Source organism: Acomys minous (assembly GCF_964271855.1).
Source record: "Acomys minous genome assembly, chromosome: 8".
Lineage (NCBI taxonomy): Eukaryota > Metazoa > Chordata > Mammalia > Rodentia > Muridae > Acomys > Acomys minous.
Window position 1 is genome coordinate 110876210 of NC_140489.1, and position 112869 is coordinate 110989078.

A 112869-nucleotide genomic window follows, 5' to 3' on the forward strand; every position below is an offset into this window, starting at 1 on the left:
CAGTGTTTACCCATTTCTGCATTTTCACGAACAAGCAGTGTATTAAAGAAGTGCACTCGGGGGATTAAAAGACAGCTTTCTTAGCTTTTTCTGAATGAGTCACTGTCCATAAACCCTGCTCACCTTCTGGAAAAATACAAGGAATGGAAATAGTTTGCCTTTGGTTTGCGTTCTTTTCCAGGGAGGTTTCTAAAATAAATTACCTGGGAACACCCAGGTTATGGGTGTTTCTGAACCAAGGAGTCTTTGTTAGTGCTGCCTTCACTCAGCCACAAGTGTCTCACCCAGGCCCAGACCCTATGAACTGTCCTGGGCTTCAGGCGGTCAAGACAAGGACAAAGGCCCTGAGAGACTGCCTCCCACAGATGCCTGGCCATCTCTCAACAGCTTCCACACATATCATCCCCATTAATTCCCACTCTGACACTCCTGGAACTAAAAGAAAACAGAGACTTAGAAAGGTCATATAACTTATCCCAGGGTCACACATTTTTATAAATATTAGATTCCAAACCAAATATATCTCAGGAACTATTTAAGTAGTGTGAAAAAAAACTGACAAACTTAGCAACCTTTAATTGAACAAAAGACAGTCTGAGGATCACATAGCCCTCAGAACCAGAACTGGATCACAGAAACTTCTGCAGCGTGGCTGAACACAAGGCAGAAAAGAGAAATACAGACACCAAGGACTCACATAGGGGAATTTGTTCAGACCAAGTGTGCTAACAGTACATACATTAAAAATCATTTACCAATATCTTAAGAAAATGCCTAATTCACCCTTTCTTTAATGAATAAGCTAAAAAGTTATGGAACAAAATAATATAACGTTCTGAGTGTTAATTTATAAATTCTGATTAGCAAGGAGAGATGGGGATAAAGGGACATTACTTAGCTTTGAAGGGTAGAAACTATGGGACATATTTCAGAGTCCGTTACAGTCACAGTACTGTCAAATCATTAATTCAAAACAACTCTCGTAGGAACCAGAAGCCCTGGTGTTCTTTCCCCCACTGAAGAATGGTCCATTTTCTTTGGTTTTGGAAGCAGACTGCCCACAGCATCTAGGGAAGAGCTTGGCATTTCTCATTAGTCACAGATTCTTCCCGGGTGGTGGGAGGCACTGCCGTCCCACCTCAGTCATCTACTCCAGCAGACACAGAAGTTGCCAGAACAGACTTGATTCACAAGAGCACAAACATGTCTTGTCCACTTTAGTGCTTTCAGAAGCAAGAGCATCCCATGTGATTCTCCTCAGGCTTGATGTAGATTGTAAGATATACCACTGTTCCCTATAGGTAGAAACTGTTCTTGTTGCTGGACATTTCATGTTGAACACACAGAAGTGCTAGTATATGGAGGAACACTTGAGCAATCTTTGGACTGAGCTAGACTGTTACCATTTTAGAACACCTGTCCTAGCAAATGTATGTATGTACGCCCTTTATAGGGCATATACTAAAGCAGGCTCCCGAAATCCCATGTGTAACTACGTCAGCTTTAGTAGATTATGCCAAATTGTTTTCTCTATGTTCGAGCCTATTTAATGAGTTTAATGGGAAACTATTAAATTGTAGTGTGTGTGTGTGTGTGTGTGTGTGTGTGTGTGTGTGTTAGAATAGAACCCAGGACCCCATGAGTATTACACATACTGACACTGGCTGTATCCCATCCTCAGGAAATGTTAAGTTAATCTGACTTATGGTTGTGATATTAAAACACCAGGGCTGGAGTAGACAGTTCTGAGGCTAAGAACAATATTTTTGCTCTTGCAGAGGATCCATATTCAGTTCTCAGCACCCATGTGTCTGCTCTCAAACATCCTTAACTCCCATTCCAGGAATCTGATGCTTTCTTCTGACCTCAGACACCAGGCATGCACGAGGTACACATGCACACATGCAGGTAAAACACTCACGTATATAAAACGAATCTGAGGAAAGCTCTCAAGCTCTTACTAAAAGGTTAACAACCAAGCCAAGGATTTTTAGGGAAACACATTGTGTTCAAGTGGGCTTTATCCCAAGGGGAGCTCTGGAATGTCCATATGTATAACCTGGTCAGCTGCTTTTGTTCTAAGGTTTATTTTTACTTTTAATTATGTGTGTTTGTGTGTAGGTACAAGCATTGCGAGTGCAGGTATCTCAGACAGCAGCAGATTCCCTGGGGCTGGGGTTCCAGGCAGTTGTGAGCAGCCACATGTGGGTGCCGGGAACTAAACTTGGACCTTCTGCAAGAGCAATCTGAGTTCTTAACATCTGGGCCACTGTTTCAGCCCCAGCCCACAACTTTTGAAGGGAAGTAAGCCATAATCGTTTCAAAAGATGCTAAGAAGACATCTATCTGATACAACTCGATAGCTATTCCTAATAAAATTGGAAATAAACTACTTGAGTAATATAAAGACTACTGACCAACTGCCAAATGAATACTCTAAATAACGAGTGATGAAGGCATTTCAGTGAGTCAGTAGCAGATGGGGGGGTAGGGAGTCATTATCATCTTTACTCAGCACTAAATAGGAGTTTCAAGGCAACTAAGATTTCAGAAAAGAAAATCTGTCAACCATCAAAAAAATATCAGAGTATTCTTATGAAGTATTTCTAAACCTCCAAAATAACTGAGAGGGAAACTATTAGAATTAATGAAATTTAATATGCATGTTTATTGTACACAATACATATGTATGCAAATACAATGATCAAGCGTGGGAAGGACGGCAGGAGAGAGAACTGGGATCAGCGTGTGAGGGGTGTATCTCTGGGACAGTGGAAACTTCCAGGAATCTATGAGGGTGACCCGAGCTAAGACTCTTAGTGACAGGAGATAAGGAAAATGAAAGAGTTACACATTCTGTAGCCAAGCAACTTCCAATGGAGGGATGGAGATACCAACCCACCCGCAAAACCTTCAACCCACAATTTTCCCAGCCTATAAGAGGTGTGGGGAGTAGCAGGCTACCAAGAAGAGACTTGATACCCTATGAGGGTACCCTTGATACCCTATGAGGGGGAGGAGGAAGTCCCCCTCAGGCACAGTCATAGGGGAGGGGAGTGAGGGGAAAATGGGAGGGAGGGAAAAATGGGAGGATACAAGGGATGGGATAACCATTGAGATGTAACAAGAATAAATTTTAAAAAAAGAAAGAAAGAAAAACCCAAAAAACAAAAACCAAACAAATAAAATAAAGAAAACAAAGCCAACCAACCAACAACAACAACAACAACAACAAAGAGGTGCGGGGGATAAAGAAAGTGAGGGAATGGCCAAGCAATGACTGGCCCAACCTGAGTTCCATGCCACGAGAGAGCCCACCCCTGACACTATTAATAATATTCTGCTATACTTGCAGACAAGAGGCTAACGTAACTGTCACCTGAGTGGCTTCACCCAGCAGCTGATGAAAACAGATGCAAAGACCCACGACCAAACATTAGGTGGAGCTCAGGGAATCCTATGGAAGAGGAAAGACAGAAAGGTCAAGGACACCACAAGAAAGCCTACACAATCAACTCAACTGGGCCCACGGGGGCTAACATAGACTGAACCACCAACCAGAGAGCATCCATGCGACAGATGTCCTACACATATGTAAAGATGTACAGCTAGGCCCCTACGCATATGTAAAGATGTGGGACCTCCAACAGCAGGATCAGGGGCTGTCTCTGACTCTGTTGCCTGCCTTTGGATCCCTTTCCCGTAACTGGGCTGCCTTGTCCAGCCTCAATGAAAGAAGATGAGCCCAGTCCTACTACAACTTGATATGCCTCGGTGGGCGGATATCCACGGGAGGTCTCCCTTCTCTGAGGAGAAAGGGAGGGAGCATTGGGTGAGGGGAGGTGAGAGGGAATGACCGAGAGAAGGGAGGGGAAGCTCCAATCAAGATGCAAAGTAAATAAGTTAATTAATAGGGGAGACAAACAAACAAACAAAAAACCAAAAAAGACCTTAAAATAGAATGAGAAAATTCATTCATCGTAATGACTAATAAAAACATGAGTCAAACTTGAATCTTATTAAAATTATTAAGATATAAACAAGATATTTTTCTTAGCTAAAAAAGTAATATCCTATGTTAAACTTCCAAAAATACTTTCAACCACTAATAAGATAAAACTGGAGTAAATAAAACATTCCAAATGCCTGAGAATATGTAAAAAGGTAATGAAAAGAACAAGGGTGTAAGATGTGCAGGGAAACTGTGCTGTACTGTACTATAAACCACTGTAAATAAACACAAATCCACTGTAATTAGGTCCATCTGCTGACATCTATAAAGAGAAATAAAAGAAAAATAACAGCATACTGAGAAATGACATTATATATAAAAACTTGGCCACATTGGCATTTTATTTCATTAAAAAAACTTTAATAAGGAGGTACTGAATTCACACAACTTGGAAAATAAACTGCTTTCATTCTTTATAAAATTTAAATGGCATGTAGAATTCAATATAGGGAGCTGGAGAGATGGCTCAGTATGATCTATTTTGTTGGGGACCATAGTTTGGTTCCCGCCACCCACAGTGGAAAGCTCACAACTGCCTATAATTCCAGCTGTAGGTAGATCAGACACTTCTGTCCTTAAGCATGGGCACCGACAGGCCCATCACCTCCCCCACAACACACGTGCACTTTAAAATAAAAAAATTTAAATATTTAAGTTTTATTAAATGTAGAAAAACCAAAGGTGAAAAAGCCCCAACACTACTCCCGAATATGGAGGCCATTCTTTGGATAGGACAGGAGATGGTGACATTAATGTATACAAAATTCTTGAAAGTATGTGGCTGGAGAGATGGCTCATGAGTAAAGGTGCTTGGTGCCAAGTCTGATGACCTGAGTTCAATGGCCAGAACCCACAGGGTGGGAGAGAATGGACATCTACGGGCTGTCCTCTGACCTCCACAGGAATACTGGGACACACACACTTGAATAAATGATTGAGTGAATAAATAAGTTTTAAATATTTTATGTTTTTTCCCAAAATGTCTATATTTCATCAAATCATATACACATATCCTGTATGGGAGGGGTGCACACCTTTAATCCTAGCACTTGGAACACAGACACAGGCAGATCTCTGAGTTTAAGGACAGCCTGATCTACAGAGAGAATTCCAGGACAGCTAGAGATACACAGAGAAACCTTATCTTGAAAGCAAACACACAATATATATACCTATACCCTAATATAAAGTTTTAAATGACAAAAGGTACAAATATCAATAGGTATATCAATGACTGAGGGAAAAACATGCAAATAAAATATTTACATAATGGAAAAAACTTAAAAACTTAGAGGTTAGAAAGAAGGCCAAAATTTTTGCGTATAAATTTTATCTCTGAATAAACCTCCTTATGGAGATAGCTTCAAATGTGGTAAACAAGCCACTGGGAAAATTTTCGTTTCTACCACAGACAGAACTCTGTCTAGGAAAAGGCAAGCTTGGATGCGGGCAGAGTCAATGGCCAAAGTCTCCAAGTCCTCAATAGTTCCTGCTTCACAAATATGTCTGCCAGATATTGTGGAAGGATTGTAGGCATTATCCCAGGTGAAGGCGGATTGGGTGGGCCTTGCCTCCAGCTATGCTGCTCGGAAACACTACCGATACCCCACTGAGATGGACATTATTGAAGGCTGGGAGGAACCATCCTGGGTCCAGAATTCAGGAAACGGACCTCTTTTTTTTTTTTTCTTTTGGGTTTTTTGTTTGTTTTGTTTTGTTTTTTCTTTGTTGTTTTTTGAGACAGGGTTTCTCTATTTTATCTTGGCAGTCCTTTGTAGACCGGCTGGACTTGAACTCAAAGCGATCCACCTGCCTCTGCCTCCCAAGTGCTGGGACTAAAGGCATGCTCCATCACAACCAGCCTCTCCTTGTGTTTCTAATCGAACATCGATAGGAAGAGGGATCCGGGAGAGAGACCGGCTTTATCATGCAGGCAGAGAGGAGAGGAAGAGGCTGCAAGTTCCAACGAGCAGGAGCCCACATGGATAGGTAAAGGACCAGCGCGCAGGCCAGACACCCCTAGGGACCCATCCCATGGAGCAGACACTGGAAGGTTTATTCTTATTTCCCTTTAACCTTTTTTCCCTCTTTTGTAGGATACCTGGGTTGTATAATAAAGTCTAATTGTTAAGAAACAGAGCCAACAAGATATATTGGGCCAGAAGACTGAAGAAGATGCTCCAACATTATAGTTTTGGGTGACTGCTCAGGCAGGAAACTCTCTCTGTCATCTTATTTGGGAAGCTGCTAACCTGCACTCCTGGTATACTCAGGTAATCAATTTTATTCCTTCTCAAGTCTCTGCTGGGGTTGAAGACCAGATAGTTTAGTTTTACAATTAAGCTTAGTTGTTTAGTAGTTAAGATGTTTTTACATCTAGATAAATGTTTTAAGTTGATAATGACAAGATATGATGGAGATTGATCTACATTCAGAATTTTAGACACATCAAGATAGGAAAGATGTTTTCTTCAAGGCTGCCAAATACAAAGAGCCAGAATACTAAGAATGTAACATCTACATGATTCTTGATTGTGTCATGGTTCTTCTTGCTGTAGGTAGTTTATTGTATATGTGTGTAATAATATAAATGTATATATAAATTTTTTTAAAAAAATTAGACCCCTGGAAAAAATAAGAGATTTGAGATGTGAATTTCAGGGTGCTCAGAGTAAAATCCAAATGTCTAAGTTTTTAAAATTTTTATGTATATGAGTGCTCTATTTGCATTTATACCTGCATGCCAGAAGAGGGCCTCAGATCACATTACAGATGGTTATGAGCCACTATATGGTTGCCAGGATTTGAACTCAGGACCTTTGGAAAGAGCAGAAAGTGCTCTTAACTGCTGAGCCATCTCTCCAGCCCCAAATGTCACTGAGCCCAGCATAAAAACCCCTCTAAATTTTTTATTGTAATTTATTCAGATTACATAACAATTGGTTTGTTATCCCCTCACTCATATCTTCCCATTCCCACCCTCCCTCCCTCTTCAGCCCTGTTCTCCTCTAGACCTCTGACAGAAGGGGACCTTCTCCCCCACCATATGACCATCTCATCCGGATAGCCTGCTTCCCCTTCATCTGTGTGCCACTGGCCCTCCCCACTATGGGGAAGTGATAAAATCAGGGGGCACCAGAGTTCATGTCAGAGGCAGTCTGTCCCGCCCCCCAACCATGAAGAATGAACTGTCTATTGGCTAGATCTGAACATGGGTCTAAGCTCTCTGCATGCACTGTCCCTGGTTGGTGCAACAGTTTGTGCAGGCTCCTCTGGGTCGAAATCCCCTGGCCTTGAAGGGCTCCTGAACCCTCTGGGTCCTTCCATTCCCCCATTCTTTTATACCACTCTCACCTGGAGTCCAGAAGAGTCCCAGCATCTATCCTAATCCCCTGCTGGATGGAGTCTCTCAGAGGACATCCATGTTGGACTAATATCCACTTATGAGTGAGTATTTACCATGCGTGTCTTTCTGGGTCTGGGCTGCCTCACTCAGGATGATCTTTTCTAGTTCCATCCATTGCCTGTAAATTTCAAGATTTCCTTGTTTTTTAATAGCTGAGTATATTGTGTAAATTAACCCTATTTCGTTATCTATTCTTCGGCTGAGGGGCATCTATGTTGTTTCCAGATTCACCAACCCTATATCTGACAAAGGGCTAATACTGAAAATATATAAAGAACTCAGGAAATTAAACATCACCAAACCAAATAACCCAATTAAAAAATGGGGTACAGAATTAAACAGAGAATTTTCAATAGAGGAACATCAAATGGCCGTGAAACACCTAAAGAAGTGCTCAACTTCCTTAGTTATCAGGGAAAAGCAAATCAAAACAACTCTAAAGATTCCATCTTACACCTATCAGAATGACTAAGATCAAAAAATCAAGTGACAGCACATGCTTGCGAGGATGTGGAGAAACGGGGAGCACTCCTCCATTGCTGGTAGGAGTGCAAACTTGTACAACCACTTTGGAAATCCATGTGGTGCATTCTCAGAAAATTGGAAATAGTGCTACTGCAAAACCCAGCTATACCTCTTCAGGGCATATACCCAAAAGATGCTCCACCTTAAAACAAGAACATTTGCTCAACTATGTTCATAAGAACCCTTTTAAAACAATTGTCCAAGTTTAAAAAGGGCTCCTTATGCAGAACACAGTGGTGTATGCTGTAATCCCAGCACTCTGAGAGCCATAGGCAGGTGTATCTCTGTGAGTTTGAGGGCAGCCTGGTCTACAAAGTGAGTTCAGGACAGTCAAAGCTACACAGAGAGACCCTGTCTCTAAAAACCAAAAACCAAACAAACAAAAGACACAGAGGACAGGGGCTCTTATATGTGACCAAAAGACTACGGAATTAGAAAAATGTACTTCTAAAAATGAGAAACAGAAGTATTTATAAATTAGCTTTTACAAATCAGTTAAGTAAATAGGCAAACACAACAGAGACTTGGTTAGGAGCAAAAATGAAAAAGAACTGCAAAAGTGCAGCTATGGCCAGTTGCTGCAGTGGGAATCTGAGAGACACAAAACTTTGCCCTGCTGCGACTCCCATGAGGCAGGGACATTAGGGACAGAGGGTTAAGTTAAGACTCGTCAGCTGACCTTCACAGAGATTTCTGGGTGCACCCAACAAGTCTCAATGCCCTTTAAAGTAGAACATAACAAAAAGAGCAAGCCAGATGGTGGGGAACACTTATGTACCCTTGCCAGAGCGGAAGCAGAGAGAGCCATGTCCAAGGACAGACAGCAAGCATGGAAGCTGATGACCAGTGGAGGACTATGCATTCCATCCTACAATCCTAGAGAGACTCAATGAATTTTTCTGAAGATGCCTTTTTGGCCCTCTTGGACGCTGAACTAAGGGTCCACTAGAGTCAGTGTGGGATTCTAACCTACAGAACTATGAATAAATAAAAAGACGTTTAAGCTGTTAAACGTGTGGTAATTTGTTATGCATACTGTTATCCATAGGAGGCATTCAAACCATCCACAAACTCAAAAAATGATACTAAGGTATAGAAATCAGCTATCTAGAATTAACACAGAAAACTCACTACCTCTACTAGGCCTTCTGTTTCTCTGTCCCTCCTTCCCTGCCTGTCTCTTTGCCCAGCACCCCTTGTTAGTGGGTATAAAGAAAATGTCTCTGCACACTTACTGATAGAAATATAAGTTAGCCCAGACTCTCTGGGGCACAATCTGCCAAAATGCATGAAAAAAATTAAGTATACATATCCTTCTGTACATCAATGCACTCCAGGGAACCTATTCCACAGAGGCAAAGCCATTAAAATCACAAATATACAGACAGGACTGTTTATTATAGTAGTAAATATAACAAAGTGAATATCCACCAATATAGGATGTGTATCAACAAATGATAGTACGACAACACCATAGAGTAAGACAGCCACTAAGAGAATGAGGAAATGTGGGGAGTAAGAGGATTCCCACATGTTGTTGGATGAAAACGTGAGATGCAGAGAATACATGACTTTATTCATTTAAAGCAAGCTAGCTTACCAAAATCTTCTCATTTTCCTTATAAAAGGCTGCTTGTGCATGTTAAGATATTTAGAATTAGGCATAGTTGTCAACAGCTTTAATCCAAGCAGAGGCAGAAGTACCTCTGTGAATTCAAAGCCAACCTGATCTACACAGCGACAGCAAATTCCAGGACAGCCAGGGCTACACACTGAAAATCTGTCTTAAAAAAAAAAAAAAAAAAAAAAAAAAAAAAGGAACAAAACCTAAATTTAGAAGTGATCCAGGTGTGTATAGTCTTTAGGATGCTCATCATCTATAAGAAATTAGAAATGGGAGAGTGCCAAGGAAACACAGACTAAGCCAAAGCATGTCTGACGCATGCACATTAGGATGAACCCTAGATTCCTATCCGGAAGGCAGGCGTGAAGGCACGGTGGAAGATGACTAACCTCACGTATTAGTTTGTGCTAATTATATGGACTGCTAGTCTTTCATTTGTGGCTCATGTCAGAGATAAATTAACCCCTTTCTTGTGACTTTCCTTGAGCACTCACCTCTAATATTCCATGCGTTTTAATTATTATCTGTGTCTGGCTGGAGTACAGTGTGTTGGGTAGACTTCTGCCTGCTCGTTGGCACACAGCAGGCACTGCACTACAGGAGGAGCATGTAAAGAGAGAAGTCCTTAACAGTGCTTGACAGGGTTAGAAACACCTCTTCTCCCACGTGCACAGTCCAGCATGGGCAGGATGACAAGTGTGAGGTGTAAAGAGAAAGCTGCCTTGAGTAGTCTGTTTCTTCTTGGGCAGACAGACCCAAATTTCTCCCCAATCAGAGCTCTGACCTCAATCTCAGGGCCAAACTCACATCCCCAAATATACGTGAACATCATCAAACGACTGGTGTATTCATACCCATACAAGGGGAGGCCAACCTCAGGTGCTGTCCCTCTGGAGCTATCCACTTTATGCTTTGAACACAGTTTCTCACAGGGCTAGAGCTTGCCAATTTTTGTAGAACAGCTGCCAGCAATCCCCCCAAAATCAACCTGTCTCGCCTCCCCAGAACCGCATCCTATCATTTTATATGTGGGGGGTGGGGGTGGAATTCAGGTCTCTAGACTTGCAAGGCAAGCACTTCACAGGGCTAGCCGTTTTCCCAGATACCCTCACCTCCCACCCTGTTTTGAAATTATGCGTGTAGGCCTTTATGTGGTCAGAGGCATCAGACAGGTGGTATTCAGTGGGTAGATGTGGGTGCTGGGAATACACTAGGGCTCTCGCCAAGAGTGGGAAGCACTCTTCTGAGCTTTTTCTCTAGCCCCTAAAGGGTGTTGATGAATAATACAGACCTGAAATTTTGTAATAGATACTCTACTTATCCAGACAACAAATAACCGAATCATTTCTAGATAGTACATAACCAAGCAAAGTGCTAAGGGGAAACTTAGGAAAAAACAAATATGGTCCATGTTCTAAGGAGCTTACAAAGACAAAACAAATCCTTGTTTTATTTTATTAGGTGACAAGTGAGCAGCTCTTACTATACAAAGTGTGAGCTGAGGACAGAGGAGAATCAAGACAATGTGTAAAATACCTTAATCACTACTACTTACTCACAGCACTGCGGAATGTTCCAAAATACTTTCCAAAGACTATGTGTAAAACTCATCAAAAATTCCTTGTTAGACCTTGTACTCTCAAAATCACTTTGAAAATACACAAGATAAAAATTTAATGTGCCTATCAGCAGAGGCCAAGTGTGTATAAACTATATACACCGAGGGCACAAAATTACTTGGACCTACAATCAAGTTCAAATGTAAAACAAAACACCTGCAATTGAGTGTGCATTCCCAAGCAGTCTACAGAAATAAAAGAGCTCGTGGCTGTTTAAATGCCCCCCCCCCCACTGGAGTGTGGGTGTCTCTTCAACACACTGATTGCATTTCCTTTGACTTTTGACCCAGTACTAGGATTGCTGAAACGGGTTTGTTGTTGTTTTTGTTAGTGCATAAGGGTTGTACACTAACCCCACCAATAATACTGAATTTCATTTATTACTTGATCTTTCTCCACATCCTTGCCAGTACAATGTGATTCCATTCAATCATTAAAAGACACGGAACCTAGCCATTTGCAACAGTGTGTACAGGCGGAAGGACATGTCAGAAGAAATATGTCAGGTATATAGTACAGCTCCCGCACGGTCTCACCTATGCAGAAAACCTAAACACGTTCTCATGGAAGGACCTCAGTTGAAGACCTCATAGCTGAGAGGAGGAGTGATAAGTTCTGGTGTTCTACAAACAGCAAGGTGAACTAACAGTCATGTACTAATCTCAGAGAGGACTTCAGAAGTATTCACCATAAAGAAGTAAGTTTAAGGTGGTGGGTATGTAACTACCTGAGCTGATCACTACCACATATACACACAAATCAAAACATCACATTGTGCTTCATAAATATGCACACGTGCTATGTTAACTGAAAATGATAGAGCTGGGGAGACGGCTCAGTGGTTACGAGCACCAGAGGACCCAGGTTCCATTCCCAGCACCCACCCACATGGCAGCTCACAACTGTAACTCTAGTCGCAGGGATCTAATGCCCTCTTGGGGCATCCACAGACACTGGGCTTGCAACATGAACATGCACCCGCAGGCAAGACATTCATACATAAAAAATAAACACATCTAAAAAGGGCAAGAGGAAAAGGAATAGGAGGAAACCTGTATGTCTGAGTTAGAAGCAACCGGGATTCTTTCTGAGATGCATCAGGAAACTGAGCAGGTTGTTTCACTGAAGAACGGCTTCCACAGAAATGAACTGAGACTAAATGCTGCTTCAGGCGACTCTGTGTTCTTTGAAAGGCTGTGAATAGCAGTGGGCAGAACCTAACTCTAATGCTGCTAGGCCTGTGAGGGGAGCCTACTAATAAAGTACTCAAGTATTACACAGGGTAAAAGCTTTGTGTTCATTTTAACATGTATCCAGTGCTATTTTACTAGCCAGAACATTCTAGAACACGAAGTGTTATTTTAAAAATTAATTAAATAGAACCAATGTAAGACAAATCAGAGCCCCTGATTTTTTTTTTTAGATTAAAAGAGATCATCTTTTAGTCTTTTGAGGAGGGCTGGAAGAGAGATTGCCCATGCCACAGGCCCGGCTTCTTTTCTTTCTTGGTATGGCGGTTCTTTCTTCTTGTTTTCATTCAAGTTACTCAGCAAACAAGCTGCTGCTGAAATTGCTTTAGCTCTAATTCAACTTTGTTTATATGTGAAAACTTACTTCTTGGTCACACTTAGGAAGGAGGTAGACATCAGTACATGCTAGCGTTCCAGCTCACTGCATGGAACAGCACAAGCTGCATTTCTCTAATTCAAGAGTGACACAGTTTTCTTTCTGTGAACTTTTTTTTTCCCCTTAATAAAAGCAAAGTTTCTCACTTGAGAATGCTGGGACTTTCTAACACCACTCTTAGTTTGATGATGCTGATATGTAATATCTGATTGGCTATTTTCTTAAATATTTGATGTGAGGTGAGATTGGGAACCTAGAACATAAAAGCTATAGCACAGGGATAGCACTTAGCACCGTTTAGCAGGCATGTAGGCTCTGCATCGCTGGGCCAACTACCTTTCTGGAGTAAACAGGATAAGAGAACATGGAGTCAGCATCTGGACCATTCTCTATGCTAAAACCATCTAAGGGAAAGAGAATGTCTGTGAAGCAAGCCTTTCCTATGAAGACGCTGCAGACTGTTCTCACTAGAACCAACATATTCAAGCTTAACTACAACCATCATGACCTTTAATTAATCTAGAATCAACACAAGACACAGGCTGCCTTAGGACTTTCTGGGCTTCTCAGTTTTTCTCTTTTGGTGAAGTTAAGGCTTAAGATACAGTTTGGTGACAATGCTGGACTAGCACACATCAAACTCTGGCTCGGCTTTGATGCCTAGCACTGAAAAATATGTACCCCCTCCAAAAAAAAAACCTGTCCCCCAAAGATAAGGATTCAAAATTTTTAGAGTTTCATGGAGTGTTGCTTTACCAAACTGGGTGTCCTAGCACACTGAAACTGAGAAATTCACAAAGAGATGTTTCATGATTATGGCATTGGCATTAAAGGGAACCCTAGATTTCCAAGTGCTTCTAGAATACCTTACATCAAGGACAGAGCTGGGATCTCTCAACGCCTCAGTAGTCTTGTGAAACCCAAAACAGGTAAACCTCTATCATTATTCAGTATCATTACTCTGACCCTAGTGGTTCAGCATGTCACTAATAACTTTCAGTTCTCTTGCTCTTCCAAGATAGGTTATTCCAAATGACTCCAGCAAACCATGTTTCTGTTTAAAAAGACAAATGGGAATTTCTAACAACACTGAATACACATAACACACACACACACACACACACACACACACACACACACACACACACACACACACACACACACACCAGAGGTATATCCCTCCTCACCACGCCAACATATAACAAAGCTGATCTGATGGTGTTGGAAGAGGGTGTTTTAGAGTCCACACTGCATTGTGAATTCAGATTATATGGAAGACAGCTTGCACCCTGAGCAAGCAAAGCCCTTGAGAAGCAATGTTGACTTGAGGTCAGAGGATATAGACCATTTTTGGTTGGTAAATAGCCCAACAAAGGGAGGGGACATTAAATATACATGTGTCTACAATTTAAAAGTTATTTGAACACTTGAAAATATGAAATACTAGGTACGTATACATGCCACATGCCCACTGATCTCAGGAGGCATTTTAATTTGCCGGCTTTCCTCAGGTCCAGTGTTCACAGTGGCAAGCTTCCCCACCCTTCTCACAATCCGACCCAAGAACGTTTCGTTACTTTGCACTTCTGGCTGCTTTGTGTATGCTCTCCAATTTCTCTGCATTCTTCACACTCTAACAAAAGCCTTCGATATTAAAGTATTTGCGCAGGTTCACTGCAAAGTTATGGCTAGATTCCAAAATTCACACAGTCCAATTCACGACACACCTATAAGCACATTAACTATATTTGTACACTTTATTTAAAAACAAATAATACACTTAGAGCCACCAAAACTGGATATCATTAGCTTATCCATACCCTGAATTTACAAAAGGAACTTCTTGCACCACAAAAATTAGCATTTGGATTTACATTAATTGATATTATAACTAAAATTTAAGACACCCAAATATCAAACAATCTGGCCCAGGGCTCACCAGCTGGGGGTTTGGGTTGGAGAGAAAGGGTCATTTAGGAATCTGAACTGATGATACCCTGAGATCCGCTCCAGTAAACTGATAGTGAGAAGACATAAAATAAGTGGGAGATTTCAGTATTACAAAAAAGTGGTTCCTCCTAAAAACAGGCGCTGGATCATATAGCTGGGGTGGGAATGGGGGACACTCCTTAATCTGGAATGAAAAAAAAAGTGTGTGAAGGGGGCTATATTTGTTTTTTTCGCAAGAAGCCAACATCAGCCAAACAATGAAGAGAAAGCAGGCAGAGTGGGACATAGCAGACCAAAAACTTCCTAATGCTGTATTGCCAATCTCAGCAGCTCGCCACAATCAATTCAAATCCCAGTCTCTGAGACCCTTTCAGAAAGAGCTAGCGTACAACAGGCAAAATCATTCCACATTAACAAGGCACTCACTGGTTCACAGCCCAGTAAAAACCCGGGCACACATTAAGTTAATCTAAATTAACATGAACTTTCTCATTTGCAGCAGAGGGATGATGAGCATGTGGTCCTAGTTAAATGAAATCTAAAAGCTTGACTAGCCAAGATGCAGGAAAAATCCTCAGCACCAGTTCAGAAACATGTTAGAATAAATAGTGGGGTCGAGGGGTCTCTTTTGGTCTAACATAAACTTTTCAAAATTAAACACATAACAATAAAACTGATGTAAAGGTTTGTCAACTACTTCGTCAGTGTGGAGTCCCTTCCACTGACACAGAGACCCAACTGCATGCTTGACATGGACAACTGCAAAGCTCTTATTGACAAATGCAAAACTGATTCAATTAGCTTACCTGCTAACAATATATTCATTTTCTAACCTTCCACTAAAACGGACTTTAAGAAATGATACAACACACACACAGACACACACACAGACACACGCACACACACACTCTTCATCAGAGACTACTTTTGTACAACCAGAATCCCAGTGTCAAACACTCTACTGCAATATAAACAAACAAGTAACATAGTCAAGTAGGCAATTTCTAAGCCAATAAGTGAGTAACTGTATACCTAAGAGTGTTGAAATAACTTTCAAAGAATAAAGTAAGTGAAATAAAACTAAACTCTTCTTTCCAGGTAAACTTTTTGCTGTTGTTTTTTGAGATAAGGGCTTATGTAGCCCAGGCTGGCCTTGAACTCCTTACACAACTGAGGATAATCTTGAACTTGAAATCCTCTTGCCTCCACCCTTTTTTTTCCCCCTTGAGACTGGGTTTCTTTGTGTAGCCTTGGCTGTCCTGGACTCACTTTGTAGACAGTGATCCGCCAGCCTCGGCCTGCTGAGTGCTGGGATTAAAGGTGTACGCCATCACACCCGGCTCTTTGCCTCCACCTCTTAAGTACTAAGATTTTAAGAGTGTGCCATTATGTCTGAAGTCTCACGTAAATTCAGTAACAATTTGATTTTTGGTTCAAAATATCATACAGAAGTAACAACCAGGAGCTCTCCTCCACTCACTAAAAACAACGATGGTATTTTTAAGCCATCCTTGGGGAAAACAAAACAAACAAGCAAAAAAACTAAAACTAATTCAAATGTTTCAGTCTGCTTTGTGACAATACAACTGAGATGACAAAATCTAAGGGAAGCACCAACAGATTTTTAAATTGTATCAACCATCATTTCTAATGTCATAGAGATTCTACTTAAAATGGCAGCAATGACAATGAGGTAGATATGAGAGGCCATTTAAAATTCTTCAAGACTATTCTTAGGTGGAATTTTAATTAGTTCAAGTGTTTCATCTAAAAGCAATTTTTACTAGTTCAATCCTCATTATATAAGAATTTTATGCCACACTCTTGTGAATAGGGGAAATATATGAGGTACTAAAAAAGCAAGCTTTAAAAAACTGCAACAATGAGAATCCCATACTTCTGGGAACCAATAATTTGTTACCTAAAGTTGACTTTAATTCAAAAACAGCTATTTGTTCTTTACTGAATTTTCTAGAAATTCACATTCAAAACTCTTGGAAAGCATATAAGGTGCTCCAAAGAGCACACTGAGTATGCTTGCAATGTCCCCTGAAGTCCTGGAAGTTGAGCAGGTACATTAAAAGACACTGACGGTCACAAATCACGATCTTCACAGATTGGCAAACACACACACACACACACACACACACACACACACACACAATCTCTCATGCTCTCTCTTGCCCCTCCCACCCCTGACACATATTCAACCTTCACCCTCACTATAAGGCTGCATTTGTAGGTTTTTTTTTTTTGAAAGGCACCTCTCACTTTCTAGCTATTGCCTTCTCGATGACACATTTTGTCAAAAAGCTTGAAGTTCAATGGAAAAAGTTCAGTACTGAGAATGGAATTTTTTCAATTCACATTTGAATAGCCAGGTTTTCTTACATTCAGATTTTAATAAACTAGAATGACAGTCTTTAAAACAAGCATGCTAGCCTATAATGAATATAGTATATACAGTAATTTAAACACTTAGAACTATATATTATACTGTAAAAGCAAACAGCACAGCACTCTTCATACTCATCAACTTCTGAGTATACTACCTCCAAAAATGAAAACACAAACAGTAAAATGCACCCATGGTTTAGATATATATATATAGTTTATATATTATATATATCCCTATAATATATATAATATATATTTATAAAATATACATACATTTTAAACATCTTTCAAATAAAGAATCATTATCTTCAAAAGAAATTTATAGCAAGAATACTGAAGGAATGGAAGTCAAGATAAACAAATAATTTCTCACAAAGTTCATTATCAGTGATAACAGTTCAATTTCCCCCTTTTAGTTACAACTGAATGATTACAAAAGCTAAATACTTTGCATAACTAATTATCTGTTTAATGGCAAAAATTGATAAATTTGTTCAATAGAAAAATACTGAAGGTCATTATATCACTTATTTGTCTGTGGTTTGAGTAGCAAATGAGCTCCATGTGACAGCTGCATTTTGAGGAGTACTGTAAGCTCCCAGAGACACACCCACAACACATGAAAATAAGGCAGGGACCTAACCACCTGTTGATTTTCATACTACTCCAAACCTGTAAATATTTATGAAAGCATTTCAATGATTTTGAATCTTGAAATTATTCATCTTGTGAATTTTCACTAGGATGGGGAAAGTCAAGCACATGTACATGCTACCATCTGGTGAGAAGACAGCTCTGGCTCATTCCTAGCCTGAGAGCAAACAGGGTTAGTTTAGAACAATCTCTTTCTATGTGCAGTCTTCAATGGCACAAGACACGCTTCCTAAAAAACTGACAACAGTTTTATCATTTGTACTATACTTTGCCTATCTTAGGATTATTTCCCACCCATTAACAGGAAAACTTCAATCATGAGGCACAGAACAAACAGGGCAGACTCTCATAGGTTCCATGTTGGTGACAAGATTAAGACATACACTGAAGAATATGAAAGTAATAAATCAGTAACTGTGGTCGGCCATCATTAAATATACCACTTCTGACTGGAATCTTCTAATAGTATACAAATGTGAGGTTAACAAATCCTTTTGTTCAATTTACAAAGGATGGAAGAATTTACCCATCACAATGTAAAACTCTAGCCACATGAAAATACAAGCATTTACCTGGTATTTATGTCTAACTCAATTCACTTGCACATACCAATCTATCTGTCAAGTCTGCATGTTAACCAGAGCATGAAGATAAAATGCAGTTGTGTTAAAACACTACAGTGTGTCTGTATAATAACCAGGGAAATTCAACCTTATAACATAATGTTAGTGAAAATTTGCCTGCACACTGGACAATTCTAAACAGATGAGCAGAAATTTTTAAAAAGTCAATTATCAACCATATCATGATGAGAGTACTACTTCAAAGAATAATCACCAGAAAATGTCATGGTTATGACAATGGAATTATTTTAATAGGTTATAATAATTATGGGTATAATATTCTTAAGACTGAGATCCTATGGCATATATACTTTGGTGAAAAGGTGGACATTAATTTATATTTAATGTTTATATTACTAGTCTCTGTCATTTGGGACAAAAGCAGAGAAATAGTGCGAGGGGTATGAAGAGCATCCAACAGTTACAAGTAAGAGGTCTGCATGGCCAGGCACTAGGTTAGTCAGCAGGATTCTGAGATTTCCAAAAGCTGACCACATATGGATCACAGAGAAATGTAAAACCTGGCATTTTAAGACATGGTTTTCTCTGTATACAATATTGATTTGTTCTTCATCAAAACGTGTGTTCCGATTAAACAATGGAGAGGGGGAGAACAAACCTTGTAAATGTCACAGGCACCAAGGTCTCCCATCTAGATCTCTACAGTGTTCTCAGAGACACTGGAAGAGGACTTCCAGGAGTGCACTGCTTTATCAAGCACGGCTCAGAAGCACCTGCCTGGGGTACCCACATGCTTTGGACTACATGACATAAAAATTATAAACTGTTTCTAGCAGGTGCAGACAACATGAAAGTCAAAGACAGGGAAGAAACAGTGGGAATACGTGAACCAGTTATATGGGTGTTGAGACATGGGCGCTAATAAATAGTTTTCTCCTTTTTCAGTCACTAGGAAGTAAATTTCATCATTATGAAATAATCACTCTAGTACTATAAATGGCACATTAATGAAGCAAATTTTTAAACAAATTATTATAGAAAGATTCCCTGTTTGCCCTTAACAATAAGTTAAAACCTTTAGTAAAGCAGACTCTATTAACTGTTTTTCATCATGAGTGCTTGGTCGTAGTAAATGGTACCACATCTACTTTCAAACTTGAATACAATATAGAATCTGCTTGCAAACTAAGTATTTTTTTGCATTTCTGAATAATAAAATAATTAACATATTACTGCATCTTTCCCTCCTAATAGGTGAAATGGTTTGCCATGTGCTTTATGAAGGGCTGGATGGAGAGCTATGTTAGAAACTCATCTGAACACTGTCTGGCCGCCATACACAGGGGGGCTGGTAGAGCTCACTACCTAGGACGCTTAGCACATGTCTCAGGGTGGAAGTACAGCTAAGTTTCCACTCTACTCATGCCTGGCCACCCAACTTTAATTATCCTTTACAGCATGCCCTGTTTACTAAAAAGGGAGAAGCTAATCCGGTTTCGCTCAGGCCTGCCTAGCGAATGAGAACAACTTCAGAAATAAAAGTGCCTCTTTGGGGGGAAATGTCAAAGTTTGAGGCTCACAGATTCGGCTGAGCTCGCAGCAACCTGAACACACTTTAATTTTAGAAAACAGTATACGAATTGCAAAACTATACTTTAACGAAGTTCTCTGTGCTCCCTCAGCAGAACAAAAGGGCAGGGCGAGCGGTTTCTTGCCCTGGTCTTCCGTATCTTTGTTGTGCAGTTGACTTTTATAAAGAGCTACAAGGTGAAGCTGATGCATCACATCATACAAAGACCTTAGCCAGGGCGTCGGCTCCAGCACTGGCTATATAGCATTTGGAAGGGTGGAACGCTACATCATGGATCGATTCCTCAAATTTTTTCCGATGAGCTGTGAACTCTTGTATACATGTCTTACTTTCTAAATTCCATAAGCGTATTGAACAGTCATGACCTATTTCAAAAGAGAAGGGGTTGAAAGGAACAATTATGCCAACATGAAAATGGTAAGGACAAATAAATAATCCATAGTGAATGTACTTACTGCCAGACATCAAGTACAGGCCATTGGGATCGACCGCCAAACTTGTAACAGCTTCTAAGTGGGCTACCATCGAGTGGATCAGTTTGCCTTTGGAAAGAAAAATTGTTACTCTTTATTGATGATTTGCTTCAGCTTAATCACATGCCAACTTGTATACCACCCTGGTCTCCTCAGTCGTTCCTTCTGTGTACATCTTGGATCAACTTTTTCCATCAATTCAAACAACACAGCTCCCCTCTTGTGTTTGGTCATATTAATAAAAAGAAGTAAAACAGCTTAAATTTCAGATGAGACCATCTTTTAAGCCACAATAAACTCAGTGAGATTTACATGTTCACTAATTACTAGTTAGATATCACTAAACTTGTGTACCCTTTAGTTATAGACAAACTACATGGGCTTCTGAAGACAGAAAGTTCAAATTCAAAGAGAGAAAGAAGAGAAAGAAAGCATGGTCAGGGTTTGGTGGGAATAACACACAGAATATAATTTAGAAGATAAAATTGCTAGCAACTAAATACAACCACAAATGAATATATTAAGACAGCAGATAGCCAAGAAATATGGCTGCTCATACAAAGTTCTTCCTTCCCAATTTAGCTCTGCACATTTCCACAGACTGGTGAAATGCAGTCCACTGAAAAAACAAGGTATACAAACTTAGACTAGGGATTTCTCTCTTTTTCTTTTCTCTATCTTTCTTGATTTCTTAGGTAAGGAGAAAGGGGTTGAAAAGAAAGAGGGGGAATATAGAAGTATCTTACAGGAATAATAAGATTAAAAAGTAGATTAATGAATTTATATTTCAATTTAGAGCTTTATTATTTTGTTTACATTGTTATAGATTATTATATATTGATACAGATTTAAGGTTATCATTGGTATAAATTTTGGTATATTGATACATATTAAGGTTATTTTGTTTTACACACACACACACACACACACACACACACACACACACACACACACATTTCTATTCTGGTATGAGGTACTGTACTCATACAACTCACTTATAAATACAAGGTTTACTTCCAGTCCTTTAAAAAGCTGTGATTACAAACTGTTTAGGATAATTAAGTAATGCAAGTTAATAATAAATTGATCAAACTCATGGTCATGTCAGATAACTAGTCTAGTTTAATCCCAGCACTCAGGAGGCAGATGGATCTCTTTGAGTTTAAGGCCAGCGTGGTCTACAAAGCGAGTCCAGGATAGCCAAGACTACATAGAGAAACCCTGTCTTGGAAAAAATAAAAGAAAGAAAGAACAAAAGAAAGAAAGATGTTTCCTAGGCTAAACAGATAGTAAATATCTAAAAACAAGCTATGTTTTTGCCTATTCAGATGTAATATACATAGCTAATGATATGCACAATTAAACAGGTGGTCTTCAAAAGCCTCAGAGACCTATAGAATATGGCATTTAAAGATGTTCTTATGATTTCAAGGACTCTGACAAGGAAACATATCAGCTCTGCACAATACCCTCAGCCTACTTCAAAGATAATGGGCACTGAAGAACCTCTATTAGGAGATGGCTTTAAATACAGCAAGCTAGCCAATGGGCAAAAGTAATGTCCCTACCTTCTCTGTAGACTATGTGCTGTCCAAAAATGGATAAAACTTGGACGTAGGCTGAGCTGACTACCTAGCTTGGCGGAGACAGGGTAAGCAAGTCCTTAATAGTTCCTGCCTCACAGATATGTCTGTCGGATATACTGGGCCAGATGGCTGAAGAAGATGCTCTAACATTATAGAGATTTTGGGTGACTGTCCAGGCAGTGAACTGTCTCTGTCATATTTATTTTTATTTTGGAAGCTGCTGGCCTATACTTCCTGCTTACTCAGGTAATAAATTTATTCCTTGTCAAGTCTCTAATGGGGTTGAAGACTAGACAGTTATAGTTTTAAAATCAAGCTTAACTGTTTAGGAGTTAAGAAGATGTTTTAAGGTCTAGATAGATGTTTTTAGCTTGATAGATACAATATATGACAGAAACTGATTTAAGTTCAGAGCTTTACATTCACCAAGACAGGATCGATAGTATTTTCTCCTAATTGCTAATATATAAAAGCTATGCATGCAACTTTTATGTATGGTTTTCATGATGGTTTCATGGTTGCTCTATATAATATCACACACAGTCTTTTATTGAATTAAAATGGGGGAATGTTGGAGAAGGGTCTTGTGCACTGTGTTTTTAGATGCTGATTTCAGTGCCCTGAGGTCTGGTTACTGCCCTGCCATGGCACTGTTATAAATGTGGATCGTCATCTCCTGTACCCATGTTCCCCAATTATCCCCGACTGACTAAACGAAGCTGCCTACACATCTGGACAGGGCAGAAGTTAGGTAGGCTGGCCAAAGTTCACGCCCTTAGAGAAAGTCAAGGATCATGGGAAGAGGAGGAGAGAGGAAGGAAGCGAGACCACCATGGGCTAACATGGAGAGAACCACATGGCTGGGTTGACAGTGTTGCAGAGAAACAGCCCAGATGAAAAGCATAAGCAAGTATTTATGGAATTATGGATGAGAAGCAGCCCAGATAGGAATGATTAAGGAAATGGCATGGGATGTGGGGCTAGGTGGTAAGGAGGTAGTTTAGGGGGTTAATATCTGCCCAGCCCCAGGTAAAATAATGCTTATCTAAAATATATCAGGTGCCTGTGTTTTTTATTGTTTGATAGCAGGTTAAATAAAACCACTATAATAATTACAGGCTCTTAAAAATAAAATTAATACTTTATTTTCTGCAATATCTTAAGTACTAAACAAACTAAAACCATTCCATATTGTCTAATACAGTCTTAGCAAATGAACAGAAACAGAATGGGGAAAGTGTTTCAGTGCCTACTCCACTCCTACTCCTATAAAGCTACTATTAGACACCACAATTAGCGTACTTTTTGTAGAGGTTTGCTGCTGTTTTAGTTTCTTGTTGCTGGTGCTGGTTTTGCTTCTGCAGAACTCAGTCCTCAGTAATTCCTTACCTGTATTGTTATCGTAGAATTTGATGTGCCTGTCTTCATGAGCGGTGATGCTGATGGGAAGAGTGGGGTGACTGATGACTCTGTTTATTTGGCACGAAGAATTGGCTGCTAAAAAAGAAAAATTAAAAATCAATACAAATTAGTCACAGTAACTTTTTTTTTTTCATATCAGAGGGGTATAAATACCTAAACAGGCAGGAAAAAAAATAAACAATGCAACTTTAGTCTGGCTGTGGGTCAATTATTCTCCAATTACTTCTCCAGCTTCAGCGTTGTAAAATGGGTGTTGCCTGAGCTAAACCCTGTCGTGCATCTCCAGGTAATCAAAAGTCAGAAGCTCCTTCTCCACCATGCTGGGCATGGATACCACTAGACACTGGTGCCAGCAAGTCTCCACGTTCTGTGATTGTTTGCTACCCTAATAAAGTTCTATCAGCCACGTGTGATGGCGCACACCTTTAACTCCAGCACTTGGGAGGCAGGAGCATGTGGGTCTCTGTGAGTTCAGCCTGCCTCGTCTACGTAGAGAGTTCCAGGCCAGCCAAAACAAAAACAAACACCACCACCGAAAAACGTTCTGTCATTTGGATACAAGCAATCTTCAAAGTTAAACCTCAGTTCCTTCTGCACATGAAGCTGTGTTTCTACAGTTGTGATCAAACATAAGCACGAAGGGAGGGCTCGGGCCTTCGTATCATGCCTTGGTTCCTTCTTCACATCGTAATAGAAAAAAGTCATCTTGCATCCCACCAGATTTCATGCTAATAACTGTGTACTATTTAAGAGTTTTCAAAGAGATTAATTACTACACCCAGTTTGTTCTCTCTATATACAACAGAAAATGCCACCTGGACATGTGGAGTAAGTTCTTTTTGTGCAGTCTTTCTATTGTTTGTTTTGTTTTGGTTGCTAGACTATGTTGAAGTTTAAAAAACCTTTTTAAAGCAAATGTGTTTTCAGGTTTGGGTAGCGACACATTATAATTCAAGCATTCTTCATAGTGACTCTGGCAGTTATACTTTTGATTAAGAATACAGAGACTTTTAAAACTTGGTATACATACCTGAATCTAGATTGGATTCTAATGTGAGAATTCGCTGTTGTGTTTCCATGTTAAAGATGCTTGTATATCCCTTGCTGAACGATGCTACCATATGGCTTGGGTCACTGCTCACTAGATCCACAGAAGCAGGAATTCCTAGTTCTAAGCGTCAGAAATATTCATAGAGAATGACAATTAAAAGGTCTGCTTGGCAAAGTGCTCAAAACGCAGCAAGCAAATCAAAGTTTTAGTTAAGTGAATAAGGCTTATCATTTGAACAAAAGTTATCCCTATAACCTTTCAGTTAAGAGTGCTTCTTTCGTAACTTGCAGCCTTAGTCTATTTTATTATCCTTACCTGTTAAATGTTTTCTACCCATTATTCTGCTAATACACTCATGGAAGGCAAAGTTATTTATAAAGAGAATGAAAGCATATGGACTGGTAAGTTTTATAGCTTCTACTTCAATTTCAGGCATAGAGTAACACAGTGGGAACTCAGTATTTTAAAAATCTATCTTGAAGAAAAGAAAACAATGACAGCAAATCCATCCTGGGATAAGGTGCAGCTCAGAAGTACCATGCTTTCCTAGCATGGAGTTAAATCTTCAAAGTCTAAATCCAAGTTATGACAACTGCAGATATTTGTATATCCTTTGCTGAAGAACCAAGGTCTTCTGTGGCTAGAAGTATAATGCAGTGCTAGGATGTTTGCCTAGTATGTAAATCACTACACAAATACAAAACAGAATTATCAAGGGACTAAACCCGGAACTCATTTATAGCAAAAACAGAATGATAAAGCCAGTGTGTTAAGTAACATATGCCTAAAATCCAAGCCCTTTGGAAGTTGAGGCCCAATGATTATTAATTTGCGGTCAGCCTGGACTATACAACAAATTCATGGCAAGCCTGGGCTATATAGTAAGGTACTGCCATAAGAAAAACACGTAGGTTAAATATAAAAATATAATAATCTGTTTCATTTGGTTCAACATCTAACTAAAGCAAGGCAATAACTGAAAACTGAATATATGGCCAAAGACCTAGGATTAGACAGTAAGTGAACAGCAACAGACACTATAAGTACTCAACCAAATGAGCCACCAAAGGATCCAGCAGGAAAACTGGTGAAATACTGCCACATGCCCAAGAAAGGCAAAAAGGAGCCAGAATGACATCAAAAGTGAATGAAAATGCAGGGCAAATGGACCTTGCACATGCTGCAGCCCAGGCTGCCAAGTGCCATGAGCACTTCAGGAAAAACGCTAGTTATTTCTCATGACAAGTCAATAGCAAACACCTTCCCTAAAACTCTACAATTCTACTGTGAGATCTCTACTACCCACAATGAAAATTTATGAATGTTCATAATAAATTACTCCTAACAGCCTCACATTGGAACAACCTAAGTAGTATCTACTAAGGGAAGAAATGGTCTAACTCCAAAGCTGTGTCAGCTACAGGACTACAGCTCACCAGGTGTGTCAGAACACATCCTTAACATCTGAAGTTTTCACTGAAATACATATCTCAATTTTTAAAATTTTAACACCATTTTCTCATCAAATGCTATGTTTAAAAAAAAATATATATATACACACATACACATACATATACACACATACACATGTTGAAATTTCAAACAAAAATACTGTTATTCCTTAAAAAAAAAAAAACCCAGAAATTTATATAGTCAGGAGCTTATATAGTCGTTTAATTGTATGCTTTTTCAGAATAGGATGTTCTATACCAGATCTGGAAATTTTACTTTTAAGGAGTGTACCTTGGTTATCATTAAACACACTCAGTGCTGGAGCAACCTCGGTTGTGTTCCATAAACGAAGAGTGCCATCTGCTGAGCAGGACAGCAGCCGCTGGTGTGCCGCACTGTAGGCCAGGCCCCACACTGCATCCGTGTGGCCCAGCAGAGGGCCTCTTAGAACAGAAGGATCTGTGTAAGGCAACAAAGTGCAAAACCAAGAAGGGAAATTGTAAAGGCGTGTAGGTTCTACTGCAAACAGAATAGAGCATCTGGAAACTGCATAATACAATTGTCCTCGGTTCCATTATTCTTCTGAAATGCTTTCATAATTACAATTTTCAAAATATACAAAGATAAGAGTTTGAAAATTCTAAATTAGAATTAAGAAGCACAACTTTGTTTTTAAAGAAAACTATGTTAATGCTTATTAAATAAGTAGAAGAAGAGCATTTTGCTTGCTGACTTTATGCTTACTGGTAGTGAAATTGAAATGGTTTTAATGACAAACATGACATGTTAAATAATCTGTGTTAAAACTAAAGCAGCCAATTTCAAAAGATTTTTGCAAGAGAAGTTTTGGCACCATCTAGAGACGCAGTATGATATGGACTCATGACATATGATATTACACTGCTCTTAAGACCAAAGGGCCCGTGTGCATCCATGCATGCACGAATGCGCACATGTATGTGTAGTGAGGGTGGAGGAAGGACAGAGAGACTGGGTCTGATTCTGGAACTCAGACAGGCTAGTCTAAATTCACAGCCATTCTCCTGCTTCACACTGCCAAGCTCAGGATTTCAGGCAAACATCACTAAACCTAGCCAAAGGGCATTCGTTAACCTTCAAGACCCTTTATAATAAATATTTTAGAGGCATGGGCTTTAAAACTAATTAGCTTCTATTTTCCTCCAGTAACTGACCAAGGAAATAATGTCAGCATTCATTTATCTTCAAAGTTGTTTGTCAAAAACAGTAATGAAACATGACTAAAGATGAGTTACAGTGTTTTAAGTACTAGACAGATGTCTAACATGAAGAAAGCAAGCATCAAGCAAACCAGTATTCTTGTCCAAAAGGACTCTTTTCTCAAAAGCATGCTTTTACTTTTAGCATTATGTAGCTGGTTCCTGCATTTATATATGAGTCCTTCTGAATAAGGCATGCTTTTCTTTACTAATTTTTAAAATACATAATATTATCCTTAAAGTATGAAAAACATTTTTAAAGATCATCTCAAAACTTTGGTGAACCACATACCATAAGAATCGTAAGGATCGACGTTGGGATTGGTGGTGCTCCAGCTCTGGATCAGCCCATCAGTGCCACCACTGTAACACTGCTCACCATTGCTGCTCATCACCACGCACAGCACTGGACCTCTGGGACACCAAACAAATTCATCGGCATTAAGTAAATTGCTGTTCTCAAACATTAACTCTACTATATGACTTACAAACATTTAGAATATCTAATTACTCAAATGCCTTTCTACTTTCCAGCTTTTAAGCGTGACTAAAACTACAATGGATGTACTATTCATTTCCTTTCTTTGCTAAACCAAAGGTTAGTAAATTATGGCCTGGAGGCTATTCACCTAGTAGTCCTAAAGCTAAGAATGCTTCCTATATTTTTAAAGCTTAAAATAACAGCACACACAATAACAAGAATATGTTACAAGAATCAGGGCACTGAGTTCAATCCCTAGCCAAACCAAAAGCCAAATGAGGGCAGAAAAAGTCCAGCAGAGAATATAAACCTGAAAAATATTTACTTTCTCACCCTTTACATAAGAAGTATATCAATCTCTATGACAAATCATGTAAAGACATGCTGCTTGTACATAAGGGAAAACAAGAAAATACGTGATTACCATGGTCTCATGCCCGTCATGCCTTTAAGCTATATCCCCAGACTTTGAGTAATTTTTATATAGGCTATGTTAAGGGAAGAAAAAATGTGAGAATTCCTTTTACAGGAATTAAAAAATTATTTTACAGCCTGGCACGGCGGTGCATGCTTGTAATCCCAGAACTCAGGAGACAGAGGCAGATGAATCTCTGTGAGTTTGAGGCCAGCCTGATCTACAAAGCAAGTCCAAGGCAGCCAAGGCTATACAGAGAAATCCTATCTCAAAAACCAAAACCAAACAAAATAAACCAAAATTATTTTACTTTTAACTGTATGTGTGGGTATATATTATCTCTGCACAGGTGCCCACAGAGGCCTAATGAGCTGGAGTGGCAGGCTGTTGTGAACTCCCTCACATGGGTCCTGGGAAATAACTCCAGTGTTCTGTAGAAGCAGCAAGCACACTTACTTAACTGCTGAAGCATCTCTTCAGCCCCAAATGCGAGCATTTCTAAGAAACTTAAATGCTTTGACAGCAGTTAATAATACCAGGATCCCTATTTGGTATTTATGTTATCTGCCAGGTTCTTTCACATTTACATAAAAAAACCCACCACTACTGAACAGAAAAACTGTATTAAAATATGTAAGTGAAAGAATGTACGATGTGCCAATCAAACTGTGTTATAAAGATGCTGGCTTAAGATAAAAAAAGAATCACATACTTACTTGTGAGCCCTGAATGTATAGATAGGCTCCACATCTAGAGAAGTACTCCTAAATCACAGAAAGAAGATGGCTGTAAGTGTTGCACAGGTCAGTAGTGAACAGCAGTACTAACTATGTTACAGTACCATGGTCAGAAGCAGACTCCTGGTGTAACATCCTAAGCCTCAGATGGATACAGAGGCTCACCTAATGGCAGTCACACCTTAGTGGCATCAACAAACCACTACTGTAGTAGGGCACATTGTTACACAGCTGTCTCACACTGTGTAATCCATCCATTAGTGGGAGAGCATCACTCATAAGAGACCACGGGTTGTGAGGCGTTATTTCTGAATGTGATTTCCAGTTATACCATTAATTGACTAACTCAGGGAAGTTTTTATTATTTCAGAATTTCGGATTATCCTATATTTAAAGTAAAACAGAAAATCCACATAGTATCAAATATTCAACACTAAATACATGAGAATCTGAATTAAAAACAAAACAAAACAAAACAAAAAACCAAAGCCAGAACTAGCACATTTTAGCCAATGGTACTTTAGCTTCCCTGTGTTTTCATGAAGGTTAAAACATCTATATTTCATTTTGCAGAAACTGCCCAAGTAAGAAATGGAAGCTGAGTATATGTCATTGCCTCACAGACACTGGGTAAAGGCAAGAACTCACCATTTCCTGCATCACGCTGCAGGGGTCTGTAGGTGTACCTTATCTCTCTCTCCTCAAGTCATTTAACTCAGAGGTAACCAGGCTACTGTTGTCTGCATGTGTAGATATTTTTACTAATTTGTTTTGTTCTTTTCCTAAATCATACATTTACATTTAGCTTCATGTGTCTGAGCTGGAACCGGAACAAGCATAGTAAGCGCTGAGAATCAGGCAAGGGTACAGCACATCTGCATTCCCCATCCATATTCCGCACAGCCTGATCCAGCATTATCCTGCATGACTATAGCACTGATGCTACCGGTGTCTTTTAAACTGCACAGCAGATTTTCTTCTACAAGTAGTACAGCTTCTGGGACACCCTGTGCCACAGTCAGTTGTACTCTTGGACCTAACACAACAAAAGGGTCCTGGCTGGCGGACCCTGGTCCTGGAGGAGGCATGGACCAATGGAGGCGAGCTTCAGAAGGACCTCACCAAGTAAGACCTGGTCTAGCTCAGGGGCTAAGGACACACTTTATAGGAAATCGTGCCTGCTAACACTCACAGTACCAAGCCAAGAATGAACAGTGTCCTTCGGGTCAGACACCTGGTCAGTATGGAAAACTGGCCAGCATAGGAAGGCCCTAACTACTTCTCTTTAAACCCAAACTTCGTAAATAATGGGCCAGAGTGAGGTCAAAGGTTTGATGATGCCAACTGTTCCTATTTATACCTCTTTACATGAACAGGGACATTCACTGCAGACAAGGGCTCCATAAATGAGATAGCCACTGTAACATTTAAGTGTAAGGACTGCAGTCACAGGTACAAACCCTTGGGAACCATCAGGTAAAGATTCCTCCTAAATATCAGACCTAGCACTAAGCTGTCTGAGGATTTACCTATGAATGGTAAAGAATAAACAACTAGAAGAGTTATTTGGGAACTGTAATAGAAAATTACTTTAAAATATGTCTTTTTCTGTTGATAAATAATTTAACAAAAATTATAAAAAAAAAAAAAGGTTAAGAGTCGAGAATGTTCTCACTTTTTGGCTGGGGCTGTTTTTTGCAGATTCCACATTTTCAGTGTATGGTCCTCTGATGCTGTTATTAAAACAGGCTCAATGGGGTGGAAAGCAAGGGCTCGGATGCCATCAAAGTGACTTCTTAACGTAAACTTAGGGTTCCATGTTTTCCTCAAGGCGTCTTTGTTATTTGCTATCTATTAAAGAGACAAAGCATCAGGTTGGGATAGCTGATTTGCTATTAAACTATTACACTGTGCAATTCTCAAAATAATACACTTCTAAAGTAAACAACCAAACTAATTAGCAAGATTAACAATATGTGGCAGTTTTCACTGAAGAAATATAAAATGATAAAACAACAGTTAACATGACCCAATCTAAACTGAAGGTAACTAGTAATCCCAAAGAGATCTCTCTCGTTGCTAGATTGAATCCTGAATGTCCTCCAAAGGCCACGTACTGAAGGGTTGGTCAGCATGTGGCATTCCCAGGAGGTGGAGTCTTTAGCAGTTAGAGCCTACACAAGACAGTGACATCACTGAAAGCTCTGCCCTTAGGAGACAGCGGAACCTGGAACCAGGTCTCTCCTCTCTTTGCTTCCCCAAACCATAAATTAAGCACGTAGCTTTTTCTGAGGCTTGCATCTCACCACAGTTCCAAACCACCATGGACTGAAACATAACTAAGCCTTCGTTCCTAACATGTTACTTACTTCATATTAGTATGTCACAGTGACAGAAAGCTTGAGTAATTATTAGAACTAACACAATTCAAGCTGTAAGACAGAAAGAAAAAGCAATCTGGGGTAGAAAAACTAAGGTTTTTGTTTTGTTTTTCCTTTACGCTTGTGTCCTGGCTGTTTTTGTGTTAACTCTGTCAACAAGCTAGAGTCATTTTGGAAGAGGGAACCTCAAGAGTGAAAACGCTCCCACCAGATTGGCCTGTGGGCAATACCCCCCTAGGCTGTGGGCCTGCATGCTTTAGGAAAGCAGGGTGAGCGCCAGTAAGCAGCACCCTCCACACACTCTGCTCTAGTTCCTGCACTGACTTCCTTCGACGATAGACTGTGATGTGCAACTGCAAGTGGAATAACTCCTTTCTACCCAAGTTGCTTTTGCTCATCGTGCTTCATCTTAGCAATAGAAACCCTAACTAAGACAGCTTGTTAATGTAAGCTATGATCACTTTTTAAAAAACTTTTTTTGATACTTTTAATACTTCCTTCACCAAGATGACAATAAGCTTTATAAACGGGAAATAGAAAATGTTAAAATGGCTGATGATGGTGTCACACACCTGCAACCCCAACACTCGAGGCTGAGAAGGAAGACTTAGAATCCAGGGAATTCACTGAGCTACACCCCTGCTGCATTTTTTCTTTACACATGCACTCAGAGTGGACACTAGCAGCCATGGCAAAGACACCATGGAGGGGACCTTAGGCCTCCAGCCAATGCCCAGCATTGAACCACACCCTGCCAGCAACTCTGACAGAGCTTGGTCTCCTACAAGTCAAGTCTTCAAGTGAGAACACAGCCAATCCCAACATCTTGACTGCAACCACAGACTCTGGTGCAGAGAGATTAGAAGATGGTACTTTTAAAAATATTTTTCTTTTATTAAAAATATTTTTCATACAATACGTTGATTAGTTCCCTTCTCCAATCCCTCCCAGATTCTCTCCTCCTTCCCCTCCTATCTGAATCCCCACCCTTTCTCTCTCTCATTAGAAAACAGACTTCTAGTAATAAGATGAAACAAAAACAAGTAAAATGTGACAAAACAGAGGGAAAAGAACCAAAAGGAAAAAAAAAAGTACAAGAAGCACATAAATAAATAGAGATATACATGTTTCCCACACGGAAATCCCCCAAAACTGGAAACCATAATACATACAAACAGAACATTCAAGGTTAAAAAAAAATTCTCTGACAAAGAAATATGAGACAAAGAACCTCCAAGAATTTCACTGAGGTCATTTTGTACTTTTAAAACATATAGCAACAGATTACTGGTATGGTTAATAAAACATAGAACTACCTTTGGAAACAGGCTAAACACATAACATTAATTTTTCTTGATGGAAAAAGTGAGTCTGCATTAGAAAGCAGTCTAAGTTCCTTCAGCTTCTAGATAAGGCTTCCTGGCTTAGGTAGAGCACAAAGGTGTGCAATGGGAAATGCTGCTTCTAGCCATTAAGTCAGGGTAAACGGAATGACCTCTGCTGTAAGGAGATGTAGGAAAAAAGAAGTAACCACACAGCCACGAAGAGGAGCCAGGCTTCCCAGGGAGCCCGCTCTGGACAGTGTACGGCTGCCCAGGGAGCCCGCTCTGGACAGTGTACGGCTGCCCAGGGAGCCCGCTCTGGACAGTGTACGGCTGCCCAGGGAGCCCACTCTGGACAGTGTACGGCTGCCCAGGGAGCCCGCTCTGGACAGTGTACGGCTGCCCAGGGAGCCCACTCTGGACAGTGTACGGCTGCCCAGGGAGCCCACTCTGGACAGTGTACGGCTGCCCAGGGAGCCCACTCTGGACAGTGTACGGCTGCCCAGGGAGCCCACTCTGGACAGTGTACGGCTGCCCAGGGAGCCCACTCTGGACAGTGTACGGCTGCCCAGGGAGCCCGCTCTGGACAGTGTACGGCTGCCCAGGGAGCCCGCTCTGGACAGTGTACGGCTGCCCAGGGAGCCCGCTCTGGACAGTGTACGGCTGCCCAGGGAGCCCGCTCTGGACAGTGTACGGCTGCCCAGGGAGCCCACTCTGGACAGTGTACGGCTGCCCAGGGAGCCCGCTCTGGACAGTGTACGGCTGCCCAGGGAGCCCGTTCTGGACAGTGTACGGCTGCCCAGGGAGCCCACTCTGGACAGTGTACGGAAGAGGGAGGACAACTGCAGTCAAGTAAGACATCAGCTTATCGCAGTGTCTAAAGAAAAATACGGCTCACAGTTCACAAGGGAAAGAGAATTCCTCTTCCTACCTAAACCAGTACATGTCATACTGACCCACAAAAATAGGCAAAGCCTCTAACTCTAATCTCCAGGCTATTTAGGAAATGTTAGTTTATTTTTAAATCCATCTTTGCAAAGTTTGAAATTAAAGCTAAGCCAAGAGTCATACTTGTGAAAAGGTTTTACCTCTGCCATCTTTTTCTATAAACTCAAACAGTAATGGCATAAAAAACAAAACTGCTACTTACATCATAAGCTAGTGAGTCTGCTTCATTGGCCACTGTCAGGCCTGCTAATTCTCCAAGGCCCAGTTCACTTTCCAGGGCTTCATCTGCTCCCATGATAAATGACTTCCCAGAAGAAGGAGGAAATGTCAGTGCTTCCACTAAGAGGGAGACAAATCCCAGTTACACATCTAAATAGTTCACAACTAGTTTCACATGCTTGCATTACATTTCTGCTATAGGAACATGCACATTTTTATTTGTTCTATTTTGGCTTTTGAGCTTAGGCTAGTCCCGAACGAAATCAATTCTATTGCCTCAGGCTCCTAAGTGCTGGAATTATAGGCCTGAAAGGCTATGCCTCTCTTACATTACAGTTAAGCGATTTTATAAATAGTGAAATTCCATGACCAAAAAACTCTTTTTTACATATTATTCTGCTAATAGCATCATCTAACTATAATTTGCCATCGAACAATAGATTACCAGATTTGTTTCTGGTAATCTACCATCTTTTCCTTTATCATTATATAGAAAATAGTATGACAAAAAGTAAGTTTCTTTCTGGGGCAGTGGTGGCATACACCTTCAATTCCAGCATTCTGGAGGCAGAGGCAGGCAGATCTCTGTGAGTTTGAGGCCAGCCTGGTCTACAGAGTGATTCCAGGACAGCCAGGGGTACACAGAGAAACCCTGTCTTGAAAAACTTAAAAAAAAAAAAAAATTTAGTTTCTCTCTATTTAAAATTTCATGATAATTACTCAAATAGCATCTAAGAGTTACTCAGTGGTTCTTGCTATATGTTGAACACTGCTGATCTCATTCAAAGTAAAATCAATCAATTATACAACATGGAATACTAAAGACACTTCAAAATAAAAACTGTACAATGTGCCTATTTGAGAAAAATTAGTGTTATAGAAGTCAGAACTATCCCTTAGAGTGAGACAAGTGACCGGTTAAAGGGCCACATGGTATGCTAGACTTTAGTACTCTATATTTCTTGATCTGAGGCTGATGGCAATTATCGTCAGTGGCTAATTCCGATTTGTGATGACCCAATGAGTGTTTCCATTTGTGCGCATGTTTTATTTCATTAAAAGATATTTTAAAGTCCGTTTCAAAGCTTTAATAGCTGCTAACTGTGCTTTAAAGAGTTTCACTGTGAAATCTACTTGAATGTTCTTACTTTGTAACTGAACACAGCAGTTCAGTATTTTCAACAAGTACCAATGTAGAACCAGTGAAAAGTAAAATGCTAAACTAAAAATTTATCCACAAAAACTACTGCAACAAGGCACTAAAGCTTGTCTTGCCAGAGGAAATTGCTTCATTGATTAGAAATAATTAAGATGAACTAATATTTCAAAGAATTTGCTAAAGGGATGTTATCTTTTTTAAAAAAGCATGTTAACTGTATTGAGTGTACAGTGGCCTTAAAAGTTGTTTTCAGTGTTGCATTTACTCATGTTTAATAACAGGTATTTGTTAAACTATTAATTACTGGTTATTTATTTTTAAAACAATAGTTGTATCTGGGTGTGGTGGCACACACCTTTAGCCTCAGTGATGGAAACTCAAAATCTTTGTCAGAAAAAAGAAAATCACTGTCTGAATAAAATGGAACACAAATTAAGCCGCTATCACACACGTGCACGAGCATTGTACTAACAAAAACTAGCTTTACCTAGAATGTGGCACATTATCTGAAGGGTTCAAATAATGCTAGATGCTTGCAGAGTAGAAAATCTCCAAACAGGAATTTTCAGGCCAAAATTTCAAATAATAACACATGTGTAACCAGGAGACTAGGCATTCAGCAGGTGTCTTTTGTTTTGTTTTTCATTTCTAACATTTTCATACATGAAATAAAAATGACCTTGTCCTGTAAACAATAAGACTCCTGGGACTGACCACAGCGTGGGTTAGTACTAACTAGTGCTCTGGGCAGGTCTAGTCAGCAGCCAGAAAAAACCACAGGCACATCATGTCTCTCTGTGGTGGGTATCTTGTTCTCTGGGTCCTCACAAGTTAAGACATTGGTTACAGCGCTTTTGGTAACTAAACGTTGCTGCCCTTCATTAGTTTTTGAGAACTAACAAGGACTCAAATTCTACACCGAGAGTAAAGAAGCTTTTCCTGAAAGCGGGGTGAAGAATTTTTAGTAACAGGCAATTAAATATGCAAGCCAACAGTCTTCCCTTTGCCCACCCCACCTTTCTTGGCATGTCTGTCCGTGTTTCCTTTCCTCCACTCACTCCTCTACCCCAGCGCTGGGGTTGAACTGAGCTGTGTGTTAGGTAAATGTTCTATCACCAAGTGATATTTCCAACCCTTTTTGTATTTGTATGACACAGAATTGCACTGTGAAAAACTAGAAACCAAAAAATTTAAAGGGCTTGTACTTCAAATATAACATAAAGCTAAGCTTGAAAGTCATCAATATATGATTTTATATTAAACTAGAAAGAAATTAAGTAAAAACCAGAAGCAGAAAATATGAAAACAGGTGGCTTTCCCCCCATTTTGTTGTTGTTGCTTTGAGACAGGGTCTCATTATGCAGCCCTTGGCTAGCCTCAAACTCTCAGAGAACTTGTTTCCTCTGCCTCTGAGTGCTAGGATTAAAGCATGTGTCACCATGTCTGATGTCCCTTCATTTTTTTTTTTAATCAATGACAAATTAAGAATTTATGCTAACTTTCCAAATGAACCGCAGTACCAACTTGTAGACTCAATTTCCTCAGTGTCGGAATGCAGTAGGCCTGTTACCACTGTGCTGTCAATGGAGCCAGGGAATGAATCAGAAACTAAGAGTTGGTTCTTAAATTTATGCTCTTGCCCCCTGACGTTGAGAGTCAGCCTCCCCTGCGGCTTAGCAAGGGGTGTGTGCAGACTGGGTGCTCTAGGCCCAGCTGCTCACCTTCATCGGCCCTACTGAGCTCCTGCTCAGGAAGCCTGGAGCTGCTGGGTCTGGAAGGGGAACCGACCGATGGCTGCAAGGAGGGAAGCTCGTCCACATCTCTCAAGTTAGCAAGCATATCTTGTAGTTTTGACCTATTGGGCCCTAGCCAAAAAAAAAGGTGGGGGGGAGAAAAAAAGAGAAAACAGAATCACTCATTTCATCAAAACTGTACAACAAACTTTTTCACCTGTCAACATTTACCTATAAAATATCCAACTAGATTGATCAATAAGGAGTAGTTATTTTTGAAGTTTTCGAATGCTAAGAGTTCATTATTTCTGGGAAAGAATTATATTTGAATACATACTTTGTAAATTAAGCTAATGGAATCACTACATAGAAAAAAATTTCCTGTTCAATATGTATAGTCATACTTGTCTACAATGAAACCAGTGACTAGTGCTCTAAATGAAGACAGACAACCAAATGTGAACGCAACTGAACAAATAGCCTTGCTTGCTGACGTCACACTCCCTGCCTTCCATCCTGAAGCCACAGAACCCAGAGTGAAGTCTCATGCCCTGCTGGTTGCTTACCTGGGCTTTGACTCTTCATTCTCCCACATCCCTGTTTTGACTGTTTTATATAGGATAGAGGCTGAAACAGATCTTCGGTAGTTTTTCCTGTTACAAGTTTAATTAAGAATGGGAAAATCTTACCCATAGTCCATTATGGTATTTCCTATACCAGCAAAGAATACAACTGTTTCTAAGCAATTTTAACTAATACCTAAAAAAAATTTAAGATAGTATGACTGGATTACACAATTTGACTGGATATGCTTACACTAAACCAATTAAAAACATCAAAAACGTTTACAATGGTAACAGCTCAATTAAAAAGTGTATTTTGTTAGCTTATAAATTAGTTTCGTACACCAATTCAAAGCTTTAATTCATTTTTCTCCTTATAATACATCTTCACTTGTCCTCATACTACTGTTTTAACAAAGTGACAAGTGAAAATGATAAACAAAATGTGTTGATCTTAATCTACACTCCTCATCTTCAGCGGAAGACATTCAAATTTCTCCCCAAGAGAGTAACGCTTCTTCGCTTAAAAAGCCTGTGTGCTGTATATTTACATGTGATCTTAATGCCCAGGCACAGGGAATCCCAGTTGCTGCTATTAATAGGAATACTGTTCCAGTCAAATGGTGCAGATTTAGATCTTAAGGGATAAATTCTAACTACAATGGGAGAATAGATGAGTCACAGAAGTCTTGGCTACCTTCATTTTAAAGAGCTTTACATTCCAAGATTCTCATGTTAGAACATAATGACCCAAAGAAATATCTTGAAATATTTCTAATGTATGATATACAAATTTCCCTCAACATTTTAGTTTAACTGGCTCAGACTTGGTTCTAAAAGCCATGGCAATTCATGTCTCAATGTATTTTTTAAGTTAAAAGGTTTTTAGCATATTTGAGTAAAAGAATGAAAATCTTGTTTTAATGTTGACCTTTCTCATTCTGACTTAATCTATTCTGAGATAACACTAAATGATTTCAGTGATTGCTAAAATTGTGCTAATATAAATAGTGGATATAGACTTTTCATTGAATTAAGAACTTATACATTCTAAGATTTTAAATACATATTTAAGTGTTTTAAAGATAACTACCAGATTATAAAACAATGTCTTCAGGAAGGGTGGGTCTTAGTATGTTTTACCTTAATTAAAAAGCAAGGAAGGAATACAGTGTATCCTTCTAGTCTTTTGCAACTTATAAATACATTTGACACTAAGTTTAGATTTTAATCTTATTTTGTACTATTTTCACATCTCAAAGGATGAAATTCCTATTGCCATGAAAAGGAAAAGTCATACTTATCATGTCAGTGAGTAGAAGCACAAGAAGGTAGTTTACTCTTGTTCTCCCAAAAAGATGCTTTGTGTTTTTGTTTGTTTGTTTGAAAGCAGGTCTCACGTATCCTGGGATGGTATCCAACTCCTTATCCAGCTAAATATGACCTTGAACTTCTGGTCCTCCTCCCTCCACCTCCAGAGTACTGAGATTACTGATAGGTGCCACTACACCCAGTTTACACACTTCCAGGGATGAGCCCAAGGCTTTGTGCATGCATACTAGGAAAACACTCTACAAACTGAGCTATATCCATAGCGCCTAAAAAGCAGTTTAGTACTGTTTTATCAAAGTTTTGAAGGGATTTATATTCCTTACACACTTAACTAGATCTATTGATAAACTTTTCATTTGCAAAATGAGTTATATGATCCACAGGGCTAAAAAATCATTTTGGCTTGTTTCTGATATGCAACATATTTTATTGAAATGAGGAAAAAGGTAATTGGTGATATTGCTATAAAGTGAACTGGCCAAAACATTTACATTAGAAAACAGACTCTTTAAATTATGTTTGACTGTGTGCCCTGTATAGCATATAGAGATGAGAGCAAAGGAATTGTGTGTTGTGAACACAGACTATTCAGGGGTAGAAATTAGCTTCTTTTTGTCTCAAGATCAGAAAGTATAAACAATAACTTTAGTGGACTGCTAGCAAACTGAGTTAAACAAGATTTATAAGTATCACTGGAAACAAGCATCCTTGTGACCTTCACGTGTACTCATCACTATGCTCAGTGCACAAATGACATTCTCACAGGCTTTATATGTGTGTTAGGAATACATATTCATGTGTGATTTCTTGTTTGTTTGTTTGTTTAAGTTCATAGTCAAACAGCAACCACTTAATTTCAACCCCTGAGAGACAGTGAAAAGAAAAGTGGTCAGGAGCAGAAATGAAAAGAGTAAGTAGTTTTAGGAAAACATTGAAAAAACAAACTTGGGAGATGTAAAAGATGCAGAATTCATAGTTTACAGATACAATGTTTTCCACTTACTCTTCACCCCCTTCTTTCCCTTTCTCTCCTTTTTGTACTGCTCCTTCAGTTTGGTAATTACTCCCTGGTCCACATTCCAGGCTTCAGGCATGAGACACTGATCTTCCTTTTCTAAACAGAGTGAGACAAACAATCTTTCTTCAATAAACAGAACATTCTAAATCAGTATCTCAAAGACATAATTTTTTTCTTCATATCACTCACCAAAAACAAAAGAACAAAAACGTTTTTATACTCAGATATATGACATACAAAATGCTACACCTAACAAAGATCAATTCTCAATACATGTCCTTTGAAAAAGACAGAAAAAATAAATATTTTTTTATTGCATTAAATCCAAGCATGTTACAATTATTTTTAATATATTTTATATTGTATATATACAGTGATAGAAGATTATTATTAAAAGACTACACAAAATCATCTTAAATGGTCTTTTCCAGACTTTTAAGACAGGTCACTCTGGCTAGGCAGATTGGTGCGCTGCTCAGCCACCAGCAGAGAAGCTTCTTCTGTAGCAGATGGGAACAAACACAGAGACCCAGAGCCGGACAATGTGCAGAGTGAGAGACCTTGGACCATTCAGCCCTAAATAAGATGTCTCCATCAAACCTTCCCCTTAGTGTTCAGGAAACCCACAGGGGAGGAGGCAGAAAGAGTTTTAAAGCCGGAGGAGATGGAGGACACCAAGAAAACAAAGTCCTCTAAATCAGCATGATCAAAGCTCATACGAACTCACAGAGACTGAGGCAGCGAGCACAGGGCCTGCACAGGTCTACGTCAGGTCCTCTGTGTGTATATTATGGCTTCCAGTTTAGTGTTCTTATAGGATTCCTGAGTGTGCAAATGAGTAGGTCTCTGATTATTGTGCCTTCTCTTGAGCTCTTTTCCTTCTGTTTGTCTTGTCCAGATGTGCTAGTTTTTGCTTTATTATTAAAACAAAATTAAAAATTTTTAAAAAGATAATTATCAAGAGCAAAAAAAGAAAAAGAAAGGCTTAACGCTAGATCCACAGCGAGTGCTGCAAGAGCAGGGATCTTCACCTACAAGACCTAATATATGGAATGTACTTGATCAGTCTATTTGTTGAATTAACATTGGAAGTACCTGAAGTACTAAAAATAGAAATCTATTTTTAATGCAATTTAAGTTTCAATCCAGTGTCTAAAAAGTGTCTGCTGGATCTCTGATACAGCATCTGTCAGCAGGAGGAACAGCGTACTCTTCCAGAAGGACTAGCCAACTTAAAAAATGATAATCATTACCAGGGCTTTAAAAAGCGTCTTTTCAAAATTGTATTGATTCAGAGAGAGACAAAGAGACTGTGAGTGTCAAGAGTCAAGAGCCACAGCACATGTGTGGTCAGACGACAACTTGTAGAAGTAGGTTCCAGGGATCAAATTTGGGTTGTCAGGTTTGGCAGCAAGTACCTTTACCTGCTAAGCCATTCTGCTGGCCTTAAAGGTTTAATAATAAATTAAACTTGGCTGCTTTTAAATGTTGGAATAATTTTATTTTAAAGGAAAAATTGAGCCTTCCTAGAGTCTCAAGGCACTCATCAATATAGCAGCCACAGTGGGTCACTCGGTCTCATTTCACCTGCTCCACACTCACTAGGCTCTTGACCCAAGCACAAATGACTGACCATCAACCAATCTCCTTCTCTCAAAAGATGATCAATCTAGTTCTCTGAACTGACTCAAAGTTCTGTGCTTTGAGTTTTAATTATAAATTTTTAAAAAGGTTTTTGAGACAGAGTCTTACTATGTGGTTACAGGCACCTACTGTTCTGCGGAGGACCTGAGTTTAATTGTAAGTACCACATGGGTAGATCACAACAATTCCTAACTCCAGCTCCAGGGGATCTGATGCCTTCTGTCACTTCCTCAGGCAGCAGGCATACTCAAGTTTCCCCCAAAAATCTAGACTGCGTGTTCCACTTGTCTAAGTACACTGTATCCCGTACATATTAAGAAGGAGGGGCAGGAGGTAACAGTTACACAAGCTGCCTGACAGGTGCTCACACAGCCTAGACAACACAAGGGTGTACCATGTCCAGGCACTGGCCTCAGGGCAGAACGTTTTCTCAGACCTGATGGGGTCCAGGTGTCTGTCCCGTCGCCTGCACCTCTAGACTCGCTGTCTCCTTCCTCTGAGGTGACTAGAAAGTCAAACTCCTTCAGAGCTTCTTTTGTGTCTCGATCTTCACTGGTATCAGGCAATGCTTTTTTCCGAACAATCTAATGGGGGGAGGGAAAACATCAAATTAAGATATCAGCAAATTCTATGCATTTAAATAAAGAGACGCATCCCTTTATAATTGAGTAAGCAAAGAAACAACTTATTAAGGAGCTGCAATACCTAACTCAGTGAAAAGCACATAATGTTTTTAAGAAACGAGCATGTGCATCTTAGAGCAGTTATTTAAATGTTGTTCAAAGGTATGATAGCTTACTTAAACTTAAAATCTATTGCTGGATAAGTAAGATTTGTACTTAAATCACAGACAGGTTATGCTTTTGTTATGAGAACAATTAAATCTCACATTCCTTAGATGTGTGCCTCTGCAGACACTCTGACCTAACTCAAACAGATATTCCATAAACAGCAAAATGTTTCTAGAATAGAGCCATGACACCTTAACATAATTACAAAATACTCCCACAAAGCCCACCACAACTACAAACTAAGAAATGAATGTCTCAGGAACCAAAGAACAGCGCAGGGCTCCTACGTTACTTCCACTGTCCTAAACTTCTCTAACAGCTCTATTTTATTTCCTGTCTCACTATGTAGCCCTGGTGAGCCTTGAAAATGAGCTGTTCCTCACTCCAAAACGCTGGGATCAGAGATATGCACCATGTGCCCAGCTCAACTGCTCTTCGTAGATGCAGCTTCCCCCTAAAATATTAACATTGTAGAGTGAGATAATTCAGGCTTACTACAAGAATTGTTATGATTCACTTTTATACATTTAAAAATATCTCTGGAACGACAAATCCAGTAGAGTTTTAAAAGGTAAACCTAATAGTGAGTGCTGAGCCCAACTTGCCTGTGTTCTGTCGGTCTCCATTATGTATGTATGTATGTATGTATGTATGTATGTATGTATTTTATATATAATATGAAGAACAATTATGTTATTTAATGACATTATCATTCTGTTTAGAGTATTACCCTAATCGAGAAGCACTTAGCTCTTCTCAGCCTCCCATAAGACAACTGTGGCAGGTTCTGAGCAGAGTGCCCATAGTAAATGGTTTTGTGTGTTTTTCGAATTACTCACAAGCCGTTTCTGATAACCTGTTTTAATTGTGACTCAGGTATAAAGCATGTCTCTAAAGAGTGGCACCAGGGCCAGAAAGACGGCTCAGTGGTGAAGAGCACTAGCTGCTCTTCCAGAGGCTGTAAGTTCATTTCCCAGCCCACACAGCACAGTTCACAACTGTCTGTAATTCCAAATCCAGGGGACCCAGTGCCCTCTCTTCTGGTCTCCATAGGCACTAGGCACACATGCTATGCACAAACAAACAGGCAAAACATCCACACACATAAAATAAGAACAGAATTTAAAAAAAGAAAAAGGGTGTAACAGGCTACCCTGCCCTCATAGTTCCACATGTAAACGCACCACTCACTCCTAAATTAGGAAGCGCTGGCACCGGAGGGCCACTACTAGCATCAGGATGAAGAGTCTTTGTCTTCACTGTCAGACAAAAGGGCGGGGAAAATCCAGAAATAGCATCTGGAACCTCAAATTACCTGTCTCAGGGTATTCTGGGCTTCAGTTATTACTAAAGCATGGCATTAAGTGATAAACGCAGCTCCTGGGGCAAATTCTTAGGTAGCCTTGAACAGAACGGGACAGCCATCAGCTCTACTCTACCGCCATCACTTCAGATCGTGCCTATCAACGCCTCATTTTAAATAATCAACCAAAACCCTGTGCTTCCTCATGCCTAGGCATCAAAGAAAAAAGAACTCTGGTTGAAAAAAAAAATCAGTAAATAGGAAGGAGTAGAATTTGTGATACTAATTTCCTTCCCTACATAGGAGATTCCTCACTTAAGAGATCAGAGGGAAAAGAACAGCTAATGGACCTAACAGTGATCAACAGTTAGAGAGGACCCTAGACCAACTGATCCATCTACAGCTCCTGCATCTACAGCTCAGGGAAGACGGCGATTGGAATGGGGATTGTAGCGACAGAACGTTAGGAAGTCCACTGTAAGCACGTGAAACAGACAGGAACAGCAGCAATGCCAATGCCAATGGACGTGTTATAGTGAAAAGGGAGCAATTTCACCAAGTCCCACTCGTAGATAGAGAACTGCAAGCAACAGTAACTGCTGGAGGAGAGTTAAATCTTCCCAGGGGTGAGCCCTGTTACTGGTTGTTCAATGCAAAGTGGTCATCCCTGAAACCATACACACACAAACAACAAAATTAGATGCAGCAAGTTGTGCGTGTGTGTGTGTGTACAAATGTATCCGCATACATACAAACATACATGCATATAACAATAATAATTTTTTTAAAAAAGAGGCAAAATCAACTTAAGAGTATAGAAAGAGTCCAGGACAGGGTTACATACACAGAGAAACCCTGTCTCAAAAAAAAAAAAGATGTGTAGAGAGAACATGAGAGGGGGTAAAATGGAGGAAAGGGAAGAAGTGATGTAATTTCATTTCAATTTAAAAAGAAATGAGTTATAGGCTAGATGGAGTTTCAAGCAGGGTAGAAAAGATAACTTTGAAAATCACTAGAAAAAGATAGTATGAAAGAGCTTAGGATTGCTTATGTTGCTAACACAACACCTAATTGTTCTTAATTCCATTGGTTTTTCCTCCTAAGTTCTTTTTTTTTTTTCTCCTTCTAAGTTCTTAAATAAGGCAAATGTTTCTTGAGAAATTATCATTTATACAGAGGGGTTAACATTTACTGCATTCATAATGTCAAGACCCTGGCTACTGTGAGGCGATGCGGATGGTATGCTGATGATGACAGTGAGCAGGCTGAATGATAGATGGGAATGCTCTAAAGCAGCAGGTCTCAGCCCTCTGGATGTGTCTGCCCTTTTTTAAATTTTAATTAATTTATTCAGATTACAACTCAACTGTTATCCCATCACTTGTGTCCTCCGATTCCTCCCTCCCTTCCGCTTTTACCCTATTCCCCTCCCCTAGGTCTAACACTGAGGGGACCTCCTCCCCCACTCTACAGTCATAGGCTATCAAGTCTCATCTTGGTAGCCTGCTTATTCTTTCTCTGAGTGCCACAGGCCTCCCCTCCAAGAGGAGGTGGTCAAATATGGGGTGTCTGCCCTTTAACACAGCTCCCTACAGTGCGGTGGCCTGACTATAAAGTTATTTCATTGCTACTTCACAACTGTAATTTTGCTATAGTTATGAGTTGTGATATAAATACCTGATATGCAGGATATCTGCGTATGTGACCCCTGTGAATGAGTCATTGGACTCTAAAGGGGTTCTAGACCCATAGGTTGAGAATCACTGCTCTAGACAACAACACAAAAAACAAACAAACACTGAGGCCAGGCAGAAAGGTGTGGGGCCATAGAGACACCACATACATAACAGCCTGAAAGTAACAGACAGAAGCCAGTAGACATATTCTCTCAGTTTAAATCTGAAGCCTTTTTTATTAAATAAATACATAAAAAAAATTGTCCCCTTTGGAGACAAAATCTTTCTGTATAGTCTTGGCTGTCCTAGAGCTCACTGTGTACACCAGGATGGCCTCAAACCCACAAATATCCTCCTACCTCTGTCTCCCAAGTTCTGGGATTAAAGGTGTGCACCATCACCCAAGCCTTAACGTTTTTAAAAACCTATTTTCTTGATGAGCATTTTAGTAGGATAAATTTCAGCCATTTTCTCTGTAGACATTATAATATATTTTCCAAGTCACGCTTACAATTAGATACAGTTAAAACTTTTAAAAATCCTTTGGCATGCACTATCAGGATATAGCTATGAAAATTATTGTAATACAATGTAAAACTTAATAAAATGTTTAAGAAAAATGCATAGTTATTTAAATTCTTTTTTGTTCTTGGACTGGGGTGCTGCATTTGCCTATTAAACACAAGACCTTGGTTCAATACCTAGCATGGAGTAAATAGGAAGGAGAAGAGCTTTCTGAACCCAGTATTTAATTGTGGGTATTGGGTAAATCTGTTTCCAATGGATATGCCTTCATGCATATGCATAATAGCCTATGGTCTGTGCTAATTGGAATGCTATCAATACTTATGAATTTGATTACAAAGAAAGAAATTAAATGGCTAAGAACTAGGAAACCAAATGGTTAGGTTATTATTAGAAATTTCTAATCTTATCATTTAACAGTGTTAATAATCAACTTACTGATTTAAAAATATTTAAATTGATATAATTACCAACAAAGAAAACGTATAACTTGAGAGTTATTTGCCACTGGGCTATGAATAGTTTCTGATAGGAAAATGGTTTCTCAAAGCTATCATTACACAAAAATCTTTAAGAAACTATGCAACTTTAGATGATTAGGACCAAGAAAAGGGTCAGACATTTAGGCCAGCACATGCTATATGACATGTGTTGCTAAGAAAAATCTTAGTGACTACTTGATATTCAAATATGTCTATGATAGCGCTAGGATCAGCAGTGTAAATGATTAGTGGCATACACAAACAGTAATGTTCAGAAATAACTTGAGAGTCTCTAATTAAACGTAAAAAGTAGGTGGCAAAAAAACAGAAGTTATACTAAGAAAGCACATTATAGCTAAACATTATTTTCATATACAGTCAGTCTCTTATTGATCTTAGAGTCTTCTGGGGATAAAATGAGTACTTATTATAATCATCATTTTACAAACTGATAAAATTACGGCAGACACATGAAGACAAAGGCTCAAGGCCAAGCATCTTTAATCCCAGCACTCAGGAGGCAGAGGCGGCAGATCTCCTTGAGTTCCATGCCACCCTAGCCTACACAGAGAGCTCCAGGGCAGCCGAGCTATAGATAGTTCTTGTCTCATCCACTGCTCCCTCGGCAAAAAGAAAAAAGAAGTTGATGCAGACATAAGCCTTTAACTTTGGGTCCTTCTGATTCACATTTTAACTTTCCTCCTTCCTATTCTTAAATAAAAGAGAAAATACACACACTTTGCTGAACAAAGTAAAGTATGTCTTCATCTCTTCGAAAAGGAGAGGAGAAAGCAGGGAAAGAAGAAAAAAAAGGAAAGAAGGAAGGACAGGAAAGAGTACAGTGACTCAGAGACACTTCTTACTGTAAGAATGCACAGGAAAGTCAGTAAACTTAAAGACTGCAGAAAAATATGTAAGAATTCTGAACAACTGAAGAGAGCGACGGCAGAGGCCTGACAACCTGGAGAGCCTGTGTATGGCAGGAGCTCACCCAGGAGAGACACAGCTACCTGTGTGTGCGCTCATGCTGGCTGTGTCTGTCTGTCAGATCCGCCGTCACAGCAAACAGCGCCAGGGCGGTGTACAACACACAGCCTGTATCATGCTCCACAGTGCTATGGAGACACTGCCTTCTTTGATCAATTAGCAAAAAGTCTGAGCGTTCTATGGGAAAGATGATATACTAAAAATATTACTGAGATTAATTTCTGTAATAAAAACTTTGTACTTGCCCCAAATTCATGAAAAGAATTTAAGGGCTGAAGATTTAAAGGGTACAGATTTTTAATATATGCATTAGGGCACCTAAAAATATTGAAATGAGCTGTCTAACTCACTGTCGAAGTATCAATGACAGTTCTCTCTCTTCCATCAGTGTCCTCGTCCTCATCTTCATCACTGAAATCTGCAGCTGCATTTTCAAGGAATTTGAAATTGTCCAGCACAGAGGCAGAATCCGTCAACTCGGACTTCCTGGTTTAAAACAACACTCAGGTAACTTTTAAAACTTCACCGAAAAAATTAACTCTTGATAGGTTGCAGCAACTCACGCCTGTATTGTAAAATGATCATATGACCCCCCCTAAACTCTACACAATTCCACAGTTCTGTGAGTTAAATGAAAAATAAGACAAGAAGTGCTCAATGCCCTCACTCAAACCTGTTCAGAAGAGTGGCTCTGATGTAGACAGAGTCCCCTTCTGACTCAGCACAGACTGATCTTCATGCTAGCCATAATGGGTTTAAAAAAAAAAAAACAAAAAACTATTTTTAAGTAGCTCTGCCTCCATTTTTCTCTATTGTTCTTCTCTCCAACTCTCCTGTAAGTTTCCATTACTTTGTAGCAAATCCAATGACTTAACTTACAAGGTGGAAATACAACTATTCCTAAATGCACACATTGCATTAAAAAGGTCCAAGAGCATTTGTTTATACAATTTATATTTTGAACTTTTATCTAATTCAACAGTTTTATGTTCCATAAAACAGAAACTATGTTTTCCCATTCCTTTAGGCCTAAATACGAGCTTTTAAAAAGTCAGCTTCAGACTTTGATACTCAAAGAATCTTTGTTTTTTTTTAATTCAATAAAGACTTATGATAAATTGTAATAACGAAACTATTTAACTATTTTATGTTTATTTAAGTAAAATTATGTGTATGTCTATGATCTGTGGTCTGAAATGTAAATCAAGTAGTTCAAATAACTTCTAAATTTTCACGCTTAATCTATTAATTATATAAGCTTACGTGTATTTAAAATAGATATTTATATCAAAGGAAAGATATGGAACAACATTATGATGTAAAAGAAGTGATTAAGAAAAGAACTTTCTGATTCCTGGTTCATGGATAAAACATCGTTCTTGCATATTTGTATTTAATTTCAACAACATCTCCTATGAGATTCTAACAGTTGGCAAGATATTAAAATCTACATTAAATACCTAAATTTAAAGCAAATAAAAACACCCTAAAATTTTATATCCTTGAATTAAAATAAATATAAAGGATTCTAAGTAAATGAAACTTTTGAATTATAATATTAAATTAACTAAAATTAAATTATTACCAAGTTACCATTTACAAGCTCAATGCCCTCCCTACCAAAAATATCAATGAGAACTGAAGTTATAACTAAAACAGTTTCCAGACAAAACACTTACCCTATCATTGCTGTCTCTTTAACTTCAGCCTCTGTGCCATTTATAACTGAGTCCTGGTTTTTCTCATCTTCCCTGTCAGTGACATCACTTGAAAAGCCCAACAATGCCCGCACTCGTTTGGATTTCACATCTAGAATAGTATCTGTGTAGCCAACCTCCTGGAGATACCTGCACAAAGAGGATCCTTACAATTCAGTCACACAGGAATTAGCATTGTAAACTCTGAAATGTAAATAAAAGTATTTCTTCAAACTCACTGCCTACATAAGGTTTAACAGAACAGTACTTGTCAGTAAGACTTGTTAATAATATTCCAGCTGCAGATGGAGCTGTCTCTTGCAGTACCAGCCTCTACCAGCGTCTCGGAGAAAAACCAATGAACTATACAGTAACTCTATTCATTTATCCTAAGAAGAAACTGTTTTTCAATGTATTTCAGAGTATACTTTTTTCTTTACGAAGAATGGAACAATCTCCTCCCAACCTCTACCAGTACTATTTTAGAATAATGGATCCAGTTGTTTTTATCATTTCTTACGTGAAGTGTCATTAACTATAATTTGGAGAGAATATTTCTAGTCTAAATGGTTTCTTTCCGTGGAATAGAAAAAGATAAAACTTTTCATAAGTCATTTGTAAAAGAGACTTTTCTGTCCTGAGAAATTAAAAAACAAAAATAGACAATTAAATTGTGGGACACAAGGTATGTAAACTCATGTGAATTTGTGTGATTCCAGGGAGGCAGAGGCAGAAAAAGAGCACAGAGTGTGCAGCTATACCCAGGCCTGAACTTACTTGATTTCCAACTTTAGTTCTCTTAAACCTGTTTTCATTCTCACCAAGGAGACCTAATGTCACCCATCATATATAGAAAGCACCCAATGTTAATCTTGATAATAACTGTTTTAAGAGACCAAAAATGATAGTTGTAGGACCAGAACAAAGGAAATGACATCAACATCGTGATATAATGATGACATGCACTTATTTATACAGTAGGTGTACTGAAGGAAAGACGATTGCAGTGGCTGGCAGGACAGTGTAAGTTCAGCTTACTTCAAGACTTCATTGTTATAGTTACTGGATCTGAAGGACACCTCACAGATGGGATAGTAAGTCCTATTAAATCAATATGCTCACTTTTCAGTCCGATTTAGCATCTAGGTCTTAATTTTAAAATTTGAACTAATACATTCCTACTTTCTTGAATGTAATCAGATGTTTCTGAAGACTACTTACTACAACAAAGTAAGATGTCATAATACTTATAATTTTCAGGCTGATGAATGTTTTGCATGCATGTGTGTATATATGTGTATCACATGAGTGCCTGGTATCTACAGCATCGGATCCCCTGAAACTGCAGTTACGAATAATTGTTAGGCACCATGTGGGTTCTGGAAACCAAATCCAGGTCCTCTGCAAAAGCAGCCAGTGCTCCAAACTGCTGAGCCATCTCTACCACCCATTTTTCCATTTTTATTTTTAATTTTTTTGGGGGGTGGGTTTCAAGACAGGGTTTCTCTGTGTTAGCCTTGGCTGTCCTGGACTCACTTTGTAGACCAGGCTGCCCTTGAACTCACAGCGATCTGCCTGCCTCTGCCTCCAGAGTGCTGGGATTAAAGGCATGTGTCACCACACCCGGCCTCATTTTTCCATTTTTAATAATTAATATTTGGTACGTACCTCACTTTACAAATATTTGTTTCAAAACTGGTTTGTAAGAGATAAGTTAGTCTTATTAAATAGCTGATGCATAGCTTACTGATACAATTTCACCTTTCTCAAAAGTGGGTAATGAAACCTTTAAAGTTTTGAAATTTTCTTAATTTACTATGAAACCATTTCTCATTAACAAAACAAAAAGCCAGTCAGCATTCTAAAAATGATTACTATCTTAAGTGTATTTTGCCTGCATGTTATCTGTGCACGAAGTGTGTGCTGAGTGCCTGCAGAGGCTAGCAGCATGTTTCAGATCACTTGGAACTGGAGTTACAGGTGTCTGTGAGCCACCATGGAGGTACTGGGTATTGAACCCAGGTCCTCTGCAAGAGCAGAAAGTGCTCTTAACTGCTTAGTCATCTTAGCAGCATCTGAAATCAGCAGTTTAAGATCACTTATCCATTTAAAAGCTGAAAATGAGTAGGACATGGTAGCACATACCTGCACATACCCACACATACTGCGAAGGCTCAGAAATTAGGATTACAAAATCAAGGCTAGCCTAGGTAATAAAGTAGTGAGACCGCACCAAGAAATAAAAAAGCCGGGCATGGTGGCACATGCCTTTAATCTCAGAGGCAGAGATAGGTGGATCTCTGTGAGTTCAAGGACAGCCTGGTCTGAAAAGCAAGTCCAGAACAGCCAAGACAACAGAGAGAAACCCAGTCACAGATGGAAGGAAGGAAGGGAGGGAGGCAGGGAGGGAGGGAGGGAGGGAGGGAGGGAAATAAGTAAACAAGCAAACAAGAGGTATGTGTGGCTCAGAAACACAGCACTTGCATGGCGCAGATAAGAACCTACATTCAATTTAGATTACCAAAAATAAAGTAAAAATACATATGTCATATTTAAGACTGAAGTGAGAACAGTAATGAAAATCCACTTAATAGTTTAAATTTTTTTTCTAACTTTGTCTAGATCAGTGATTCTCAACAAGTGGTCAAGACTGCTTTGGGAAGTGGAACAACCTTTTCACAGGGGTCACACATCAGATATCCTGCATATAAGATATTTACATTATGATTCATAAAAGTAGCAAAATTACAGTCATGCAGTAGCAATGAAACAATTTTATGGTCAGGAGTCACTACAACAGGAGAAATCGTTTTAAAGGATTGTAGTATTAGGACAGTTGAGAACTACTGACCTAGATAAAAGACAGGTATAAGATATTGTAATATTCTCTTCCAATAGTCAAAAGAACTAATATACTTTAAAAATCTTTGAAATAAACTACTGATAAGCCACCCCAAGTGTCCAACAGAGGACAAATTTCCTTTTGCCCTGGCATCCATCTGTATGCCAGTTTCCAAGAGCACAGGCCCAGTCTGCTACCTGCCACCAGAGCTCTGTGGAGTCCCAGTTACATACTTAGGACAAAGTGTGTTAAATGCACGTGCAAAATGTGAGGTTTCAGAGAGTTCTTCCATGTACTGAGAAGGCCTGTAACAGAAGAGTGTGCGGGATTCCTCACATCTGTGTTTAGAGAGCTGAGATGAGAATAATAATGACATAGAATTCTGTTAACAACAAAAACTCCAACAGTGGAGGAAAGTGTTTAATGTGAAAAACAAACAGTAAGTCAATTATGGTTTTGGGAGGTTTTGTTTTGTTTTACTACCTTACTATTCATGGCAATAATACAAGAGAAATTTACAAGTTAAAAATACAAAAAAAGAAGCATAATTTTTTCCCTCACTTCCAACGAGTTGGATATTTAACCTTGGTACTTACTGTCTGAGTAGCTGCCGGCCTTGCTTCCACATTAACTGGCTATTTTGCTGTGGCTGCACCTCTGTTTCATTACCTTCATCTGAAGAATATTAAATCATAATGTAATTGACTAATTTTACATGTTTGGGCAACCCAGTTCATGAACAATGTCCAATAAACATTTATAATGTCAAGACTATTAAAATGGCAACTTTAAAAAGGTTTGTCTTGGGGCAATATTAATTACTTTTAACTCAAATTTCAGTAACAAAGCTCTGTATGGTTAAGTATCTCCACTCGATTCCATTTAGAGCAACAGAACTAAGAATAAAAACAGTTTTTCCCTCATTTTCACTAGCCTGAGAATTTTCCTCTAGGACAAAGACCTATCAAATCAAGTCACACAGGAGAACCAAATAGAAATAGTATAAAATCTATGAATGGTAGTTAAAAAACAGGCAAACAAACATCACCCCCAACCACTCTGACACACACATGTAAAGACATTTTCTCAGCTGGAGATAAGGTTCAGTTGGTAGAATGCTTGCCTGGCATGATTAAAGAACATGGGTTCTATCCTCAGCACTGCATGAAGCCAGGCATGGTGGTACAAGCTTGTAATCACACTTAGGAGGTGAAGACAGAAGCATCAAAGTTGACAACCAACCGGGATTACATGAGATCCTATGTCAAAAACAATGGAACTACCCCATCTCATAACAGCTAAGCCATCCCTCCAGCCCCTAATAAAGTTCTTTCATGCAGAGCAACTAGACCTTTGTACTCCTAAGGAGCTCTGTATCAGTCAACAGGATCTATGTTTCTGTTGTCTACAAGAAACACACCTCACCTCATGGACAGACACCTCTTAAGAGCGAATGGAGGAGGAGAAAAAGTTAACTACAACCAAATGGAACCAGGACACAAGAAGATCTGTCACTATTCTATTATCTAGCAAAATGGACATCAGTCAAAATAACCAGAAAAAGAAAGGAAGGGTGCATTCTGGAGACAACAACCCGCAGAGCACATTATAATTGTAGACATTTAAGCACCCAACTCAGTCATCCAAGTCATGAAATAAATACTAGGAGGCATTAAGTCACAGATTAAACACAACAAACAGTGGGCGACTTCAGTCACCTGGTTTTACAAACAGGCAGGTCAGCCAGACCAAAAACATAAAGAGAAACATTAAAGCTAACTGTCATCGAGTACCAAAGTACCATGGACTTAACAGATAGCCTAAACACTAGAGAAGACACACTCTTCAATAGACCATGTTAGTTTCTCTAAAACAGACAGACAGGTACTGGGACACAAAGCAAGTCTCGACAAACTTAGAAAAATTGAAATAACACCATGTATTCTATCTATTCATAATGGAATAAAGCTTGATATGAGCAACAAAGGAAAGTACTAAAGCCACACAAAGTAGTAAGGATTAAAGACATAGTCAGAGCTGGGCTCAGTGGCACACGCCTATAATCCCAGCACTCTGAAAGGCAAACGCAGGCAGATCTCTGTGAGTTCGAGGCCATCCAGGTGTACAAGTGACTCCAGGTCAGCCAGGGTTACACAGAGAAACCCTGTCTCGAGAAACAAAAGACAAAACATACAGTAAGGCCGGTGGTGGTGGCCTACACCATCAATCCCAGCACTGGCAGGCGGATCTCTGTGAGTTCAAGGCCAGCATGGTCTACAAAGCGAGTCCAGGACAGAGAAACCCTCACTTGAAAATGCAGCCAACCAAACAACAACAACAACAACAACAACAAAAAACCCACATTAAGTATTGAGCTTAGTATGCTAGCACAGGCCTTTAGTCTCAGAAGCAATTAGATCTTTATGAGTGAGATGTGCCTGGTCTACAGAGAGAGCTCTAGGCCAGCAGAGGCTACATACTGAAACCCTAACTAAATAAAACAGTAACCCCCCCCTCAAAAACACGCACAAAAATACAAAGGCAGAAAGAGGGACTGAAGAGGTGGCTCAGCAGTTAAAAGTTTGTACTGTTCTTGCAGAGGATCCTGAGGTCAGGTCTCTGCATCTGTTGTCAGGTGGCTCACAACCACCTGTAACTATGGCTCCAGGGGATCTAATGCCCTCTTCCGGCCTCTACAGAAACTGCATTCACGTCCACATATACATATACATTTACACAAAATTTTAAAAAGAGAAAGTGTAAAAACTCAAATAAGTAACTTCAAAATGTACCTAATAGCCGGGCGTGACGGCGCACGCCTTTAATCCCAGCACTCAGAAGGCAGAGGCAAGCGGATCACTGTGAGTTCGAGGCCAGCCTGGTATACAAATGGAGTCCAGGATAGCCAAGACCACACAAAGAAACCCTGTCTCAAAAAATCAAAAAAAAAAAAAAAAAAAAAAAGTACCTAATAGTTTGAAAAATCAAGAACAAACCAAACTCAAAAGCAATAGGTGGAAAGAAATTATCAAAACCAGAGCATAAATAAGTGAAATGAAAAAAATGCAAAGAATGGATGAAATGATGAGTTTAATATTTTGAAAAAAAAATAAGCAGGATTGACAAACCTTGACCTGGATTAAATGGCATAGAAAATAGAAATTAATAAAATTAAGAGGTCAACAGAGAAATTACAACAGATATTAAAGAATTTCAGAAAATCTTAAGGACACATTTGTAATATTCTGGGATGTAAAGTAAAACTATTACACTCAGAACTCATTTTGGAAAGCTTCTCCAGCAAACTCAAATGTGGAGCAATGAATTTCTGAGTCAGATAAGCCTGAGTTCAGCTCCATGTCACACAGCATTTAATGACTGGTTAACCTTGGGGAAATTTCCCAATTTCTTGAGTTTAAGTTTTGAACATACAAAATGAGACTAACAGTACCTTTATGAAGTGATTATTTCAAGAATTAAAGTTAATGAAGCCCTCAGAATTATTGGTAGGCATTTTGATAAATGAAGTAAATGACTGTTAATACCTTCACTACTTGAATAAGAGTTAAATCTGAAATATACCAAAAATTAACTATGGTAATAGCTTTGGTACAATTTTTCTCACTCTTTCTTCACACCTGCTAATGAACACACTCTGTGTTTCTAACTGTTAAGCATAGAAGTCCAAAGTAAGGAAGGCCACCTAAGGGGTCAGGTTTGTGTGCTTCTCTGTTGACAGTACTGAAGCCGGAGCTTAGGGCCTAACACATGCTAGACAAGTACTCTGACCAGAGGTATCTTGCTTAAGGGATTAGCCCGTTCCCTGTGCTATGAGAAGAAACCTTGTATCTCTATAGTTCCTACTTCTTCACAAGATTTCAAGGACATCACCCACTTTGTTCTGCACATGCCAAAAGTCTCTGTAACAAGTGAGGTTAGTACATGCTGCCCCACCATGTCTGAACCATCTACTGTCTGTAGAACACAGGCGGAAATGGGGAACTAAAAAAGGGTACAGATGAAGAAAAAAAAGAAAGGTGGTCCTAAATGATCTCATGACACTAAATGATCAGCATCAGAAATAACTGCAAATAGATACTAACTTACAGTTTCAAATGTTTTACCAAACATTAGACATCAATTTTTTATCACTTAAACTTCATCTACAACTAGCTTACCAGAATCATAGCTCGGAGGCTTCATGTCTCCCTGATTCAGTTCTGTCCCATATTTCAACTTGTGGTATTTGGCTCTAACAAAGAAATGACAAAATACAAGCCAGGTTAAAACATTTAAATAAGCTGCAGGGAGAAGTCCTAAGTACGCAGCAGTTCTGGATAAGCATGCCTAGAACTTCCAAAGGCTCTTAGGTTTCCATGGTGTCAAAGTTGCCTTTTTTGTTGTTGAATCCCCCACCATCATTATAATGAAATAAAAGGATAACGCAGGAATCATAAAACTTCATTTTGTACTATAACGAACCGCATACATTCTAGTTCCTGTTGTATTCAATGTTTCCTGATGAATGTAAGCTTAATTTTACTATCAATGAATAAAAGAGGTCTTTGCTGTACAATTAATTTGTTAGATTTACCTTTTTCAACATTTGAGCTTATCATAGGAAGAAACATTACCTGTAATGTTACATGTCTTATGTGGTAATTACAATTTGCCAAATATTCTTATGGTGAGCCATCAAAGCAAAATAAAACCCCAGAAAAATTAATCTATGCTGAATGAGATATTCTAACAGTAATCATTAAATACTTCCCTTAGTCAACATATATTTTGTCTTTAGTCAGAAAAAAAAAACCATGATTAGGAAGACTGTCTATTTAAGTTAACAGAGTTTTATTATTTTCAGCTAACTGGACTAATCATCTAATTTAACTATGTCAGATCTAGGCAAATAAGACCAAAAAAAAAAATCCAGATAATGATTTTTTTAAAAAAGATTAACTAAAAAGAACCACATCTGCTTAATATATTTGTATAATTTAACTCTTTCTCTTTACAGTATGAAATTTTTTATAAGTAAGTATTCAATGAGTCAAGACAGACAACAATAAAAATATACAAGTGAAAACAATAATTTTTAGAACCAAAAGTGAGTAATGAAGGAAAAGGCAATGCAGACAAATTTAAAGCTTTTCTTCCTTATAAAAAATTAATGGTGAGTGTGGGGTGTGTGTCGGGGGGGGGGGTGTCAGGTGAGTTTTGATGGTTCATCAGTTGAGATCAGTTAAGATCACTGGGTACTGCTCCTGTGGTATGATTTCAAGCATCTACATGATGGCTCAGGATCATCTACACGCAGTACATGTACATACAGGCAAAACACCTACACATACAAAATAAAAGTAAGTTAATGTTTTTAATGGATGGAGCACTTACCATACCATAAGGTGTTATTTAATTTAAAATTAGATAAAGAAAATTATTCATTCAGATATATAAATTACCAAAATCCTTCATTTTTTCAATAATCATTTTACAGTCAGAGAAAAACCAGATTTTTAAGAAACTCACCAGTTTTTAATATAGAGGGGAATCTTAAGACAATTTATAGATTATAGATACTAAAGTATCTAGAAGATGCTTATGTTCCCAATGTATCCTAACCCAATGACTTCATCACTGAACTACGTTTTCCCAAGTCTCTGTCAATATTGATGATCAGAAGGTGAGATGCAGAGACATTAGCTTGATTTACAGTTAGAAGAAAATAAGCAGACTCTTAATGTAATTGTTAATCTTCAGATTTTCCAGAAATATTTGATCTACCATAAAACAAAGTAACAATATCTTCTTAAAAGTCAAAATAGTAAGTTTGTGTAACTGTCCTCATGACAGATAATAACCTTTTAAATGAAAGTAACAACAAAATGTTATGACCCTAATTTATATTATGTAAACACACAGAGACAAAGCATCTCCCAATACAACATACTGCATTATAGTGCATTCTAGTGGTCTTAGAAAAAATTGCAAAAGATGTTATTTTTACAATAATCAGAAAACATCATATGCAATATATGTAGCAAAACAATTGAATTATCAATTACTATTTCACAAAAAGTTAGACCAAGACAAAATATGGGACAAGCTTGGGCCCCCTACTTACTAAATTTCTAAAAAAGAAGAAGGAGGAGGAGGAGGAGGAAGAGGAGGAGGAGGAGGAGGAGAATTTACTAACATAACCTTCCTCACTCTTAGGAGCATTCTCTGGAAGAGAAACTGCTAAAATGTTTCTCAAGAACTCACAGCTTCCCGTTGCTTCGCTGCTTCGAGTCACTATGTTAACAGTCTTGTTTACTCTTTTTCTGCCTCACTTGAACTACAGGATAAACAGATCTAAACAGATTGCATATTTCATACACCTAGACTCTCACCTTCAATTGGCCTTTATGGGATAAAATAATATAGAACATATTTAATAATTATAAAAGAATATATAGCTTTGTTTTAAAAAATCTATTTCATAAGCAGGATGTTGGGAGTAAAACACATGTCCAATCACATCTTAAATGTTAATACTAAAAAGAATGACATGTGTGTGTGTACTGGTGTGCATACCCATGTATGTATGTGTAGAAGGCAGAAGCTAAAGTTAAGTGTCTTGCACTATTGTTTTGTATATTACTCTTTGAGACAGGGTTTTCAGCTACACTAGCAGGTCAGTAAAACTCCACATGCCTATCTGCCCCATGCTGGAGTTACAGGCGAGTGCCGGTGTGCCTGGTTTTGTATGTGAGGACTGGGGATCTGAACTCAGGTCCCTATGCTTGCACGGCAAGCACTTTACCCACTAAGCCATCACTCCATCCCCAATGATTAATTTCAAAAACTACTGAATTCTTATCATATGCAAAGTAGTGCACTGAACTGCAGAAATGACCTGCAGCTTACAGTGAGGTAAGAATGGAAACAAGAGGAGGCCTCAGAATAGGAAAATAAACAACTACAGTATACTGACATAAGCACTCTAAGCATGTATCTGAAGATTGCAGACAAAGGACTGTCTAACTCTGTAAAATGTAGCATCAAATAAAACTACAGAAAAGTAGGTAACATGAGATTTTAACTAAACCTCCATCAGTGTGATTGTACAGGTATTCTGTCTGGGTTTTCGTAAATAACTGCTGTGTTTAGGACAAGTTCTGGCTCCTAAAACAGAAACACCCAATGGGTCAAAAATATACCAAATACTAAGCTGAGTAGACAAAAGAATTAGAAGGAATGGAGTTTGAAAAAGACAGGAGAAAAAAAGGCCTACTTACATAGGAACAGCTTTGAAGTTAACAAGGTATTTTCAAGTGGGGATGTAACATGGTTATTCCTTTGTACTTTGGAAAATTAACTGTTACCTAGAAGATGAATTAGAATTTGGAAATAAAGAAGCAAGAAGACAGTTGGACTCTTACAGTAAAGATAGAAGTGAAAGTGGATGGAGAGAAATGGGAAACATAGGAGAAAAGTTGATTTTATATAAATCTGAAGTTCCTTAAAATTAAAATTGCTGGGGAAAAAAAAGCCAAATCCAACACTGCATTGTTGAAAAGAAATGTGTAAATCTGCTTACTCTGTAAATCTACCATGATTTAAGGAAGGCTTTGGTAAATGCACTGCTAGGTGAATAGTCTGTCTACAGTAAAAATTCAGTTTTCATTCTGGCTCTTTAGAGAGGAAAACTTATAAAATCTACATTGATCCTTACTTAGTTGTTTATGTGAAATGTCATGTCTAGAATTACCTTTAAAATGGACCAGGGCCACAAAGGTGTAACTGACAGCGAAAAGTGCACAGCCAGCAATGATGCTCTATAACTTCAGAATGACCATTCTATTGCATAAGTTCACTGAGATACATGGCCAGTCAGGGTTTGCATGGCTGCCTTAATCTTGCTATATGTCTCTATTTGTGACTTTACTATAATAAAACTGCTGTAACAAAATTCAATTAAAAAAGTTAAAATAAAGCAGAGCAAATCTCTCCATGTTTGTGTTTCAAATTTCCTCAATCCATTTTTTTTTAATTTCCTGGGATTAGAAAAATAATTTCATTATAGAAAGCACTGCAGCATTCTAGAGTTCCAAAATGTATTTGTAATACCTAGTATCACAGCACTAGAAAAATACTTTTGGACTGAAAAGAAAACTGAAATGCTCCATGCTATAAAGAACATGCTTTGTATTTATTAATTTAATAATCTCAAAAAGAGTCACTGCAGGGGCTGGAGAAAAGACTCAGCAGTTAAGAACACTGGCTACTTTCCCAGAGGACTTGGGTTTGATTCTCAGCACCCACATGGCAGCTTACAACTTTCCTGGGGAGACAACATCCTCTTCTGGCCTCTGTGATACCAGGCCCACACATGTTGCACATATATATATATGTAGGTAAAACACCCATAGACATAAAATACTACTGATGATGATGATGGTGGTGATGATGATGATGATGACGATGACGACAAATCTTTTTTGAAAGTTTCATTGCAGCTGTGCGTCCTGAGGCATGCCTATAATCCCAGCACCCGGAGACTACATGGAGTCTACAACAGATGAATGTGAGCTCTACTCTGTCCCAAGGAAAAATAACTAATCTGAGCCAAAAAAGAGAAGGTGCCACTGGATCAGAACAATTCCCTATTACCTCATGAACACTCAAAGATCCAAAATTAGTTTTAAATTTCTCCATTTAGAAAAGAAAAAGAAATCTTCCCAGACTCAACCAGTTCTTTATCTCTTCTGCTCTGCAACCATCTGGAAACTGTCAGCAAGTTCACCTGGCTCTGCTCTCCCTTCCCTCTGCTGCTTCTCCCTGTGACCTGGCTCCTATTCTTATCACCTCCGGGAAGCCACCCAGTCAAGGACATCAGCAGGAGCCAACTGGTGAACCCCAAGGCCTCTGCTCAGCCTCAGCTTGCTTAGAGACTGCTTTAGTGTCTGCCAGTGTCTAGCTCCTTCCTCTTCCTCTTCCTAACACTGCTCTCCTTTTCCTACTCAAGCTACTCCTTTTGGGGACTGGCTCATCCACCACATCCCTTTCCTAAAGCGTCATTTTCCAAGGCTCCAATCAGTTTTCTCTCCTATGATATGCCTCAGTACCAATCCATCCCTACACTGAGTTCAATTTGTTCCACTGCCTTCCTCTCAAGACAGATACCTGATAGTCATCCGTACCTTGTCTCTCTGCTCCCCCTCCTCTGTCTCTCTCCCTCCCTCCCTTTTTCTTAGTTACCATCTCTACATTTTTATACCTCCAAATTTTAGATCCTTTGTACTTCAAAATTTTAATGGCATATATTGCTATATTCCAGCAAGTACGAAGTTTATCATTTCTCATTTATTATACTTTTCTTGCCCTGAGAAGGAGATCTTTCCAGGACTATTCCCAGGGAGATACTTCTAAAATGTATTTTATGCTTAAAACCTTTTCCCTGGCAGTATGATCCCAGATTGGAAGTGGGGGATGGCCCATTATGACGATCACTAACAGGATATCTGAACAAGTAACAGAGTTATACAACATAAAGTTTTGTTTTAAAACACACACACACACACACACACACACACACACACACACACACACACACACACACAAATACATTAAGCTGGTTAGGGAGAGTTAAGAAAATAACTTAGGAGGAAAAAACAGGACCGTAGACAGCAAAATTAAGCAAAGATAAATGTGTAAATTGTTAAATCTTGGTAAAGAGTATAAAACAATCCTGGGAACTCTCCAATTAGTTCAAGATCGTTTTTTTAAAAAGAGATTTATTTATTATTATCCGCATGTACACCTGCACTCCAGAAGAGGGCACCAGATCGCGTTATAGATGGTTGTGAGCTACCATGTGGTTGCTGGGAATTGAACTCCGGACCTTGGAAGAGCAGCAGTTCTTAACTTCTGAGCCATCCCTCCAGCTCCAAGTTCAAGATTTAAACATTTTGAAAATTTTTGTCCTTGTCTTCTACCACATTTAAGATTAAAGTTGAACTCCTTAAGTAGACTCCACAATCTTGTAGCACTTGTCCATTTCCGGTCATCAAATACAACTAATGCACACAACAGACATTCTTCACACATTCAATTACAAATTACTGAGCGAGCTGCTTGGTTTCAATGTGTTCTCTCTACCTTCTACATGTGCCTGACTGGCAAGGCATGATGCTGCTCAAGCCATTTGCGGATGGCAGTACAGCTGCTTCCTTCTTTCTGACCCCCCTATTTACCATGTACATATTTCTACCACAGCACTGAGCACCTCAGTGTGCTTTTGTAAGTCTAGATACACACATGCATGTGTACGCGCACACATGTGCGAGCATATACACACATGGACATTTCTGGTTACTTTTGTGTTGGTGCGTTTCTGTTCTGCTGCCTTATAGATAACAAATGCTACTACAGTAAATGGTAGAGAGGACAGGCTTCAGATTCCGTCTGGAGCAATTACTTACTGCAATAACTCCATAGCAATTACTTAGTTTTAAACCTCTGGGTCTGGACACTGTGCTGGTTAGTTTTTGTTAACTTGACATAAACTCTAGTTATCTGGGGAAGAGGAAACCACAAGTAAAGCATTGATTGCCTCCAACAGCCCCGTTGTGGGCACTGCTACCCCTGAGCAGATGGTCCTGAGTTGTATAGGAAAGCAAGTGAAGGAGCCAGGAAGAAGGCTCACTTAAGATTGCTGGCCCTGCCGGGAGTCAATTCCCAGCACCCACATGGCAGCTCACAGGTGTCTGTGTTGATAGTTCTTGAGGACTGTGCACAGTTTACCCTTGTTCACTCACACGCTGGTTTCTGTACCCCACTATCTGGTTTCAATCTGGACATTGCATTGTGATGCTTATTCTAAGTGTCTCCTGTCTCAGCTTTGTGTAAACATGCCACCATTTGTTCTCTGTATTGCCAATAAAAGCCAACTAGCCGATGCTGAGCAATAACAGAGAACAGGGTGGGACATCCTGGTCCAGTGAGGGGAGGAGAAAGAGTAGGAAGGAAAAGAGGGATGCACATGGAGGGGACCTGGAGATACCAGGAAGAATGAGCTGGACCTAGGATATGAGTGAAAAGCAAGGATAACGTGGACATCTGAATGGGAGGAAGCTATAGTAGCATGGAGGCTTAGGATGGAGTAGTTATTGCTCAGCATTGCACTCTGGGCTAATTAAACAAATACTAGTCTCTCTGTATGGCTATTTGGGAATAAAGCTGATCAAGGAGTAACCACTGATTTATTAAGGTAATAAATCAATATTAAATATTAGCAATCTTAAAACATGTCTGAAAATCCAGTTCCAGGAGATCCAATATCCTCTTCTGGCCTCTGCAGGTACCAGGCACACATGTGATGCACAAATACACATGCATGAAAAATGCTCATACACATAAAAATAAATATTTAAAAATGAGGTAGGAAAAATGCAAGCAAATGAAAAGAAAAGAAAGAAAGAAAGAAATATGCAAGCAAATGAAGCAGGCCAGTAATGCAGAGTTCATCCACAATCTCTGCTTTAGTTCCTGCCTTGAGTTCTTGCCCTGAAGTCCTTTAGTGATGGGCTGTGACCTGGGAGTTCTAAGATTAAATAAAACCTCCCCCCAACCAAGTTGGTTTTGGTAGGTTTTTAATCACAGCAACAGAAAGTAAGCCAGGCCATACATAGCACCTGTTCGAATAGTACTTCTATTCCTGTCCTCATCTGCCCACCTCTGGGGAAGCCTATGATGGAGACAGTTTGAAATCTCAAGTATTTGCAAATTATACATTTTTAAAAAGGCTTCTCTTTCCATTTCTCTAATGTAGCTTTCACTCAACCACTTATTTTTCCCCAATGGGTGAAATCTCTTAATTATCAATTTCTCAACATTTAAGATTATTTTATATTATATTATTTTATAGTAGTTTTTACAAACAGTCTATTTTCCAACTTCAAAAACAACAACAAAAAAGCAAATAACTATGAAAAATGAGGCAAAAAAATTACCAAAACAGAGAATTCTACCATCAGGTTATCAAATGTTCAGATTACTGAAAATAATGAACTGCTTCAGACTGCTAACAAAAAAATCCAAAGACTAGCCATTAAAGAAACTTAATCCACATGACAATTTCCAAAAAACTCACATGTGACCTACTTTACTTTAATCCAAATGTAACACTAACAACAGGAAGGCGAGCTTTCCTCCTGGAGCGATAAGGACATCTTACAAAAGGACAAAGGAATAAAATACCAAAAATAAATAAATAAAACTTATGAAAAGATGCTATCAGAGCAATTTTTAAAGAAACTATATCAAAGTGAATACTGCATTATAAAAAAGGAACAAGCATTAAAGAAATTTCTTTTACAAATTAAAATATAGTTTTACTCCATAAATAAATGGTTGAGTGCTAGGCATGTAGCTCAATGGTAGAGTGTCTGCACTGCATGCACAGGACCCTGGGCTCAGTCCCCAGAACCATGAGAAGAGAAACAAACAAGCATGAGATGAACAGGGTCATGGCACTGCGGAGGGAAGAGGCAGGAGGATGAAGAGTTCGAGGCCAGTGAGTGTGAGGTTAGGGCTGTAGGACACCTGACCTCAACGCACACAAACCTAAACGTGCGGGACAGAGAGGAATGCACAGCGGGCTAAGTCTAGGAAGAGCATTCGCTCATAGAAGAAGTAGAGTGTGAAGAAGTGTGGCTGAAATGCTTTAAACCACGGAAATTACCTTATTCATAGTAAGACTAACATTGCAATCATATAAAAATGATCATTCAACACTTGGGGTCCAAGAGCACATGGTATTAAGATATGATTTTAGTTTAGATGTAAGAATAACACTGGCAGTAAGGGCAGTGGGACTTTACTGACTTACCTTTCCTGCTTCAGAGCATACTCCAGCATTTTGATCCTCCTCACAAGATCTTTCTTCAAATTTTCTTGACCTTTCCTCTCCCCTTGAAGGAAGGCAATCTGAGCCTGTAAGGGAGAGAAAGGGAGAACTTAGTTCAAAACAGCTACATTTAAAAAGAGCTTTTAAAACAGCAGACAATCAATAGCATGCCTTTTCAAATCTGTCACAATGCAAACTAAAGGGGGGAAAGTCTTAATTTGAAAAAATATCCACAGGAGACCTATGTGCAGTTTATTTCAGATGAGGGACCTTACAGCTGCCTTCTCTCCTCAGGGCCTAGAAAACACAAACAGGGTACAAAGCTGACAAGCAGTTTGTCCAAGGTATACCTTGGAAGGTTTCACTTTTATAAAGAATGAACGCAGAAAAGTAAAATGACTAACTCTTCCAGGTTGGGTTTCATTATTAAGATCCAGAGAGTTCAACATTCCATCATGAAAAAAAAACAAGGAAGGACCCATGCCCCACCCTTTGCTGGGGAGATGAGAAAGACAGAGTCACTCTCCTTGGGGAGTACAGTGGACACTGGTGGGTCACCCAGCTTAAGTGATGGCCCATATACATGGCCTATGGGAAGAACAGGGGCAGGGAAGCTGAAGGGAGGGAATGGGGGTGGATATTATCAAGATCTCTTGTATTCATCTATGGAATTTTAAGTTTCTTGACAGTAACGTAATCCTAGACTTACCCTACAAACAGTAAGTAGTTCTCTTTTCTCGTCTCCTGTAAGGAGTTGTAGCGTGTGAGAGAAATGATAGAGAACAAGGGGAAAGACAATGAGCTGCTGGGTCTTGCATACTGAATGCAGCATTTCAGCCTGAGACAAAGGCAAGCAACGTCAGCTTCAGTGGACGGGGCAGTGAAGAGCAGCTTTCAGGAGCTGCTGTCTCTACTGAAAGAACTGAGAGTGTTGGAACGTTAGCGTATCCAAGCAATTGGAAATCTTCATAAAGGCAGGAAGGAGCTCTCCTCAGGTGCGTCAGAGGTAACCACAATGTACTATCTGCACATGCTGCTTCTCACCCATCTCTACCATACCAATCCATTAAAAAAAGAATGACCCTAGAACACCCCTAAGGAATTCTGTGAATTGTCCAACTATGGTTTAGTGACTAAGCCAATAAACTTAGTTCTATTTAATTAATAAAAAAAACTCAATTCTACTTATTTAGTACCGTAATGAACACAAAATCCAATTTTCTAGAGTTCTCATAACCAAATTATAAATAGGTATTATGATATATTTATTTTCACTTCAAGAACCTCTTAAATTTTTTATTTTAACTAAAAGGACCTTTTCATTATTAAGGTAATTAAAAGATTGACAATAATGTAACTGTATACTGAAACAGGCCTTCAAATTTAGATAAACACAGGAAAGGGCACTGAAAAATCCACAGTATCTATTCATGCCTCAAAGATCCTAGAATGCTTGAAATAAATATATATGTGTGTATGTATGCCTATCTATTTAAATATACATTAAGTAATATATAGAATATATACACACATATATTCTAAAATGACATAAATAGAATGGGTACATGCGCTTCGAGCTGATAAAAGCAGATCACAAGAATACTATGTGGCTGTTACCGTGGATGGATCTAAATACAATGGTAGAGAATTATATACAAGATAAAATAAAAAAGAGAAGGAAGGAGAAGAGGGGAGGAGTAGTTTGTGGCCATCCGACTTTTCTAAAAAATAAAAAAAGGCAAACTCATCATTACGTCTCTCTAGAATAATTCAAGTATGTAATAACTGCAAATGTTTCTCCAGGTGACTGAGAGACAGAAGACTAAGTAAGAGCTTGAACTACCCTTAAATTCCTTCCACACCTTTTGAAGGTTGGCGCCTAAGCATGTTAATATGCTTTTAAAATGTTTTAATTAAAAGATATTACAGCCAAACAATCTCATCTACCAAATCTAGTTCCCAGGCTATCGATTTGTAGACTATTTTTGTATGTTATAGTCAAAATTCATTTTTAAGAGAAAAAATAAAAAGATGCACCAAGAGATTAAGTGGCTTATTCGTTTGCAGGAGAGCTACTAAGCAAAGCACGAGAATACAGCCCATGCTCTCTGAAGACTATTAGAAACCATTCAGCACTCTACCCCACAAAGGGTAGAAGTCTAAATGGAAGCCAGGTGTGGTGGTGCACACCTGTAATCCCAGCATTGGGAGGCAGAGGCAGGAGGATCTCTGAGTCTGAGATCAGCCTGGTCTATAAAGTGAGTTCCAGGACACTAGCAGTACACACAGAGAAACCCTGTCTCAAAAACACTTTCCAACTGTTTTTTGGCCAGTTGTGGGGCATAAAGGCGATTCATTTTCATAAGAATCCAAAATAAGGTGTTAGAAAAGATGACTAATTAAAGCTTCTCAACTTTAAATCTGAACACAAAGGGAGAAGAACTTAAAGTCAACATTATGGTTTATTTACAGTAAAAAGCAGAACACAACAAAGTTTGGTTTCAATAATCTGCTTCCGCTTGATGGAAGGCCTTCTTATAACTATGCCTGCTCCCTAGAGAGGTCTGGGTATACCTGCGCTCTCTGAGCTAGGTCACTAGGCAGTTCTCTCTAGCACATCATGGCTGCCAGCCCCTCTTTAAAGGCACTCACAACCTACTGCAATCTGGAACACTTGTTAAAATAAAACTGCTGTTTCTGACTGATGAGCTCTAGAGTAGGGTCTGGGAACCTGCATTTCTACTGCATACTACAAGGTCACACTAGTGCAGACCTGAGGCTGCATTTGGAGCAGGTCTGACTTACACCATAACACAGTTTAGAAACCAAATAAAGTAAACAGGGAACTGTGCAGCAAGGGGTGGATCTATCCCAGTACCTAGCTTTTCTGCACCAAACAGGCCCCAAAAGACAAGTATACTGTTGGGGTGATAGTTTTGTGCACTGTGTATTGTAAACACTCCCTCCAACACCTTCTGATTGGTTTAATAAAGAGCTGAATGGCAAATAGCTGAGGCAGGAGAGGATAAGAAGAGCATCTGAACAGAGAAGGAAACTTTGAGAAGAAATCTGGGATGGAAAACTCCCCAGCCAGACACAGACCAAAGAACAGTGCCAGGGACTAAGACTGAGAGGTAATGTATATTAATTTACTATATAAGAACTACTTGGGACAAGCCTAAAGCTATGTCCATTGAGAAAGAGAAGGGAAACAGAGCCTCAGGAATGCTCCCCCACCCCCAGCAACTGGGAAACTTCCCAGAGCCACAGCTGAGCCTAGCTGGTGCCTTCCACAAAATGCAGCATACAAAGTTCAGTGCCCACAGCACGAGGCTCTCACAGAATGGCTAACAGCAGCTCCAGCACAAACCCCACCAAGGACAGCCTGCTAGACCAAGCCGAGGGGTGGAGCCGCCTCTTCCTTGTGAAAAAAGCCAAGCGAGCCACAGAGATGTGGAAATGGGGAGGAGAGCGGAGAAGTATCAGACTTAGTAAGTACCTGGCAAGTCCTTAAGGAGAGTTAAGCAGGTTTTTGTTTTTTCTTTAAGCCACATAAGGATGGGAAAGAGGTTAGAGAACATTAAATGCAGAAAAAGATATTAAGTTATAAAGCTGTAAAAGAGAAATAAGTAAATGCACACAGAAAGTAAGGTCTCTGAAGGAGAAAGAGAAATAGATAAAAATGTTTTAAAAGGTGCATAGATGCTAAAGAAAGTAAAGAAACTGAGCATAGACAGCCACAGAAAGAAATACTGAGTTTGAATATAAAACATAAAGTATCTGAAGGAATGGGAGAGAAAGAAATATAAAGCCTCCAAAGGAAGGGAGAAAGAAAAATAAGTAAAAATGCTGTGTAAATGTGCATAATAAACTGAAGTCTCAGAAGGAAGGAGAAAGTTTAAGAGATTAAAAATAAACTATTTTCTATGTTAAAAAATGGAAAATACAATGACAGAAGGCATATGGATCCCATATAATTTTGTTTTGTCAGGATAAAAATAATTATATTTTTGGTAATGATTTCAATTTTACATATCCTCTTTAAGAGACCAGAACGAAACAGACGTAGAGAATGAACAGACTGAAAAATTAAATGCTAGAGTGGAAGCAAAAGAAAAAGAGATTGGAAAACCTCTTTATTCAGAATAAAGGATCTTCAGAGGAATCCTATCTAAGCCTAAAGCGCCATCTTGTGCCAATATTAAAGAATGGCAGCCCATACAGATGCTAGATTAAAAAAACATCAGCTATGAATCAAAATAATCAGATTAGATATTATATTTATTTTGTCAAGGATTAGTTGATATATGAAGGACAATATACTGAGTTAAGAATACAGATTCTGATTAATTATACCACTTTAGAGCAATGTCATATAATAGCTTATATTTCATTTTGTACAGTTTGGAAAAGTAAAGCATGTGCACCATACCATAGATACATGTTCAGAAGTCCAAAGGGCTTTTGCTTTGAATTTTAAAAGGATGATTCTGAGACTGCACATTTATTAGAGGTGATGGCTATCATGAAAATGGCTTTTCAGATTGAGGCTGATGATGTTCTGGCATACGTATCCAGTAAAATGCAACAATCTTTTAGGCATTATGGCACAGAACATGTTGTAGATATATCTTACAATCCTACAGGACAAGCAATTATGGAGAGATCTAACAGGACTTTTAAAGGAAATACTCATGGAATAAAAGGAGGATATGGAAAATCCCAAGATGTGGTTAAATAATTCTCTACTGATTTTAATTTTTTTTTTTTAATGTCAATGAGACACGTAGCATAGCTGCTGGAAAACCCTGGACTTTAGAAAGGACTGCTGAATTAAACCAACCTATACATGTGATAACTTCAGAATGGAAGAAAATGTGTTCTGTTGGGGGAGAGGGTATGCCTTTATTTACACAGAAGAAAAAAAAGCTGTGAATTCCATCAAAGTTAATTAAGATTAGGTTTGACCAGGGGAGACCTCATGAAAATCTTGATTACAGACATGAAGGAAAAAAAGAAAAAGAACAACAAAAAAGGTGACATATATGCTGATCCCTTTACATGGAGACAGCTCGGAGACTGACTGAAGCAGAAAATGTTAACGCTTTGTTGGCTTCAGAGTCCTCAGAACTTATCATGCCATCCTTTCATATGGCATGGATAGAGATTTATATTACAGTTTGGATATGCAGTCCAAACAGACTTTCCCATCATACAACAATGTTACAGATAGTTCTCCCCGGACTTGATCACTTTCCCAGTTTTCTTAGGGCCCCCTAAAGCTGCTGTCGCCTGCAGACAGCAGGAAGCAATTTTAAGAGACTAACACCCCATTCCCAAGAGGTAGGGAAAGTGGCTTTTGGTTGTGCAGTGGATAATGGTTGTTTGTCATTTTGGGGTGAGGGAGGTCATTTTGGGGTGGGGGGGTGAGGTTGGTTACAAGTTCTAACGGTCTTGTTCAGGGAAAAAATATAAAGGTTAGATGTGGGGATTTACTTCTTCTTTTTTCTTTCCTCTATCTTTCTCTCCTATCTAGTGTTAGGAGGAAAGAGGGGGACCAGGGAACGAAAAGAAAAGGGGAGAATACAAAATAGGAGAAAAGGGTAGAATTCATGTTTGTTTGGTTTTGTTTTTCAAGACAGTTTCTCTGTGTAGCCTTGGCTGGCTTGGACTCATTTTGTAGACTAGCCTGGCTTCAAAGTCACAGAGCTCTGCCTGCCTCTGCCTCCCCAAGTGCTGGAATTACAGGCATGTGCTACCATGCCCAGCTAAGAGCAGATTATTGAATTTTCTTTTGAAACAAGACTCAAATATTTTACATTTTGATATAGACTTTTATATATTGATATAAATTTAGGTGACTTATGTACTCTGATGCCTCATATTTGACCACGTCCCCTGGATGGGGAGACCTGGTGGCACTCAGAGGAAGGACAGCAGGTTACCAAGAAGACACTTGATACCCTATGAGCATATACAGGGGGAGGAGGTCCCCCTCAGTCACAGTCATAGGGGAGGGGAGTAAGGGGAAAATGGGAGGGAGGGAGGAAGGGAAGGAGGGAGGAAGGGGGGGGATAGAAGGGATAGGATAACCATTGAGATGTAATATGAATAAATTAATTTTAAAAAAAAGAAAAAAATTTAGGTGACCTTTGCTACAACATTGTGTGTGTGCATGTGTGTTTCAACTCTTGTTTTAGGTATTGTACCTATGCAACTCATTTAAATATGTAAAGTTCTAGTCCTTGAAAGCTATTATTACAAACTGTTTAGAATAAATAAGAAATGCAACTTAGTAGTCAGCCACGCAAACTTGAGGTCTTGTTAGGTACTAGTTTAGTTAGTCACAGTTGTAAGTTTTATTTGGTCTTCAGTAGATGCTTTCAAGGTTAGTCAGGCTGTAAATAGCTGGAAACAAACAACATGTGCCCGTTTAGATATACTACAGATGACTAGATGGTCTTCAAACACTTCAGAGGTCTACTAATATGGCATTCAAGAGGTTTTAATAATAAAAGGCCTTTTTTTTTTTTTGATGGTTAAGACATGTCTGCTCCTGGCAGCACCCCATATTACTTCAATGAAGAGATGATGGGCATAAAAGAACTTCCATCTGGAGTATGCTTCAAATGTAGCAAAGCTAGCCACCGGAGAAAAAAATTGCCCTTGCTTCAACTGCTGACAGTATGTTGTCCAAGCTGTGGGCAAGCAGGACATGAAAGAAGCTGACTGCTGAACTCTGCCAAGACACAGTAGGCCAATCCTTCATAACTTGTGCTTTGCAGAAAAGTCTTGTCAGATATTCTAAGCCAGTAGGCCAAAGATGGATGCTTCAATGTTACAAAGGAATCTTGGGTGACTATCCAGGCAGCCAGAAGACTGTCATTTCTATAGTTTTGGAAACTGCTTACTCTGCACTTCTGGTAGGATTTATCCTTCTCCGGTGTCAGATGGGGGTTGAACACTAGATAGTTATAGTCTTACAGTTTTCCTTGTTACCAAATTCAGAAAAGAAACTCACAAAAGAGATGTAAAGTTTATAAAGGTTGAGAGACATAAAAGCTTAAGCTGTGAAGGATCTAAGAAAATGTTTTAAGGTCCAAAAGATGTTTTTAGGTTGATAAATACAAGTTAAAATGAATTGGGTTCAGAACTTTGAGCTCACCAAGATAAGATAGATAATGCAGTACTTTCCAAGGCTGCCAAATATAAACGGACTGGAGACTGTGAGTGTAATTCTTATCTGATAGTTTTCATAATTGTTCTTATTATATATAGTTTATTGATGTTAGAGAAAGTACCTTTTATTGGACTAAAAGGGAGATGTTGCGGTGATCTTATTTTGTGCATCGGGTATGATATTTTGTAAATATCCCACCCCCCCAATACCTTCTGATTGCCAATAGCTGAGGCAGGAAAGGACAGGCAGGACATCAGGCAGAGAGGAACTGTGGGAAGAAATCTGAAGTGAAAATATTTAGCAGCCAGTCCCAGAGAAAGCAACAGTGCTGAGACTAAGATTGTGGTAGCAGGCCACGTGGCAGAACATAGATTAATATAAACGGTTGTTAAGTTGTAAGAGCTATCTGGGAACAAGCCTAAGCTAATGGCAAGCTTTCATAATTAATGAAAGGTCTCCATGTCATTATTTGGGAGATGGTGGTCCAAAGGAAGTCCAGTTATAGTACACACTAGCTTTCTAAATCCCTTCCAAATTCCTTACGTATGACTGTAATAATATCAGTCTCCTGATAAAGAGATCAAACCGACTGACATGTTTCAATTCTATCACATGTTTAGAAGTATCTACTGGCCACCACTTTAAACTGTTGTAAAGGAGAATGGGGGAGGGAACTAAAATGTTCCTGTTGGCATGGAAGGACACGCCTCTAATATCACCACTCTAGGGGCTCAGGCAGGGGGATCCTTATTTCCAGGCCAGCCTGGGCTACTTAGTAATAGAGTTCAACACCATTCTGACCTACACGTCAAGGACATGTCTCAAAAAAAAAGGAGGGGGGCGGCTTTCCTATTGACAAACACTTCTAACAGAGTTAGGGTATAAGACTAGCATATACACATATCTACAAAAGAGCTAAGACAAGACAATGGTCTAATAAATGAAGAGTCAAGTGACACAGACAAGTATTGCCACTCACTTAATTAGCAATATTAACTGAGCCCTAGCTGATGTCCAACACAATAGATAATGCAATTGAACTGCCTGAAATCCCCTCCTTCAATAAATTAAGCAGAAGAAACATGAGTTCAGAGTGAGCCTCGTAACTTAGTCATAGAAAAAGCAAATGCTGAATAAAATATGTAGGTAAAAGTAGTACACAGTTCATACATGGAGAAACAGATACTGACAGAAGCAGTGATTATAAAAGTAAATAAAATATAGTGGGATGTCTACTTAACTCTGGAGACACATATGCAATTGATATTCTACTCAAAAGTAAAATTTAAATATGGTATTTATTCTACAATGAGATTTTCTTTTAAGAAACTAGTGAGCATAGGAAAAACTCACAAAAATATTTCTGGGCCATTTTTATGTATTTGTTATTTCTGTTCAATAACAGAAGGCAAATTTAGATGATAAATTACCTCTGAAATGCTACCAGAGTGACACATTTTCTCACCAAGCAAACATCATCTCTATACATGCAATTACAAAAAAGAAAAAAGCCTAAACTTCACAGTTGGTCATGTAAAAGACTAATTATTCTCACATCATTATCTCATAACAGCATACATTACCAAACACCAGTAAACTCCTGATGATCTCATAATTTCCTCAGGTTTCACATAGTGTATTCCCTCAGCTCGTCTTCATCCCTAAACCTACAAATGTTCCTGACACTACTTAAAGCCCTGGCAAGGAAACTGGATTTTTTTTAAAAAAAATGTTTTTATAAGCCAGATATAGTAGTGTACACCTGAGTGATACAGGTAGGAGGCTCAAGGTCAAGGTCATCCTTGGCTATATAGTGAGTGTGAGGCCAGCTTACATTACATGCCACCTTGTCTCAAAATAATAACTCTGTAAATGCACACACATGAAAGAATGAAGGAATTAAGAGGTGTTGGGGACAATGCAATGGCTAGGAATATATATTGTGCTTACAGAGACCTGAGTTTGGTTCCCAGAACCCAAATCTGGTGGCTGGTTCACAACCATCTGTAACTCTTAACACCAGCTCTAGGCTTCCATGAGGAATCACACTCACATGCACATACCCTCACCCCACAGACACACACATCCATGTGTTAAAAATAATATGGTGAGGGGCTAGAGAAATGGCTCAGAGGTTAAGGGCACTGGCTGCTCATCCAGAGGTCCTAAGTTCAATTCCCAGCAACCACATGGTGGCTCATAACCACCTATAATGAGATCTAGCAGGCAGAACATTGTATACATAATAAATAAAGCTTTAAAAAAAAAAGATGGCAATATTTAAATACTCAATATTTATAGTTACAAAGTAATTTTACAGTTTACAGATGTATAGTCTGTTTTGAGAGCAATGCAGAAGATACTTTGCTAAGGCATTAGAGAAGTTAAGGGTCAATAAAAAGGTTAAAATTGCATGAATTCAACCTAATACTATGTATTGTAACTCTTTTGTTTTTGTTTTGTTTTGTTTTTCGAGACAGGGTTTCTCTGTGTAACAGCTCTGGCTGTCCTGGAACTTGCTCTGTAGTCTATGCTGGCCTTGAATTCACAGAGATCCACCTGTCTCTGCCTCCCAAGTGCTGGGATTAAAGGCGTGTGTCATCACTGCCCAGGAGTATTATAACTCTTAAGTTCAAAAGCAATAACCAAAAGTTTTATTTAAAGGGGAAAGGTGCCCTGGAGAGAACCCAGTAGTTAAGAGCACTTGTTGTTCTTCTAGAGGGCTAAATTTGGGTTCTAGCACCCATATGGTGACTTCCAACTGTCTTTTAACTCCAAGAGAACCTGACACCTTCTTCTGGCATCCAGGACGCCAGGTACGAATTCAGTGCACAAACATATATGCAAGCAAAATATCCATACACATAAAAATAAATAAGCCTTAAAAAAAATAGGTGTGGTGGCAAACATGGCACTAGAAAGAAAGAGGGAGAGGCAAGCAGATCTCAGAATCTAAGGCCAACCTAGTCTAGGCAGCCCGTTCCAGGCAAGCAAGGGCTAGGGAGACTCTAAAACCCTTTGGAACCCTCTATCTCCAAAAATATTTATACTGTGATTCATAACAGTAGCAAAATTACAGTAATGAAATAGCATTGAAAATGATTTTATGGTTGGGGAAGCCACCAGAGCATGAGGAATATTCAAGGGTCTCAGCATTAGGAAAGTTGAGAACTACTGCCTAGACAAACTAACAAAGCCACCTCAAAGTGTCTTTATGAAAAATATCTCCCCTGTCACCACCAAAGCCAAACTGCTAGTAATGGTGTAAAGAAGTAAAATATAAGCGCTAAGAAAGTGACAGGTTTTTTTTGGGGGGGGGTGGGGGTTGTTTTTGTTTTTTTGTTTTGTTTTATTTTTTGGTTTTTGTTTGTTTTCGTTTTGGTTTTTTTAGACAGGGCTTCTCTGTATAGCCTTGGCTGTCCTGGACTCGCTTTGTAGAGCAGGCTGGCCTCAAACTCAGAGATCCACCTGCCTCTGCCTTCCAAGTGCTGAGATTAAAGGCATGTGTCACCACCACCCAGCAAAATGACAGTTTTTAACTAGAAAAAGAACAAAATGTGAAATTTGGTTATAGTTGGTAGCTATGAATAGGAACAAGTCTACCAAATGCTCTATATGAAAAGGAAAAAAATCATTAAACTGATGAAAACAAATTCTCCTTTGTGAGCAAAAATGATTCACAGAGTGAAATAAACATTACTAAGGTAGAAAGAGTATATATTAATTTGTAGAAGAGGAAAATATATAAGAAAGCAATGACTCAATGGAAATACAATTCACAGTCAGCATCCTACACAAAGATCTTAATTTTCTTTTGAGAATTTATAAGTTTTAAGAAGTATGCTTACAAACAGAACCTCTGTAATAACTGGTGATGGTTATCATTAGAAAGTTCCAAGAGTCCTAAATGTTTTAAACCAATAAAATTAGCTGCCCTGGGCTATACCTGAAGGTGATTCTTCACAGCCATAGCTTAGTATTTAAAGCATTTACCCTCTGTAATTATGATGCTATAAATCAAGGAAGGGTAAAGATAAACACAATTTCTACCAGATGGAATAGACCCCTCCCCCACAACTTGTTCCACCCCCTCTCTCTAATAGTCCACGCTGCAACTGAAGCATCTGCCTTCCGAGAAGACCCCAATTCCCCATGGCTGTGCCTCCATCTTTGCACTTCATCTCTCCCCTTCCCTAAACACTCTTTCATTTTCAAATTATGCTGAGATGACTCAGCTCACACTTTTATATCCTTTGAAACACAAAATACACTATTTACTGCTTGAAAACAAAGCATTATTATGTAAATATACAATTAGTACTTTATGAAACTTATAACTTTCATTTTCTAGTAAATGTTTAGGCAGTGTTTAAAAATTCTCCATCAGAAATAATCTATGTTCTTAAACAGTTAGGTTTAGAACACAATTTAAGATAGGAGAATTTTCTAGGCCAATATACCAAAATACTCTGGTCAAAACAGCAAGATTCAGAACAAACTGGGAAAGAGGAAAAAGTCAGTGAAGAAGAAGAAGAAGGAGGAGGAGGAAGAGGAGGAGGAGGAAAAGAAGGAGAAGAAGAAAGAGGAGGAGGAGGCGGAGGAGGAAGAAGGAAGGGAGGAGGAGGAGGAGAGCCAGGTATGGTGGTATATGCTTGTAATTCTAGCATGTGGAGGCTGAGGCAGGACAATTACCATGAGTTCAAGCCCAGCTGGGTTACATAACAGTACAAGGCTGATCAGTGCTTGATAGCAAGATTTGCTTTTAAAAACAAAAGTGGAAGGAAAGAAAAAGGAGGCAGGCTTTGCTAAAAAGAAGTTACAGTATTTACTTGAAAGTTAATAAATATACATCCTGAAAAGATAGTTGAGAAAAGAAACAGACCAAACTGATTCGCTAGAAAACATCCACTCCTTACTCACCAAGAAGAATAAAAGATATACTTTAAAAAATAATTTTATTACCAGCAAATGTTTCAACAAGGAAAGTCAGCCAAATAACAAAAGGGAAAAAGAGTGAAGAGGGGAGGGAGGAGTGGCAGAGGGGAGGGAGGAGACAAAAGGGAAGGAGTGAGGAGAAGAAAAAGTAAAACTGGCCAATAATTAGCAAACACGTTGCTATACAAATGAAGAGCATAAATGAGTTATTTTAACAAGCCTACAAAGTATGTTGTGAAAAATAAAGTCTTTTAAATGATTAATTTTCTAAGTGCTGAGAGCTGGCTCAGTGGTTAAAAGCATTTGCTGTCCTTGCAGAGGAACAGAGTTCAGTTCTCAGTTCCCATGTCAAGGCTCAAAATCATCTGTAACTCCAACTCCAGGACATCTGATATCTCTGGCATGTGCAGGCCCCTGCTTCCGTATGCACAAACCCACATGCAGATACACATTCCTACACATAATTAAAAGTAACAAAAACAAATCTTTAAGAAGATAAAAATTTTTAAAGATTTTTATTTTTCTAAAGGAAATAAACAACACTGTTATTATTCAAAAGAATAAATTAGCATCATAAATGTTAGAAGATTAAGGATATTTGCCAATAAAGAGCAATAACTAATAAAAGCATATTGTAAGTAACTTTCTCAAAAACATACAGGTATAGCCAGTTGGGCCTGACCTAAATCCTAGCCTGTATCTGATGTTTTTCCATTTGCATTTACTTTGATAAATCGAATCAGTCTCCAGTCCGTTTTCCAGTGTTATAAAATGTCAAATGATCTCATGAAGCCTCAACCGCACTGTGCAGGCAAGGAGAGCCTTGAACTCCTGACCCTCTTGCCTCCATCTCCCAAGCGCTAGAATTATATGCATGTACCTATATACCTGCCTCCGTTATTCTTGTTTTAGTCTCTGCTGACTTTATTTTGCTTTTTATTAATTTATTTATTTCGTATGTGTGCATGGACACAAGCATGTGTGTGCCTCTGCTTAACCTATGGCAGTTAAGAACACCATGGAGAAGTTGGGTCTTATCTGGCTCAGCATCCAGTGCCTTTATCTGCTGAACCTTGTCCTCCGCCCTCTGCCACTGGAGGACTGTTGGACTGGAACTGGATTTGTTCTTACAATAAACATTTGGAAACACTTTATTTTCCTAAATAAAAGAAAAACTATTAGTCCAGAATTCACTTCCAGCTTTTCCACAGTGACTCTTCCTGTCATACAACTAACTGCCTTATGATCTTAATCCTGGAACTGACATAAGGCTACCCAAGCAGATGCTAAACACTCAACCACACCAGCATGGCCTCTGTGCTACTTAGTGGGGGCAGATTATCTAACCTTGTAAAACTTCCATTTTTACTAGTAAATCAGAACTAATATCCCCAAACTCACAATGCTATTACTAAGACTAAACTACATAATGTACACTGATGTTTCTAGAGCATCCCAATTCTAAATCATCTGTTCATATCCTAAAAGTGGGGCCATATCTTGAACAGACACAATCTGGAGGCTGTAATTACAAACGTTAAAAATCCCCAAATGGTCAAATTCCAAAATTACATTTTTTATTTTTGAGACAGGGTTTCTCTAGGTAGCCTTGGCTGGCCTGGAATTGCATGTGTAGACCAGGCTGGTCTCAAACTCACATAGATCCTCCTGAGTGCTGGAATTAAAGCCATTCATCACCATGCCCAGGCCAAAAATACAATTCTTGGGAAAGTTTAAATTATTTGAAATCTGTTTACCTTTTTTATATGAGGGTTTATTTGAAAAATATACAAAACACATCAGAATATTTAACATATCATTTTACTTAGTAAATTTAGCAATAAACTTTTTGTAAGCATAAGGTGGACAAAAGACAAAAATGGCACAAGAGTCGTGAGCAGGTTAACTGTATCATACAGAGACAGACCAACAGCCAAGCAGGTAAATGCAGTCACTTAACAAGGAGTTAGTAGATGCAGTCACTTAACAAAGAGTTAGTAGATGCAGTCACTTAACAAAGAGTTAGTAGATGCAGTCACTTAACAAGGAGTTAGTAGATGCAGTCACTTAACAAAGAGTTAGTAGATGCAGTCACTTAACAAGGAGTTAGTAGATGCAGTCACTTAACAAGGAGTTAGTAGATGCAGTCACTTAACAAAGAGTTAGTAGATGCAGTCACTTAACAAGGAGTTAGTAAATGCAATCACTTAACAAGGAATTAGTAAGTGCAGTCACTTAACAAGGAGTTAGTAGATGCAGTCACTTAACAAGAGTTAGTAGATGCAGTCACTTAACAAGGAGTTAGTAAATGCAATCGCTTAACAAGAAGTTAGTAAATGCAATCACTTAACAAGGAATTAGTAAGTGCAGTCACTTAACAAGCAGCTCCACATACGCCATGCAGTATGACACTAAACAATTTAAGTCTTTGATGGAAAAAAAGAAAAAAAAAGTACACAAGGGCCCTAAAGATGCCATCAAAAGTTCTGAGATATGATAAATACTTTCAGCAAAACAAAACATAAAAATGAGTAAGTATTTTTTATCATACCAACACTGATCATATTGTGAAAGAAATAAGGAAAACAATCCCACTAACAATAGCCCCCAAAAGAAAAGGTAGAAGTGAAGGCAGGTGATTTGCATTCAACAAATCATGTCAAAAAAATGGAGATGTGATTTCAACAAATCACTGTTAAAAAAAAAATGTAAACAAGTCAAACTAGATCCCTTTCTCTCATCCTGTGCAAAAATCCATTCAGAATGGACTAAAACATTTGATATAAAACCTAGAACTCTGGTGCTGCTGGGGTCAATCACAAAGACACAACAAACAAGCAGAGAAGATTAGGAAAAGGACTTGACAATACAGAAAAAAGAAACAAGAACTGACAAATGATCTGCATGAAATTAAAAAGCTGCAAAACAAAGGAGAGTGAAAATCCTTGCCAGCTGTAGGGCTGATTAATTAAAATAATAATAAAAGTTTAAAAAGAGAACCAGAAAATCCTTGGAGTTCACTAGCCAGCAGCCTGGCCCGGTTGACAGGTTCATGGCAAAGCTAGTGATAAACATGGGGGTGGGGAGCACCTGAGGAAATAGATACATATTTGTACATGCATTTGTGCACAGACACACAAAGAAAGAAAAGAATTCTGAAAGCTCCATGTGGTCTCATGTGCCTATGATCTCAGCACTCTTGAGGCTGAAGCACGAGGATTTCAAGTCTAGATACACAGCAAGAGCCTACTTCTGCTTTGATATATGAAAAAGTGTATGGATGATGGATGACTGCTGGGGGTACTAGTCCATCAAAGTGTCACAACAATTACCCACATTTTGAAGCCTCACAATGCAATAGATAGCTAAGTTTTTTCTTTAGAAAATGAAACCCGGGCTGGAGTGATGGCTCAGAGGTTAAGAGCACCGACTGCTCTTCCAGAGGTCCTGAGTTGAATTCCCAGCAACCACATGGTGGCTCACAGCCATCTATAATGTAATGCAGTCCCTCTTCTGGCCTGCAGGTGTACATTCAGGCAGAACACTGTATACATAATAAATAAATAAATCTTAAAAAGAAAAAAGAAAGAAAGAAAGAAAAAATGGAACCCGAAGTGGCCGCCTCCTGTAAAAAGGCGGGACTTCCAGTAGAGGGAGGGGGACAACAACCCACCCACACAACCTTCAACCCAAAATTTGTCCTGCCTACAAGAAGTGTAGGGATAATGGTAGCGCAGAGATTGGGGGAATGGCAAACCAATGAATGACTGGTCCAAGCTGAGACCTACCCCATGGGAGAAGAGTCAACCCCTATGTTTGCAGACAGGAGCCTAGCATAACTCTCTTCTGAGAGGCTTCAGCCAGCAGTTGATGGAAACAGATGCAGAGACCTGAAGCCAAACAACAGGTGGAGCTTGGAGAGGCTGGTGGAAGAGTAGAGGAAGGATTGAGGGAACCAGAGAGGTCAAGGACTCCACAAGGAGACCTCGGCCAGAGTAAACTAACCTGGGCCCATGGAGGCTCACAGAGACTGAACCACTAACCAAAGAGCATGCATGAGCTGAACCTAGACCCCCTATGCATAAGTAGCAAATGTCAAGCTTGGTCAACATAGGGGTCCTCTAACATGGGAATAGAGGCTGTCTCTGACTCTGTTGCCTGCCATGGATCCCCTTCCCCTAGCTGGGCTGCCTTGTCTGGCTTCGGTGGAAATGGATGTGCCTAGTCCTGCTGAGACTTGAAGTGTTGTGGTGGGCTGGTACCCATGGGGGGCCTCCCCTTCTCCAAGAGAAGAAGTGGGGGTGAGCGAGTAATGGGGAAAGGTGGGTATACGGGTGAGACTGGGAAGTAAGGAGGGAGAGGGGCTATGATCAGGCTGTAAATAAAAAATAGTAAGAATAATAAAGAAAGAAAATAGGCATCACTCTCCTTAACTAATCAATTCATATTAATTTTCTAAGCGCCATTGCTCCTTCTTAACGTCTCATGTGATTCGCTGTACATTGACAGGAGCAGCATTCCAGTTAATTTTTCCCATCTCTGTGCCATGCTGGATCCGCCATAACTTGTCCATTCAGACTCACATACTAACCTCCAGTGGAAAAACTCATAAAAATGATGCTTCCCCTGGTTTCTAAGTGTTCAATACATCTAAAAGGATGCAAGTATCAAGCATACAACCATGAAAGTATTAAACTCTTCCCCCGGATTCAGATGATTTTTCCCTTGTTTATTTTTTTTAATGTGGGTGTGTGTAGGTGTGTTTATGGATGTCAGAAAACAACCTGTGCGAATCACTTCTCTCCTTTCACCTCAGATCACCAGGCAGTGGCAGACCCTCATGTGCTGAGCTATAGTGACAGTTTTTAAAGTCAGTGCTAGATCAAAAGCAGGGTCTCACACATGCAAGACAGGTGCCCCACCTGTGAGCTGTATACCCAGATAGCTACCCTTCTTATAAAATCTTTTAATTTCCTTTTGAAACTGTGGTTTTCATGAGTTTCAACATTCAGAATCTTAACCTCTTGGGGTTGTCGTTTTTAGGATTTTAGATTTTAGAAATTCTGATCTTTCTATATTTCAACATTCAGAATTCCAGCACTGCAATCAAGATTATGCCTTTTGAGTATGGACTGGCAGGCACCACCTACTTAAAAACATCTCAGAGTTACACTTGGGGAAAACACTTCAAAGTCAATCCAGATTGCTGTCATCATTTTCATTAATATGGTAAGAAAAACATTTATACAACTGTATACATGTATTATTCAAAAGAAAATGGGGGGAGGATGTCTTACAGATAGAATGATTATATATGTACCATACCCAAGGAAACAGGAAAATTCTGAAGACTTAGAAAATTCACACAAAGACTTAGAAAAGTGGCAGGATATAAATTAACTCCATAAAACCCAACTGTATTCCATTTTTCTCTACAGAGGAGACAGAAGATCACACTCCAAAAATAACAGCAATAGCAAAAACAAACAAACAACAACAGAAAGTTAGAGCTCCCTATTCTAAATATGTTCTAAAAGCAGGTCAATTATTAAAAACTTGGAAAATTCAAGTCAGGTAGGGTGGCCTTGGATCTTGAGGCCAATGATGTAACTGAGTTCTTTTACAATCTGATTTTCACATGCTGACAAGTGGGAAGACTAAAAGTTTATGCTGGGTCTCTTCCTCAATAACTTTCCACTGCATTCTTTGAGACAGGGTCTCTCACTGACCTGAGGCTTGCCGATTCAGCTAGACTGGCTGAATACTCTTGTCTCTGCTTTACCAGCACTGATATTACAAGTCTATACTACCACACCCAGTTTTTATGTAGATTTATCCAGCTCAGATCCTCATGTTTGCCCAGTAAGCACTTTGTCAACTAAGCCACCCACTAGCCCACAACTGTTGGGGTAACTTTTCTTCACATTGCGTGAGGTATGTCTCTGTATTTTCTTTTTTTAATATATTTTATTAATTTATTCATATTACATCTCAATTGTTATCCCATCCCTTGTATCCTTCCATTCCTCTCTCCTTCCCATTTTCCCTTTACTCCCCTCCCCTATGACTGTGACTGAGGAGGACTTCCTCCCCCTGTATATGCTCATAGGGTATCAAGTCTCTTCTTGATAGCCTGCTATCCTTCCTCTGAGTGCCACCAGGCCTCCCCATCCAGGGGACGTGGTCAAATATGAGGCACCAGAGTTCATGTGAAAGTCTCTGTATTTCCAATTGTTAATTCTGTACCAGAAGAAAGCTACGGCTGGCAGGATATTGGTATTGTCATTCTATGGCCCATCATGAGGTTTCTATTTTATAAATATTCACTCTTCCACACTTGCCTAGAAGCAATCTAAAAGATTTTCTGGTGTTGTCTCACTGCTGATTGGGCAATAGCTGGAGGAGGAGGAAGTAGAAGGCAGAACTTCCAGGAAAGAAGGATGTTGAGAGAAGAAAACAGATGCAGGAGATCAGAAAGACACTGTTGGGAAAAGAAATGGACCAATGGAAAGGGAGCAGAGGGGCAAAAGAGCTAGCCATTGGCGGACCATAGGCTAGATACTTGGGTCAAGCCTAGATGGTAGTTATCCAGAGGCCTAAACTATGTAACAGTCTTCATGTCATTATTTATACCACTGTCGGGTCTGAGAAAGCCCTACTATACACAACTGATCTTTCAAAGCAATGAGAATACGAAGGCAGTATTCTGTGAGATTTTTCTCAGAAGCGTAATCTCAGGTCACTGTAGAGCTGTGCACTACAAAAAGTAGCTCATTATGAATATCCAGCTGAACCTTCTGAGATAACGTCAAGCCTTTGCTCACTTGCCTGCAATTTAAGTTCACCAAAACTTTTGCTTATTAATTTCCCAAGTCCTGGGGTGGGGTGCCCAAGGGGGAATCCAATAAATAAACAAATAAATAAATAAAAATTTCCCAAGTCCTCTACCAAAAGTGCCTGGATAGAAGTTACAATGATTCTCCTCCCTGGAATGATTGAATGATGGAATGATGAAACTTCTGTAAGTTTTAAAATCAATACATAAGTTCCTATACGCTTGATTAATAAAATGTGATCCCAGAATCTGAAACACTTAATAAAATGGTTGAACCTCATAAAACAAAGGACCAAGTAATTAATCTCACATGTGGCCAGTCCACATTCCTCTACACTTCTTCATGTGATACCATTTCTTAGCAGTAGACATAATATTTTATTTGTAATAGTGACAAATAACAAGTGCATATAGAAAATCAGTTTATGAAGGGCAGAAACTATAAACTTGTAGAAACTTACAAAATTCTACAACAAAGAGATGTAGCTAACCGGTTACGACACTTTGGGCGGCTTGCTCAGCTGCTCTCTTACACAGCGCAGCAGCTGGGCCCTTCCACATCAATCATCACAAGAAAAGCCTTGCCCACAGGCCACGCTGCTGCAGGTATTTTCACAATTGAGGTTCTTGCTTCTCAAATGACTTTAGCTTGTATTAGGTTGACAAAAACCTAAGCAGGATATAATAATTTAACAAGGAAGATATTAAGAAAACCAACTGAGATGAAACACAGCAAGGATTAAAGTATTTCTGCAAAGTGATCCAAGAATGGCAGAAACGTAATGGAAAAAGATCCCAGTCAGAATAGAAATAAAACACATAAATTCTCAGGCATATTTCTAGGTATTTAAAGTACAAGATATTTACTTAAAGAAGGAAGATAGTAATTGTGGAGGCTTGAAACATTAAAAAACACAGTGATTGCCAAGGCAAATGTAGACACAATAAACATCAGGAGTGCGTGCATACATACAATCTAGAAGCTATGTTCATTAAGTTACAAGTGCAAATATCTGTAAAAGGTTTTGTAGATGGCTTGGAGAGAAAAATACTTTGTATTTTGCTCATTTCTATACATCTTGATGTATGTATATGTATTTATGTGTATATAGCCTATTTTAAATGTTAAATAATTTCTTCTAAATGTAAATCTTGTTTTCAAAAATTATATCTAAATAGCTTTGAATTCTTAACGTAAAAATTGTTTATTTTGTAGAAAATTGATGTTTTTAATAAGTTATGTTCCAGCTCTTTCTGCAAATAATATTCAAGTGTATTTATATGGACTTTTAAAATTAATATATTGATTAAAACAAACATTTCCCTAACTACTTGAGTTTCAATGATCATAATGCTTATTTTCTTCTAAAGCCTAACACACAAAGTTAAGTAAAATGTTAAACAATCAATTTTATTCCAACAGTCAAAACACAAGAGACCACAAAGCAAAAACAAAAAACAAAATAATTAGGCCACCATGAACCTATGAGACAAACTGAGTCATTCAACACTAAGTATATTAATCTTTAGATTCTGCAAATTCCTAACTTAATTCCATGACAACCCAGTGAAGAAGGTAACACAGTTTTTCTTGAAGACTCCGCGTGAGTATCATTTTGGAACTGTCATATGCAAGTTAAGAGCTTTTTGGCAGAAACAAAATTCTGCAGGCATCTGTGATTCTGACTCTGGGTTCCTCACTCCATGCAGCCTCATCAGAGCGCTCAACTTTCCTGAGCAACCTCAGCTCTCTCCACTTTTAGAAAGAAACAGTACTGTGTTTAGTTGCGTGCTGTTACATGGAGTTGACAGCAGGAGGGAAACCGAGCTGGGTAAGAACTGGCTCCAGACAATGAGTTTTTTTTTTTTTTTTTAAGATTTCTATTTCTTTTTATTCTGCTCATGCCTTTTACAAGATTAGTGGAATACAACTGAACTAATGCAGCATTAGTTTGACTAAGGTTTTAATTTTTATTGGGTCAAAGATGACAAAAATAGCCATTTGTCTAAAGATTCTCCAAAATGAAGACCCTATTGTCCAGCTAGAATGTACTTTAGTCAGGAGCAGGTTGCCTTCCTAACTTCCTACTTTTGTTTTTTGCTGTTGTTTTGTTTGCTTGTTTTGTTTTGAGACAGGGTTTCTCTGTGTAGCTTGACTGTGCTGGACTTTGTAGACCAGGCTGGCCGTGAACTCTGAGAGTGCCTTTGCCTCTCCGAGTGCTGGGATTACAGGTGGGCACCACCACACTCAGCCCTACTTTGTTTTACTACCATTATTGTTTATCTAATTATTTAATGCCCACCCATACCCACCCGATTTTTAAAAATAGGGTCCCATTCTGTAGTCCTGGCTGGCCTAGAATTCACTATCTACCTGCCTCTGCCTGCCTGTGCTGGGATTAAAGATAAGTGTGCTAATTCCCACTTTTTAAACTGTACATTATTTATGGGCTATTGTGCTACTTTGATAAATGCATACGCTGTATAGGAACATCATAGGATACTCTGATAAGTACTGGAGACAATTTTTTTGAGGTACACAGGAAATTGCTAAAGCCTAAAGAGGACAAGAATGGTCCATGCTGTTAACTGTTAAATTCCAAGTTTTATATCCGGCACATATTATTAGCATACATTCAATAGATAGCTAAATCAATTGAACAGATATAAGAAGCAATTAAATATGATAAGGTAGCATACTAAGTGCCAAATAGAAAAAAAAGAAGTACTTAAAGGAGATACGGTTTACATGTAAAAGAAAGATTTCGGTATTTTGGTTTAAAAATAGTACTCTAATAAATAGGAAATGTGAACAGTCTGACTGTGGAGAGATTTGAAATCTATATTAGGAAAAAATAAATGAAAAAGAATGCTTGAGGCAATTGATTTTTAGTTAGTATTTTTGCTGCTTGGGAGGCAAGAAAGTTTAGACTATGTCCACCCAACGAGAAGCTAAAAATGAAAACTTAGAAGACCTTTCACCCAAAGGATATGAACTGTTAAAGACTTGGAATAAATTAAAATGTTCTAAGAACTGCAACACATTCACATGCTAACACATGACTGAAAGAGTACAAGAGAGCAAAAGACTAAACAAAAGTTGAACTAGTGCTAAGGGGCTGGGTAAGGGAAGGAGAGTCAGCCAGCACTGAAAATGATTTTAGAATAGATGATCAAATTTCAAGTAACAGGCCATCCCTGACATTTGCAAAAGCTGGACATGTCAGGATTTCACTGCGTATCGGCATAGCTAGAGAGGCAATGATGTAGATGTACTCTTAGAAAAGGAATCTGCCACAGGAGTAAGACTTAAACTGGGGGAATGGGGAAGAAACGGCATAATCTGGGGTTCAGCAAACTTCTTGGAGAAATGTAAAAAATGATCACAAGGGACTGAGCAACAGTAACCTGAGAGAACAAAGGAAGGGAGAAAAATGATACAAGTGAACACTAGAGAACTACCTGAAGGTAATAAATACAGTCTGCTCAGAGAAACTTAAATGAAAAAAAGCTGGGCATGGTGGCACATGCCTTGCAGGAGGATCACTGTGAGTTCAAGGCCAGCATGATTTACAAAGTGAGTCCAGGACAGTCAAGGCTACACAGAGAAACCCTGTCTTGAAAAAAACCAACAACAACAAAAAACAAAACAAAACAAATGAAACAGAGTGTGGCAAAGATGACATTGCCAGTCAACAGTAGAGCCGAGAAAGGAGCTTCTTTTGTTGTTTCTGGTTGGTTGGTAAATGTGGAAAAGTTAAAATAGAATAATCTATGAAGCTATGAAGAAAAAGTACAAAATGTTTTTAAACTTTAAAAATTCACAATGACACATTTTTCTTTTTTGAAAGAGGGGTCTCGGGGCTGGAAAAATGGCTCAGAGTTTAATAAAGGCCCGTCTGCTCGTACAGAGGACCCGGGTTCAATTCCCAGCACCCGCACCCACATGGCAGCTCACAACTGGCTGTAACTCCAAGATCTGACAACCTCACATAGACTACATGCAAGCAAAACACCAATGAACATATAAAAAAAGTTTTTTTAAAGGTCTCACTATGCTATCCTAGACTCAAGAGTCCCTCGTGTCTCAGCATCCCCTGTAACTAGACTACAAGGCACACACCCACGCCTGGCATAGTGGCACATTTTCTGTGAGTCTTCAGCAACTGGGTTTTTCCTTAGTCCCATGTGCTTTATTTAGTCTCACTGACTTGGCTGCCCTATACATCTCTAATGAAAAAAACAGACTCAGACCTAAGAGTTTCATTCCAACTTTAGAACAATGGAGACATTTCTAGTATTTACCTAAAAGTTCAGAGTACAGTAATAAACAAAAAATACTGCAATATGCTAGTGTACAATATGTAAACAAGATCAGAACAGTACACATTGAATAATGATACCTATATGTTTGTTTTCTGAGGAGTGCTGCAGCGTTTGGTGGTTGGCTTCCCCTCTGAGGTGGTCTTACTACACAGCCCACGATGTCTTTCTATCAATACCCTCAGTCCCAAGAGACAAAAAATACCCCCACTTGCCTTAGATATTTTTATTTAAAATCAGACTGCCAAGAAACAAAACATTCACTTAACTATTTAGAAGGAACAAGAAGCATGGAAAATTTTGAGGGTGTGGGCTTTAAAAAGAGAAGAGAAAAATGGTACAGGTCTGTGGATCATAAAGACATTTTAGGACAATGATGCCAAAGGCATTTCCTGGTGGTCAGAGTTCAATATGTAGGAGGGGAGTGTGAAAAACAATCCATACTCACAATTATCAAAAACAAAACCACCCATTTGCAGCCATTTACTGCAGCAGCATCCAGTAGCAATTGTGAAGCCGGTGGCATCCCTGAAATGAACCCTGTCAAACTGATGCGGCAGGCCACGGCCCAATGCTCTGTATGACAGGAATGCAGATAGCGCTTGCTTCAAATAGCTCTTTCTAGTGGAAGTCACAAGGTAGAAATACTTAGCAGCAAAGGTAATAGATAAAGTGTTATTTGCCTAATAACAGTGTGTATGCGATGCATTGACTACAGTCACAGAAAACATAAATATCAAAGATGTCTGAGACATATGACCTGCTTTTAAGAATAGAATTTTGCTGGAAGCTAGAATAAACTCACATACACATGTTCATGTTGATACATAGTTAGTAATACTGCAAATATGAGATTTATTCAATTAGGAATAATTTCCTGAGCAACTAGTATGTGCCAGTCCCTCTGTTGGACCTTAAAAAAATAAAAACTTCTCTTCTGTAACTCAAAGTCTAGTGAAGGAACAGAACAAATACACAGAGCATGAGACAGTACGACAGCTGCTCTACTACTAATCTCGGTCAACTAACCTCATAGATTAACCAGTATTTTTTAAAACTGTTTTGGTAAAACACTGTCCAAAGCCCACAGCATGTTAAATAAAAGTTAAGATTTTTTAGTGTTTATTAGTAATAGTCATTCTTTATAGTTCCTCTATATACTTTGGTTTCCACAGAATTGTATGTTTATCAAAAGTCAACTGGGCAGGGCCTGGTGGTGTAAGCCTTTAGATCCAGCACTCCAGAGACAGAGGCAAGCAGATCTCTGAGTTCAAAGCAAGTCTGGTCTACAGTGTGAATTCCAGGACATCAAGGGCTACCTTGTCTCAAAAAACAAAAACAAAAACAAAAACAAAAATCCCAGGCTGGGTGTGGTGGCACACGCCTTTAATCCCAGCACTTGGGCGGCAGAAGCAGGAGAATCACTCTGAGTTCCAGGCCAGCCTGGTCTACAAAGTGAGTCCAGAACAGCCAAGGCTACACAGAGAAACCTTGTCTCGAAAAACTAAACAAATAAACAAAATACCTGTCACAAACAAACAAAGGTGAACTGGTTTTCCTGTAAAAAAAATGTTTATTTGTTATTGTTCAATTGTGTTTAACTGAATAACTTACCTAGAAAAAGAAAGAGAGAAGGGAAGGAGAGGGAAGGCAGGAAGAAAACAGGGGTGGGTAGATGGATAGGAGGATTCTGGGAAGGCAAAAAAAAAAAAAAAAAGGACCACTAAGAATAATGTTATCAAAACAATTGTGTGAGAAACAACTGTGTAACACTAAAGAAAGGGCCATAAAAATCCCAAGATGTTTTCATGTAGTGTGTTTTACAGAAAGGAAAACCAAAACCAGAAATCATAAGTAGTATATTATAGTTGTGGCTTATTCAGGAATGACAACACAGAACTGTAACTGATATTATTTTTAACATTTTATTTATTTATTATTTTTATGTGTGGTGTTTTGCCTGCATGAATGCCTATGCACCACATTCATGCAGTACTCTCAAAGGCCAGAAGACTCCCTGGAACTGGAGTTACGGATGGTTGGGAGCCACCATGTGGGTGCTGAGAATCAATTCATGGTTCTCTGCTAGAGTAGCCAGTGCTCTTAACCACTGACCCACTTTTCTAGCCCCACTGAGCCACTTTTCTATCCCCTTTAGCTGGTATTCTTTAAAACAAGTGACAGGTAAGTAAACCTGGTCTTATACCAGTGAATAACTATACAAACATATTTTAACTTAAAAAATTTTGTTTTAAGATTTATTTATTTATTATTATGTATACAGGTCTCTGCCTGCACATACACCTGCAGGCCAGAAGAGGGCATCAGATCCCATTATAGATGGTATGGTTGTGAGCTACCATGTGGTTGCTGTAAATTGAACTCAGGACCTCTGGAAGAGCAGTCGGTGCTCTTAACCTCTGAGCCATCTCTCCAGCCCCCCTTAACTTAAAATTTTTAAAAAGACTTATTTATTTTAGGTATTAGTGCTCTATCTACACCTGCATGCCAGAACACGGCATCCAATCCCTGTATAGATGGTTGTCAGTCACCATGTGATTGCTGGGAATTGAACTCAGGACCTCTAGAAGAGCAGTGTTCTTAACTGCTGAGCCATCTCTCCAGCCCAACTTAAAAATTTTAAGATGTATTTTAAACATCTTTTCTAGCAGCATGATCATCCACCAGTCTGGGCAGTATTAACTGCTTTTGGTTTATATTCATTCTCAAGGCGCACAAAAGCCAAATAGGCTTTCCCAGAGAACATAACTGAATCTTGGTGATGATCAGGATTTAGTAGGCTGAACATTCCTATACATTGACCAAGAAGAAGTATGAAAGAAAATGAAAATGTCTGAATCCTTCCTCCTCAACTATGCCCAGAACTATGATCAGCTTTTTCCTACGGCTAATGTTTACCCTTTCTCAATGTTTTGCCCGGTTATTGGGGAATAATTAATACCATCTCTACACAGTTTTATACGATTAAAATAAATTTTAAGTGTGAAGTACTTAGCAATGTATCTGACACATGGTACGCAATAAACAACATCTTTACTGCTAATAGAGGGTGATAAAGACAGCAAGCAAAGCAGTGTGCTGAGTTTCTGAGAGGACGGTGCCTTCCTTGACTAACCCTATTCTTTCAGGTTCATTACGTGTGCTGACCCAGATCTCCGGACTCCTCCTTGTCACTCCTCTCAGCTTTATAGGAATCCACATTCCTCAGGAGCAGGTTTCGGTTGTGCCTATAATTTAAGCTCCTTTGCTCACTGCACAACCTTCTCATTTAGAAAGCATAAGCAAAACAAACAAAAAAAAATGAGAACAATTGACACTGTGTTGTACTTTTCCATCAAGTGAAACTGGTATCACCTTGTGGAATCTGACGTCATGTTTATTTCTCCAAAGTAGATATACTGGTATTGGGTCCAATTTCTATCGCATGCAAATGAGTGCTAATGGCGCCTGTGTGATCAGTGGTGAGACATTCCCTCTGGCCCTTGTTGGGAAAGAATCTGTCTAATGTATTTATGCCAAGAATGTGTTTGCCACACCCAAAATACCTACTCCATCAAACTTACTCAATACCTTCCAAGCTTCACCTTCTTTGGCTCCTACCTAGTCGCTTGCTTTTCTTCCCACTTCATCTCCTGAACAAAGCGCTCCTTTTTAATACCGCCTCCAGCTTAGTATACAATAAAATTTCCTTCTAAACACATCAATATTTTTTAATATCCATCATCTTGTTCAGATAAAGTTATGTAATAAAAGTTAAACCCAATTACCTTTAGTTTCTACATGAGCGCAAATACACAGTTGGCATATTTATTATTCTGTCCTCACACGGCATACATAAAACCGGCTAAGAGAAAACTTAATAAGCAAAACACTATACAAAATCTGAAGTCTGACCAACACATACAAACTACACCATACTACATATACCAAATCTAACTAAACTACTAGCCTTGGAACAAATTCAAAGGCTCTAAATTTGAAAATTTTTAAAGAAAATATGAGCTTTATTTCACTACACAAAAAATAAAACGGTTAGCTTCATCTCCAACACTACATACATACCAGGTATGACAGCACACACCTGCAATCCCAGCACTCAGTAGGGAAGGCAGGGGTCGGAAATTAAAGGTCATCCTCCACCACAGAGAGATCAGCCTATGCCACGTGTGTGTGTGTGTGTGTGTGTGTGTGTGTGTGTGTGTGTATAACATACTTAAGTACTATTGAAGAACACAATTTGTTTAAAACTTGAGTCCCTAACTATATCATGTGTTCAGTATATCGTTAGTTGTCCAAGATGAAGAGAAAAAAAACTTCTCAAGTGATGAGAATTTAAATTGTAGCAGCCATTCAAATCATATGTAATCATAAATCTTTTCATTCACTTTGTTCTTTGAAACCAGAAGCAACTACACAGAGAAAACATGTAATAGAAGGCTTTGGTACAGCAAACGGCCCTGGGCTAGGGACTAAGGCTCAGTTCACACTAAGTCTATACCAATTGAGACTACTTCTAACTTTCCTTACAAGACAAAATATTCTTAGTCTAAAGAAGGGGGGCAAGGGCTGGAGAGATGGCTCAGCCGTTAAAGGCTAGGCTAGGCTCACAACCAAAAATATAAAAGAAGGGGGGGCAAAAATAAGTAGAAACACAGGGTTGGGAAAGAAGCTCTATAATTGTACAACTACAAACGCTTAAATGAAACATTCAGATTACTATACTAACACCCTGAAGAGTTACAAATGTGTACAGCATTCCTCCTGTCCACCAGGGCTGCAGATTTCTCTCTTCCCCTTTTCCATCAGCTTCCTCAGCTGGCCTGTTCTCTATGCCCAATGGACACAAGCCCAGCACTATCTGCTACTGCTGTGTCTGGCCTGTCTGTTAGCATCAGCACCTTGTTTATAGTTCTCAAGCCACTTCATACAGGGCAGAGAGAACATAGTAGCTACTATGGCAACTAGATCACTTAAACTGTTGACCTCTAAAAACATGTTAAATAGATAAAATGAACTCATCCATTCTGTCCAGAGACATCTCAACCAAGAAGCACTAACCACTTGTCAGACTAAACCATCAGCATGCAGCTGCCATATTAGATGCTTCACTCTCGCAGGCATGGTCAATGTGTATTAGTGGAAGTCGGAAGACAGCGCTCAGGAGCTGGGTCTCCCCGTACACCATGCGGTTCCAGAAATCAAACTCCGGTTGACAGGCTTGGAACCAGGTTACCTTTACAGGTAGTTATCTCACTTGCCCATATTTTTAACCACCCTGCTTGGCTGCATGCTATAACCAACATATCAACCAAATAAAAAAGAAGCCTATGAAAACTGAAAAGCTTAAGTGAGAGGAGCTGTCTGCCTCTAAGGCCCACATTTACAACTGTCAACTTATGATGGTCAAAGATTGCGTCATCATTTGCAGAGGCAACCCAGGTAAGAATCTCCAAGGATACCAAGGGCAAGCTTGTTTGGTTTTTGTTTTGTTTTGTTTTGTTTTTTTTAATGGCCTAAAATTGAAACTTGGACACCATTAGCAGAATGCATAAATCAAAAAGCATAGCTGTATCAAGCTGCAAAAGGAAATCTATCCAGAGTATTTGGTCTTTCAGACACTTCTCAAAGACCACAAAGTGAAGAGTCTTGTTTTAAATTCTGCCTAAAGGACAAATATTTTGGTGGAAAACTGTGAGTCTTGCCCTACCAGTAGAATTCAAAGAAATGCGAACAGAGAGATTGAAATTTGGGTGTGATGGTGCATAACCCCAGCCCTCAGCTGGTGGAGGCAGGAGTCTGAGGCAAGCCTGGGCTACAAAGCAAGACTGGTATCAAAGAAAAAGCAAAACAGCAAAAAAAGAAAGTTCAAGATTAACAGGCATATAAGGAAGTGCTCTGAGTATTATTTTCCCAAGATACGTATTGAAGACATTCTTTCAGCAACTTCTTCCACTGAAAACAACTAAAAATTCTGGTCAAAATATTATTATACTTTCTTTAAGCAACATAAAATTGACAAAATATCAAAAAATTATTTGGTCAAAATTAAAGAGAATATCAGAACCCACTAAGGTCAGAGAATAATGGAAAAAAACAAACAAAACTTGGGCCCATCCAGACTGGACATCTGATGGGTGGCATACACCACATTTATATAAGACACTTAAGGGTTTATAACCACTAGGCAAAGACAGCGAGTATATTTGTTCTCAAAATATATTTACAACCCAGTTCTCATCAGATGAGCAGTCCAAATGTCTCAGGCAATGACTTTTGTTTAAAGTAGTACTGTACTAGTAATGCCTTCAATTACTAGTAATCTACCAAAAAGAAAAAAAAAAGCAAAACCTTTGAAAATTCAGATTACTCTTATACTTTCCAAGGACAGTGAATAGCACACCAAAATAAGTCAAAAATACAAAGGAACAAGTTATTGTGAGCAAGGAGCAACAGGAACAGTCCACCTCAGACCTAAAAACTATGGAGACACAACTTAAAAGTGACACCACAGTAAGGTTAAAAAAAGTCATCCTGGAAGTATCTGAAAAGAACAAGACATCAAAGAACAAAACAAGAGCCAGACTGCAAAAGGAGCCAAAATGAACGCCAACATGATCTAAGCTAACTCACTACGTAACTGTAACAGGCTGAAATGAACTGAAGAGGGAAATGATGGACTGAAAGATGTATTAGAATACATTAGCCAGAAGAAAAGGGTGGAAATATAAAGATGGAACATGTAGAGAAGAAAAAGAAGGAAGGCTTAAGATTCACGCATGCATAAGTCAGAAATCAACGGGGAAAGAAAATGCAACAGAGGGTCTATCTAAAGAAATTATATAGTTGGATATTCTGTAAGATAATGAGATTTAAAGAGCATAACAAAATTCAAAACAGAAACCCATACTCTCAAAAATCAAGGAAAAACAAAGTACCAAAGACAGAGGAAAAATATAAATGTACCTAACAAACCAGAAAGCAGCAAAACACAGTAAAATCTCCAAAAAATGTTTTAGATAAAAAGAAAAACAGTAAGTATCAGTAAGACTGGATATGTCACAAGGTTTCAAGAATACACAGAGAGGCTGAGCTCAGCTTAGTGGTAGAAGGTGGGCTTAGCTTAGCATGCGCCAAACCCTGGGTTAAATCTAAAGGAAGAGGACAGAAGAGGAGGAGGGAGAGGTGGCAGAGGAGGTAAAGAATCTGAAAAGACTTAAAAAAGAAAAAGCCTGTCAAAATATCTCGAGAAAAAGTGACAGGGCTTATACAAAACCTACTTCAATCTTGGTCATTTAACCTCTCTTGTTACTTAAGAAGTTTGGAGTTACTTCCAAAGTTCATTCCACCTCAAAGCTCACTCTGTCATTATATATTTCAGTCAGTGGGAGGTGATTCAAATGATAATAGGCTAGCGCCTAAAAATAAAATGCTAGCTATCATCAGAAAGAACAATGGAAATTAACAGAAATTATATCTCATAATCTATAAAAAGCCATCCATATACTGAATACCAACACATGTTAAAAATTGCCAAACTTCTTTAAACATACTGTGTGTGTGTGTGTGTGTGTGAGAGAGAGAGAGAGAGAGAGAGAGAGGTGGGGGGGGGGGGACACACAAACCAGACGGGGGATAGAAAAAAAGCATTTATCTTCAATCTTTGTTATATATTAGAACCACAAAAAAAAAAAAAAACTGCTTAAAAACGCTAATGCTAGGGACATAATTTCTATGATTTTTGTTTTAATTGGTCTGGATTAGACCCAGAGAACAAGTTCCCCAGATTATTCTAAGATTCCCATTAAAGTCGAAACACACTGGACTAACATGACAAATAAAAAGATGTATTTTAAAAGAGTAAGTACCCCTGTAATCTTTCTAAAAGTATAATTGAACACTATGAAATTATCAAGGATATGAATAGAATTAAAAACTTATTCACAAAATGATATAAAGATGGTTCATTTGTTCCAAGTTTAAAAGCTTGTTCCAAGCTTAAATAAAAAGATGAAACAGATGGTTAGTTTTATAAAAATGGTTATAAATGTACAATTTGTTATCTTTGTTATCCAAGATGTAATGCAAAGGTGATTGAAGTCACTAAGGTCTAGCCCTACCATTCATCCTAGCTTCAGTGCCAGCACCAGACCCTAAATATTAGGCAGCATGGACTGAGGAAGGCGCCATCATGCTCTGGCTTAAAGTGAGTTACGTCTGAAGATCATGCTTTTCTCAGAGGCAATAAACAGGAGTAAAATTCACGGATTTGCTACTCAGCACTTACTTGACTTACACACCGGGCACATACTAGGTACTTTAAAGTAATCTTATTCTCACAAGGCAATCTATTGTTCTTACCTTACATAGGAAATTAAGGCTCTGAGAGGGTATACTTTTGGCAAAATGTTTGTTTTGGGTTTGGTGGGTTTTTTTTTGTTTTTGTTTTTGTTTTTGAGGCGGGGTGTTCAAAACAAGGTTTCTCTGTGTAACCTTGGCTGTCCCAGAACTCACTCTGTAGACCAGGCTAGCCTTGAACTCCGAGATCTGCCTGTCTCTGCCTCCTAAGGGCTAGGATTAAAGGGGTGCATCCCCACTGCCTGGCGGCAAATATGTTTTATAGGCATAGAATATAATAGTAAGTTTAGAGTATAGATTTATTAACAGGTCTATGTCATTGTTGCATTTCATGCATAGAAAATAATTACTGTAATTAACAAAAAAAAATCTTTTCTAAAGTTCTTTCATCTAAACGCTCAGGAAATTTCAGCTACCTTAAGGTGTTCAGTAGCGATGCCTTTGAATTGTTTCTGCTCCGCTTTTCCTCACACCTCACATTCTACCCCTTGCACATCTAGCTAGCTGTGTTCTTCTTGTTTTCTGAATCTTCTACTATATTTTGACGATACATCAACAAAACGTATACGCAGGAAACCTCACCACTACCACCCATTTTCAACTCAGGCCTCAATTAATTAAAACAGCCTCCTAAATAGTCTCCCTGCTTCTTCTACCACCTCCCCGAGCCTACTCTTAATTACTGCCAAGGGCTCCTTTTAGATGCTGCCCGCCACAAACATTCCCACAGTTGTTGTTTTCTTGGTACTGGTACTGAACCTAGAGCCTTGCAATATTCTGGGCAAACACTGCCACTGATTGTGACCCCACCCTCTTTTTACTTTGTATATGAAGCTAGCCTCACTTAAGTAGTCCATGTTGTCCTTGAATTTACTCTGTAGCCCAGACTGGCCTTGAACTTGTGATCTTTCTCCCTAAGCCTGCCAAGTGACTGAGATTACAGGCCTGTGCCACCAGACTCAGCCAAAATTCAAAGTCTTTACACTGGGCAGGGTCCAATCTCTCCCTCTGGCATCTTCCATTCCTCCTCCACTCCCGCCACTGCCTCCCTCATGGTTGCTCCTCTAAGCATCCTCTCTTGTCCTGGCTGTTTTAACTCTTTCTGTAACTCAGGTATGGCCTTGGAAGGTGTTAGGTCAAATAACAGTCTGTCTAAGAAGACTTACTTCCTACCCCTAAACCAGAGCATGCACTACTTTGCAACACAGCAGGAATTCATCACTGCTTATCTGACCCTATGATTTCAATTTCATGAGATAAGATCTTGTATCTTCTCCATGCCTTGAACAGGATCTGGCATGAAATATGTACTTGAAAAATATTTGCTAAATGAAATACAAATCATTAGTGCCAAAACCCAGATTCATAAACACTCCAGCACAGAGTCTCTACACCACATGGCACTCCCAGGTAGAGATCAGCGCCCCCTCCACTCCTACACATACAGCATCAAAATATATGATACTTTATTTACATGCTTGCTTCTTGTAAGCAATTTTCAAATGACTAAACCCAAGGCTCTTATTACTTATAATTCTCCACATTTGCTGCTCAGTCTTCTCCCATGCTGTTCTAAGAAAGCCAATCTCCCTCTCAATGACGACAGTCCAGTCTACCTACTGTTTATGTCCTGCCATGCTAATTAGGATGCATGCTTCTTCTGGGTCTCAGACAAGGAAAATATTCTCAAATTTTATTTGTATTCTTTCTTCAAGTCTTTTCTCAAACACAAAACTCAGTAATACTTTTATATTCTCTATTCCTTCAGGAATCACCAATTCCCATAGAGTGGGGGGAGGATCCATTAACATGGGAAAGGAGGAAATAAGGGATTAAGAAAAAAAAATTGATAGGATGTGACTACTTTCTCACTCCCAGCATCTAAAGGTGGGAGGAAGTGACAAAGGCTGCCCAGACAGATGAGAACTTAAGATTGCCTTTCACAACTCAGGCCTGGCAACTTCAAGAAGCAGGACTGACAGGTTCTGGCAAATGAGACTGAACCTTAAAGGCACTTCTGTTGACTTTGGTGTTAATGGCTTTGAGAGACAGAGAGATTTAAAAATTAAAAGGACACAGACAGACGCATGTGTCATCACAATTCATTTAACTCTTTTACTTCATATTGTTTTCTAGGAAAAGCCCAATGGCACAAAATGGAGAGTCAAATTTAATGTAGACCTAAAGTATATGGGTTTTTTTTAATTTAATTCTATTATTAAATGGTACAAAGACCATGCATTATTGCAAACCCACCAATAATAATAATACTTATGATAAAACATTCTATCATTCTTTAAAACTTTCTCTCAAACATTTAATTTCATTGTAGCATACATCAAAAGATGTTGTAAGAAAAATTAAGTAGTGCCAGGTGTAGCAGCACATGCCTTTATCCCCAGCACTCCGGAGGCCGAGGCAGGCGGATACTTGTGAGTTCGAGGCCACCCTGGTCTACAAAGCAAGTCCAGGACAGCCAAGGCTACACAGGAAAACCCTGCCTGTCTCAAAAAAACAAAAAAGAAAAAGAAAGAAGGAAGGAAGGAAGAGTAGTGTCCTTAAATATAAGCAACAATAGGAAACTTAGCTGAAGTTAATTTGGATATGTGTACAAATATTCTTACACACAGGAAGGCCAACATTGCTCTGTTGCTTGTTTTTAACCAGAGTAGTGTCATTTGTTTTACATTCCCTAAACTAGAAAATATGCTAAAATGTAAGCAAATTTAAAAAAAAAAAACATTTCCAGCAACCGTGCATTAGAGTTAGGCCTTTCTTCAACAGTGCCTTGGACCTGAACTCCATAAGCTCCTTTAAAGAATGCATTGCCAGTAAAGGAGGGTGTCAAGCATCAGACTTTTCTGTGCACTCTCAGTCATTTGGTTGGATACAAGATCAGTCAACAAGAGAAGACTTACAAATAGACTACATACTCATACCTAACAGTAGATATGAGAGAAAAAAAAATACAAACCATGTAACTATAGAAACAGAAGAAACCATACAGGCCACTACTTCACTCAGTTGCCCCTACCTACTTCCCAGAAGTTGACTACTACAACAGCTGCTACCACGGGACTGCATTCTTATTCTTCCTTTAAGAGGTAACTATGGGCCATATCACAGAGCTATATCCACTGAGTTCGTTCGCCTTCTGACTAAAACAGAAGCTCCATTAGGGGGGCGGCAGCCCTTTCTGTTTTGTTAACCGGAGTCCAGATACATGAGGTGGGCATTCAGTGTGCTGCGATGAAACTGAAGCCCAGAGAGGTCACAGGATTTCCTCAAGGTCACAGAGCTGGACACAAGCATGGCCTCTATTATTATAGACCTAGTCACTATATAACCTTGCCTGTTTGCTCCTTCCGTGGGCACCTGAACCTCACCAAAGCAGTACGCTCCTTAAAGGGAGTCTCTACAACAGATTTCTATCTCTTTGGTTTTTTTTTTTTGGGGGGGGGGGGGACCAAAAAAGTAACACTTCAAGTGCTTCAAATGAAAGCTGTACCAAACTGTGTTAATAAGCATCCAGGCTTAGCCCATAAAATAGAGAGGCACTACAACTCACAGCTCTTGAGTTCCTCTGGAAATCAGTGTGTGTGTGTGTGTGTGTGTGTGTGTGTGTGTGTGTGTGAGTGTGTTAGAAGTTTTATAAACACTCACTGAAAACCTACTGACCAACTCAGAAAGGCCAGTGAAGTTACCAACCTTTCCTCCTCCTCTGCCTCACAACAGCTCCTCTCTGTTCGGCACGCTTTATCTTGCAGATTATGCAAGGAGGCAGAGTAACACTGAAGAAGCCCCTTTAGTTCCTTTTAAAGTACATGTCAATCTTGCAAAACCCCCGAACATGAAAAAAAAAAAAAATCAACCCTTTGGAAGTTTTAGACTCCGTGAGAAGGTGTACCATGCCTGCCTCATTATCTGACTCGCATCAGTCAAGTCCTTCTTTGAAACCTATGCATCTAAGCCAAATGCGGGAGGGGGTGAAGGGGCAGAAAGGGGGGGTCAAGAAACATTTTCAGACAAAACGAGAGCTGATAAGCTAGTAACACTCTGGCCCGACATCAGTTTCTCGCGGAAGGCCAGGCCCTCGATGATACAAACTGTGTTGCCTTCCCTGGTCACCTTCCTCGCAGGGAGAGCAGTAGTCAACAGCCAAAGCCTTTTGCGGGGAATGTCTCTAGACCTAGGGTGCGTCACGTTCAGCCAGGACGATTGGCTTGGGAGTCTCTCAAAACTACTGTCAACCCACTCAGTAAACCGAAAGGGACAACCCAAGATGTGGCATGGCAAACAGTTGAAATGAGCACGGGAGTTAAGAGTGGGAAACAGCCGACGGAAAGGCGCCGGGAGGGTAAATGCATCAGGGGAGGGAATGGGAAACAGGCTCGAGGAAGTGGGGCCAGCAAAAGCCAAAGGTGACTGGAGGAGGGGGGGATGAGATTCTGGAAGTGATGGGCGCGAGGCAAGGGGGAGGGGACGCGAGCGGCCGGGGGGAGGGGGCGAAGGGTCCGGGGCGGGGCAGAAGAGAGAGAAGAGGCGGGATGAAGACCGCCAGGCCGGGAAGGTCTTTACCTGCAGCTCCGCCCGCTCGACCTCCCACTGGGCTCTCTCTACCTCGAAGCGGGCCCATTCGTGCTGCAGGAAGTGCAAGATCCCGGGGAGGCTGTACTGAGCTCGGGCCGCCCCCGCCGCAGCCGCCCCGTCTCCGGCCGCTGCAGCCTCCGCCAGAGGCCCGAGCCCCTTAGCACCGCCAGCACCCGGGTGGTTGTTGCTGAAGAAGACGCCGGGACCCGCCTGCTCGTCCATGGCGGCCGCCCGAACCCCGGAGAGCTCTGCCTAGGCGCCCAGCAGCGGCGGCAAACTGCGGCGGCCAGCTCTGCCTCCTCCCTCCGCCGCTCCCCGCCCACACCCCAGTCAGCAGGGAGCAGCCGCCCGGGCGCGGGGGCCGGGCGAGCCCGTGACGGGCCGGGAAGTGGGTCAACTGCGGCCCGCGGGGCTTGCCGGGAAATGTAGTTCCGGGGCGTGGCGAATGCCGCCTGCCTGTAGTGCAGCGCCTCTCCAAGGCGGGACTGGAGCCACGCCTTTTCCTGACCACGCCCTCCCCCCCTGGGCTGCGCGGGTTTCCTCTTAGGTTGCGCGGCCCAACGATGCCGCACCTCTGGGCGCTCCGCCGCGGGTTCCTTTCACGCGGAAGTTCGCGGGCGGCACTCCCTGTTGCATACTCACACGCGGAAGTTATCACGCCAAGTGCCAACCCCAGCTGCACATACTTTAGGGCTTCCTGGTCGTTTTGTTAAGAAATTGGCTCAAAGCAAGCCATTCGGTCTGTCCGCTTCCTCGTCCCCCATTTGGAGGGTTCATCAGAGCCTGAACACCCCTGGACCACAAGGTGGCCATCGCGCCTGTCTTCCTTTCCCTGAGGGGTCCACTTGTTGACAGGGCAGTTTTTTCTCAGGAGGCACTGTGGAACTCTGTCTTTCTGCTAAGTTTGACCTTTGCACTTTGGGGGGGGGGGGGAGGATGGGGGACGCTCCTTCCAATTTCTAGTTCAACTGCCTGAAATATTGGTATTCAAGTCCCTTTCTCTGGAGTAAGCCTGAGGTAAATTCTGCAAAAGTTTTAGATCTGTAACAAGTGCTGTTTGTTCAATCTCATTTTTTCCCATCTTTGCAGCACAGTTTTCACTCAATTCACTTGAACAAGTATTTTATTGTCAGCAATATTCCGTGCCAGGAATATAAAGATAGATATCACAGTTCTTGTCATCAAAGGGAGACTGACATACGTGGAGAGTCACAGAGCCCTAACAGCTACACTTAGAAGGAACAAAGTGCCTTTTTGCTCCACTGCTCTCCTGAATACCCAGGAACCTCAACCTTCCCACTTGTCGCTTTCTGAATTTCTTGAGCAATTGACCTTTACACCAAAGGCGTGCCAAAATCCTTTCCTTCTATTTAAGTGACTTGCCAGTGTCTTTCCTCCTTGAGCTCCCTAATAACTTATATAAATTCACATTACACCAACGGGACAAGGGAAGGTGTCTGGAGACTATGTAAGAAATGAAAACGAAATCAAGTATTTAATTGTCACTCTAACAAGGAGTTTGTAATCTTGTTTTGATCTGAATGGCATGGGGGAGGAGGGAGCAAAGAGACAAGCTGGGGGGTGACTTGCAAGGGAAGGGCATCCTGTCCCTGTCCTTTCTCAGCTCCCGGGTCTTCCCATGGCAACTCATGAAAAGGACAGGAAACACATTGTGTCTGCTCTGGTTGCAAATAGCAATGGCAAAGCCCTCTTCTCTCAGTGACTGAATGTTTCTCCTTTGTGAATTCATTCTTTATTATCATAAAAAGTTGATCCAGGCCTGGCCAAATGCCTTGTGTCATAAATTATTTTGGCTCAAAATGTCCTTTGAGATCCAGCCTGATCCTCTCATTCACGGCAAAGAAACTGAAACCTTGAATGACTGATTATTGCCAAAACTAGCACCCAGATTGCCTGCCTGCTAGTTAATGACCTTAAAAAAAACGGCGGGGAGGGAGGAGATGAACCAGACATGGTGGCACACTCCAGAGGCAGAACAAGCAGATTTCTTAGTTGGAGGCCAACCTATTCTACCGAGTGAGTTCACAACAGCTACAGTTGTCTCAAAATAAATAAATAAATAAAAATAAAAAATATATGTATATATTTACTTATCGATCTATCTATTTTCCTTTATTTAATTTTTAATCAATTTAATTGAAAATGGGTTGTAAAAATACTTTTGGATTTCACACATGCACATACCACACACACATATTTCCCCAAAACATAGATATCTTGGACTATTATGAATACAAACTATAGCATTTTTCGATTCATAGTCAACTTTATTATGCAATGACCTTTTTGGTTTTGAGTACATGTTTACAATCAAATAGCATTGATGGTCCATATCATGGAAATAGCATTCAATAACTCAAAATATTAAGTTATAGTAAGATGGTATTATGACACTTACTTTCACTTAAAAATCTGCACGTGGTAATATTTTGTTGATAGTTTAACAAAACCCATTATATTTTTAAAAGTTTGAAGGTTTGTTTGCTTTAAATTGCTTTAATAAGGCTAATAAAGTCCATGTTGGGGGATGGTCTGATGTATTTTGATGCTAATTACTGCTTGCTGTCTCTGACCCACCTTTTGCTTAATAAAAACCCATCCTACCTGGCCAGGGCAGAGGAGATAGGTGGGGCTAGGAGAGAGGAATTCTGGAAAGAGAAAAGAGGGCCTCAAGGAGGAAGGCGACCTGAGGAGAAGAGAAGAAAGCCACCATGGGTTAAATGGAAGAGAAACATATGGCTGGCAAAGGTGGAGAATCCAGCCCAGATAAAGAACATTAACAAGTATTTGGGATTATGGATGGGAGGTAACTTGATAGAAGTTACTTAGAAGCAGATGGTATGGGATTGAGACAGGGATCCCCTGCCTGCCCCACTATGGGAGGTAGTTTAGAGGATTAATATCTGCCCTGCCCCAGGTTAACTAAGGCTATTTTAAAATATAATACGAAAAAATAAATAAATAAAATAAAATAAAAAAATAAAATAAAATATAATACGTGTCTGTGTCTTGATTGATTGCTAGCTGGTCCTATAGATAATACATGTAATTTTTAAAAACAATAATTTCATATTTTCCTCCTATATGAGTTAGATTCTAAAATTAGTGGGGGGGGGCATGCACACGTGCATACACGTGTGTGGAAGTCAGAAGATAGCTTATGGAATAGGTTCTCTCCTCTCAGCATGTAGGTCCCTTGGAGTAGAACTCAGGAAACTCAGGATATGTGTTGTCATACTTAGCAGCTAATGCCTCTACCCGGTGCACTTTCTCACTAGTGCAGTTCTCTCACTTTCTTTTTTTTTTTTTTTTTTTTTCTTTTTTTTGGGGGGGGGGGGGTTCGAGACAGGGTTTGTCTGTGTAGCCTTGGCTGTCCTGGACTCACTTTGAAGACCAGGCTGGCTTTGAACTCACAGCGATCCACCTGCCTCTGCCTCCCAAGTGCTGGGATTACAGGCGTGCGCCACCACGCCCAGCCTCTCACTTTTTTATTAGAGTATAACATTTGTCCCACAAAGCAACTGTGAAGTTATACAAGAGAATGAATTTATACCTTAGCATAGTACCTACCGTACGGCATGTACTGAACAGTCACAGCTCTTTTGACAATATAGTTCACAAGACTGAAATACACACACACACACACACACACACACACACACACACACACACACACACCTGATAAATGCCAGGGCTCTTATAATTTCCCTTTTTCATTCTTTATCCCCAAAGCAGAACTTCAGTAACAGTTGGAATAATCCTAAAACCAACGAGACTAATGCTTAAACTAACCATTAAGCCTCAAACAAAACCCATGGTGTTGTTGACTTCCCGATATTTTCATGATACAATAAAGCCCAAGTGACATGAAAAAGAGTTTCTTTTCTGAGCACACAGAGCAACTGTTGAGTTGCAAGCAGCTTAAGGTGAAAATGGGGACTGCCAGCAGAGTGCTTGGACAGTAGTGTTTGCTTCATTTTGGTTATCTGTGTATGCTTTGTAGGATCAGAATTACATTTCTAGAAAATGTTGAATAAAATGGCAATTCATCTGATTTTTTTTTTCTGCTTTTCATTACAAATGAGTGGCCATTTTTCCCAAGCTGTGCAAAACGACCACTTACTTGACTTTCAGAGAAAGGCTTCAAATTGAACTCAATGGCTCAGAGCTTAGAGCAGAAAAGGGAAATTGCTTGGGTGGAAAGAAGCCTCCAAAAGGACAAAAAGCACTTTGGGGAAAAGGAACTTGTAATAACCCATTGTTTATTCACCTCTGCTGCCATCCATCTGTCCTGTCCCTCATCTCCGTCCCTTTTCCTTCCTGCCTGTCTTCTATCAAGTGGCTTTTTCCTGCATCCAGCTTCCCACAGACTCCCCAAGTACACTGCTTAGATGTGCAGTCTGCTAACGGCTGCATTGTGGAAGCACATAGCACACACTGAGGACGAAGGAATTCTGCCATCTGGAAATTTCCCTGGACTCCAAACATTAAATCTGCACCAGGAATTTGGGCAATAGCCTAGAGTAGTTATTACTGCAACTGCTATTATTTTGAGGGAAATTCGAAGTTGGGAAATCGACTTATAATGAGGAGCACATACTAGTCTTCCAGATGATCCTATTTCGATTTGCAGCATGCATGTCAGGAGTCTCAAACCACCTGTAACTCAGGTCCAGAAGGATCCAACACCTCTGACCTGTGTGGACACGTGTACTCACATGCATAGGCACATGCATATACTTAAAAATAATTTAAAATTAAATTAAAATTCGTTTTACCTAATAATTTTAATTTCTAACTTTGTAGACAGTCTGTGAAAGGAGTAATTAAAACAGTAGTATGTTACTTAGTAGTATGAATCTTAGAATACAAAGCAAACATATTATCTATTTTATTTTACTGGGCAGTTTTTGATACATCATGATGAATGATTCTGTGTGTGTGTGTGGTGTTGTTGTTGTTTGAGACAGGGCTTCTCTGTGTAGCCCTGGCTGTCCTAGAACTCTCTCTCTGTAGACCAGGCTGGCCTCAAATTCACAGAGATCCACCTCCCTCTGCCTCCTGAGTGCTGGGATTAAAGGTGTGTGCTACCACTGTCTGGCTGAAAAAGATCTCCTTTTAGGATAAAATTTCATCTCCATTTTTAAAATGTATTATTAAATTAAAATTACTTTTAATTTTGTCATTACAAAATTAAGTAAATAAATACTTCAAGTCTACAGCAAGATTACCTAAATCAATCTAACTATCAAGCACAGACAGCTTGAAATGATTACACAGTCCTGAAGCTGTAGTAAGCCTTCTTAGAATATTAGCAGTAATCAACTTCAGAATTTACCTAAGTAAATAGACTAGGTCTTGATTATATTCTTTTTTTCTCTCTCTAAAAAGTGTATTTTTATTTTTTGTGTATGAATGTTTTACATATGTGGACCACATGTGTGTCCATAAAGGCTAGAAGAAAGTATTGGCTCTCCCTGAAACTAGTTATAGATGGCTGTGAGCCACCATGTGGGTGCTGGGAAAGAAACCCAGGTCCCCTGGAAGAGCAAGAGCTCTTAACCACTGAGCCACATTTTTTGGCCACTCATGATATTTTCCTTTTTGTTCCTCAACTCCACCCTTTGCTTGATGCCTCTTCTCTTTTTTCAAGATTTATTTTTTTAAATATTTATTTTATGTATATGAGTATGAGTGCTCTATTTGCATGTACACCTGCATGCCAGAGGAGGGCATCAGATCCCAGTATAGATGGTTGTGAGCCACCACATGGTTGCTGGGAATTGAACTCAGGACCTCTGGAAGAGCAGGCAGTTCTCTTAACTGCTGAGCCATCTCTCCAGCCCCTCTTCTCTTATTTTTTAAAACTTCCAGTGAGTGACAGCTCTTCTCAGCATGTGTGTGTGTGTGTGTGTAAAAACATTTTGTAAGCTGGCTGTTCCTGCCAACTATGCAACCGAAAAGCACTCCTTTCCAGGTACAGCCACTCTCAACAGAAAACACCCAATCTTCACTTACTTGCACCTGGGGTTCCTCAGACATACTGTAAGTCAGTCCTCCAAATAATGCAGATAAAGCACATTTTTCTTTTGTACATTATTTTGTGTAAATACGCAAGGGAAATAAAACAGGGCTTGATGAGAAGATAATGATGAAGGAGAATGAATGAATGAATGAACGAATGAATGAAGCTGGAGCTTCCAGCTTCACGTTTTTGCTTTATTTTCAAAGCTTCTTGCTTTTCTTAGATCTCTCACAACAGGACTGAAGCGAATTTGCATGCACTATATCACCCCCCTTTACTCTGCAGCTCTCAATACACATACTGTTCAATAGTTACTTGCAGTTGGTCTCCGAACCATAAAGTTGTACCCTTACGGACGATCTCTCTTCTCCCAGGTTCCCCGTCCACAGCAGGACATGACGTACCAGGAGCAGGATAGAATCAGTTTGAGCTGCTCACCCTTTTACATGACTTTATAATAAGGAACATGGCCCAGCTGCTGATTAGTGTCCAAACTTCATTTGTATTCAATACATACAACTCACCTCAGGGGGAAAGGCATTTCAAATAGAGTTCTTAATATAAGACAGTAACCAAATTAATGCTGCAAGATTTGTATAAGAATGTAACCAGATTTAGGGCCGGGCGTGGTGGCGCACGCCTTTAATCCCAGCACTTGGGAGGCAGAGGCAGGCGGATCGCTGTGAGTTCGAGGCCAGCCTGGTCTACAAAGTGAGTCCAGGACAGCCAAGGCTACACAGAGAGACTCTGTCTTGAAAAGCCAAAAAAAAAAAAAAAAAAAAAAAAAAAAAAAAGAATGTAACCAGATTTAAAACATGAAAGAAGTCCCAGTGCCTCAAGTAGGGGATGGGGATGTGGTGAAAGACAGCTAGACGGTGGTGGGATGTTTTCTTTGGTTTTGTGAAGCAAAATTTAAACACTTTAAGGAAGAAAAGGTAAATAATGCAGGTGAACTATGTTAAGAAGCCCGGTCTGACTAAGACATAAAGAATGAGAGATGGTATCTGTGCATTAGAAGCCAGCTGGTCTACAGAGTGAGTTTTCAGAACAGCCAGGACTACACAGAGAAACCCTGTCTCGAAAACAAGAAAAGGAGAGAGAGAGAGAGAGAGCGAATACAGTACTCTTCCACCTACTATTTACAGCGAGTTTACTCAGGAAAGACAAAGCATTTCACGGGCCTGGGTTCGTTCCAGCCTTACCATGTTCTTTTGAGAAAAGTGGTAATGTTTTCTTTACCTGACAGCTGAGGATAGTGTGGCCACAGACACCAGCAAGAATACAAGGAGGAGGTAAAGTCAGAGGTCAGATTAACAGAGCCTTCACAGGAAGAGTTGTCAGCAGGATGTCAGATCTGATCATATAGGTCACTTCACCTTGGTACTAGTAGACATCTCATAATTGTTTCCAAGGGGTCAAGTCCCGTTTTGAGGTCCCCCTTAGGGTCCCCACCACTACCCAGTCTAGCAGAGCACAGCTATGCAGCTTTGTAAGTCTGCTTGTTTTCTGAATTACTCGGAAAAGCATAACTTTGCTTTTCTCTCTTTTCTAAGTAAGCTTCCAGATACTTTGTGCTTTGCTCTTTCACTGAAGCCCCCTTCTCCAACTTATGCTTGCCTGCTGCCATGGCTGACGTCTGTGCTGGCCTAACTGTTTTAAGGCATGCCTTCTGCCCTCCACTTTGTTTGTTTGTGTTCCTCTCTCCTCCTTTCTCCTTCTCCAAGCACTACTGGGATTCACAATTTGCCCGCCTTAGACAGTGTTCTTTTTAATGGTTTTTTTCTCTCTCTCTCTCTCTCTCTCTTTCTCTTTTGAGGCAGGGTCTCCCTGTGTAGGCCTGGCTGTGTTTGTCCTGAAACTCTCTCTGTAGACCAGGCTGGACTTCAACTCAAGAGATCCTCCTGCCTCTGCCTCCTGAGTGCGGGGATTAAACGTGTGTGCCACCACCTGGCTTCTTCTTTTTAACTTTAATAAAATTGCCCTCAAGCTTAAAAACAAACAAACAAACAGAAAAACCAATGAAACAAAACTCACGGTTTGCTATAAAATTCAGCAATCTGTATTGAGAAGAGTAAGTCCTAGGAAATCTACCCCAAGGTAATAAGAGTCTATAGAGTCAAATGTCACACTATTGCTTAGGATGCAAAAGCCGGACACAAAGTGACGAATTATAGGATAACAGCTGCAAATAATAGTACATTGACTATGAAGTGGCATTCTCAAACCTGCTCTGGGGCTGAGGGCATGGTTCAGCAGATAACCCTTCCCAGTGTTTGCCATGGGAAGGAAATTCAAATTCTTGGAAGCCACAGAAAAAGCCAGGTGGGCTTGGTGGCCTGTGTGTAATCCAGCCCCAGGTCAGACACGGGAAAGCCTGGAGCTAGCCAGCCACACTAATCTGACTAACTAGCCAGACTAGCAAGACCAGACCTTAAGGTAAGCTCAGGCTCCAGAGACCCTGTGTAAGGAGGAACTGAGCAAGGTGAACATGCCACAGCAACCCTGGGTCTCCACATACATGTATACACATGTGTGCCCACACATGTAGACAAACATACAGGCACCTATGCACACTGTACACAGGAACATACACAAACAAAACACTGGTGGAGTTACAGCTCAGTGGTAGACAGCTTGCCTAGCATGTGCAAAGTCCAGAATTAAAGAAAAAATAAATCACAAACCTTTCCATATTATTAGAGTACTATAACATAAAAATGCTTACAAAATAAACAGAGGAAAACAAGCTAAAACACTCCCCATATAGTTACTATGATATGGGGAAATTACACTCAAATATCAACATGGATTTTTTTCTGGGTAGTGGGTTGGAAAAATTCCCCAAATGTTAATGAATGTAAATTTCATTATAGTTGATTATTTTACAATAAAACAGAAACTCAACTTTCTTTTTCCCTCTGACATTACCTTACACTCATTAGACAAGAATAAGGCCCCTTTTGGGTTTCACAAATGAGACAAGAGCAGCATTTCCCTGTGTAATTAGAAATGAATTAGAAAGAAGGAAGAGATTTAACAACCAAATCATTAATTGAAGTTATAAAAACCCTGGATTTCTTCAGTAGGACTGAGAGTAAAAAGGAAGAGTGCATTGTGTTGGAGCCAGCTTGCAATCCAAGCATACAAGCCTGAGACAGGAGGGCTGTTTCAGTTTGAGATCATTTAAGGCTACGTAGTAAATTTGAGGTCAGCCTGGACTACAAGGTAAAAAAAAGAAAAAAAAATCTGTCTCTAAAGCCTGTTTCTTTTTTTCACTTTTAATAATATTTTTTATTAGTTCTTTGAGAATTCCAGACAATGTGTTTTGGTCACATTTACCCCTTCTTCTCCAATACTCTTAAATCCACTCTTTCCCTACCCACCCATCTTTGTGTTCTGTAACAACTGTTCTTTTAAAGGAAAAAAAAAAAGGACCAATAGGTGGTGGCACAGGCCTTTAACCCTACCACTCAAGAGGCAGAGGCAGGCAGATCTCTGTGAGTTTGAGGCCAGCCTGGTCTACAGAGAGAGTTCCAGGATAGCTAAGGCTACACAGAGAAACCTTATCTTGAAAAGCAAAAAAAAAAAAAAAAAAAAAAAAAGAAAGAAAAGAAAAAAAAAGTTGTGGATGTTAAGTAGAGATGTAGCTTAGTAGTAGAGAGCTTGAATGTGTAAGGTCCTGGCTTCATCCCCTGTACAGATATATATATATATATATATATATATATATATATATATATATATATATATATATATACATACACACACATATATACACATATATGCATATATTGTATGTGTACATGTATTATACATATGTTTATATGTATGTATGTGTACATACTATATAGAATATATGAATACATAGAGAAAGGTTTGGAGACAGGTGTGCATGTACAAGGAACACTGGCCACTTGTGCATGTGCAGTCTTTATTAAGAGCTCAGGATAATCTCCCTAAATTATGGGTGAGACATGATATTCCTTTTAAACTGCAAAGTCCATAAATAATAATTTCATATTTTAGATATGAGGGAACCAGAAATGGTATGATGATATGTGATGATTAAATCAGGTTTTAAAAATATTTTATTGGTGGAAAGTATTGAACAAGAAATTTATTTATAGCTGTTCTCTAACCATTTCTAACATCAACCTAAAAATTCTAATTAAGAATGAAGGAAATGTGAGGAATAAGAATGTTACAATTAAGTATGTTTTGAACTTTGGGTTAATTATACCTGTCACTCACCATTATTTGAACTGATCTAAAGGAGCTAGTAGCGTGCCTATCACACAACAGGAATGTCAGCATGTAGTATGTGTTCAGGTGCATGTATGAGTGTGTATGGGTGCACATGTGCATGTGTCTTCCTGCCTCAGCTCCCTAGGCTGGGACTACAGGAGCACATTAGTGTGCCTGGCTTTTTACGTGGGATCTACATTCAGGTCCCCAATATTGTAGACACGCACTTTACCAACTGAGTGCCTTCAAAGCCAGCAGCTCTTAACAGCGATGATCTGCCATAATTAAACTTCTGTACTCCATCATACTTAATATATATGCACACTGTCATTGACATACATGTAAAAACTGCTTATCAGACTAAATGCTACATGCTATGCTGGGAATTGAACTCAGGACCTCTGGAACAGCAGACAGTGCTCTTAACTGCGGAGCCATCTCTCCAGCCGCTACCATCCCTAATTCTTTAATGAGATTTTAATTTACAGCTACAATGCCAGAAGAGTAATGGCTGACAGTAGCTTAGAAGAGGTTACGGAATGGATAGGTGTATACTAACAGGGAAAGAAGGAAGGGGGATGGGAAAGAACACATGGCATGTCCTATTCTGAAAATCCAGGGAGGTACCAAGAACAGCAAAAAATAGCCAGGGTGAAAACAAGGATCTGCATAAATAGATGTAATGAAAAGGTCATGTGCACAAATGCATGTGTACAAAAATAATATCAGGGGAGCTTGGCAGGTTTTAAAAATGTTAAAGATAGGGTTATTATTTAAGCCAGTAATTCCACTCCTGGCTAGATACTGATGAGATGTTAAAATACGTTTGTGATGCACGCCTATAATCCGAGCACTCCTGAGTTAGGGGCCAGCCTCGTGTATAGTATGAGACCCTGTCTCAAAAACTATGTTCACAGAAAACTCTGTACATAACTGTTCAGAGCATCATGACTTATAAGATGTTAGAGTATGTATCAGGGTATAGTAACATATAAAGAGGGGAGGAGGATGAGCATCATGACTTAGAACAGGGAGGAAGCAGAAACGGCCTGAATGCCTGTCAGGGGATGAATGGATAAAGAAATGTGTACATATGACAGAGCAGTATTCAGCCATTAAAATGGATGGCACAGTGACTCATGCTACAGTATGGAGGAACCTTGAAAACATAAGAGTCTAGAAACTAGTGAGGAAAGAACGCATGACTCCATTTGACGGATGTCCACAGTATGAACATGCAGACAGAAGGCAGATTTGAGGCCGCAGCCTAAGACTGGAGGGGGAGGAGGAGACTGATAAAACAGCCAAAGGGAACAGGGTTAGAGCTCTGAAGTGATGAAAATGTGCGACTGGGGTGACAACTGCTGTGAATACGCTAGAGCCACTAAATTGCACACTATTTTCTCAGTAGTGGAGGCTGAGCCCGGGACCTTGCACATGCTAGGGAAGTTATCCACCGCTGAAAACGTCCCAGCCTGACTAAGATGCTTCCAATCACTGAAATTACATGACACGAGAAATAATTTTGGGAGAACTTTACCAAAAGTAAAAACAAAAAGCAAGGAGAAAAATATTAGAGACCCGAGTCTGAAATTGAAATCAACCCTGTAGAAAGAAAAGTCAACCAGTGAGACAAAGTACCTTTCTGAGGCATCTAAAAGACCAAGACAGGCTAATGAGTGCACCTAGGAGAGGGAATATTTGAAATAGCATCACATATTTCCATGTTCAGAAAAGTCATGTCTTTGTTGGTGGAGCCTAAACTACGTGGTCTGGTAAAACCAGTGATTAAAACTTGCTGACTGGGGTGTCAAGCATTCACAGAACGAGTTACCTGTTTTGAATGGTAAATTCCCATTGCAAAAGAGACCAACCTGTAACTCTCTCTGTGTGTCCTCAATCACTTAGCTTGATGCCTTATCTGCAGCAGGCCCCAATAAATATTTGATGAATGAAACTAACTACCACAGTCAGAACCTGAG

General features: G+C 39.5%; 1 protein-coding gene across 3 annotated transcripts; it reads right to left on the minus strand.

Annotated features, from left to right (window-relative positions):
• Window positions 1-560: 560 nt before the first annotated feature.
• STRN (striatin) lies at window positions 561-100941 on the minus strand. 3 transcript variants are annotated; one of them, XR_014781288.1, is made up of 20 exons: window positions 100585-100941; window positions 64340-64443; window positions 55644-55717; window positions 52062-52140; window positions 48606-48773; window positions 47277-47412; window positions 41599-41746; window positions 39504-39614; window positions 37172-37258; window positions 36594-36737; window positions 33697-33833; window positions 30519-30694; window positions 28823-28870; window positions 27503-27624; window positions 26264-26431; window positions 24500-24640; window positions 23437-23544; window positions 20444-20530; window positions 6749-20353; window positions 561-4919 (listed from the first exon to the last, which is right to left on the minus strand). XR_014781288.1 is itself a non-coding variant. In XM_084793088.1 (19 exons), exons 1-19 carry the CDS (start codon window positions 100816-100818, stop codon window positions 20184-20186), a joined length of 2442 nt encoding a protein of 813 aa, XP_084649214.1. In that variant the 5' UTR covers window positions 100819-100941; the 3' UTR covers window positions 561-20183. The 3 variants fall into 3 exon arrangements, 2 of the variants coding, with proteins under 2 accessions (XP_084649214.1, XP_084649215.1); XM_084793088.1 differs by having other exon boundaries at window positions 561-20353; XM_084793089.1 differs by lacking the exon at window positions 37172-37258 and having other exon boundaries at window positions 561-20353; window positions 100585-100939.
• Window positions 100942-112869: the final 11928 nt, after the last annotated feature.

Bases quoted from the DNA above. Each gene is read 5' to 3' on its own strand.
- STRN (XM_084793088.1), bottom strand. From the start codon at position 100,818: ATGGACGAGCAGGCGGGTCCCGGCGTCTTCTTCAGCAACAACCACCCG. The intron at 41,747-47,276 runs GTGAGTTAGACA...TCCCCCCATTAG, and splicing joins CTGTCATTGATACTTCGACA to ATTGTTCGGAAAAAAGCATT. The intron at 26,432-27,502 runs GTATGTGGTTCA...TGCCTTACACAG, and splicing joins CGATCCTTACGATTCTTATG to ATCCTTCTGTTCTAAGAGGC.